Consider the following 144179-nt stretch of genomic DNA (forward strand, 5'->3'; position numbering starts at 1 on the left):
TTTCTGCTTGAGATTGACTCTGTCTTCTTATCTTCTGTAACTGAACTCAAATACTATTGAGTTTTCAATGACATGTCTCCAAGACTTGAGCACACCTCACTTAATTTCTCACAGGACAGCCTTCTCTTCATTATAATTCTAAAGAGATCATTAAAGAGCTAGAACAAATAGGAAGGGGACCCATTTGATCTCAGGGCTAAGTGAAGACCAATTACAGCTGAGGGGCAGGAAGACGGGAGCTGAGGGTATGGACTGGGCAATGAACTCCTGGGGCTGAGCAGGGGGAAAGCCAGTGGCTGGTAACAGGACAAGGGGCTGAACAAGGGCCAGGAGGTAACTGGGGGTCCCATTAGCATGACAAGGTGACAGGACTAAAGATAGGACTGAGGACAAGGTACAAAATACAGGAAGGATTCATCCAGAAGATGTGTCTGATATCCATCAGGACAGGGGGCACAGGGCTGCAGATAAATAATCCTACAGCTCAGCTCAGACAGGTATTAAGGACAATGGCCTTAGAAAGATTCCTGGGGCTGAGGGTTTCCATATGGGTTCCAAAAGAGGCTGGTCAAGATTGCTGGAGGATATCAGAGCAAGGAGAAGAGGAAAAATATGTACACAGCTGTGCTACAGGGGATTCATTACAGATGATGATGATGAAGGCAGTAACAAATGGCCAATGTGAACAGTTATTTTTGACATAGTCATCAAACTTGTTGGGAGGAACTGAAGCTTTCCACTGAAATATGTGATGTTTCTTGTCCACTGACCCCAGCAAAAATTGTAAGCACCTTTCTGCACTGTGGTGCATGAAAAAAATGATGACAATACTTAGGATTTGAATAAAACTCATGGTTGGACTAGGTAAAAATACAGACTTATTAAGGAGCTTATTTTCTTTGTCAGGTCTTTCCTGAAAGGAAATAACTGATATTGGCCATCTCAGCTGCCTCCAAAAGCCTGATTCTAATTATTCTGTTGTTTGATTTAATTTACATGTGAAAACAGATATTTCTATTACCTGCTATTTTACAATTGTCTCTTTCATTATTTCAGTCTGAAATAATCAAATTATGCCAGCACTATTTATGCATTGCTGGACCACATTTCTCCCAAAATTGCTTGCTTCAGTCCACAGCTGATAAGGAGGTTCAAAGTCACTACAGAATATGCTGAATTTCCTCCCATTATCAGAAAACATATCTACCTATCAAAGCTTTCCCTGCTAACACCACAGATTTAGAACACAGATTCTAAAGGGCTAGGGGACTTTTCACATTTAAACCAAAAGACTAATGAATCCCTTGCCCCCCAAACTGGTACCACTTTGCAGCCTTAGGAAAAGGAGAGAGAAGATGCAGTCTGTCACTGCTCGGACATATCTGCAAGGGGAGCTCTGCATTATCCTGTGAGCCCAGCAAGGTCTTGGAACTGGAACTGTGGGAAATGGCAAGGGGTTGGTGGGAAGACCATGTGGAAGAGGAGGCTGATAGGCATTACTGTATCTGTGAGTGTCACCTTGCACAATCTGCCTTGTAAATTTAGGAATGCAACTGATAGTTCACATTATAACTATATTCTAAAATAGAACTAAGATTTACCTAAATGTGAAATTTCCACAAAGATTTTTTTCTTCATTTACTCTTTATTTAGAATCTTGGTCCTGAACAATCACTTATTTCCATGATATTGTCATTTGCGGAAAGGCTTGTAGGCCTTATAATATATTGCCTTTTCAGTTATATCAGATATTTTGGTCAAAAATCTATATAAAACTTCTCAACTAGCTGCTTCTACTTTATTATTTGACAGTCAGACCCACAATACTACTATTTTAAGTGAGTACAAATCATATGGGGTTTTTTAAATCTTTTTTTCTTAAATAAATGCAGCAGGTGTTAAAAAGAGAGCTTTCCAGAGAGAACACGTTAATACTGCTCCAGCCAAGCTACAATCTAGGTTTTCTGGTAGGGTCTGTTCTCCAATTTAATATCCTGGGTATACAATATAATCAGATCACTGGCAAGATTACCGTGGGAAAAGATAAATTTCTCAATTCAACTGTCACAGAGTGTGATTGTGTTCCACATAACACATACCAAGTTCAGGACAGCCAAGAAAACCAATGTTTGTATTTCAACTGTATGAGAAAGTTGGTTTTGGACATGGTAGCTAAGTGCATGAAGTCCCTAATTTTTTAACTAGATTAAGCACCAAGCAAACAGCATTTAGTATCTGAGTGAAATAGCAAGTTCTAGAAAACTTTTGAAGCATTTCAGTTTCATTAGGTTCAGGGGCCTTGGCATACATAAAGACATGCTACATAAATTTGATTTATATGGGCTTTTTGGTAAGTAATCCCAAGCTTTTTAAAGAAGGCTTGTAGCCTTATCCACAAAAGTATTTCTGTTCCTTAAAGGAAAGGCCTCCTGATAGTTTTATCAATTTCTTCCTATGGACATGCAGAAGGAACAGCTTTTTGTGAAAACTGATTGTTTACAGAGTATAAATATTAAAGCCTAGAAAAAGCTGTAACGTTTTAGCATGTAAATTTATGGGATAATTCAAAGTCACAAACCTATAGTATAGCTTTTGTTGCTTCAATAAAATATAAAGAAGCTCTAAATAAATTAATATAACAGGCTGCTATAAGAAAAATGCATATCATTAATTTATAACTTTTATTTGTCCTGATTTTTTAATTTGTTTTTGTTTTAATTACTTTAGATTTTGTTGGTTTGGTTTTCCTCAGCTTTCTTATTCTTTTGGGGCCCAGTTCTTTCATGTGCCTGAGTGAATATTTCTTGACTTCAGATGTATATGCAGTTGCATATGGGTATAAGTATGTTGGTATCCAGAAAACTGCACCCTTGTCCCTTCCACATGTGTTGAAAAAGTCAAATGGGGTATTTAAGGATGTAGGCTATAATACGTGGGCCTTCTTAATTTTTTTCTATTGTTATTGTTGAATTTCTGCAGTAGATTTAATAGAAAGATATTATTTTACAAAGTGCTAATCCATCAATGTAGACCTGTATGAAAATTAACAATCAGAGAGAGGTTAACCACAGAATGTGATTAAAATTTATCTCTCAGCCACAAATATCACACCTATGATATTTCAAATATCTTTATCTCACGAGTTTTTCAGAAATGAGAAAAATACCTTAGTAAGTTCAGAATAACCAAAACAAAGAACATTTCTACTCCAATTGTTTCATCTTTGTAAAGTCCATAGTTCTTTAAAAGAAATCTCATTAAATCCTAAAGGAAATAATTTTTAAAAATTTCTTTCTTTTAAGGCCACCTGTTGTATTTTCTTTCCTGTTCAAATCCTGATACTGGGCCATATTTAACTTATCACAGCTTGAAGTTTCTTATAAAATTTGTTTGGAAAGTTTGACTCATGACTACAAAATAACTATAATTTGCAACTGTGTTCTGATTAGATGTATCCTACCACACATGTAATAGTTTTGGATGGAAGAGGAATAGAATTTTCTTTAATTAAATGCTGAAGATTAAAAGAAATGGAATAGAAACTCTGCAGGCTGGTTTATGATGTTTTTATTCATTTTGAACACTGCTTGACTTTAACAGTAAGAACACAAGTACAGGGCTGGAATGTAATGGGACTCCTCATGTGCTGGAACAGGGCCAGGAGTGATACGATTTGGTAGGATGTAACTCCAAGTTACTATCCATAGTATCTTTCCAGCTGCTCATTTCAAACAAAGTGTTTGGTTAATATATTTCCACCCAAGTTTGTTGTTAACACTACTTATACTTCTATCCAGCAACTAGAAAGTCTGTTTGTGGTGCAACTGAGAAACATATTTAGGAAAGAAAATTTTTTTTGCAGACATGGGAATACTAAAACCTTGGCAAAGTAAACGCTAAACTGAAATATCCTTGTTACCCTCTCCTTCAAATGGTGTCATCTATCCCAATTAAAACCGATCATAGATAATCTAAAGTCTGAGAGTGAATCACTTTAAAGTCTAGGTGTCCTAAAAATGAACATACAATTGTCCCATGTCCATGTACAATTTTTAAGCATGCACAGCCTTTTTTTTTTTTTAATAAGGACAATTTTATATTATTTTCATCTGTCAAACAGGATCTATATTGAACAGGACATGTAGTGATTATTTCTTGGTGTGTGTCCCAGTTAAGACACTAACATAAGTAGCTCCTTGAAATGCCTATAAATAGTTATATAAAATAATTGGATGAAAATTGTTGTAGCTGAATTAACTAAAATTTAATGGGGTAAACTGAAATTTAGACTGCAATGTTAGTAAGATAGTGAAAAAAATTGGCCACAATGTGATGTCAACATTAAGTACTATTTTTTTTTTTTAATGCCTTTCAACTGTTAGTGGAACACATTTAAATGAGGCCAAGGTTTGAGCCTGATGCATTCAGTATGCACCTACATTATTTAGATGAAAATAAAACTGTTGCTTTCATTTCCCTGTCTCCAGGTAACACTAAAGTATTTGGACCAGCCAACAGTACAAAATAAAGGGATCAAAGCTGAAGAGATTTAAATGGAAACAATATATAATGAGTTTACACTTATGTAAGTTCTAAAATAAAGAGAATACACTTAATAATGGTATTTTATAGGAGACACAATAGAGAATGAGCCAAAACATTACCAGCACAAAGTATGTATCTAATAGAAAAGCAAAATATAGGGGCATGCCAAGATGACAAAAAAGACATTTTTACTTTCAGCAAAGGAGCCAAAAGTTGAAGTAAATTTTTCACAAGGCCTTAAGGTGACTATGAAAATACTTCATAAACACCTTAAATGGAATATATAAACCACAGATCAGAAGGGCTATCCAAAAACACGCCCTCATCCCACTTCTAACTTGCTTAAAATCTCTAGCTGCTTATATTTCCTGGCAAGAATTCTTTTAAAAACCTACAGTTGTATTTCTGTACTGTATTTTCTGTACACACCCAGGATTGGCACCCCATCTCTGTGTTCCACCTGTGGTTGCTTGTGTTACAGAAGCTTGGCAGTTCTGTGCCTCCCTTCACTAAACACCCTCCTGAGACTCTGTACTTTACACTGTATCTAACTCAAGAAATAAAAAAGTGGTTTGAATAATAACCTTTATATTCAAGGAGAATATCTATAAGTACCAAGCTGAGAGCTTTTCTAAGTGATGAAAAACAGGTGTCACACTTTCCTGCTTCTGAAGCAGATAGACCTGTGCATCCCATAGGCTGCAGAACACTTGAAGAGAAACTGGTGAATGAAATTTCCTTAGTTAATGATAAAGCTAAAGCTTAAATTGTCTGTCTTAGATTTTGAAGTGTCTCAAAGCCCTTAAAATCCCCAACAGTAGTTCACTGGATTTCAAAATTTGACTAAGTCTTCAGGTCCCTAAAGTCAATGACTGACTTATTTTTCAACCTTTTGTATTAACATAATTTTAAGTACATAACCAGATTCAAAAGTGTCTTTTCTGGAGAAATAGATAGTAATCTCTATTTACACCTCTTCTGCACTCGAGATTTAGGCTTACAGCCATCTAAATTCTAAAGATGTGAAAGTTTTAGACTTACTGAGGTCTACAGTCAATATGAAAGACATAATATTGACATAAGGGCAGTCCCCATGACTAGCCAGGAAGTGGAAGACCTAGTGCTAAGAGCCATATGCCTTAGCTGCAGTAGATTTGAACTTAACGTGTTTGTAGTCCAGGAAATTATATATGCCACTGGCAAACAAAGATGAATTTCTGTTGAGATGGAAGTTCAAGGGTCTAATGTGGGCAGAAAAACATGGAAAAGTGACTTGGAAAGGAAGGAAGCCATTTCTTTGTCTCCTATGTGTGGTACACTGAAGTTTCCCTGGAATGCTGTTCAATCCCAGTAACTCCTACATTCCTGCTGTACAGGGCTTTATTTACAGGACCGAAGCAGTTCCCCATTTTCTTCTTTGAGTTGGTTCCCAGGTTAGGTTAAGACTGTTGAGGAGAGGTAGAAGGGCAAGTCAAGTTTTCAACTAGGAGTCCCTAGATTTTGGCTGTTGTTGTTGAGGCAGGACGGGAACAGAAGAACCCCAAGATAAGAAGGCAAGAAGAAAACTGATTTATTTCAAATGCACCGCTCTATTTATAGAGAAAATTGTGCAGAATAATTTCATTGGTCTTAAAGTAAAAACATCTCACACCATTGGTACGCTCTGAATGACGCACGGTGGCAGAACATATCTGTAAACAATGGGAACAACAAGAGAGATAGTGAATTATTTAAATTCTTTTCCAACTCTCTCCCAGGTCCAGCCTTGTAGAAATATCTCTTTTTCTCTTTGACTGAACTGAGAATATCCACATTTGGCCCTACATGCCTTAACTGTCTGTCTGTAACTGCCTGATGTTCATACTTAAATACAGTCTAAAGAGCAGTACTGGAGGGCTTTCACCACTTAATCAAATGCCGTGACACCTAACATACACAGACAAGTTCAGACAGACCTAGTATTGTTCTGCTCAGACTCTGAGCTGGTCAGAACTAGAAACTGCTTAGCCATGCTGGTCTGGTGTTATGCCAAAGCTAACAAGCTGCGGGCTTACCAGGTCAGGCATAGTGCCACAGAAAATCCTCTGTGTGGCTTATGGATCAGAATAGCTTCTTGTAGCCAGCCTCAGAGCTGACACAGAGAAACTCAAGTCTGCTTCTTCATGTGTTTGGAGATAGGTTCAGGAACTGAGCTTCTTGCTGTGCCCTTCCCTTTCTGTCTGAACAAAAGAATTTTCTTCTACAGGGCACACAGTGGCCCAACTCCAAAGCAGAAATGGCGGATGTTTCTTTCTAAGATACTACAGGGGCAAGTTATAGGGTAATATCCTTCCACTACCAAGGGCTTGGACTTTGCTTAGTTCTCTCATTCCTTGGTGGGGTCCCAATGATGCCTCTTATGTAGGGGACAGACTTGTTTAGCCAGGAGTCACAGCTGCCTGAGTCAGCCACTTAGACTGACTCAGTTAGCCATTTTAAAGCCATTTAGGAAACCATGTGTGTTGTGGATTTATATTGCATCTTTGAGTTCGAATATATTATATTCTTCTAGATTTCCACTCCAGGTGCTTTTTCACAACAATTTATCAACTAATATAAACTACTTCTTATTTAGACTCGTGTTCCATACTTCTAATTTCATTCTTTCTGCATTGACAACTGAAGTGAGAGAGCTGATGAAGCTTAAACAACAGTCAGGGTTTCACAAAACTAATTTTACATTATGATAGCATCCTGAAATAGTTTGCCGGCTTTAGTGTCAGGAAAGATCAAAAAAGAAAGTGACTGCATTCTGGGGGCAAGATTGTATCACAACCACATCTTAGATAGGCCTTTACAATTTGGGAACACTGTAAAAGCTACACTTCCATATGCAATTCTAGACATCTAAATATAATGGCTAAATTATGAAGTCAGTTTCTTCAGACTAAGATATAAGCAACACAGAAAAACACACCCTTTCACATCATTATCCTGAACATCAGGCAGATACACAGATTTTGAACTGTCTTTTGGCAAACCCCAACTCCTCACGAGGTCCCAGAAATTAGGACTCCTGATGTAACTACATAGGTGAAGAGCCTAGAATTGGAGGCAGTGAGTATTTGAATGGTCACACTAAATGTCAACAATCAGTGATAAAAAGTGCATTATACATAAGACCTCTTCCATGCAGAAGACATGAATGGCAGATGACTAAAAAGGAAGAGACCTACTGTTGTTCCAGTAAACCAGAATCACCATGCTGTACATCCATCTTTCTTAGTTTCTTCTAAAATCATTGGGTGCAAATTAGAAAAAAAAAAGAAATCTGAAAAGAAAATACTCCCCCTGCTGAGGAAGAAATCTGAATAGTGAGTCATGTTCCTGAGCATGCCTATCAACCAGTTAAATTATGTGATAATGACTATACAGTACTGAAGAGCATTTACGCACCTGCATTTTGAATTTGACACTGATGGGCAAAGAAAAGGGGAATATGTATGTATGAGATTTCTTTATGGCCAATCTTCACTATTTTCTTGATTGACTGATTGGATGACTCCCTACTGAGATTTGACTCTTACCACTTAAAAGATCCTCTGCCATAAGACTGTCAGTGGGAAGGGGATTTTTTTTTTAGCAAAAGCAGTCATTTGCAGCAATCAGGTAAAGAAAAACAGCCATAGTAAACAGAGCTAGGAGACATGACCTTAAATATCCTGTTAGTACTCAAAATGCCCTGAAACAGAATATCTGCAGCATGATGGAGAGGGCAGGTCCAGGTCTTCCAGATTTTTAATGGCAGCTGAAAGGATACCCCTCTGTCTTTATTTTATGTGATTTTTTTGTTCATCCCAGGTTTAGCTGGAAAAATAAATGCTGCTCACAAGAGCCTCTCCATGGTGAAATAATTGCAATTAGATTATCTAGCCACAAATAAAATGTTTTAACTAGAGCTTTTCTTTAATATGAGAAGTTTGCATAACCCTGTAACCACTATGACTGCTATGATTACCTCTGTGTAACAGTAAATACAAGGCAGGGATTTATCTCTGACTCAGAACAGTTCACGTCCCCACAGTTAAACTCTGCAACTTCCCAAACCAGAGAGCATTTATTCAAATGGCCTGTCAGGAGTGGGTTTTAGCCCTTACTAAGCTCCAAACTGTACATGGATACTGTTTGTGCAAGCACTCATTCACATGACTCTAAGCTATGCCAGGGACTATCCTAGAAGTTGCATGTTGCCTTACCCCTTTTTTATAAACAGGGTAACCACAGCCTGTAAAATAAGGAACATGCTTGAGAGAGCAAGTTAAAATATACCTTAACTGACATATCCACATATTTAATCTTTTGGCTATAGTTCAGTTTTTATTTTGTTAGACAAGGGAAGATATCTGCTGGCAAACAGAAATGGACCAGACTCATGTGCATATCTTGTAAACCATAACAATCTGGATTTAGACTGAAGTATTTATCAGCTTAACTTCAATCTCACTACACTTTGAAAGTATAAGAGAATGGGGATAAATTTGCCATTGAAAGTGGGTTCACACCTGCATTAAATGAAGGCAGAAATAATGCTTAGATTATTCAGCTTGAGAAAACTAGGCACACATATGGGCACTGATTTTTTTTCTTTCACTAGCTGTGGTGGGAATTAAGAAGGAAAATACTTCTTTAGCTTTTGGCAGCAGGTTTCATTCTAGCAGAGGCTAGTTGTCATGCGGGGACTTTTAATTTGTTAAGACCAGTAAGGATTTGAATCTATCCTCCTGAGGGTTAATATTGCTATGTGAACAACTTTTATTATCTACAGGAAGTTGCTGGGATACCACATGTGTTTGTCACTAGGACATTTTCTAATCAAATCTTAGGTAAATGCTTATGGAATCTCCTGAATTGAAGAATGTAAAACATCAATGTCAGACATATCTGTCTCTGAAAGGAGATTGCAGATTTGAATACCACTGAGATTCATAAAGACCCAGGACATTCATCCTTACCTGGTAGTGAGCAGCCTTTCTGACAGGCTGACACAAGCAACCTGCCAAACCAGACTCTGGGAACCAATATGTTTATGCTCCTATAAGCCACACGCTCTTAAAGTTTTTACATGGCTATACTGCTTCTCAGACCTTTGCTGCATCAGTTTAAAAATTGTTGGTTCTTGCAGATATCTGCTGCTTTTGTTTCCCCCCATTTTGTGCTTCTTGCTCTTATCTTTTCAACGCTTTTGTTGCTTTCAGTTCTCCTTTAATCTTCTTGGTTTAATTGCTTTAATCTTGTTTTAATCCATTTGACAATAGATTTTTCTGTTTGCCTTGCCTTTTCTAATACAGGTATTTTAACACATGCCTTTCCTTTCTCCTTGCTCTTTTCTTTGGTCTTCTGTTACAAGGTTTCTCTTTCTCTTCTGTTTTTTACTTTGCTATTCTTTGTTCCCCAGATGGACTCCTAGATAAATAGATTATAAAAAGGATTCTTGTCCCATATTCACCTGCTACTGTGAGATATTTACCTGAACTAGAAAAGGCTATCTCAGGACATCTGAAAACTGCCACCTATAAAGGAATAAAAAAGCAGGTTTTGGTATTATTATATTATACTCAGTTGGGCAGAGCATGGTGTTGATAATGCCAAGGGCACAGATTTGATCCCTGCACAGGCCATTTATTCAAGAGCTGGATTTGATGATCCTTATGGGTCCCCTCCATCTTAGAATGTTCTGTGATTCTGAGTGAATTATCATACCATAAGAGTTGAAGACATATTGCCCCAAACTCTTCCTTTTCTTCCTGCAATGCTCATCAAGATTTCTCTGGTTTTGCAAGGCTGTGCCAGGCTATGACCCACAGAAAAATTTTCACAGACATGGTGGAAGAATGCAAGTATGGTTTTGGTACCAGATCAACTAATTTATTTAAATTATTGCATTATGATTTATTTATATGCATGAAGCTCTAAAGTTGGTATGGTATGGATACCTAACCTCTAGTACAAGAGACAATATTTTGACAGTATTTATTTTCGGGGAACATTTAGTCTATTTTAAACACCCTCATGAGAAGAAAGTCTCAAGAGATGATGACAAAATGGATACATATGTGATTTGCAAAGACTTGTGGTGGAGTATCAAATCACAATAAAAGACTAAAAAAAACCCTTGCAGGAAAGGTTTAGTTCAACCAAAATGTTTTTTTGTGAAAATGATTCAGTACTGTTTTGCACTGTCACTTAAAAATACCTTTAAGATTTGAATAGAATAAAATTCTCTTGCACAGATGGAGACTAAGCATAGAGCCTCTGGGTCTCAGAATTAGAAGATTCTGTTGTTACTGTTTATGGAAAGTCATAGTACAGCATATATCCCTCCAAATAATAAAAACATATTACAAATAATAATAATAATAATAATATATATACCCCTCCAAATCTTGTAGTCCTCTGTGTGGTAGATCACAGGTAAACATAAATTTGTTTCTGAAAGCCACATCCCTATGGTAAGCAGGCCCCAAGTATATTTTCATCAGAGCTCATTACCTCTGAATCAGTTTTCCCCTGTGACTTAAAATATGGACAGAATGAGTTTGTACCCACTCGGAGTGCAGGCGAGGAAAGCACGTATTACCTCTCAGTGTGTGTGTAGCACAGGCTTACGCCTGCCCACAACAGACACACTGCAGACCTCTGTTCAGGGCTAAATGTGTTAAAAGTCTGTAGAGATTACCTAAGAATATATGGGGATTGAAAAAGGAAAAATCCAGGACTGAAACATGCCTGCATGATAAACAAAACTAAAGGACACCCAGCTGCATTTTTTATTTTTCAAGAAAAGTGGAGACAGATGACATCATTCATGCTTTATCATAAATCCTACTTGCATACTGAGAGAAAGTTTATGGACCATCTTTCAGGCACCTGATTTCTCACACTGAGCCGAGAAAGCTAAGAAAAAAAAAGTTTCTGTCCTATTATTTTGCCATATCTATTTAATGATGCAAAATTTGGTTCTAAAACAATAAAGTTCAGACCACTAGCATGATAGTCCCAGGATTATCTAAACAAGATTTCTTAAAACTAGGGAAGATGTGGAATAGTTTGAATCAAGTGATGGCAATATCAAGTAAATTGCTAAGTGTTCTGAGACAGGCTTGGACTGAAATAGTAAAAATGCTTTGGAAATTTTTATAGAAAAAAAACACACCAAGAGGACAATGACAATATAATACAGCAAAAATAACAGCAAACATGCACTCAGACAAAGGAAATGTCTTGAAGTTAGAATGACTGAAATGAACAAAAAGGAAAACGATTACTTTGGAAAAAAAAAAAAGAGCAAAATGTTTTTTCACTAATGGACTTATAAAAAGATGCAACTTAGGGAAAAAATGGCCCAATTTCAGATTCAATACTATTATTTCCCATGTGATTTGCTCAGTTTTTACATTAAAACATTTGGAAGTAAAGAAGGAAAAGCAAAACCAAATCTTGTAACTATGCTAATTTAGGATATGTGGAGCTATACTGCCGTTGATATCAAGGAAAGCTTTTCTGGGGCTAGAGGGGCAGAAAAAGAGGTGAAAAAAAAAAACAAACCAAAAAGTGAGAGTTTGCTCTGTTCTGCTTTGGCATTCTGCAAGCTAAAGAAACAGACCCATGTACTCCAGTCCCTCTGCTTGCTTTTTTTTCCTATGCTCTTAATTTTACTATCCTGACAAGTCCTAAATAAACAACCTGTTTTAACCCACTTAGTGACAAAAGGCTGTTGTCCTAAAATCTATAACTGTCTTTTTCAGTCAAGATTTCTTTGATGCAGGAAAGGACTCATATCAGATCTGCCTTGAATATTAGAAGAACAAGGACTGACCTGTGCAGCACTTCTCACATAATATTGGGCTCAGGCAACGGAGCAGCACTGGGGCATCTCAGAGCCCAAGTATCTTCAGATGGCTCAAGCTGTCAGTGGGTGACCTTTACCGGGGTGAGTGATATCTGTCTAGCACACACCTGGCACAAGAAAGGTATTATATAGGACTAATTACCAGTTTTAAGCACAATCCGATTTTTACATTTCATCTTCATCAGGCCTGTGATTTGGATGTTGAAATTTTATTGAAAGACAGCTGCTGCAGTAAAATCACATGTCAAACAGCATGCACCAGACACAAATGCCTATGATGTTACACCTGTTTAACTCTCATTCTTTCCCATCTTACTCCCTTCCTTTCTTTTCTTTGGGAAAACAGGGCCTGGTTTCAATCCAGTTAATCAAATGTAAGCTTTGATGTGTTTGATAAGTCCAAGCTTTAGTTGCCATGGTAAAAGCTATCCTACTTGGTTCTGGATTTTTATTAATCTTAGTTGGCAAAGAGTATTTCACTTAATAATCTGTTTTCTTTCTGAAGAACTAATTCATTAAAGCATGGAGAGTATTTATTAATAAATGGAAATACTGAATTATGTTTGCCTGCTGATGTAAAACACTGAAGTAAGACTTCAGTTGGCACAAATAAAAATCAAACTAGATTCTTCCTGTAGCTTTTGTAGGATTTTGTAGGATCTTGCTGTTTCCTGAATCATTTGGTATCCCTGCTGGATGCAATTGTTTCCAGCGCACGAGAATTTCAGGAATTATTTTCTGTTGAGGTATATTATAAGGAGAAATTTGGAAATTGTTTTATCTTGGACTCTTTGTAAGTCAATTAAATTTGAGATAAGTTAATAGTAAAACAAACCTTTTTGACATGATTATACAAATAGCTACTTAGCTGAATTTTATTGTTGCATAATTGTCTGCATGCAAAGGGAATACCGTAGTTGCTTTGCATTATGCTGTAAGAGGACATCATTGAAAGAAATAAAAAAGATGGACTCAGTCATGAGCACAAGATTCTTTATGTTATATAGTTTCTAATGTGTTTTCTAACATTGAAAACTAGTATTTCCTTTTTATCTTTGAAAAATCAAGTTATGTGGTGTTTTTCAACCATATAAACATCAGCACCTATAAATTACAAATTACTTTTTCCAATGGTAGTTGATGGTTTTTCAAACGCAACAGTTTAAAAATTTAGAAATGTTACTTACTTGTTCAATTCAGCAGATTTTAACATTTGAAAAAATCTACATCTGAAAAAATAATTTTTTCAATTGTTGACATTAATCCTGAAAAACAATAATATATGCTCTTGATTGTGTGGGACATTCATATCTTCTCTCAGCCATCTTTCAGTGTATTTGGGCAACTGATAAAACTTGTGAAATCAAATTACCCATAGCTAGTAAAACTAGTAAGTAGCGGGTGAAATTAGGCAAGACTGTGGTGTGAAGTGCTTTTAAGATCATATGGTTTCAGGACTGAAAATTTTTGGTCCTGGTAGAAAATTCTTCCAATCTCTGTGGACAGAGCTTGGAGACCTTCAGCACAGTGACTCCTATTCCCAGAATTGTTGTCATTTTTTTCAGAATGCTGGGGTATTTTCCCAAAGGAAGCTCTGTCTTTTCAGAGCTGTCTCTCTAGGAAGACTTGTGAGATGCCACCTTTGCTACAGAAAGCTCAGCAGTGTCCAGACTGACATGCAAATTGGGCTACTAAAGATCATTTGTCTAAGCCAATAGCATGTGGACAAAGCCTTTTTATCAAGAAACATCTACAGCTGTGGAAGAATATGACTGCTGATTTTGTAAAAAGAAAAGATTGACAAATTTATCAGGAAAACTTGCCTGTGAGAAGATCCATGCCTGATCGGTTCTGCTTCACTGCTTTAGCAGCTATCGAGCTTCTGCTAAATGCTGTGTGAGTCTAAAAATGAATCCTGGCAACTTGGCTGGTACTGCTTGTAAAAAGGATTGCAATCAAACTCTGAATTTTACATAAAAAACAAATCATCAGACTGCTTGAAGCTTGGAGCTTTCTTTACTGCCCTGTTGAATAATTAATGATAAAGCCTGAAAGGGCAAGATTGACTCAACAAAGTATATTATCTGAAGCACATTTGGAAAGGTTTTCTTTACTTTTTTCCCAAAAAAGCAAATGCATTTTTGTTGCTCTGATATTTTTGTTTTCTTTTCCCTTTTTAGCCATTCTTAGATCATAAGTGCATAGCATTTTGCTTTGTTTAAAGAGGTTGATTTAAATTTGCTCCTAAGGCAGACAAGGTTGTTTTGTAATTAGAGCTGTAAGGTTTAAAGGTACAGTTGGCTTCCCAGGGCTTTGGGGTTTGTTTTGGTTTATTTTCCATTTATAGACTGTTATACTACAGCCTGGAAAAGAAAACTGCATTACAAGCTCTTTTCAAATTAATACAGATGCATTAAACAGATAAATGTATTATCCTTTATTTATGGAATAATTCTATTATTCCATAAATATAGGATATTTTTATATCCTATATTTAGGTGACAGTGAATAGTCTTCTGCTGCTTTGTCTATCTCTACCACTGTGAGTCCCAGTAAAGAAGTGATCCTGACATTGGAATCTGGTTGGTCACAGTAAACTAACTTGTTCTTTGAAGGGAAGGTGTGTTTTGTCTATGCCACTGGAGAATGATGGTTTAAATAAGGCTTATTATTACCAATTCACAACCACTCAAAAAACAAGAGACACTAAAAAACCTCCTGCACAAATATTGTATAAACCAGAACATTCCAACACCGCATTATCATTGCAGGAGTTATAGGAGATGTGTGAGCAATTCAGGTTCATGAGGTCAGAGGTGAGAAAACTTTTATCAAGGAGTGCAAGTGTGAGAGGTCAGAGGGACAGAGTGTCTCCAGCATGTAGGAAAAGGAGGATTGCTCCTGCCCAGCTGCAGGTATATGTTGCAAGTAAGCCATGACCACCCTCAGCACAAGGATTTTTTTGGTGCCTTGGAAGACAATACAGTGAAATAGTTATACTGGGTAAATCTTTTTATCAAGACTGTTTCAAACAGTATTATGGTTTATTACTCTCAGCCTTTTCATATAGCTGATGTTTAGCATACTCTAAAACACTTTCCAACAGATGATGTGATTGGTGCCAGAGAGAGCTATAGTTTTTTGCCTAGTTTGTATTGACAAAGAACATACAGCAGTTCTGTTTACCTAGTGATACCTTTTCCTGGTCTTAAAAAAATTGAGAGCCAGATATGATTATAGGATAAGGGGTTTTTACCTCAGCATTTTAAAAAGGATTCTCCCTTATTGGTGCACCACTTTGCCAAGGTAGAATGCACCACAATGCACATGCCGGATAGATTGTGTATACAATTTATAGACCTTACAAATTAGCATACCTAAAAAGGATACCCCAATGGGAGGCCTGGATGAATGGTGTGTTATTCCCCCATCTGTGGAATTCCCGCCTGGATGGGCCAAATCTTTCGTTTTTAGGATTTATTCTAGAGAGAACCTTGGTTTTCCATGACAGCGTAGGGTTTTCTGGTCTCCAACTGCAAGGCCTTTAGGATGGTGGGTCTCCTGGCCTGATAAAATACTAGGACCATGCTAAGTTATCAGACTTAATGAATTACAAGTATGCATGCTAAGAATACTGAAGATACATAAAAATTTATATAAAAGACATATAAAAGAAAAGGCAAAAAATCATCACTAGAACAATCAGGAAAACAACAAATTCATCTTAAAATATGCTTATATCCTTTCCTAGTCGGACTAGATTTCCAAGACCTTTTTTTTTGAGGTACAGAAGGTACAGATATTTTCCTGGTTTTGTCATCTTTTTTTTTTTTTTTTTTGGCAAGTCAGTATTTTGTTTCTGACAAATTCTCATCTTACACCAGTCAGAGTAGTGATATACTGGGCACACAGGATACACAATTGCTGACTGTCTTTATATGCTGTATAGGCTGCAATTTTGACGACTTGAAACCTAGTCTAATTGCTGGTTTCTCTAGTGCCATTTCATCTTGCTGGCTCTGCCTATGCATTCCAGTCTCTTCCTTGTGCTGGCTCCAGTGCCTGCCAGACCCTGTGTACAGCACAGTAAGTCAGCACTAAACAGATCTGACAGTAAAGGCAAGTGTTTTCTCATGATTCAGCACTCTGTGTCAGCTCAGCTGGAGCTGGCCCAAGAAGGCCTGATGGAAGGAGAGTGAAACTCTGGCAGGGAGCACTGAGATCAGTTTAGGCTGCCACAGGACGAACACTTTTGTGCCTCTCACAGCTATTTCTCCACAGTATCTGTACCTATCTTACAAAATATTCCTTTCCATTTAACACTTGTTAAATGGTAGCAGCTAGTGTGTCATTCAGCTTTTGCAGCACCTACCTCACACACGCTGAAGGCACACCTGAAGGCTATCACTAAGACTAGCAATGCAACACTTTTTTGCTATTTAACAGTATTGTTAACAGCTGGGAATATAATGCATTACTTTTGCTAGAAGTTGTTTTTATCTGCTTAAGACTATACAAGAAGACTTTGGGATAACAGATCTGCAATCATAGTGTAATAAGAGAACCTGTATAATGACCTAAACCAACAGGAATGGCTACAACGAAAACAAGACCAGCTAGCTTGTAGTGTTACATACAAGTTTTCATAAAAGAGAATATGGGCTATATTACATGACTAATATAGCATTTAATGCTTCACTTAAGCATATCTACTTCTGAAGAAGGATGTCTCTGTCAGGTGAAGTGCATTTGCCACTCACAGAAGAAGGTTGATAACACCTAAATGTGGCATAGAAAAAGTCCCAAATTAATGGTTCTAGGTGATGTTGTGGTAGGAAAGAAGAGTATGGAACTAGAGAGCTCTAGGGTCACTCATTTACTAGTGAAAACATCAGGGAGAGATCTGCAAACTGTGATGGGGATGCATGTCTTGGGGTGTTGTGGTATTAGATAAAAGGTACTTGATTATTTAAGATGGGTGACAAACAGCACAGGAAATGGGTGATTTAGTACATCTTCTATCTGTTGTGTTTGGATGATTCTGTTACCTACCTTTTCCCTTTGCTGGGGATAAATAGGCTGAACTCACATAAAGGAACCTGTTCTGCTACCAGTGATGTCTGTTGTTAGACTAGTTTGAGAATCCCTCAAAGAAAACTATTAGAATGCTAGTAATTTTTAAATTTTCCTGATTCTCTTTTTTAACTCTCTATCAATCAGAAATTTATATTTGCTCATCATAGATTTCTTTCATTTAAAGCAAAAGACACAAAGAGAAAAAAAATGTTTTGCTCTTGCAAAGTTGCTCTTTGCAGTTGCATAGAAAATAAAAGCTGTAATATCTAATTAGTCACCTTTAAATTTGCTGTGAAAGTGGATTAAATTAAGCTTTTTTACTATGTCTTCTTCAGTCCATCCAGACAACAAGCACTTCATCCATTGATGTTTTTAATTGATGGCTTGAACTAATATGGTCACAGTGGAGTTTTAAGCAACTCAGGTTTTGAAAGAATCAACAACTTTAAACACTTGGCCCAGCCATCATGGACTTCTTTGAATTGCATTTAATAGCATTACGTTTCTCCCAGAAATTGCAGCATTCTTTCATTATTTCCTGAAATTTAGTAATTATGGTTGCAGTGCTTCTATTTTAAGACACACAACAATAACCAGGCTGGAAATGTTTGATGATTCAAGTAGTTCTCTAAGCTTATTCTTCACCATTGACTTGAAACTAGCATTTTGCTTTAGATATAAAATTGTAAGGATTTATTTCTCTGTGTGTTGACTAGTAATTGTGAATTAGAGCATTTCCTGTCTGCTCTGTTCTGGAAGAGTTCTCTGTGTTCCTGATTTTAGTTTCTCTTCTAATTTCTTTGTTTTGATGTAGTTTATTTTTTTCCTCCTGTGATTTGAATACAATATTACACATCTTTTTAGCATGGTTTTCATAGCTTCTCATAACAACGAGAGAGATGTTTCCTCCATTGTGTTTGCTTCCAAATGCATTTGAGTTGTTTCTTTTGTATAATGTTCTTGCAGAAGCAGGTTATTAAACTTCCATTGGGAGGAATACAGAAGATTAGTTTATAGCTCTTCTTTTATGGATTTAGACACGTGATCTTTCAGGAATGTATTGCCTACAGTTCAGTAATGTGTTCTATATAATATATATAAATGATGGCAAATACAGTCACTTTTTCTTTTCTTAGGAATTTATATTAAAATAATAAAGAAATCTGTTTGGTTTTCTTCTTGCTTATGCTTTTTTCCGCCCCTGTATTACTCCCAGTTTACATTGAAATATGTTTGGAATGAATAATAGCTGTCAATGACTGCCAGGCTTACATTTTAGTTAGTAATTAGAAAAATTACACAAAGTGTTCAATTTATCAGAAAAGAGCGTGGCTGGAGAATTCCTTCACTCCCTCTGAGGTGGGTTATAATATAGGGCTGTAGTACGCTATGTTGAAAACACTATAAATTATTTTAGAAATATATTATGAAAATTCAACAAGAATTGCATGTAAACTTGCACCAACTTTGGCCTAAGGGGCTCACATTTAGCACACCAATGAGGTGGAAAAGACAAGCCAAAAAGAAATGAGAAGGAATGATCTTTCTTTTTTTCCACCAGGAATTCAGATTCCAAATTGGAACGCTTTATCAGTGGATATGCCTTTGTTATTTTTATGCATGTATTTTATAGGGAACAGAACAGTTTCTTCTATATTTAATGAAAAGAGTGTATTTCTTTGTCTATTCCAAAGGAAGAAATATATAGAAAATCCATTGCTTCCTTTCACTCTGGCACCTCCTCATTGTGTATTTAGGAATATACAGCAGAATGGCATTTTGATAGCCTTGCTATGCAGAGCTGTAAATGATATACAGACAATGAAGAAGACCTTTCCCTGTATGGAACAGAAATAGTAGACTAGAGAAACAGATGGAAGAGTAAAAGAATGCTTAGATCACTGTCAGCAAAAGTGTTGTAGTTGGCTCCTTTCCTGTCCCTGAGGAAGCCCTAGTGCTGGGATGGGCTCCTGCAGCCCAGCAGATGACATCAGTGCAATATGTTCCTGTGATGAGCTGTGACTTCTCTCACGGGAGCTGTGTCTCTCACGGGACACCAGTATTTTACACAGACACCGACAAACTTTGGACTTGAAAAGCAGCTCCAGACAAGCTATTCTAAGTTTTCAGCACAATGACAATTCTTAACTGAAAAATGTAGTAATAATTGCCCTAACAATTACCTCAACAATACCATGCAGGAATCATTGCTCTTATTCCTCTTCATGTGAACAGTAACATGCTTTCTGTTCCTGCACTTTTCATTGATTGTAAGCTGGAGGTCATCTTTTCTCAGAATCTCTCTCCTTCACTTTCTCTCTCTCTCAGACAACTGTGACAAATTACAATCAAATCCTTTCTAAACTCCTGTTAAGTGGACTATTAAGAGAAAACATTAAGGTATGCTTTCAACCAAAAGTTTTCAATAATATATATATATCTCATAACCTGATCCATTGAATCTCAACATTAAGAATGAATCATTTCTTGCAAAGAAAATTACCATATTATAAAGATAACCTAAATATTTTCATTTAGTTGAATGTGTCCGGGAAGTGAAACACCCTACACATGCTTTAAATTAGTCATTGTACTTGAGGAGAAACAAAACAGTTTTTTGCCTGAATAGTATGTTTCTGTGACACAAATTGATCATTATAATCTACATTTTAAAAATTGCATTTATTCAAATGATTTAAGAACCTAGATTCCCAAGTCTGAATCTTGTGCATCTTACACAATGAAAAATTGAAGGCAAACAAAATCCATTTCTGCTTATATTTTCAATTATATGACTTTCAAGTCATTGGCATAATATAGATTTACATATTTCTGAAACTGTTAATTATATCATAAATCATGCATTTCAGGAACGTTAAAAAAATCAAGTTAGTTTTACTTGTCTGGGTTTTTTTCTCCTAGTCCATTCAGCATTGCAGTTGGCAAAAGAAATTTAAAAAATACCTTTGCTGTGCAAAACCTGCACATTTTAGAAAATGCCTTATAATACAGCTTGTGTGTTTTACCTGCCACAGTAATGCCAAAGATCCAGAATTCCGCCAAAAACTATTCATGTAATAAATGAACACACTTCCTGTGTGAGACTCAGGAAAAACTGATCAATGCCAAGGTTTTTTTGTCCTCATGAAAGAAATCAGATTTATAAAATAAAGATAAATAGAAAATAGGAAGAGGAGAAAAGAGTGAAAATGAGAAGACAAATAAGGGGAAAATTCACTAAACAGAAAGAGAAACAAATAAACAAAACTTTTTATTTTCCAAATGCCATCAGGAAAAATAACACTTGATTTGGTTGGTGTTCTTTGCTATTGCTCGAAAGCTGAAGGGATGATATTTTTAAAAATACAGTAAAGGTCTTGAAGAGGGAGGAAATCCTGGAAAGACATCCAGGCACACATACACACCCTTCCCATAACCCCAAAAATAAAACTGTTTGTTTAGCATGATTTAACTACAACATTAACACTTGCAATTTCCCTACGCAACCTCTTCCCTTCCTGACATCTGGTACCTGTCAGAGAAGGATATTTAATTGTTTTCAAACAATTTATCACTGATAAATTCATATAGTTTGATTCCTTGGGTGCATATGGGTAGCTCCTGTTAATCTAGTCAGCTTTAAATTTTGCCCTGAGGACAAGATGAAATATTCATCCATGCTGGAAACAAAGTTCATCAAGACCAAGGCTTCACTACTATTTCAAATTACTTTTTTTTTTTCTAAATGTCCCAATGAACTTTTACATCTATCTCAAGCAGTGCAATCGGAATCAATTTCCATGCAAATGGAATTAATTCAAGCACATCACATCCTGCTTGTCCTAGTATTTTTGGAAAGCACGAAACTTCTTCCTTAGTAAATTGGCAAAACAAAGAAATGCAGAAAATAAGTATCCTGCGATGAATTAAGAACTTTGGAGTTGTGTAATATATTTACATTAGCAGAGGCCAAATGGAAAGGAAATATACAGGATGTGCATTTTCACGCAGCATTAATATTGGAGGTGTCAGTCCAGATGAGGTGATTTTTGTAGATGTTGTTCACAGTTACTGTGATGACATTGTGTATTTTCAAATTAGTTTATTCCACATCTTTCTACTGTGTGTATTATTGTACACATAATTTAACAAACAAAAAAAAAACTGAAAAAAAAACCAAAGAAACAAAAAACTGAGATTTTTGAGTTGAGATCTCTGCTATTGCAAGTCTTCATAGCTATGTGAAAATTAATGGAGCATTTGGAACTGCTGATGTTAATTCAAATAAGGTTATGATATGGTTCTTCTTTTTCACTTCAGAAACAAGAGCTGAGTAAAACAGATTATGTATTCTGAATGATGAGGATATGATCTGACACAGAGGAGATGTACGCAGTGTTTGCACTCTGTAAGGATAAATAAGAAACTAAAGAGACTTCATCTGTAATATTTCAGGAAAATGCACATCACATTCCAAACTAGAGGCTTTTGTTTTGGAATGCTTCTTGAAGACTTAAGACCCCATTTTTTTTCAGTTGATCACTGCAAAACGTGCATTTATTAAGAAAGCCAGAAATCACTAATTCAATTAAGAGAGTTATCATAAGCACACTAAATTGTCAAGCCATGTTCAGGTGATATTGCCTACAGTTTGACAGTCAACTTGTGAAAATCAATGAGTACTTAAAAATACAGCATGCAAGCTAAGAAGTTAATTTCAATTTACCATAACGGAACCTCTCTATAGCATGACCAATTAAAATAATCACACTTTCTTAGACTAAGGGGTTCATTTTGTTTGGGGTTTTAAAAATAAAATTGCACTAACTTTATGACAACAGTCTCATCTCTATGTATTTCAAATGACAACAGCAGTACCTCTCCATTATCTGGCGGGAAAAAAAGGAAATAGTGAAAAGAATCAGAATTTACAGGGATGGTGCAAGATAAAGGCTGGTTGACTTGGGTTTATTTATTTAATACAGGGAAAAATTATTATCTTCTTCTATTATAATGTCTATTTTTAATGTTTCCCTTTGCCTGCCAGTTGATTATTTTTTTATTTAAAAGACACTATGAAAGACGGATCTGCCCTGTTATATGATTCTAATGTCCTGTATACTACATTTATCTGAGGATTTTGTATAGTATCCATCAAAGCTATCATCAAGAATTTATGTCAGTTAAATTATATCTGCAAAGACATATATAAAAATCATATTTTAATAAAGAAAGAACCCCAAACCCAAATGCTTCTGCTATGATAAATATGACTGAGTCCTCACTGTGAAATTACTTCTTCAGTTGCATAGTCTTCCCTGTAATTTTGACTCCAGCATCACTTAACAAGACAGAGACTCCATTGAAATTTTCCACTAATAGTTAAATAACCCTCAGTAAGGAAATAGTTACGTGACGCAAGGCAGCAAAAGGAAGGAAACTGGAAGAAACAGGAAAAGGAAAATGTGATAGCTGAACTGAAGATATAAGTAAGGTATAAGATTTGTGACAATGCTGACTTAAGAAAATGTTATCTCTAAAAGTAGGACCTTCAATAGAGGGAAAAATCCACAGAATAATCACTGGGAGGATAGGGATAGGAAAAGAGAAGGCATACAGTAGCAATCAAGTAATCTATCTGATAATGGTATAGAGGATTAGCTGTATATCTATCAGGGAATAGTCTTTTTGTCTCTATGCAAATGAGAGAAGTCAGAGTTGAGTATGTAGGAAATAAATGAATGGCTGTGGGTCACTGACTGCACATTTTTTTGTCCCTTGAATGTGTGCAAACATTCCCGTGCATCACTAGTGCCTCAGGAACAAGGTACTCTCTGCCACACTGGAGTTGTCTCTGTCGCTCAAACCTGCTAGTTGTAACTAGAGACATCCCCTTGCTACCATCCCCCAATTTATGTTTACAGATAAATATAGTATCTAGTAATCAAATAGCCCTAGCAGAAAAGGATCCAAGAAGCATAAAGTAGATCTGGGGCATTGAGAAGGCAAAAGATAATTTCAGAAAAAAATCATGGTGATTTTTTCAACATTAAAAAATGACCTTTTAACAAAGATTTTCCTAGAATTAGATTATTTAGAGGGCTTATCTAGCAAATGCCAAGTGAACATTCTAAAAAGCCATATTCAGAACAAAATGATGTTATATTTAGATGGAACTTCATGTATCTAGCGTAAACACTAATGAAACAATGAAAAAGAGGCATAACACCATAACTAATTCCATGTAGAATATATTTAAACTGATCAAATTCAGCTCTTTTAAAAGACTTATTTAAAAGTTAGAAATTACATCAGAAGCACTTTAATAAGATGGAGAGATATTTTAATTCTGTACTTGGGGTACAGAAGGGAGACTGAAGCATTCTCTAACTTTTTGCAGGAAGTCTGTCACACATGAAAGGACAGTGACTCAACACACTCATCTCCATCTGCATGAGAAACTCTCCACCTCCAGGCATTCTCTCACCATACAGATAGGAAAAAAAAAAGTCACACTTACCTCAGAAAGTAGATTTTTATCCAGAAAGAAAGAAAGGTGTAGCACTTGGGAAATGGATTATTTTTTTCCAACTGACATCCACAAGCCAAATACCTTATTAATTCAAAACCCAGAAATCCAAATGGATGTGTTTAGGCTTCCACTGCTTCTTCTCTAGGGCGGGAGATCTTAGCTAACAGAAGACTATGTGATTTATATCTTAATATAGAAATCATTGTGATTGTCATTCAAGTACTCCAGGCAATTTCAGATTTTATAGGTTCCATTTCCTCAGTTTTTAATTCCTTTCTCATGTTACTGTTTTTTTCTTTCTGTGTTAGTCATGTACATCTTTGCTTTACCTTCCACACTTACCAAATAAATGAATGCTGTAGAAGAAAAGTTAAATGAATTCTTTGAACTAGTATCCACTGCAGAGAAGCTGAAAGAGTGTCTTTATTTTATGGCAAAGATGGTAAGGGATCTATGTGAAAACCAAATGAAAGATAAGTTCACTGTTTATAAATGTAAATGACCCACACATGAAAGTGGAAAAATAACCTCTACTAAGTGAAAAAATGATAGCTTTTCAGATGAACTCTTATCAATCCAGATATCTTGGATTTGTTTGCAGATAAATATATCAGTCTGCAGATTGCAAAAACATGAGCTGAATGGTCACAGCTATCAGAGAACCAAAATTAATTTTAGGAAGCACACAAAGTATTAAATAGGAAACATCCCTCTAAGGACTATTTTAACCCATGCTGCCCTTGTGCCTTCAACTGTATATGCAGCTGCCAATTTAATCTGAAAAAGAATTGCATTAGGTGGAGGTGACTAGAGGTATGGAATAACTTTCATACAACAAAAAATAGGTGAGTTTACCACCCAGAAAAAACCCTAAAATTATAACTGAGGGGAGTTATGGTACAAGTGTGTAAACAATGAATTACATAAAAAAGGTCATTGAAAGTTCTGTTCAGTGCTTCTTACAATATGAAATGCAGAAATATAAATTAAGGGATCAAGTTCTTAAGAAATATTGTCACAAGCAATATCCTGTACTCGTACTTGTGCAATACCAAACCAGTTTACTGGGACATTTAATGCTGAAGAAGTCTGTTAAATTAATAAAAATTATTGTCTTTCAATCTCTGATATGGGAACTCACTGAACCATAAATTGATTCAGGCATGAAACCAGAGCAGGAGAAGGTAGAGGAAGGGGGATGTATTTGGTATATCTTATTGAAGTTTTTCCTCTTTTTGACTGCTGTCAGGAGTAAGTATTAGTATAGATACTCTTTTACCATAGTTGAAAACATAGTACTTCTCCACTTTGGCATGTTTTGGTTTTGTTTTTTTCCTTTCTGCCTCTTATTTTTTCCCTTTTTTTCCTATATTTTTTCCACTGTCAATGAGCCAGCCTCACTTCCTGCTGAATGCAAGCACAACTAGTTTTGCTATGCAGCAGTTTTGCTATATTAAAAAGCATTTTACATCTATAAAGGAAGTAGAAAATATTTTGCTCCTATAACTTCATTTGTTTAAAATAGAATTACAGAATCACTAAATGGAATAAAGCATTACATGTGAAACATTTTAGTAAATCTCTTGATGAAGTGAAAAATTAAGTCTTACCTGAAAAATTAATTCAAATCACTATGGATACATAGAAACATATTATTTTGATTAAAAGCTGTGTAGAAGATCATAAATGAAGTTCAATGTTAGAGATTAAAATATTTAATTAGGAAGAAATATCTCACCTTAGATGAAATCTTTCTTAGTTTCTTTGCTAATGATTTTGAAAAAAGGGGGGAAAACAGCTTGTTGATGACATTCAAGCACTGGAATAAAAATCAGAAGTCCAGAAAGGACTGGGGAAGGGAACAGAATAACATCCAGAAAACAACAAGGAAATCTATTTTAGAAGCAAACAATTTAACTTCTGTTTGTGAAGATCATAGAAGACAGGTTGTGAAGCACTTGAAAAGATGTCAGTACTACTCCCCCAAAACTGTATAAAAATAGTCCATGGATTAATTGGAGTACCAAATTTTGTTCAATATTCCAGAATTTTATAGAAGAAGATTGTATTTTACTCTGATCAATTACTCCAACAGCTTGAAGAAGCACCCATGATAATCTGAGTGACAATGAAGAGAATGAAGAATGCCAGGTACAGATGTAAACAGGCTCCTCCACACTTGAAATATGTGCGTTTATGACAAATCAGGCATGCTGGTGAGAGTTTCTAGTGCACCATGGGTGAGACAGAGGTCATACTCCTCTATGCAGAGTGGGTTTTTCTTTGTCAAGCTCAATTTCAAGGCAGACACAGGGGTTTAGAAGCTCATGCAATACATACTCACTTTGGTTTATTTCTTCAAGGGGCAACCTGAAAATCAGTAGCAATAATAGGATGAGCAAAAAATAGATAGCTGTCTCATTGAAGCAAAGGTTTCTGGCTACTCAGAGACTTGTGTCATGCATGAGACCTGATAAGATTTGCATTATTTGAGGTGAGAATGAATGGAAAAGGTGTTATTCTGCTCTATATGGATGATTATAAAAGAAACTGTATGTTATGTACACTTAAGGAACTTTGCAGGCAGGGGAATCATTAGATGAACACTGAAAAAGGACATCATCTCCTATCAGTGCAGAGCTGTAAAGTACAGACTTGACAGGTCAGTGATCCTGGATAGCGTGTGCTTTTCTTCAGGGTACAGAACATTCTGTTGCCGCAACAAGAAAATTTTACTTCAGAGAACCAGGTAGCATAGCAGACAACTAAGCTTGATTTAACAGAATAGTGGATTGTATGATCAGTACAACATCATGCCATAGTTCATTTACCTCATCCTCAACTTTGCAACCTGTCTTGCTTTCCATGTCCCATTTTTCATCACTCTTGGCTGTTTTGTTGTTGTTGTTGTTGTTGTTGTTGTTGTTTTGTCCATTCCTCTGTCTTTCCTCATTTCCCAATTTTGGTCATGCTGTATGCATTTGTTTAAAAAGGAGGAGGTGGAGAAACCCTCTGTTATCGATGACAGCCAGTGACTTGACCTTTTAACCTAATAAGCTTAGAAAAAACTGGACAGGAAAATACATCATTTATCATTTGTCCTAAACTTCTTTCCTTCCAAGAGATAATTTCTGAATTCATTCTGAGAATTCCACACAGTTACAGATGCTTTCCCTTCATGATATCATCCTAAACCTTAAACATTTTTTCATCCCTTTGGAACAGTCTGTGTAACATTCCTTAAGAAATCCAATGATTTAAGTGGTATAACTAAAACATGGATTTATTAATAGATGTAATCAGATTCAAATAAGAGAAAATTTGCATATTGTAGCATGTACACTTAGAGAAATTTGGACCAGAAAATATCAGACTTTTACATCATCATGTGTTTTTAGACTGCTTTTCATCTCTTTGACACTTTTGTCTAGCCAGTCAGTCAGAGAAATAATCTTGCTTTCAAACACCTGGAATACTATTTTTCTCTCCTTTGACTCATATCTTGTAAAACCTTTGGGTAGCCAGCTCATTTTTAAACACCAACATCCTATTCTGTTCAAAAAAGCCTAAGTATTACCCATTATGCCTCTCCCATTGCTTGTACTTACTCTGCTAGTCTGTGCTGAAAAAAAAAAAAATCCATTTTCTTGTTTCACCTTCATATTTTAACACCACAAGCAAAAATCCCTCTCTCCAATAACATCTGCCCTTGGTGCTGGCCTTAATGACTATGACTTTGCATGTTAATTGTCTTGGCAGGAGGTTACCACATTTTGCATGTTAATTGTCTTGGCTTTTAAGGATGCAGAGTTTATGTAATTATTATAATTTATTCTTGGATTTAATTCTTGTCTGTCACATATGACTCATGAATGGATTAATTCTTCTGTCACACTTCTTCCTTTCTGTCAGAGAGAGACACAGAGAAGGAAAGATTATAGAAGACATGAGCTAGGAAACAGGGAATATTTGATAAATTCTGACCTCCTGCAAGAAGGAAAGTTCCATTAAATACTTAACTCATCAGCTCTTATCCTGTACTATTGCTGAATTAGACTACCAAATTAATTTTATAGTAGCAAGTAATGGCAATGTTGGTGACATTTGATCAAGCAAGGATATTTTCCTTTAATTTTTTTAAGTTAAATAGATAAATTTATTGGCATGTAAGTGAATTTAGCATTTTATTTCCAGTACTCAAACACATGTAAAAATGCAGTTTTTTTCTGTGATCTTACTGATAAAATAATAGCATTTATTTTCTGCAGTTTTTCCCAAATAATGTTAATAATCTATTGCAAAAATAGCATATATTATTAATTAGAAAGTTCAGTATGGAAAGATGAAAGGCAAATGTCCATCATTAAGAAAAATTGAGGTGTAATAAGTATCTGTGATTGTTGCGATGTGAATGGTGTAGAAGAAATAGTTATTACACCTTCAGTAAGTAATTTTCCATCGTATAAAAATGTAGCTGCATGGAGTCACTGCAGTAGCCATGTCAGAGACCTCCAGCCAGACACACCTTCTGATGGCAGATGTAGCTCTTCAGGCTGACAGGAGTCCCTGATGCCTCTCCATGAGACCAGGGCTGACAGACATTCCTTTTGTAGAAGATACGTTGCTGTCAATGAGCTGCATGTGCTGGTGAAGGAATTATGTGAGGAAGTGGACAATCTGAGCAGTATTCTTGTGAATGAGTGAGAGATTGATGTGTTGTTCTCATAAAAGGCTACAGTCTCTGGAGTCTCAAACTTCCACTGCAGTGGAGATGCAGTCATTGGTCACAGTCACTGTGGCACCATGGCTATATTAGTGGAACATCCTGCTTGTCAAACCTGATTTCATTTTAGGACAGGGTAACCCACCCTGTTGATCAAGGGAATCAATTGATGTGATCTTCTTGATTTTCAGTAAAGCTTTTGATACTGTCTCTCACAAAATTCTTCTGGATAAAATGTCCAGCACACAGCTGGGTAAACTCATCATGCAATGGGCGCATAATGGCTCACTGGCTGGCAACTGGCTCACAGTTGGGCACAAAGGGTTATAGTGAGTGGGGTGACATCAGACTGGGAACTTGTCACTAGTGGGGTTTCACAGGTCTCCATCTTAGGCTCTGTGCTCTTCAACAATTTTATGAATGACTTGGATACAGGACTTGAAGGGATATTATTTAAGTCTGCTGATGATACTAAATTGGGAGGAGCTGTTGACTCCCTCGAAGGCAGGGAGGCCATGCAGAGACCTCGATAAATCAGAGGACTGGGCAATCACCAACCACATGAAGTTAAACAAGGGAAAAGTGCCAGATTCTGCACCTGGGGTGGGGCAACCCAGGATGTACAGACAGAGTGGGGAATGACATGCTGGAAAGCAGTGCAGGGGAAAGGGACCTGGGGGTCCTGGTCCATGGCAAATTGAACGTGAGTCAGCAGTGCCCTGGCAGCCAGGAGGGCCAACCCTGTCCTGGGGGGCATCAGGCACAGTGTCACAAGCCAGGCAAGGGAGGGGATTGTCCCGCTGTGCTCTGCACTGGGGGAGCCTCACCTCAAGTCCTGGCAGCAGTTTTGGTTGCCAGAATATAAGAAATATAAAGCTATTAATGGGGGCTACAGGAGGGCAATGAAGATGGTGAAGGGACTTGAAGGGAAGCTGAATGAGGAGAGGCTGCGGTCACTTGATCTGTGCAGCCTGGAGAAGAGGAGACTGAGAGGAGACCTCACTGAAATCAACTTCCTCATGAGGGGAAGAGGAGGGGCAGGCATTGATCTCTTCTCAGGGGTGACAAGTGACAGGACCCAAGGGAATGGCATCAAGCTGTGTCAGGGGAGGTTTAGGTTGGATATTAGGAAAAGTTTTCAAACACAGAACATGGCTGGTCATTGGAACAGGCCCCCCAGGGAAGTGGTCACAATACCAAGTCTGAAAGAGCTCAAGGAGTGTTTGGACAACACTGTAAGGCACACAGTGTGACTCTTGGTTCTGTTTTGTGCAGGGTCAGGAGCTGGACTTGCAGATGGTTGTGGGTCCTTTCTAACTCAGGATATTCTATTATTCTGCAATTCTATGAATTTAGAACAAATAAATAAGGACAGATAGTAGAAAGAAAAGTCAATATAGATCTTTTGTCTCAATTGTTGCTACCTGAAGTGAAATATACATTCAGACAGCAGAATCCTCTCTCTTTCACTGTCACCTGGAAGAAGAGAAACACCACATTCAGTGACTAGTTCCTTGTCCAATACTTCCATGCTTCAATTTCCACCAAATCTTCTAAAATTTCCGCATTTTTATTGGAAAAGGAAACAAATGGACTTATATCTTAAAGCATTCAAGAATTTATTTGAAGAGCTTCTCAGCCAGAATGTTAGGAAAATATATTAATTACTTTTAAAAATCAATAGCCTTAAGTGAATGTATATTGCAAATTGTGCAGTCCATATTGTACTATGTAGCATAATTATTACCTTGTTGGAATATTGCTTTTGGAAGAGGCTATTTATCACAGATCTAGTGACTATAAATAAAATAACCAAAAAACAACAGTGACAAATGCATGAGAGAAATATGGATTGATTCATGTGCATACATGTGGCAAAATATAACTTTTATCAAACTTCAAAGTTTGCATTTATTCTTCTTATATTACATGTACATGGATTCATTTTATAATGCACATTCCACATTTACTAATCCAGCAGTCAAATGGGGCAAGTTTCTCCTTGTTTTAGATGCCTTTGAAAAACAGTCAAAGTGAAGAGACTACATAGGACAGAGTATCTGCAGACACTGTCAAGGGTAAATACAGATCAAGAGAGGCAGTTTTATCAATGCATATATAGCTAAGAGCTATAAATAAAAAATAAACAAATGAAATCTATTCTCACTGGCATAAAATACATGGATTTAATAAATGTCTGTCATGATGGTATGTTAAAAGACAGAGAGGGAAAGCAGATTAAACTGTTTTCCTGAGCATCACATGTCTTGCAAATTCTGAAAGGTAGTGCATGTTCCTCTACTGAATTCATACTGCTTTTATGTGTTTGAGTTTTTAAATTTGTGTAATAGAGATCCCAAAGGAGATTTAATTTCCAGTTTGTTCCTTACAGATAATTGCAGCTACACAGTTAAACTCCTGCATTCACACATAGATACAGAATGGACTCATTACAAACCTGGAAACAAAACCTCACCACAGAGATGGTCTCTGGTCTGATTCCACTGCCACTGAAATTGCAAGCAAAACTATAATTGTTAGTAAAAAAACCCCAGTATTTAGTTCTCAGTGTTGTTCCCTTGTAAATGAGGATTCACTAAAATTCCTCAAGAGAAATGTTTCTTGGATGAAATTCACCAGTGTGAACTGATCTTGTGGAAGGTATAGGTATTACTAAAACCAAGCTTTCAAAGTTTATTTTGTTTTGCTTTATATTAAAACACAGTTCTTTCTGCTTATTAAAAAACATCTTTTGATTTACTTATGTCAGTCTAGATGCAGATTTATTTATGTACATGACAATTGCACTTCTCTTAATTTCTCCAGATTTTAATCTGTGTGAATATGACCACATATTAGACCTGCATATACTTACCAAATCATCTGTGGCAGGACAGAGACTCTGAGATTAATTATTTCTACCACATCCATGAAGGTTTAGATAGTTAAGTTTTACTAATTTGAATATAGGTTAAAAAATAATGACCACAGTAAGATCTGACTAGATATTACTGAATATGAAGCTTGAAAAGAATGCCATAGGTTCTAACACAGATAGGAGTGTTATCTAGCCAGGAAACTTAACTGGTGCTTAATGAATCTGGTGCAACCAACAATACTGAATTAGACTGCTGGCAAAAAAATCCTAAGTTTTTTATTTAAACTGGAATACTGCTATAAATGAATTGTTCAATACTGTGTTGCAAATTCAATAAAAAGGTCAATTATTTATGCAGAATCTCACATGTGCCTTCACTTACAGAAAGATTTCATCCAGTGTTCTAATATTCCAAAGAAATTTCTAAATTCATCAATGTTTTTGTTTTTCTCCTGATTAAAGATAGAAATATCTTTCTCTCTCCCCCTTTATTTAATAATTATACAAATATTTCCACTTTGTCTACTTTTTTCCTTCTATTTTCTTATGGTTTTATTCTACATCTATTTTTTCACCTCTACTGCATATTTTCCGGTATATCTACATAACTTAATTGTTTTTATTCTTTCTCACTTTTCCTGTTTTATAGTTTTGAAAATGGCCATTAATGAATATTAACAAGTACAGCAGAGCAGAACAGTCACATCAATTATTAATTTCTTGATTATGTCCTCAGTTCTGCAAAAATTTCTGTAGCATAGTTAATTAAGAGCCTATAACCACTAGAAATTTTCTTCCATTTTATTGGCTGCTGCCTGAAAAGAACAAAATATTCTCAGATTAATGGTACCTACAGGAGCAATAAAGACAGCAGGGTTTTAGAAGGTGATTTCACTGTTTTTGCTTGTTGAGTTGTTTAGTTAGGGGTGTGTTTATTTGTTCCTCTCCTTTTTTTTTCACAGTGGCTGATATTTTTCTTTGTGTTCCTCTATAAGTAGTTAAAACTAGATCATGTACCTCAAAACAGAGACAAGTTCAAAAGTAGCTAGGAGGGACAGTTACTAAAGTTTATGTAATGAGAGAAAGGAGCTGAAGGCATAAGATTTAGAATGGACAACAACATAATTTTAAGCTGAAGATAGATAGCTACAAAACACAAATTAAAAGAGCTAGATGGAGAGAAATGAGAAAGACAATGATCTCCCTGAAGCACTGACATATCTATTCATAATGGATTACATTTGCCAAATGGCTGGGCCTGAGATTTTCTTCAGTTTTAAACACTATACCATTAATCAGTCTTTCAATATCAATCTAAACTCTAGATGGTCTTTCCCCTTTCATAACACACATTTCTTATTTTTTGAGAGGACTGTGCCTCAAGTTCTCTAATAGTAGTTAATTTAAACCTAAAATTATAGAAGAAAAAGTTCAAGGACGAGAGGCATTCTAGTAAGACCTTTTAGAGTGACACAAGCTTTCATTTTTCAGCCTCGGGTTCTGGTTCTATTTTTGGGAAGAAACAAACCACCCTTTCTGTAGATGCCTTTTATTGCCATAGCCAACTCAAAGCTCAATGACAATGAAAATAAGCCTGCTATGCAAGACCCAGGAGCAGCACTTCTCAAGTTAGATGCAAGTGAGCAGGCCTGCTCACATAACAGATGGGAAGCAGGATAGCTGTCCTTACTCAGTTGCATCACTTTCAGTTCAGTGCATCTGACTTTTCTGCCACAGGAAGACCTTCCCTTCCAGGACCATTGATCTGGCAGATTTTATCAGCCTTAGGTTTGCTTTCTTTGCTTAAGAAAGCAAAGAATTTTTTCAGTACTGGGAAATTTTCAAGTTCTTTTCATCTTTTGTCTTTGTTTCCAGTTTGAAAAGTAGTTACCTTTTAAATCAAGCACATTTTAAATTTTGTTTCTGAATACTATAACTCTTAGTGAGCAAACTAACAAACACAAAAACTCCAAGTTTCTTTCTCCAGATACCTTCTTATGATTTCTGTATGATCTTTTTATATGTTATCGGAACTGCAGTTTTAAAGAGTCTATATACTTCTTGGGGCACCTAAAAAGCATATCCATTGTCCTCAGTACTTTACAAAGTTTAAAGCATTTACCAGTACACAAGTTACAGGTATAAAGAGGGAAAACAACTCAGATTCAAAGAGTATAAAGAAAATTTAAAAAATCCAAAACCAAACAATTTACTCATAGACTATGATATATTATTACAGTAAACTGCAGCAAGACTCATAAACCATTTGAGTACATTTTAATAGATCTTAACTACAGACAAAGTATCAGTTTTCAAATAGACATCTTTGAATGAATTAGTCCGCTTGCTGCGTTTAAAAATATTTTTGAAAGAGAGACTACACTAGAACTAATTCCAACGTCATGGGTGCTGGCTATTCAAGATTTAGCTTCATTTATCTGATTGATATTTTTACTGTGATATCCAACAAAAAAAAGATAATTAAGTAGAAGATCTCCTCCATTTTGAAAGTGGAGTGATGGAAGTAAGTGAAAGTATACCTAGACCATACATGGGTCTTCAGCAATAACTGAGCTGAGTTCCCAGGTATTACTTTCAAATTCTGTAAGAGGTTTTAATGTATATCTACCTACTCAAACATATTTAATAGCCTGTCTGTTAATTATTGTCTTAACCTGAACCGAATGATTGTGTGACTAAGAAGAGTACATGTAAAAGATTCTGATTCTGTTAGGATTCTTCATGTGAAATTAAAATTTTTTTGCAGATTTATATGCGTTTTTTGACAATATCTATACACCTGTTTATTTCTCCACTGTGACATTGTGTCATTGGCAATGGGGTCTACAAGTGAATATTTTTATTCAGCTGGGTCTATTATTTACTGAGATATGATATCTATACTAATATTGAAGAGACTGTAAGGAACAGCAAGTGTAGGCTGAGAATATAAAAAAGAACATTTTTAAGTTGAAATGGAAGTGCCAGATGATCACTAATAAAGTGTGTTTTAATTGGTAAGCAGAAAGAGACATAACAAAAGAGACATTCCAAATAAGTCATGTCTTTGAGGAGAAAACTGAAACTCCTAGCTACACAAAGGCTTAAAAGATTTTAAATTCAAAGGGAAGGTCTAAATAAAATTTAAATAAGAAAATGCAAATTTTAACATTAGTCTCATAGCAACTGAGTAAAACAGAATGGAAATACAAATATAAAATGGAGTTTTAATAGCAACTGCTTATCTTCCTGCTTAATACTATCCTTGTTATTTGGTCCTTTCATTCTAGTCACATGCTCATCTACACTCATCCGCACTCCTGTCAGCACAGCATCTTCTTCACTAGGAAGAGACCCACACCCCCAGAGCACAGCTGTATTTGCTTCCTGAGTTCCTCCAGTGGTCCTTCAGCTTCTGCTGCTTCTGCCTCTTTCCTTGCAGTGACCTCTAACCTCTATTCTACAGTCATCTGAGCATCTCTGCTCAGTCAGCTAGGTTGTCCCCAAATTGCTCATCCATGCACATAGATACACATGAATCACACACTACTTTTTACAGGAAAAGGACATTATAATAAATTGCAAGCAGACAGTAAAACCCTCTAAATGATAAGATATTACTGTTATAACCTCAACAGGACAGTAAATTTGGCTTAAAGAGCTTGTATCTATACAGGAATACCTACTAAGGCTGTCCCCTCTGTCTTGGTAGGTTAGATGTTGTCTGCTGCATCTTTTTTTTTTTTCAAATTGTAGATTGCTTTCCTTTTCACAAGCAGGAGAGAGGATTTTTTGTACCCTTGTCGCCCTGTTGTTGCCAGCCCTGCGGCACCGCCCAGACCGGCTGCGCAACATACCCTCTGTTTAATAAGTAATTTTAAGTTACTTTACTTTGTTTGTTTTCTATTTTCAGTATTCCTCAATGCTGGGAGTGATGGGGTCTGTAGAATATGTACCCTGAGGTCTGCCCTTCCTACAGCAGCAATTCATGGAATGCCAGCAATGATCAGAAATGGATGTATAGGGTCAATGAAAAGTTTTGAACCATCTTAATTTTTTAAGGTGCTTGTCATACAAGGATATTTTAGCCTCATCCAAGTACTCATATTATAAAATCCACCTGCCCATAAGAATTTTTACTAGAATTATTTTCCTGTTTTGATATTAAAATTTGCTCAAATTTGCTGAGTTCAAAATTTTAGAAAATGTTAAAGATTTCCCCAGATGTACTTTTTTAATAAGTCCAAGTTCTGGCTCCAATCCTGTAAATTTACCCCAATTTTTATTTTTGCTAGAGTAAACAGGGTCTATTTTCTCAGAACCTTTTTACATTGAAAATTCCACCTAACAAATCTACCTTTGTCCTTTATTCCTTTTGTTATTTTATAAAAGATAGCAACATATCTAGTATTTCTCATAGCTTTCATACAGTAATGAACTGAAATGTGAGAGGCAGCATGCTGTACATAATCCATGTGAAATGAATTTGATTTTGTCTTAGTTCTGAAATCTACTTTTGGTGATATATGAAGATTTCTTCTTTATGGCAACTTATGTAATGAAAATTACTTACTGCAAGTTTTGCAAATGTTTTTTAAATATCTGCTTTTATCTGATCTCTGCTGTAAGTCAAGAAACTGATAGATCATGATATTGAGAAAAATTCTGAAAAAAATTAATTAATGAGATTAAGAAAGTTTTGTGCTGCTTTCATTACACTCTCTTGCTTGTAATCACCAGTTGTTCAGTGGTGGAACTGACTGCAGTGAGCAGATGACAGCAACACAAGAGGGTTGTTGGCTGTGTAAGACTGAGTAGCTCAACCCACCTGAGCTTTGCAGCAGTTTTCCTTCTCCCATCTGAGAATAAAAGCCATCTTTGTTTCCGAGCCTGTTCCATTTCTCTCAGTTGTACAGTGTTTGCAAGAGGCCCCACGCGCTATTTAAATTCTAGCTGAACTCTATTTTGAGGGCAAGTGGCATATTAACCACCAAATGACTCTTACCCAGTCATGAATTCTTTTCATCATCTGATATGACATATATCTTTGTCAGAGTTCATTGGAGAGTTGAACTTCCAGTAAAACTGATACCACTGAGAGAGCAAGCAATAGTAGCTTTAGAAACTGCATGTTTTATTGTACCAGACGTTCTTTCTTTTCAATCAGTAGTATTTCCAGTGACATTTAAGCAATGCATTATACATGCATAGATATGCGAGTAAACCATGCAAAGCATATTAAACAGGCTTTCCAAGAAAGAAAAAGGAATTTAGGTGCTAAACTCCAAAAACTTACTGAATGAATGAATCTAATTAATTTACACTTTGTAAAAATTTCAGATCAAATAACGAATTTCAAATAAAAATGGTAACTGGAATTGCTCTACTTTATACTGATTTCTTAGACAAATAAAAAGTTTTGAAATAATTGTAATAAATTGGTAATATAATTATAGCAGGGTTATAGATAGATTCTGCTGTATTTAAGATTTTTTTAAATTAATATTTTTAATTTAAAATTCAACATATGGCATTGATTTACAAGATATTTTGGGTTGTATTTACTTCTAAGTAATATGTATCTTATTCACAGAATATTTTGAGTTGGAAGGGACCTGTAGGGATCATCAAGTCCAGCTCTTACCTGGATGGCCCACATGGCGATTAAACCCACATCCTGGCATTATTAGCACTATGCTGTAACCAACTGAACTAAGCTCAAAGAATTCACAATAATTTAATATTAAAGTAATGCAGCAACTTCTATGCCTATTGTTACTTTTAATACACACCTCATACGTATCAAACTTCATAAAAAAGAAGCCTGGTGAAAGATTTTAATTTATCATCATGCTACTCCCTCTACTTTACCATTTATTTGAAGCTTATGCAGTGTATTTTAAAAAATTCAGGTACTATTCAGCATTCTCAAAATACAACCCTTCAGAATCTCTTCTGCCTGTGTTTTGGCTGATCTTACCAAACTCTGTATTCTTCCTTAGCTCCTTCCTCCCATCTTTTGCCAATAGTACACTGAGTGGGCTTGATTTTTGCATTGACTGCATTATTAGGGAAAATGGTAATTGCTAGGAAAATGTTCCTTTAGTTACTACAAGACTCAGATTTGTATATTTTTAGGGACTTTGAGTAGTGTAAATAATGCAGAAATTTTCTTGAGCATATATGTAAATGTTTAAAGCAAAACATTAACAGACCAAGACATAAGGTAGAATGTTAATACAGGATCCAGTAAAGGCAAAATAAAACCAAAAACTAAAGTTGCAATTAAAAAATTACATCTCAACAAAAATCAGATACATCTTGAAGTCTCTCCCTTTTTCCTTCCATCGTGGTTTATGTTAATGAGATTTATTTCTCAGCTGTCACGCGGAATGTGGACTTTCCAGAGCTCATTTACCAGACAGTAGTAGCTCATGACAGCAGTAAGCTGACTGCTGTTACCCATCTGTCTGGAATTCCTTTACATTGCACTGGAATGCATTTCCATTCTCTCAGATATTTTGATCTTATGGGCCTGATCCATCATTTTCATCTTTAACTATAAGAAAAAATAGAACTAGAGACACTGTTATAGAGCATCAGTATTTCAGTGTTGAAGTTTCTTCCATTTGGCTGACTTAAGCTGGGATTTAGATTTAGAACCTAAACTGTGGGGTTATTTTCTGCACGATCCAACATCCCACTGACAATACTGTAACAGCTGCAGTTCTCATCCTCAAACAGTAAAAGTAAAAAGCAAAGAAAAAATGCTGGTATGAACTTGCACAGTACCTTTCTCATTGGAAAGAGGAATCACTTTAGTCTTTTCTATTCCTCCAAAGCTCTTAAGGATACACATCAATCCTCCACATTGGATGCTGGCAACTTCACAGCAAAAGTTGCAACTTCACAGCAAAAAATTTTATTGCAAAGCTGAAGAAGACAGGGGAGAAAAAAGTAATGAGGATATTCTAGTTTAATATCAGCTGGAAATGGAACACCACACAACCACTCACTCAATCCTTCAGGAGGATGGGGGCAGGCTAAGGGAAGAGGATTGGAAGGGGAAATAAGAGACAACTCATGGGTTAAGAATGGTTTAATAACTGAATTATAATATAATAATAATAATGTAATGAAAAGGAAAATGAACTTTAAAAAGTTAGAAAAAACCCCAAGAAAAATAATTGCTCATCACCAACAAATGCCGAACCAGTCTCTGAGCAGCAGCCCCTGGCCAGCCTTCCCTCTAGTTTATATGCAAACATTGATGCCATTTGGTCTGGAATATCCCTTTGGTCAGTTGGGATCAGCTGTCTCAGCAGTGTCTTCACATCTGCACCCCCAACCTGCTCGTTGGCAGGGAGTGTAGAAGCAGAAAAGGTCTTGACTCTGTCTAAGCATCTCTTATCCATAGTTAAAGTATTGGTGTGCTTTCAACACTGCTTTTATCCCAAATCCAAAACACAGCCCCAGACCAGCTGCTAGGAAGAAAACTAACTCTACCCCTGCCAAAACCAGCACAGAGGACAAGATCTCAAAACAAGTTACTACTCTATTAATAAGAAACCTTTGTGAACTTCACAGGCAGAAACACAGCCATTATGTTATCAAATGTTTTACCTATTTTGAAGGAACTTTGCTGCTTTGTACAAAGTTCATTGACATAGTAATATGCCTGGCAGGTAATGCTCAGGACCTTAAAACAACCTGAAGCAATGATATTTCATTCTAACTTTCTTCTCAGGCAACTGAGTTGGAAATCCTGACAGAAAGAGAAAATTAGTTGCCTTTATTCTCCAAAATTTTCTGAAAATTTTGTGATAAGCTTGGAAAAAGTTAGACATTAAAAATCACTCTGAAATACAGAAGTCATCTTGTTTATACTTAGCTTTATTTGCACTCCTTTGGTCTAAAACCATACACTGGAAGAGTTTTCCTATGTAAGGGTTTGGGTTTTTTTTTTGCTATATGTCTTCTCAGAAATTATGAGTATAATCCCACTTGAACTGTGTAAAAAGAGTGTAATTCTGGTTTCAATATAGTTATAGAGCAAAGAAATTAGTAAGAATAGAGGTTCCGACCCATGTACAACTATAATTACTTTGAATGGAGGGTTAATTTCTAAAATTTCTGCTTGAGAGTAAATTTCTTAACAACAGTCAATCCTGAATAAGACATTCAGACACCATGAGTATTTTTGTGGGCATTAAGCTTCTAGTGTTTTGGTTGTGAAAGAAGTTAGATTTTTAATGGTTGTGAACAAATATACATATTAAAACTTTGTGCTTTCTCTCTAAAAAGCATTTCCATGCTGTTATATTTCTTTGATTTCTGTCATATGAGACAATATTTGAATATAGTGCCAAATCACTCAATTTGACTAGAATATATCAGCTGATCAGTAACAGCTGATCTTTTAAGATTGTCACTAAAAAAAAGAGAGAGCTGAGTCAATATCAGAAATAGACATATCTCTCTCGCCTTTTCACTCTGCTTAGTGTGGGTGTAATTTTTTCACAAAAATTACATTGTTGAAACACTGACCTGATTGCAGCAATAGCAGAATTTTAAAGATTTCAGTGTCTAGAGTCAGCTAAACACTTAAATTTATCCATGCTTTTTCAGCCATTTCAAGCTGAAAATTTCCCAAAAATGTTAGAGGGAAAAAAAAAAAATAAGATTGTTTCATGCTATTCCAATCACTTTCTTATTTGTGCCTAGCTGTATTTTTTGCATAATGAAATTACTCACTTGTTTTTTTCTTTATCGTCTCAGTGTTCTTTCACTGAATTCACTAAGAATATACAGATAGGCACAAATTAAACAAGACCAGAGGTGAGTTTTATGCTTCTTTCTCTAAAATTTACTGCTGTTCAACATAATGTGCATGTCAGGGATTTTCTTTGTTTAGAATCTACTTCCAAATTAAGCTAAAGTAGAAAATTCAAGTACTTAGAGTAACTTTGTCATTACAATTTTGCAAACTCTAAACCTTGAAGTATTATATAGGTCCAAGTGATATGATCATTGTTGGGGGGGGATTTAAAACCATTAGTTATAGTAATTTTTCTTAGGTATCTGATTTCAAAGCTTTTTGGTCATGTTTTCAACATTCTACCCATAAGTCTGAGACACATTTCTATACATTTCTTCTAACAGTGCAAAGAATAGCAATATTGAATTATCTGTGAGATATTAATGAATATTTGTACCTCAGAAATTGTATTTTTCAGCAAGAAAATATTTCTTTTAAAATTTATAAGTTTTTTATAGGTAGTTCATAAACTCTGCCTTGCTTCTGAGTTGTCAGGGGGTCTCTGCAGAGTGGATTTAGCATGAAGTCCCTACTCAGGGGGAACTAAAGGATTTAGCGAGAATCAGGGAGAGGGAGGATCAAAGGATGTCCTGCTAGACACATTATTGCCTTCTCACCCACTGTTTCTCTTGTGCAATGGCGGCTATCTGCATTAGCAGGAGAAGACCAGGCTAGAGTTGTGACTATGGGAAGCAGCTGTGGAGCCTTAAGGCTTGTTCACACATCCTCCTGTGACTGCAGATGTGCAGGCAAAATAATACTGGTTTGTTCCAGCCTGCCTCCAGTCACGAGCATTTTAACCTTCCCAACTTCATTTGAACTGGACCACAGGAAGAAGGTTCAGATGAGTGGTCAATTTCCAGGGACAGTAACCTATGTGGAAAGGGACAGTGACAAGGAGCTGGTAAGGGAGTGAGAACAGAAACTTCTGCAGGCAGAGTAAAATGATGTGTCAACAAGCCTTGCTAAACAGGGATTTCTCCACCACTTTGAACTTTACTTCACCACTAAGGCTTGTGTCTATTTCTTCATTTATGTCTTGTGATTCACCACAGGTAAATTAATGCAGCAAAAAAGGTAGTATTTTCAAATGCTTTTAATTAAAGAATTGCCAAATAAGTATTTAAGTTTCTGCTTTTGAATACTAATAGCACAATATCTGGATCTGATAATATCCTGCATCCTATGGAAATTTTCATCTACTTTTGTGGGAACTTTGTTTGGATGGATTTTAGTGAAGTCTTAACTTGCTCTTTTCAAATGTTCCATAAGTATTCAGTGCTTAAACACTTTGAAAACATGAGTGTCTTAAATTTTTTGAGATTGAAGATTGAAAGAAAAATTTGATATATGAAGACATAAAAATCCATTATTATAAATACTTAAAAATATCCTTATTTCAAAGTGTAAGGGGAGGCATTAATTTTGGAGTTAAATACAAAAATAAATTAATCCCAGTCTTTCAAAACCTGAAATAATTCATTCAGCACCAGTGACTTCTTAAAGTGGAATGGGTTTGAAAATAATAAGTATCTGCAAGAATCATCCGTGAACTGAGTTCCATAATGTTTGTACCCTTTGATTTGAATTGAGCTCAAAGGTGAAGAAGCCTTGTCATTCATAAAAAGCAGATTAGTACTATACTTTGCCGTTTCCCTCAAAAACCCCAATGATCTATCACAGCTCTGTTTAGGAATGGATAAAGGATTTATTCTGACTGTTTTGTGAGGCAGTGGCTTCCAAATAATTTGCACAGACATAGGATTTTCTCACAGGACCAATGCACAGACAACCAACAATTAACTTTGTCAAGTGGCTAGCAGCCATAAACCAATTATGTTTCAATGCAGACCTCTTCAAATTCATATAAATAAAAATGAGAGATGCTATAATAATGGAAAGCTGAAAGAGTAAATAGAATTCTTTACTAACATGATAACCTATTCCCTATTCAACTGACTTTCATGTTTAGCAGATTTTGTCTTGCTGATAGCAAATAGTCAGTACTCTGAAGTAATATAAGTGGGACTGAAATGCCTACAAGTCTGTCTGATCTGCTTTTCTGTCACACTGGTTTTGCCACTAATTCCTTCCCTCCCCTCAGCTTTTCTTTATCCTTCACTACCTTTGTATTGATCATAAGCAACGCACATATTCTCTCTGACGCTAAGGTTAAAATTTCCCACAAATGGAAAATAATTACTTTTGGCTGCACAGTCTAATCATGCCCATGTCACTAATCACTGCTACAGACTGAAAAACAAAGGCCAGCAGGGCTCATGCAGATTCTCATCGCAATTAAAATCATTTGAGTACCAGAGACATACTCTTGCCTGCCTGACTCATATGGCATGACTGTCATCTGAGTTGTCATGTGGGTATGAGCTTCTACAGCTCAAGTAAATAAGACTGTAGCTACTTTGGGGATTCTCCTACTGGGGCATGAGTTCTTTGCTGAAGACATTAACACATGCACTCACACGGTGTAGCAGCCATACTTCTGTGAATGATGATAGACACATGAGAGATGCAATTATCATGTAGCCCCATTTAATCAGTTATGTAACAAAGCAGATACAGGTGAACCCAGAGGACCATATAGCAGAGAGCTGTCTTCTGCTGCTGTGCATCCATGTGTGTGTGTGTGTGTGTGTGTGTGTGTGTGTGTGTGTGTGTGGTTCTGCTCAGCACAAATGCCAAGAACCACAACCATGCTACAGCTGCTACTCTTGTGCCTGTGTTTTCTTTCAAGAGGGATCGGTCCCCATCCTCACAAAGCTGTCATGATCTGACTCCTCTCAGACAACTATGGCTATACTGAGCTTGTTTCCTCATATTTTCTGTTTGTTGATCTGTCCTTTGATATTCCAGCCTCAAAGTATCACCATGCTTGTAAATTATAAATGTTTAGCCTCTTTCTTGCCACTGTGTTTTATGCTAAGTGAAGTCTTTCTGTCACTAAGGGATGAAGTACAAAACTTTGAGACTAAACTAGCTCTGTATATCATACTTTTTTGAGTGACACAGTTGATCAACAAGAGGTTTCTTCAGTTCCCAGGCTTGATAGATGCTCTTCCTTTTAAAAAATACAGTACTTTCCACAGAATCAACCCTAAAGCTACATGGCTTCCAATTCAAATGGGCTCCGCAGGGTAGAATAACCATCATTATTTCACAGCGTTCTTTGAAAGGAGTCATCTGAGGTGTGTGGAATTAGGCCATATATTAATATAAAAGGTTCATGGTGAATATGTTGAGTTTTGCTGATTTCTCCCATAAGCAGTCCTCATAGTGGTGATTTTGGTTTCTCTAGCTAGAAAGCTGATGACTCAAGACTCTTTTGTCTACTGCTGAGCAGTGCTTCCACACAGAATCAAGGCTGTCTCTCCAAAATCCCCCCAACACCAGTAGGAGTAGGGTGGACAAGAACTTCGGAGGGGAAACAACCAGGACAACTGACCCAAATTGACCAAAGGGGTATTTCATACATCTGATCAGCAAAAAAATGTTGAGAGAAGGATTGGAGCATGGGATGGAGGGAGAGGGTGTGTTTGTGTTTTGTTATTGACATTTGTCTTCCAGAAAAATTGCGGTATGTTCTTAAGACCTAATTCCTACAAAGCAGCTGGACATTGTCTGCTGAGTGAAAATAGAGAATAATTCTTCTGTTTTCCTTTGCTATTTTGTGCAGTTTTTGCTTTTTGTTTATTAAATTGTCTTTTTCTTGGCCCCTGAGGTTTTTTCTATCTTATTTACTTCCCACCCTCTTGCTTAGGGCAGGAATGATAAAAGAGCTTGATGGACACCTGACATCCAGCCACTGTCATCCCACCACAGTGCAAAAATTCTAGAAGTCTAAAGGAGAAAAAAAATCAAACATCCAGTCAGCCTTGTAATATTTTTCCCACTCTACTTTTGTCTCTTCTTTTGTCATTTCCATTTCTTTAGTGTGTCAGGATGTAAAATTGTTGTATTTTATCTTCCATGATAAACACCTAATTATATTTTCAGATCTCTTATTATGTCTTGTTATCTTTTAAAGGCAACAGGCTAGGTGATCTGTGGAACACACAGACCCTGTAAGACCAAAGTGCATTTGCTACCCTACCCAAGACATTGTCTTAGTGAATCCCACTTTTGGAACCATCATTCCAGATGGCCTTGATAAATTAATTACTCAGTTATGAATTATAGTTTTGCAGGAGCCACAAGTGATGTTTTATATCTGTTAAGGAATAATAATTTTAATTTTAACTTTAGAGATTTTTATTTGACCACTGTCCAGAGTAATGAATGCTCTGGATGCTTCCATCTTTTTAACTCAATCTTTTTATTATTTTATTCTCTGTTATTACTTTCTGAGAAAACTTCATGCATTCTGATTTTCAAGTGAGCATGAATTCATCATAGTCTGTGTGTTTACTGCATTTCATTTGCCTTTCAAAGTGGTTTATTTATGAGTGTAGGCTGCTCTAGTTGTAGACTGATTAATATTAATCTTGTCATCTGCTGAATTATCATATAGTCAAATGATAACAATATTCATTCTGACTTTATGTTTTGGATATAAGCATTCATTATTTCACACATTTTTTCCCCCTTAACCTCTTTATATGTTAGAACTCAAACGTAGACTTGTTAAAAAAAAAAAAAACAACAAAAAGAATATCTGATGATGATGCAAATATCAAAAGCATGAAAGAGGAAAATTTGTTTAAATTTTGCAACACAAAAAAAATTAAAATTGAAACAACATAGATTTAAGTACACCGGAGACTTTAGAAAACAAATAGCAACAGTACTCAATGGGTCACAATGGAAATGTACAGAGACATGAACAATGAGAGATTCAAGTTCATAGCAAAAGAAAAGTTCAGTGTTGAAACTACCAGTCAATGCTGTTTTAAACAAGGCTGTTCATACTTGCATTGGTATGTACTTCTTCCAAGCCTGAGAAACTATGTCAATATGAAGAGAGGGTGTGGGTGTTTTTATCACTCTCTACAACTTCCTGAAAGGTGAGTGTAGTCAGGTGGGTTTGGTCTCTTTCTCCAGGCAGCAACTGAGAGAACGAGAAGTCACAGTCGCAAGCTGCATCGAGGAAAAGATAGGTTGGATCTTAAGAAAAAGTGATATCAATGAAGGAGTGATAAAGTTCTGGAATGTTCTGCCCGGGGAAGTGGTGGAGTCACCATCCCTGGATGTGTTTAAAAAAAGACTGGATGTGGCACTCGGTGCCATGGTTTAGTTGAGGTGTTAAGGCATGTGTTGGACTTGATGATCTTGAAGGTCTCTTCCAACCTTGTCATTCTGTGAATTCTGTGAATTCTGTGAAAAGAATTGAATATTGTAGACTTTGATCTGACCTTAGACTTCACAGAATGACAAAGCCAAACACCAGCAAGGGAATTGCCTCTTTCAGCACCAGAAGCACAGTCACTACACCACTTGGAGTCCCATGGGCTGGCACAGCTCTGCTCTGGTGGGAAGGCAACCCTGACTGTACTACTGTGGGTAAATATAGCACTGTACCATTTCACGTGACATTGTTATTCTGTATCTATGCTCAAAGAGGAGTTATTGCATGAGCTCTGGGCTCCTGGAGGCTCTCTCAGTTTCCCCACTGGTTCCTCTGGTTTGGGAAACCCTCCTGCACGACACTGGAGAGCTCTGCTGTCAATTGTGCCAGCACCAGAGCTGCTCACCTCAGAGACTTAATTTCTCTGATACCTGGGAAGCAATGGGCAGCAGCCCATTGCACTGTTTCATGCATTGTTTTGCTCATGGCCTTTCGATCCTACAACACTAATTAACTCAATAAGAAGAAAATAACAGAACAAAGAAAAAGCAGACAAGCAATATTATTATATCCTGTGAGAGGATGAGTGACTCAGCCTGAGGTAAGTCTGTTTTCCTTGTCCAGATGTGAAATAAGGTTGTGAAAGACTTCAAGAGTAACAAACATTCTCAGCCCAGATATTCAAATGCTTAGGTAGCTGGGGCACTGCATGGATTCTCATAAATGTAAAGAATTACTGCCAGATCAGGAAGAATAAATCCAGAAGCTCTTACTGAAAATCTTACTGTATGTTCCAAGTTAACAGTATAGTGTGCAATAGTATGTTTAAATGGTCAAATAAATATAAAAATTGCTTATATATTCTTGAGAACTATTTATATGCTATTTACAGGCACTCATAATGTACTCTTGCCATAGGTCTGTTCTAAAATTAGCTTCTAATAGACATACAGGGTTTTTTTCCTGTTATGAAAATCTATTTATTTTAATTGTGTGTTGAAAAATAATTCTCAGTGCTTGACACTGCTCTAAAAGGTGAAACCCTATTCTGTAGTTTGTTTCTGAGGAAACTTAAAAAAAAAAAAAAAAGCAAAAAAAAAAGCCACCAAGAGAATCCAAAACTGAAAACAACCCTAATGAATCTGAAGTCATGGAACCAGATTGCATAAAATATATGTTCATAGTACCTTTGTGACATTTCTTTTATATGCCTTATCTGTTTCATTGTCACGGTGAAAATTTAAGCCCTGTCTCACAAAAATTATCATGAAATAATTTTCTTTAGTGACACAGAGCAATGTCATGAAACCTTCACAATTCTGCTGAAGGAAATGATGAGGCTAAATCTTTTTCTGGCATAGTGACATGGTTAGTGATGTGACAAGAAAGTCAAAGTAATTTTGCTATATAGATTATAGCCAACTTGATTTCTGTAGTATAGGGCCATGCTCCTCATTTTAATTTTATGTATGCATTTATGATAGGCAATTCATAGATAGTAGATTATTTGGAGGTTCTTTTCTGCCTAATACTGACCTTTATCACAGTATCAAAAAGAAGATATGAAGTGTTCATGGCACTCACTGAGTTAAGTGTAATGAAAGGGAGAAGTTACTCCTCACTTTTATGAATCACAGTCTCAACAGTGTATTTCCAATTTTTAGGTACATTAGTTATAAGAAAATTAGATTTCCTATTTCAGCTAATGGTTTAGCTATATAATGTGCTTGATTTTAAGTAGCTCTGGTTCCACTCCATCAATTCCTCCCATCTTATTAATATTTAAATTCAATAACTGTTAGAATATTATTGATTTGTGAACTTTTCGTATTTCAAATTGACTCTCTTGTGAAGATTTAAATTACGTCCTTTGTCTTCTCCATTTTCATTCCAGATTAATGCTTCCATGGGAACATATGAGAGAGGAAACAGAACCATCTCAAAAAGCTCAGAGATTTCTGTTGATGGAATTTGACTCCAGCACATGGATAAAATACAACATAATTTTGCCTCATTATTTTTATATATTGCTATCATTATAAAAGAACTTCTTTTGCAGCTTTCTATATAGGTAAAATTTGCCTCAACTATTTAGGTACATTGAAGTAAATTGAATAAAAACAATAAACAATCCTGTAAAAAACCTGGCAACAGAACAGGGACTCTATTATTTCACCTACTTATCTTCAAGTCCACCAGAAATCCTAAAGGCCATATTATTCAAAAATAATATGATTGACCATACAAATTTCAAGTGTTTTCCCTATTATTTTGAGGTTTTAAATCTCTGAGATCTAATTATATAAAATTAGATTTAGTAGCAGGGAAAATAAATCAGATTAAACAAATACCAACTAAGCTTTTATCTCACACTTAAGCCAAACTTTTTTGAAGATAATAAAAGTCTTATTTCTAGATTTTTTTTTTTTTTTGTTTCACACACTTAATAACTTAAGCAGACTACCACAAATGATTGTAATTTTTGCTGCAGAACAGGCATAATTTAAGAAAAAACACTGTTATTTTTATTTTTTATACTGGTGGGCCAAGAAATCACATAGATTACAAATATATAGTTGTTGTCATGACAAATTTGTTTACATAGCTCGCAGAAAACAATATGACACAGTAATTTTTTGTATGCTAAACAAAATAATATTATTAATGTTGCAAAAGTCAAGAACCCTGAGATTAGAAAATTCAAACTTACAAATTCAACCTTACTTTTTCCCATTGGTGCAATCAACTTATACAGAAGCTCTAATTCTATATTTGCATAGCCCTTCTTCCTTGACTCATCCAATGGACCATTATGGATGTAGCTATAACTGACAAGCACAAGCAATGATCATTCCAGCACCTCCTGTCTGTGCCTTAGTACCATATTCCAGAACCTTAGATCTTGAGTTGAAATTCTATGTGCATAGATTTCTGTTAAAAGTGTGAAAAGAGAATCGCACATGTGAGCAAAAGCTGAACCGTCTCCTCCTGCAAAGGATTGCTCTGGTACAGAGCTTTATGTGACGGCATGCAGGAAGTTTTCCTGCACTTTCCTGTGAGATCCCTCCCACTGTCTGCTTTTGAAGAGCTAATGATAGCTCAAGCAGAGCTTGTGAGAGTTCAGAAATCCTCTAGCTTGCTCAGGGAGATGACCCAAAATGGACTGCAAGGAGCCAGTCTGCTAAAATGATCTGGTTTGTGGCTGATACCTGATAAAAGCCAGGTCTGCACAAGGGCAGATGCAGCATCTGATGTCCAGCAGCTATACAGACAGGGAAGATTTCCTGTTCCCTCAAATATTTTGTTAGGCCCTCAGGAAAGTTAAAGGTATGGAGTTGACCTGAGTCTAAGAGCCTGATCTGTGCAAGTTTTCCTACTATCACAGCTGCTTCCTGAAAGAGTCAAGTTACTTTTTTCTTCGATGGCACAGCCACTTTCATCCTAATCAGAGGCAGTGTGAGCGCTGGGTAAATTAAGAAGGCCTGTGCTGTTTAGACAGTCTGCTCCAAGCACTTCAATGAGACTGTGCTGAATTAGTTTTGGCTGGCTGTGGTTCTAAAAGAACATTCAGAGACAGAATCAGTTTTTAGCTCCAAGCTACAACATATAATTTATGCTTTTAATTTCAAATTCTAAAATCTGGCAGAAGAGGTGGGGGAAGTTTAAGCAAAGAGTTGGCAGGGTTTGTGGGGGGGCAATTACTTGTCAAAATACCCGAAGGAAGGGTATTGATCTGGTATTAATTGTGACTCTTTTTTTATATTCTGAAAATGTAAATATCTGTTAAAATGTCAGTTTTTCATTCAGGTTAAGTGCAAGACATAATTCAGATCAAATTCTTGTGTCTCATTTTGCTACTGAAAGATGAGTGAAAAAAACATTTTTTCACAAAATGCTACACATCCATATATTAAAACCATATAAGTGACTTTCCATCCAAAGTCTTATTTTCAGTAATGAATTAGAATTACACACTAAGTTGAAATCCTAACCTCACTGAAGTCAAATGCAAAGCTCCCAGTGGAGGGTGACTGTTTCCAGGTAAAAGGGGAAAGCTTCTAAAGGGGAGAAGCCTCAACCTAGACTATCTGTGAGTCCTAGAGGTTGGAAAGAGCATCAGACAGAGTTAACACTACCTGAAAGCAGATTCATCCCTCATTTGCACACAAGGTGTATGATCTAATCTCTCAAATTTCATAGAAAGTCACTAAAGCATAGACAGGAAATAAAAATAAATATGCTACATCATTACCTTGCATTAAATTGGATGGATGTACAAGGCAGGGAGCCACTTGTTTTTCATATTATTCATTATTATTTTTATTATACATTCATTTATGTATTTTACAATTAATAAGAAGTGAGTGAAACTATCCACCATAATAATTTTTCAAAGTATAAATTGGTTTAGGTACATCACGATGTCTGCATTCACTCATCACACCCCATGTACATTCCACATTCCTTCTTTGGCAGTCTGAATCATAGATGATTAGAAAAATAACACACTATTTTAACTCCTAATCTTATACATTTTATATATTGAAGTTTAAAAGCATTGGAGTGCACAGGATTTACAGCTGGGAAGATTGGGGGAAAGAATTAGAGAAAAAAGGGTTTCAAAACATTGACAGCAATACCTGGATGAGCACAGAAATTCTTTGGTTTCAGAATTAGATTGCTCCATTAGATCGTACTGCATTGTGCCTTCTGTTCATGAATATTTCTTCTCTATTCTCTAGGAGGAATTACAAGCATAAATTTTCTATGCACTGGTGAGAGAAGTCTTTCTTTCATCTTAATGAATACACATCTGCTACCTTGTATTCAAACAGATTGAGTCTTACTTTAAAGACTCATTATATTGCATTATACAAGAAAGTGTTGTATGCCTTGAGTTATATTTATGCATGCTAGAGCATGTAACAAATAGTATAAAGATATGAAAGATTAATAATAGGAAAGGTATGACGCTTCTTCCTTTTCAAATAGCATTTTTCAAATTTTCTCATGACTTTTTTATCTCTTAAAAATTCAGAATTATTAATTTCATGGTGGAGAGGTATAATTCTATGATGCGGGGAGAGTAGTTCATATTCTCTTTAGTTAGTGATATTAAATATATTATCTGATTGGTCCTAGTTTCAATTCAACACCAGTTGTGGTGGTTATGCTAAAGACTAACTATTTTTTATATAGTAGTAAATATTTATAAACTTCAAAGGACCAAATATATGGCACAATATTTAAACCTGAAAGCCATTTTCCCAAATTGTAAGATTTTTCTTTCTCTCTGTAGTTCTCATACGTACTTTTTTATTATTATTTTATTTATAATGTTTTTGAAAGTTGTCCTACATTCCTTGGTCATTTTATTGGCCCATAGCTGGGCAAGAAATATAAGAGTTGCTCCATAAGAATTCAACTTCAAAGTGTAAACTTCCATCAAATTCTCTTGGCCTGAGATCAGATATTAGAACCATGTTTTCAAACTGAGCACAGAGAAGCAGAAGCCTGTGTTACTGGTGCACTCCCCAAAGTCAATTGGGTGCCCAGACAAAAAAACTTGCAAAATTTTTAGTGCCTGAGTTTGGTTCACTGGACACAAGCTAACAAGATGCTCAGACATGCTTTAATGCATTTAAAAATGCTCCGGTGGCTACCCATGTACTTAAAATTGTGCCTACGTACATGCCCACGTATGCTACTCAAACAAGGTCTATCTTTAGTAAGGTAATGGCTGTTTCTACATTAGTTGTTCAATTTCCCTTGAGATTCCATTGGAAAGGAAAAAAAAGGGCCTCGCCAAAGTGAGATTTAAATCATACACATCCAGATCCTAATTTATCCAACTCTGAAGAAGCATTTCTCTATTCCTCTGTGAAGTATGCATAGGAAGACTTGATGAACTGGCATATTAACTTTTATATCTAAGTACATATCTTTTGCCATTGTTCACTATCCTGCAAGATTCCTGTTTTAGCAATCTGGCTAAAAAACTGTGTGGGAGTGGAGAACAAGAAATGGCGTCACAGGCACTCTGAGTGCCACAGCTATGTGTGACTGTCTCCAGCTGTGGCTCAATTAGATAATTTTCAGAGATCACGCAACACTTGCCCAATGTGTGTGTGTGGCCTTCATAATTCTAGGAAATTTCTGTTCCTTTTTTGCCTAGACACAGAAAAATGGTTAATTTTTTTCCAAAGTGATGTGTTCTTAATATAGTTGTCATTACTTTAAATGCTTTCATAATAATACTGCATTGTGTAGCAGAAAACAGAAGGGGGGCCAGAAAAGAACACTGGATGAAAAGCAGATGAATGAAAGCTTCAGTGCTGCTTTTCAAAAGATGGAACAAAATTTCTTTTTCTCGACAAATTAAACTACCATCTCAATTAATTCTACTAGAGATTCGGAAAAAAAAGTCAACAGAAGCACTGAAAAACCCCCACCTGCTCTACTTTTAAGGCACCTGTGATGGTTAAATGAGCGTACAGGAAGGAAATAGTACTGCATTGCTGGGAAGCAAGAATTCCTGTCCTGAGTGTGGTGTATAGCACAGTGAGTTGTCACTGCTGAGCTGTTTGTTTCCTGCCACATCCCTCTTCCTGGGACAGGGTAGCCATTCCATGACATATTTCCATCAGGGATAAAAGCTGTAAAAAGACAGTTTCTTTCTCTTTCCCTGTTGTTTGTATCCAGCCCCTCTGCTGTAATTCACTGATTTCAGTTACACTGATGCAACTCTTTTTTCAGTTGTACCATAAGCCAAATGAGGAATCTGACTTGGAAAGCCACTTCCAAACTACTTGTTCAGTTCAGGATGTTTCAGTGATCTGATTTACAGTCCATCCTGAAGGCAGGCAGCTAAAAAGCAAATATGTAAGTACATAGCTCCCTCTATGAGAACGATAGTATGAGCAAGGCCCTCTATAGCCAGCTTCACTCTTGGAGGAAGCAGTGCACAGCTACAGGCCTTATGGAAAAGACAATCAGTATTCCTTAAATTGTCCCTGTTTTGTGCCGCAAGTATGTGTCTACTGTTGGACTAGATGATCATTGTAAGTCCCTTCCAACTGAAATAGCCTATTTTCTTTTGTAGTCTATTTTCTTCTGCAGAAATAGTACTCTTACTATTTCTTTGACAGTAGCCTATCAAAAATATAGTCTTGAGATTTTCGGTATGTAATTAGCTCTGTAGATTTATTTCCTTTTTCATATTCTCTTTTCTATGTCTCTAAACCTGTACTAAGAATTTAGCATGTTGGAGTCGACCACAGTCATAAAATCAGATTCTTATGTGGTTTGGGCAGTCAAAATTTTGAAGGAACTTTCTAAGAGACACGATATTAGAAAAACTGCTGTTAAGCAGTTTAAACTTACCTTTCTTATATTCCATTCTGGTTGTCAAGTTTTGCCTTGAAAAGACAAAAATGAGGGCTACAGGAATTAATAAAAGATTTATACAATTCTTTTGATCTATAATTTATAAATTGTGTAAAATACTTAACTGCTGGTTACAATAATCAAGAACACAACCATGCTAAAAAATAAGTAGTTTTAAATTTACTGAGAAAATATGAAAGCTACAACACAAAAGAAACTATTCAAGCACATTTGCATTATTAGATGTGTCAAACAGATAACCTTGTGAAGGAGAGAGATAGCACAGAGTTAATAGAAGTGCATATCTACATATTTATAATATTTTCTTTCTCTATAAGTACCTCATATGATTTATTTGTATTTTATTGAGGTTCAAAATGAAAAACAACATGAGTTCTTAGAAGGATGATGGTGAAGGCTAAAAATGTGTGTTGAAAAGTGAATTTTGGCACAACAGTTATTAAATGAAGTTGCAGTCAATTAGAAGGCAGTAGCCAAAAGTTACTTCTTAGAAGAAGAGTCAGAGTGTACAGTTATGCTTGAAGTAAGCCCTCAGCTTTGATAACTGAGGAAGTTGACCAGTGGAAAAACCCTATATAATGGCTAAAACCAGACTTACTCCACGGGTATACCCTACTGGTGAATTAATTTATTTTTTACCTTTTTTAAATTTTATTTTCATAGCATCCTAGAAAGATTTGCATTAGAAGACACTTTAAACATCACCTAGTTCCAATTCCCCTGCCATGGACAGGGAATGTCTTTCACTTGCTCAAAGTCCTATCCAGCCTGGTCTTGAACACTTCCAGGGATGGAGCAACCATACTTTAGCACTTCTGGGAAAACTTCAATTTTATCTAGTATTTGCCATAAGAAAAAAAATGCGTATGTATATATATATATATATATATATATATATACATACAAATAAATAAAGAACTTTCATCCTTTATTTCATTTGCTGAGATAAGGTATTCCAAAATGAACTGTGTAGTACTGTGTTACCTTCATTTCCTCAGAAAAATCAGTTTCATATGCATCATTCATCAGGCATCCTTTTTAGGCTCTGCCACCCAAAATATGCCTTGACTTTTACTGTCTTCCTCAGCCAGCAAGCATGTATAGTAAGGATGCTGATATCAGCTGGTCCATCGATGAGGAAGAAGCTCCTGTGTCAGGTGCAAATGTGTATTTTATGAATCAGTAAGAAATACTGAGGAGCCAGCCTCTGCCCCAGGCATGGTCCTGACAGGGCATGGGGCAGCTGTGGACATGGGGCAACTCAGAGGGCACTGGCACTCACAGGATCTATAGTTTATAGGATATATAGTAACCATGCTTTCTTACCCTGGGGGTCGCACAAAGCACTATCGTCTATCTATCTGCACACCAAGCTGCTGTCAGAACCAAAGTCTAGCTTAATTTTAAGACAATTTTACCATCTCCTGGGGGTTTTTGTTGTTCTCTGTATAATTACAAAATTATAATTGATTAGTCATGCAGTGACCTCTTCTTTGGAAAATGCATGCACTTCATAAATAGGTTACCATTTGTTAGGGCTTTTTTTATTAGTGAAATGTGGCATGCATATGTATTATGTACTGAATCTTATTGGCTTTTGAGCTTAATGAATAGTTTCCCTGATTTTAATGTGTTTACAGCTTGCCAGTAGTTGCCATCTTTACTCTCACAGAAAGTGAACACAAATAAAAACTCCAATCCATATTTTACCAAGTGTTTTTCATTGGTCAATATCATAAAATTAAGAAGTTGGCCACCTATACCAGTGAGTAAAATGTATACATCTGGAACTTTCATAACATAGAATGTAGTTTCGTAATCTTCAGCCCTCCAGTACCTGAACTGATCCTACAAGAAAGATGAAGAGAGACCTTTACAGCATGTAGTTACAGGACAAGGGAGAATGGGTTTAAACTGAAAGACAGAAGGTTTACATTAGATATTAGGAAAAAAACTCTTTACTGTGAGGGTGGTGAGACACTGAAACAGGTTGGCCAGAGAACCTGTGGATACCTCATCCTTGGAAGTGCTAAGGGCCAGGTTAGATGAGGCTTTGAGTAACCTTTCCTAGTAGTAAGTGTCACTGTCCTTGGAAGAAGGATTGGAACTAGATGATCTTTAAGGTTCCTGCCAACACAAGCCATTCTATGATTCTATAATTCTATCATTCTATGGTTCTATGAGTCTATGAGTCTATGAATTTTAAGTCTGTGAGTCTATGAGTCTATGACTTGTTTTCATCAAATTTAGTAAATACTTATTTCTCCAGATGCTAGATAGTAAGGTTAGAAACTTTATACTGACTACTGTCAGAATGGTCACTAAAATGGCAGTAGGCATTTATCATGCGAACATGGGGTGAATTTGTATATTACTGTGTTGACATTGTGTTCAAAAATATGTGATGCCCAGGGTATACTTCACTTGACATATAGAGACTGACTGGAAATATAGAAGATTACAATTTCATGCACATAGCACACAAGTCAGTCAGGTCTATCCACTGGTCTAGGGGATAAGCATCCTCTGGATGCATGGATGTTGAGAAAAAAACATCAGTTGGCCCACCCTCCTTTAGATCCCCTCCTCATACTCCATTCCAACTCAAAACCCTGCTCAAATTAATCACATTTCTTCTCTAAGAATTGTCTACAGTTATTTCAGAAACACTGCTTTGCTTCCTTTTAAAAGTCTGTCTGTTACTTGGCTGACAGAACACCTGAACATACTTTCAGGCAGGAGGCGTGTGTGTATACTTCTTACTGAATAGCTTTTTTCAGCTGTTTTCACCTCTCTGTTTATAAGTCCTCTGTGAACAGATTGTGAAAGTCTCAACAGCACTTTTTCCATTTAAGTAATGTAGCATTACTTTTCAGGATCATTTCCATGGCTTACTGATAATGCCACAGCACTTTCTGCCTTGTCAGAACCTGTCACTATCCCTGCACCCAGCACTCTAAACATCAAAATGATTTGCAACCAATTTACTCAAAAGCTCAAAATGTTTTCTAAAGTAATCTCTGCCACTGGAAAAATTCCATTTTTGTAAGAGGCAGCTTCATATTTATTAAGTTTTATAACACTCATATATAATAGATTGGGCATAAGACTCCAATAGCTCACACTCTTAAAGATCAGGTGAGAAACCTAGAAAGCAGTAAATGATTAAAGCCTTGATGAAATCTGTATTAATTGAAAGATGTAGGTGCTGTATTTAACTCAGTTGAACAGAACCCCAAATAGTTAACAAGATTAATACACTTCAGCTAAAATACAGGTGTGTAGTCTGTGTGGTGTTACACAGTTGATTCCATTAGTTGTTCCTGTAGTAATCTGGCATCAGTATATAATTACAGATCTTGCTATTAAAAGAGCTATAAAATTTCCTGAGTAGATGGCACTATTTTCTCCCACTCATGCCTGCAAAAGATAACAATTATTTGTAGTGAAATAAAATCTTGACATTCATAGGAATTCGAGGAAAAGTTGCCACTATAGTAAGAATGTAAGAACTTGATTGTGTTGGACTGATGATCAGTCTAGCTCAGTGTCCTGTTTGTGCCAACAGGCAAGAGTGAATGCATAGAAATAAGATGGGAGTAAGACAAAGGTCAAAGATGCAAGAGATGTTTTTTCCTCATACACTTTTTAAATCTCAGCAATCTACTGAGAGCTACTGTGCAGAAGGTTACAGCTCCTGTCTTCATGTCATGCTAATTTGACACCCTGCAAAAGATAAGCTGTTTGAAGCAGCGGTAAAATCGCAAAAATCGTTACAGAAAGAAACCCTCTACCCAAACTCTCTTTCGAAGTCTCCAGGTGTGAAATAACTGACTTACTAAGATGTCAGATGCTAGCTAAACTTCCTGTCATAGAAGCCACTGTTCTCAACTGAATTACTGTACCTTCTAGTTTCAGTCATTAAACCTTTTTTTAATGGATTGAGGCATCTTATTATGAATTTTGGATCCTATTACTGGTACATTTAGATTGTGACTGAATTACTACAATTTTTACCTAACAATTACTCAAGGGGAGCTTGTCAGCTTTCTTAAAATAAGGCTTTTATTTTATTCTTTATTGTGTTTGATTGGATTCTCAGAAGGGGGATCCTTCTTGAAATGTGACCATCAGGACTGGACACAGAATTTCAAGGAAGCATCACACCAGTGCCAAATATTGTTCATATAAACTCATTGCTACTACCTTATATTGCGGTCTATATCCAAAAAAGTTAAATTGTTAATCTTGTTAACATTAATAAGACTGCCACACCTACAGTTCTATCACTCTGAAACTTGCTCCTAACCACTAAACTAAAAAAAAAAAAAAAATACAAAGATTCTGCATCTTTTCAGCATCTATATTCTCCAAATGTGGTTTCTCTTGTTCCAAAATCAATTATTTGTACTTGGTCTTTTTAGATGCATCTTGTCCTGAACTTACGAAATGGCCCAATCAATTTATGTTAGTGATCTGTGCTCTTTACAATGCCATGCTGCTCAATAACTGCACATTTAAACAGCAACAATTTCATTGTTCTACTTTGCTGGAGTTTAAGATATTATGACAGGATATTTATTAAAAATTTTTCCCTGAGTGTTCAGGCATTGTAATAAGTTGCCCAGGGAGGTGGTGCAGTCACTCTCTCTGGTTGTGTTTAAGAGGCACCTAGATGTGGCACTTGGGGATATGGTTTAGGGGTGATTATTCTGGTGCTGGGTTGGGGGTTGGACAGATGATCTTGAAGGTCTCTTCCAACCTTCGATCCTCTCTTCCTTGAAGATTCTGTGATGCTGTGATTATGTGATTCTTTAATATCTGATAGCTCTTCCGAAACATTTAGATCCATATTACCAGTTCCCAATCATTTTAAAGGCATTAATCTCCTTTAAGTTTTTAAGCACTTTATTGGAGTAGAAAGGTCATGATTAACATATGCCAAAAACTCTGTATCTAGCATTTTTCCCCAATGATATATTTATTCTACATTCACTCAACATTTCTGATTCTGTTGCTTTAATACTTATAATAATTCTACCGTTTTCCTACTGACATATGTATTAATATCTGTTAGTAGCCTCCTTTTCCTTGTGTTGTGTTGTGGTTTAGGAATGGTATGCCCCAGTTTAGTACTTCCACTAGAAAGAAAACCACAAAACACTCCCCTTCCCCCACTCCAGTGGGGAACAAGAAAGGGAGTCATCATGGGTTGAGATAAGAACAATTTGCTGGAAACAGCATTATGATGATAAAGCAAGTAATAACAGCACCAGTATTAATTACAAAAGTGTACAAAGAGAGTGTGATTTACATGCAAAATGCTCAACAATGAAAAACAGTGGTGGAAAGACCTTTTGCCTGCCACGCTTTCCTCTGACAGGAAAAGGAACATCCTTTCTTCACAGAAGGGAAAGAGTCCCTGGCCCCTGGGCAAGGGATTCTTTCCCCTGGCAATGATGTAAGATGTTATTAAATAACATTAGGACCTTAACCATGCCCACTCCTGTTGATCTGGACAGGAACAGTTAAAAAATCTTTTCATGTTGTCCTTAAACTTTGATGGATGTATCTTCTGTACATTTGCTTCCATTTTCAATTTTCTATGGTTCATATTCAGTTTTGCTTTGGTCACTCACATCAACTTTTTTGTTTTCATCATTGTCCTTTAGAAATTAAAAAACCTGGTCAGCTTAGGGGTTTTTTAAATTCATCATTGCTGTATCAGTTCTTGACTGTGTGATTATTTTTTCGTCTCACTTAGTGAAAGATTCTTTAAATTCTCTCAGCTATCATTCACATTTTTTTCAATTTATTCTTTCCCAGCTGATTTATTATGTAACTATTTACAGTTTTTAAAGTTATCCTCCCTGATAGACTGGGAGAAGCTTGTGTCAATGTAGATCCTGTAAGTTATAAATATGATCTCATTTTACAAAAAATGGCATTCCTAAATTAGCACAAGTTCTTTGATAATTTTCTCTTGTGTATCAATATGAATCTAATAAAAGTTATTCTCAGATACATTCTTATGATATGAAAGCAATTTATATTCTTTTGCATTTTAACAGTGGGAGAACGAGAGCTTTAACACATATTACTCAGTTTGGAAAAAAGCAACAAATGAAATCTATTTGTTTCCTGTCCCCCATTCTATTCCTAGGGCCCCATATTCTTGTTATTAATTTGTTTTAACCTCCAAACAGGGTAACTAAATAAAAACTGCTTATTTGGAATGCTCCCTGTTCAAGATTAACACTCACAACGTGCCAAGGAATTGTTTGGAAAAGTTCTGGTTGATGAAGGCCAAAACCATGCCATGGATTTTTCTTAGTTTTTAGCAGTATGAACAATGAAATCCAACATGCAAAAAAGTTTCCTAGTGTTGCTGAATTTATTAGTATAGATATAGGCACAAGGTACCTTTTTTAACACATTGTGCTGCCTTCCTCCTTAGATACTTTGGAACAAGTGATTTCATGTCTCTAATCTTTCAAGAAAATGCCATTGATATCATGTTAATAAAAATTACTCAAGTGTTGACTAATAATGTAATAATCTTTATTGTTGCCAAGATTCTTTATGCTAGTATAGGCAGTCCAGGATTTTTAAATTCAATTTCAAACAGTGCTTCAATTGATTTTCTCCTTCATATATTGATGCTAAGCAATTTTTTGTATTATACCTCCTTTCCACCCTCTCGCCTTGCAGGTAAGCTAACACTGTCCTGATCAGACTGGGGAAACTTTACAGATTTAACAGCTGCTTCTTCTTGTTGGAAGAGGTCCAAAAATACAAGTCTTTATTTTTTTCCAGTAGTTCATTCCTAGAATCATCATATTACTCTTTTCTGTTATTCAGAAGGTAAGAAAAATGTTGAAATTTTCTCTCCATTCCTTCTTCTTTACAATCCTTCAGAACTATCTGATTGCCAGAAAGTCAAACAACCTTTATGCTGCCTATTTATTATTAAAGAACCTTTTTTTTTCTCTCACAGAACTGTCTCTTCTTTCAACTGTTTAGATAATCTCTGTGAGCACGTGTAATAGTAATGGATTTGGCTGTAATGGATTAAGTAGATTTTCAGTTGACCACCAAGATTTGAAAGACAGATTTTGCAGTTTTCCTTTAGAAACTTCATTGTATTTAAGTACTTAATCTTGATTACAAAATCAATGTTTAAGGTAAATTAACTTTTTAAAAAGGAAACCATGTCCCTGCAGTCAAAATAAGCTTTTTGAGCTCTGAAAACAGCATTTTGAAATTAGCATAGTTTACATTAATAAATATATGGACTTCTGAATTTTAATAGCATGAAGAGATTAGGCATTATTGCATAAAGACTCAATATTTCTTCATAGCAAAAATCAACACTGTGTTATTTTTTTTTAATAATATAAAAAATTTTATGGAGTTCATATATCTTCCCCTCAGATGATCATCAACATTCCAAGTAATTTAGGGGAACCTACCCCATAGTAAAGTGCCCCATAGCAAACCCCATAGTAAACATCATCCTTCCTGAAGCAAGGACAATTGTACACAAGGAAAAGCAAGAGGATTTAGAAACAATTCTCAGCCATTTTATAAAAAGAAAATTCACCTGAAGACATTTAGGGAATGTATGAGTTGTGTTTGAAGCTACAAAATTTGGCTTTGTGAGACACAGTATGGAAATCCATACGGGTGGCGAAATACACTCAAGAAGCTGGATAAATTTGCAGGTGGTTAATCCCTGCTGAGTTTGTTTCTACCTCCACTAGCAGGTTTTTTAAATCTGAAAATTGCTGATGCAGCGGAGGCAGGATCCCTGGAACACAGAGCCCCACAGACACAGCAGGTCTATGCCCAGTTACAGTACTCCAAGCATAAATAAGAACTTCTATGGAACTTTTAACAGCATCTCCAGTGGTAATCAGAATCAAATCTAATCTGTCTAAAAGCTTTTCTTATTAGAGGGCATATTCATATAAGAGGCCATCATTAAAAAGAGAAACAGGGGGAATAATTATTGTCTGGCATATGAGATCCCTTGAGGATAGCAAGACCATTAGCAAAACAATTTGGGGTCATTTAGCTAAACACTGAGTGCTGTCACAGCAATGCTTTTCACTAGCAGTCTACATACAATTTAATCATCAGTAATATTAATATTGTCTAGTTTTTTCTTCTGCTCTGTTATAAATATGTAAATTATGAAATGAATAATTTTTCCTTGTATTTGAAAAAGACACTTTTATGTAAACAGTGAATTGAGTATGCATGTTATAAGAACTTAACCAAAATACCAACAAAAATTAAATAGTAATGAGAGATTTCACCACCAAATGAGTGTGTAAAAAATAGAAAAGAAATGTATAACACAAAGAATTCTGTAGAAGAGACAGGAAGACATAAAAGGATAGATCACATCAGATATATCTGGCAACCACAAGTCATCATTTAAAGTCAACTTAGATTTTTAAATACCATTTGGAGTCATCTGAGAATGAGTAGTCAATTATGCTATTTATAAGGAAAGACTGTGGTAGCTCAGATATCGCTGCCTTGCTGTCACCCAGCATGATGTTGTCTTCTCAGTAAGAACCACATACTCAGGCATCTTAGTGGCCAGGACTAAACCAGAGCTTTCATTAAGACAACAGTTTTGATCCATTTTTGAAACCCAGGACTCCTGCAGTATTTTTCTTACCTGGTTTTGCACAAGACACCCAGAAGGACCTCTGCCTTTCCATATTTTGCCAAAGTATTTTCTATTAATTTAGGTTTCTTTTTATTAGTAGAAAGAGGGAGTGGAGGAGAATAAAAGAGACAGAGAGGGACAAATAGCTTCTCTGATGTGACTAGCCACAAAACAGCCAATTAAAAAGAAGTTTCTTTTCCAATTTTATGCTTTAATGTTCTACTAAGAGATTTTCTTAGCTTCTACATTTGTTGCATGGAGAGCTCTCTAAATATCAGTATTTCCACTGGGAAGAACCAAAGTACTGTTCATCTTTTTCTTCTGATCAGGAAATCTTGCAGTATTTTTCATCATCTGTCTATAATATGCTGTTTAATAAATAAAATAAATAGTCAGAATCATCAGCCTTCTCATTAGATAAAGTAAGGTTTTTCCGATATCAATAAGCTTAAGACGACAAAAATAAAACCAGCCTAAGCAGAGGTGAGACAGAAAAAAAAATATAATTCCCTTTGCAATGTATGACTAAAATACGAGACAAAAATGCCTCACAGATAAACTGTGCTTTAAAGAAAATTAATGAAAAAGCCATTAAGACTGCTGAATAAGTCTAATCTTTCATTTCTCCTAGAAGTTTTCTATTGTCAAAGGGTATGACATCAAGGTAAAAAGACAGTAATACTTCCATGTATAAACCTCCTTGACATCTGATAGACTAATCTGACCAGCCTAGTTTTTAATACCACGTACAGCAGGTAAAGGAGATCCCAAAACTTTACCAAATAAAACAACAGCAAATCAAGAAAAACTGAAAATACTTATTTAGATGTCTAAGTCTCTCAGACATTCTTTTTTTTAGAAAGGAATGTCTGTTCTATATAATGTTATTTATCTAGATATTAAGATGAATTATTTCTTCATTGTTTGTTATATGCTATTTTTAGGCTTTTTATATACATGCTTTGAGGCAGATTGAGAGATATATTTTTTGTTCACCTCTTTTTCCCTTCAGAGTCAGCACATGGAGCTGTTTACAGTAAAAGGGAATTATGTTTCAAGATCATGAACTTAGTATGCGGTTTCTGTCAGTACCACTTACAAATGCCACAATTACACGAGATATAAAAACATACAAAGTTAAAGACTAGCATTTTTCTGTGCAGATCCTGTATTTAACTAACAGCTTTCATGGCTTGATCTCACTTGCCCTCGCAAAAAAGACTTTTAGTTGCTTGCACAAAGTAAGACAGAACTAGTCAGTCTTTTGGTTTTTTTTTTTTTCACTTTTTCTTTTCACTTTTTCTTTTCTTTTTCATTTTTATGTTTTATTTTTTAACATTGTAATCTTTATATAGAGAGTGGTAGAGCAGAGGTAGTGAAGGAGAGGTGGTAGACTGATGGGACACCAATTCTGGTTTCCTGTTTTTTAACATTGGCTTTAATTAAAGTTGTGGGGCTGCAGTATTTTAATTTTGTTCCCTGGAGGAGTTTCCTAAGCAATCCTCAACCAATTGAGAACAACTCTGCAATACCAAACAGCCCCAGGACATTGCCAGAGAGTACTGTTGTAATTAGAAGTCTGCATTACTCACAGATATTCATAAATAACCATTCAAGTTTTTTTGGGGGTACCAGGAAACCATGTGTTTCATAAGGACGTGTATTAAGCATATTTACTGTCTGCATTATGAATGTCTAAACCAGGTGTGATTCAGCTGAACTTCTCAACTTGTTTGTGTTAGGACATATTTTGTCTGTGTCCTGACTAAGCATCAGGATAAGGTCAGGGTACAAATTTTTCTTCAGTGTGCCTTGAGCTTCACTGGAACAAATTCAACCACCAAAACAGGAAGGAAGGGAAAACAGTACCTCCAGTAATCTGGCACCCAAGGGAATAGGGCAGTAGTCTGAATTTGCTTAGCTCACCATTTCTGCAGTTTAAGGCAAAACCAAGAAGGTGAAAATGGCATTTATTTTTAAAGTGAGGTTTTCTCTGAAAGAAAGTGAGAAGAAAAAACAGAAAATGTAATTTTGTTCCTACATTTCACTGGTTATGATCTTAGATAACGCATACCGTACTTGAAAGTAGCTGGCAAAGAAAAGTAATAGAAGTAGGTGCAAAAATAAATCAACAGGAAACTAGATTTTAAGTTGAAAAAAAAGTCAGTACGATTACTAAGAAAATGAATAATTTGTTTTTCTGCATGAGGGTTTGGGAAATTTTTCTTAGTCAATTCATACTTTGTATAACACAGCTTTGACAAAGATTGTGTGTCAGCAAAACCAGAAAAAAAATCCTTCCCCAAATATCTATTGAACGCAAAATAAACAAACAGAAGACATCATCATTCCTCCTTACAATTGAGAAACTTGAGCATATGAAACTTTGTGGTAGAAAAAACATTTTACTTATCTACTTTGTCACATGAGTGGCATCTGTACATTCGATATCTTGAGAGGATGTTGATTTCCAAAATAACTGCATTTAATGAAGGTACAAAAGTGAACAATTTTATTTGTACTTTCAGTGGAAGACAAGCAGTTGAGAAGGTTTATTCTGCTTCATAATGATTAATTCAGTGTTCTGAAGGAGGTTTTAAAAAGTTTAAATGTAATGCTTTCAACAGATGCATTCTCCCAAGGCAGATACTATGTCTCTATCCTCACTTTTAAGTCAGCTCTTTCAACTTCTCACCCAGATCCCACCCAGCCTAGTCCCAATACAGCTGGGAATCAGAGGTCATTCAGACGAAGACTCTCTACAAATACCTTTTTCTGAAACTTGCTGGTTGTTTTATAGACTTTTTGGGTTACTGGCTCGTGTTTCTTCTGTGATTTATACTGGAGTTGCCTGGTACAGCTTTGGATTTCAACAATCAGTTTTGACCTGCTGTTCAGTAACTGCCTCACCTTACCGTCATTTCACAGCAATCAGGATTCCCTGACATCTCAAAAACAGCCAGACCTTTAGGAAGTAAACCTGAAACTTTATTTGATCTTGGCTTCAAGTGCAGAAAAACATGAGGATGCCAACCCCCACTACAGGGGACAGCAAAAAATCAAATCAATAATGTTGAAAATGTATTGCTCACTAGTCGCAATGCTTTTCCATTAGTACAGGCAAGTGGGAAAGAATATGTAAATGAATGGTCTTAATATATTTTGTTGATTTAGCAATCAGTGTAGAAGATGACAAACTGGATATTACCTCTTCTACTAAGGAATACAGCTAACACTGGTCATAGCTGGAGCTGCACTCACTGAGGAGGCCTGTTAGTCGTGCCTTTAGTTTCAGTTTCTGAATGGGTTAAGTTCATCAACTCTGCAAGCCTTGGACAGTACAGATGTAGATTTAGTAATGACCAGAGCCAACACTGCCATCAGCAACCCTAATTTTGGAGAGATCTTTCTATCACCTCTGTTGACAGAAATATGCCACAGGAAAACTAAGATAGCTCCTGCAGCTAGAATTTTGTCACCGTTGAGCCAATGAGTAGTTGATAATACAACCTGTTTGTAGGGAACAGTTATGGATTCAAAACTTCAAGAAACAATATTAAAATGTTCTTTCTTTTCTGAGAACCAGTCTCTTACTCTTTGTTTCCTGCCATATACACATGAACCAACAGTACAAAAATATGTGTCCTAAGGTAGAATACTTACTCTAACATTGGGCCCTTTCAGAATGTTCATATACTTGTGTAGAAATTCTGAAGTTAAATTTAAAATTAATTTTCTTTTTTTTTTCTTCCTGCTATTGTGTTAACTTTTTATTACAAAATAAGATAAGAAGGCTGCACAGCCTAGTGCACTGAAAGCCCTCTTGTTCCTTGCAAGTGAAAAATAAAAATTTTCATTTTTTTCCCCCCTGGAAAATAAGCTAAAACAAGCAACACATGTGAGCAGCAAGCTCATTTAAACAATTGATTATTCAGTTTCTACAGTTAAGACACACAAGGCTTATCTCCAAAGCCATGAAAAAGACAATATTTTTTATAAGAGTCGAAGTGGAAAAGGCATTATTTAATATCTGGAAATAAACAAGTTAATTTTTTCCTTTCAATGTACATTAAGCAACAAGAAAAGGTAACCTATGTGTAAGAAAACATTCAGATTTACCAGAAAGTATCCTGGATCAAAATATTTTTTTTTTTACTGTCAGGTTTTTTAATTATGAGTATCTAACATCAGGTTTCTAAAGGCCTTTTTTGGCAGTTAAATTTACATGGCATGATTTCCAATACCTGTTAAGCAATTGCAAACTCTAGAGAATTCAGAGATAACTGTTAGTAATCACTGCCCCTGAGGATATCAATTAGGATATAAGATTTAGTAACTCCTGGTTTCAAATACACATGGCTACTTCTCTGTCCTAGTCATCAGCATCCTCTGAGCTCGCTGTTGGGGACAGGATACACAGTACTCAGTGATAACAAACTTGCCAGATCCTGCCTGGCTCTTGAGAGGTCAGTCTGATGCTTCAGCCCAGAGGAAGTTGTTACAAACCATATACACAGGTTACTTTTTGCAGACGTAAGTCAGCTTGCCACCAGGGCAGCTGCACACATGATCCAAAACAAAATACTTCCTTCTGTTCTCCGCCTAATATGGCATTTTAGCTAAAACCAAAAGTAGGACTTATAACCGGAGCTGCATTTTTGTGGAGACATTTGCAGATAAATCACTGCATAGAATTTCATTATGTGAAAACAGATGAGCTACACAATTCTGTGCAAGTGTTCAGGTTAATTTTCCAAGTTTCATGTTATTATGTCAATGCTTAAATTTCACATTCAATAAATTTGTACTATCTAAAAATTCACCTACATTTTTTTCACAGTACCACATTTTCAGAGTGTTTTCAAAGTGTCCTTGAACCTTCTGATCTGAATCAGCTTTCTTTTAACAAGGGTAAATAATGGGTAATAAATCTGTACTGCTGAAAAGTTGAGCTGGTCATGAATTGTCATGTATTCAGAGGCATGGGACCTTCATTTAACAGACCTCTAATGCTCAGATGCCTAATACATTGTACTTGGAAATATTGAGCTTGAAAGAAATCTCCAAGAGATTTCCAATAGAGAAATGATGTATTAGTTTAGTGACAACTTTAGTACTTCACCCAAAAGTTTAATGATACTCATTAAAAAAAAACCACATATATTAAATATTGTTCCAGCCCATCAGGCTTTTGACTAAACTTGTCCTTTACAACATTTCAAAGAAAATATAAAAAATAAATAAAAAATAAATAAAAAAGAAAACATTAAGAAAAAGCTAATGGGTATCCTTAGAAAATGAGATCTGCTTAAAGTCTGTCCAAATGTGGCGTCCAAGGAAGCAAGAAGAGGAAGAATACTATAAATGAGTCATGTTAATTACAGACACGAGAAATGTTTTGGCCACCAACATCAAAGAAAAACAGATATAAAAGGAAAAGTCAAACATTAATTTCAAAAGCAAAAACATTATTTTGGAACAAATGAATATTTCACTGCAATGCTGATGTTTTTACTTGGAAACTGCAGTAGGCATCAGGTTACTCAGATGTGAGCAACTAACAGAAGAAGGATGAAATCAGGGTCATCACAGAAAACGTGAGGCAGAGCAAGAGCAGGGTCTAAGTAGCCTTGTTCAATACAAAAGTCACCTGTTCAGAAAGAGAAATTAAAAAAAAAAAAAAATTATAGCAAACGTTATGGAATTGTGGCCTGAGAAAGAGATCTGCTGTAGAGTACATCAAAACTACCTTTTTTTTTTGTTTAATAAGAGACTAATTTACACTATATAGAGAAGCACTCAATCTATCCTAATACCAATTATTTCAAGACCAGCCTTTTATGCTTTTCCACTTATAAGTAACATAATGGCCACCATTTTAAGAGGTTCACTGTACTTTCTCAGCAGAATGCAACAATTTTTCCAGGGATAATAAAGTCAGCAAAAATTGGAGTTCTATGTAGTGGTCACCATAATGCAAACCAGACGGGTTCTTCACATTTGTAGAACTGGGACTTCTAACACCCTTACCAATCTTGTCACTCCTCCCCTGTCTGGGAAATTTGAACACAGACTTGTTCTGGCCACTTTCCTCCAAAGGTCAGGTAACTGAAAACAGATTCACCAACTTTCTGCTTTTGATACTTGAGAAAGGCTCTCAGGAATCCAGGATCTGCTCCTTCAGCAGATAATTAGAAAACAGAAACAAATATAATTTGTCCCTTTGGGATGCTGATTTCCTGATGCCACATCAAGAAGTCATGAATGTTATTCACAGTTTGAAAGGACTGTCAGATTAACAGTAGTTGGTGAAGTGTTAATGAACCAATGCACACTTTCATTGCTGGGTGCTGGTGGATCCTAACGAGGATGGTGATTTGGACTTGCCTGGTGTAACAAAAATTATCTTCTGTTGCATGGATATACCAGAAATTTTCCCACTGACTTTTCTGTAGATATCCTTAGGTTGAGAGGCATCCTTTTTGATGACATCATCTCAGTAAATAATGAGGATGACTGATTCTGATATTTCATATTTAAACATGATAAAATATAGAATCAGAGAACATGCTGATTTGGAAGACACCCATCAGCATCACCAAGTTCAATTCCTGGCCCAGCGCAGGAGACCCCTATGTGCCTGAGAGCAGCGTCTAAATGCTTCTTGAACTCTGTCAGGCTTGGTGCCATGCTTGCTTCCGTGGGGAGCTGTTCCAGGGCCTTACCACCCTCTGGGTGAAGAACCTTTTTCCTTATACCCAACCTAAACCTCCCATGACTCAGCCCCATGTGTTTCCTCAAGTCCTGTCACTTGTCACAAGAGATCAGCGCCTGCACCTCCTCTTCCCCTCACAAGGAAGTTGCAGACTGCAATGAGGTCTCCCCTCAGTCTCGTCTTGTCCAGGATGGACAGACCAAGGGACCTCAGCCACTCCTCACCCAGCTTCCCCTCAAGGCCATTCACCATCCTCACGACCCTGCTTTGAACACTCCCTAATGTCTCTGTAGACTCAACTCACTGAGACAGTTTGCCCTTTCATCTGAGATAGACATCTGGTGGCACTTAACTGTGCATCCATCATCATTAGACTAAGTCACTTTGTCTTGCTGCCATGGAAGAGGGATTACTCCCCTTCTCAAGGGACATACCAGTGTGAACATCCTAACAGTGGCCTCTTCAGTAGATTCAGGGTTTCTGACATTACTTTATTGTTCTGCTACCCAGGCTTCACTTATTCTCTTTAACTTCCAAAGTGTACTGAAGTAGTACAATGTTTCTAATTTTAAAATTCACTGGTGAATAAATATTATTTTATATCTATAAAATTTCTATCTACAATTCAACAGGTGAAAAAATTTTTGGAAACAAAAGATTTTTGGAGACATTGAAACTAAGAAAGCAGAAGTGTTTAAGGGAAAAGTTAAGTGAAATATTTTCAGGTGAAGTAGTTCAGATGCCAAAAAGTATTGTTGAAGACATTTATTGAAATAGAGTTCTGCTTCCATATATGAAAAATTATTAATATATTTCTATTCTTCCCTCATACTCAATTTTTTATGATGTTTTTGGCAAACAGGGGAACCTGGAACTAGAAAATAATAATTACTTGATAAGTCTATTGTATCTGGTCATGCAGATGTTCCTTATTGACTGAAATGGCTATTTAAATAGCCATTATGTAGGACAGTAATTAGAAGGCACATAGTTTAATCTTCATACTGTCTCAGGAATAAAAATTACTGAATTTATTTACTTCTGTGAATCCTAGTATTCATTAAAACCTAATGGGATATCATTCCTGTTTTTTCTTTCTTTGTGATTATTACTGCCTTCTCAAGTTTGTTTAGCAGGAGCTATCATCTGGCTTTCAGGTATATACTTCAACTCAATATGAAATTACTTTAACATTGAGTGGGTGCTAAAAAGAGACAGGCTGTGGAGCACTAATTATGCAGAAAGGCTAGGGTTCCATCTGAAATCCATTTACTCTCAAGTAGAGAAACTGCATAAGAAAGGCCTCTCATTTATTTGCTTTTATCGTCTGATGATCAAAAAGTCTATCAACAGAAACAGGTATTGTTAAAAAGGCTGGACTGTATTGGGATTTTTAAACTGTATTGGGATTTTTTTCAGTTTTCCTTTTTCGGAAAAGTCATTACTGTGTCGAGTTCTGTTGTGAAATCTTGCCCCTGACATTGCTATGCAGGCATAAAATTTCCTTTTTTGATATTCAGTTCTCTTATAATAGATCTCAGTGTTAAGGTTCAGAGCAGCTGTAAAACTGAAAGTAAAATCCTAGTGGAGCTATTGTAAGTATTTTTAAAGAAATATAGAGCAATTCAAAGCATGGTTCTGTATGTTTTAAACCACAAAAATCCTTTCTAGATAGACAGCAAGATATCATACAAAAATGCTTATTGTATTTTTTATACTGAAAAATGAATCCTTTAAAAGGTGGTATTGTTCTTGATTTAGAATAATTTTATACTATGAAAATGGCAAAATATAATTTTTAATTCTGAACTGTGCAATTAGATATTAAGTTGGGGCCTATAAGTATATACTTTTTTCTCTTTACTTCTTTAAAATTTTAGTTTGAAGTATAATTCAAAATTGAAGGGGCCGTTGAAAAGATGATTCTTCTTTATGGATCTTGTTATATCAAATTAAGTTTTAATCTATGATATTTTCAAAATGTGAGAAGGCATTTGAATCAGACTGTGTTGAGTCCATAGACTAGTGGCAATATGTGCAACTGCATTAAAGGAAATTTTTTTCCTTGTCATATATTTAATGTCCCTATATTTAATAAAAATCCTCAGTTTACAAGATTTTGCCAGAAAATAAATAATACAAAAAATAAGACCAAATGATCAAACAAAACATACCTCCATATGGCAAAACATATAAATTACACTTTTTTTTTGGTTTTTAGCAAAACCAAAAAATTTCATTTTTTGAGTACCTCAGGAAGAAAGAATGATAGTTATGAGTTATTGCTAGTAATAAGTGTTTTGGGGTAAATCCAGTGTCCTAATTGTCTTCTTTTTACTCATAAAATGTCTTTTCTTATGATGTCTGAAATATATCTATTTATGAGAAAATAAAACACAACGTAATTCAAGGAAAAAATCTAGTCAAGAAAACCTTATTCCCTAGTTTTATCTCCTGTAGAGATAATGTATAGGAAATTTTACCAGGAGTAATGCAGGAACTATTGGATCATTAGGAACATGTAGTACACATCACTGCTGAAGGCACACTGCTGTGCTAATTCTTACAGGTTAGGCTTCATTTTTGGCAGATGATCACTGTGATAAGGATTTCCTTCTGCATGTGTCAGGATTATTAAAAAATACAGCTGTTCTCTGAGGAAAGTAAGAAAACTAGGTACATGATAGGAAAATTAAAAAAAAAAAAAAAGACTTCGTAAATAATGCAATGCATAAACAGAAGCTAAAAGATTAATTTAAAAGAGAAAAAAAAAAAGTTTCCTGGTAAAAAAACTTGCTCGTATCACTGAAAATATTAGCTGCCAGCCAAGCTGATGAAGTGAGTTATGCAGAAGACAGATAACAATTCTAGCTGTGTCTTGAATGAATACCAACTGCAGCAAGTCAAACTTCATAAGCAGCCCTGCTGACCTTTCTTCAACTGATGTAAATATGGATTTATAGCATTAAAAAAAAAGTAGATGAATTGCCCCAAGCCATACACCAGCTCAATATGCTTATCTTGTAGAAGTATCCCTTACTTGTGAACCACATAAAAATTTACATAAGAGAAAGAAAAAATAATAACCAGGACAATTTAATTTATAAACTTCATGATGCAGTAATAAGCTGAAAAGTAGTTTTAAGAGGTAAATATCTGCTATGATTTCCTTGTTCTAAGGCCAGCCAAGAACTCCATCTTCATGTTATACTAATTGCATCCCTATTTTGCGTATTTCCCCCCACCCCCAAAAAGATTAAGACAGTTTTGGAATATGTGTGTCAACTTGTCTTCTGGGACATCAGAGTTTAAAGGTGAAACAAAATATGCTATATATAACTCACAACCAATAGAAACAATACCAAACCTCCTTTACAATAAGTCCTTCATTAATAACATGAAAATATGTTAGCAAATTCAGTGCAATTTTAAACAACAGTATTAGAAAGAAGTGCATTTTCTACTAATCAACTCAAGATAAAATTTTGCTAAAAACAGTAATTATAAGCCTTTAAAGTTTAACTATAAGTTATATCTCTAATGAATTGTATATATTGCCTTGAATGAACTTAGGTGGATTTCCCTAAGTTCTTCTATATTGATTACACTCCTACCTAGATTACCCATGAACAGTTAAAAACGCATTGGTTTAAATCAAGACCGTGGATTTGTAGCTGACATTAGAAATTTCTTATCAAAGTTGTCGACCAAGTAGTTCTAGAACGATCAAACTCAAGAGACAGCTATGTGTTCAAGAGCAATGGTTTAGCATCATGAAGTATCTCAGATATTAGATATTCAGTTCTCTTATAATAGAACTGAATAATACCCTTATAATACCCTTCTAGTGTGAAGAGTGAGCACCTACCAGATGTGGTAACTTACTCTTTATTTTAAGAAACTGATCCTGCTTTCTCAGTTGCAAATTTGAGATGGAAGCACAGAGAAGAAAATCTCATCATAAACCCAGTTATGTCCTCATTTAATTAAATTTAAAATGTCTGGAGAATATTTCTTTCCTATTTCTTCCTTCTGCCATTTAAGTTATGTTCTGGATTTCCTCTGTTTCAAAAGTCTACAGACCTCCTTGCAGAAAGAATATTGTCAAAGTTTGGCAGTATTTCTTGCAACTGTACAAGTAAATTACTTAGGTCTCAGGCCTGATATGATGTAACACACATTGATGCAGAAAACCTCACAGAAGCTATATGAACTTTAATTAATCATTATATTAAATTCAAAAACTCTTAAATGGAAAGTGTTATGTCAGAACAAACTATTTATTATTAATTGCAGATTTTGCCACCTAGTCCTGTGTCAAAAACATGAACCATATAGGCTTATTTTGTTATTAATTCCTTTTTATTTTCATGGAAACAATTCATTCAAATTATTGCTCAATTATATTTTATCTGTGTCTGGAGATTTATCTTCCAGGTTGGCACTGATGCTATTTGAAAAGTGATGCATTATGGAGACCTACTGAAAGAGAGGCAAACGTGATAGCTGTCCTCAGAAACTCTGGAAAAGTGTTCCTACCTTGAAAGAGAGGAGCAATAAAATGAATTTACTTTTTGAATGAGCAAATCATCAGTCAAGCAAGGCTCTTATTTTAAAGAACAATATCTTTCACAGAGATTATATAAATATTAATGAAAGGTCTAATGAGATATATGAGAAATGAGTAAAAACTTTCATTATTTATTTGGGTTTTTTATGTTTAAACTGTGGCATATTTTCAAATGAATTGTCCAGTGTAAATTTTGCAATTTAGTCAAAGTAAATATGGAAGTAGTTAACAAAAAAAAAATATATTTGCTTTCCACAAATCTAATAGACCTTCATCATTCTGATTTCTAATTGCAGCCTGTAGGCTTGACAGTACCTTTGGTAGTAAAAAAGGTTTTGGATTGGCAATTAGAAAGCTTCACTTTTTCACTTCAAGCAACTTCAAAAAAGAGATATCAAGAGGAAAAACAACCCAGAAACATCAGAGAACCAATCAGCAAATTCTGGATAAAAAATTAAGTTCATACTCTTATTTTTTATTAATAAATACAATAAATACAGGATGCTGACCAATGAGGAAAAGGCAAGATGATTCTGGAGAAAGGGACTTGGGAAATATCCTATTCCATATAGATCAAAAATCCAAAGAATGTGGAGAGGGGAGAATCCCTCCACCCTGGACCTCTGAAAGAACAGACAAAGGAAATCTCTTAACCAGTAGCAAAACTTCTTCAGCACATATAGCAAATATGGAGGGTCCTCTTCACTGGTGAATTCAAATTGCATCTATGGGTAAAAGTTAATTTGAGCTTCTACAGGCCAATAATTTCAGGTGGTTTCAGGAAGATATAAAGTTTTAGAATACATTGCTGAAACATAGAATAATTTTAAAAGTTGTATGCAGAATAAATGATGTATGAACCCATACTAGACTGCCAAAAAATCAAATAAATTTAGTATCTTATCTCATATCTGATATTTTAGAAAAAAGACAAACCATGTAATTAATCTTTTTACACAGCAGAAAAGAATTTATTTTACTGCTTTCAGAGAAAGACTCTTACCTAAGGAAGACAGATGAGAAAGAAAATGAGAGCTTACAAAAGAGAAAACAGTCATATGGAAAGTACTGAAAATGGATGTATCAGAAGCTGGATGGCTAACTAGTGATGTACTGGCATATACAGTGGATTTTTTTTTTATTACTAGCCTTGGCATCAAAAATAGAATATACTGCAATTTTCTAGCATCACTAATTTGAAGACCTCACACCAGTGAATGACTGGAATATTGCACATTGAGGACAAAATATCTTGAAAGCACAAGTTTTCAAGAACAAAAATTAAAAACTTACCAGAAGCAACCACTATATTTTGCTGTATGTGGGACCTTCTCAGTGGGAATCAAGTGAGAGAGGATGAACTATGCTGTATTAAGTGATCTCACAAGGACCACACCTTTCCTGTGTGATTTTAGAGTCTAAGAAGTTCTGAGGAGTTGATAGTCTATTTTATGCAAATAGATTAACTGGATTCATTACTTTTGAAAAATAAAAGTTGAAAAGGAAAGTAATTCTTGTCTTTTATGAACATCAGAGGTACAAACCAAAACATAGTTAGGTCTTTACACCAAGGCCAAATATTGGCACAAAAATAAATTAGCATGTATTGACATTAAATTCATAATCGAAGAAAATTAGAAAGTGACAAATAGCCATCAGAACAATAATGTTTTGCAACATAAATTCCAGCTCTTTTTAGTATATAAATGGGTAAGTAGAATTGCAGAAATGTCTGTAATTACAGCCACCTCTCTCAACGATAGACAATAGTACTGTCAGTGATAGAGAAGGACTTTTTCAGTTCTGGTATGAGTTGTTGTTTTCAGCATGTCTGAACTAATTTGTAAAGCTATTTTAAAATGTGCAGTATTTGGAGCTTTGCACTGAATCAGATTTCCATAAAGGTGCCAATATAAAAACCCCATATTGCAGCATTGGAGTGTTTTATTTTGCCTTAATTTAATTTTTCAGCAGACATTAGCATGCACACATTATCATTTTATGCTGCTAATATTCAGAAGTACTCTGTCAGCTCTGTCAGCAATGTATCATACATTAAGCAAATTACTTGCAATGGAGGAACACTGAAATTATATGATTGACTGGCATAGGATTCAAGGAATAATTTAATTTCAAACAATGATAGAAAAATATTTACAGGAAAATGGGACAAAAGATACTGTGTTCTAAAATTTAACATATTGATAAAGATTTTTTCAGTCTTAGAGCAGACAGTTGTGAATGTGTCTAGCTATAAATAGAGAATTGTGGTCCTGTACTTTTAATGCTAACTCAACAAAAGTTAAGGTCAGCAGAACTCACACATATGGTATTTATCAAGTAAGTTTATTTTACTGCATGTGATCATCTGATGTTACTTTTGCTTAGACTTCCTATAACCCATGTATTCTTCCTTTTTAATTACTAAAGGTAATTTAGTAATTCTGCCTTATAAATAAAGAACAGTTATTGCTCAAATGCCAAAGAATTGCTTTGGCAGCCTTAAATCAGGGTATAATGGCTGAAAATATTAATCTGAAAATTTTACTAGAATCTAGATAATTTCCTGAACATTATTTTGTGCCATGTGGGAGACCAAAAGGTACACTAAAACTTATTTTGAGTGTGATTAATGGTTAATTCTAGTAAATTTAAAATCTGTGTGCTCAGCAACTTTTGATCTACTGAGTTTCCCCAGTAATGTTTTTTCTACTTCCTGTGCTATGAAGTGGCTGTTCAAATATTTTTTTTTAGAATATCCCCTAAATATTTTTCTCTTTTTTTATAAGCATACAGTAACAGAGATTTTCAAATGTGAAGGGATTGATGTGAAAAATTACTAATAAATATTTTGTGTACTAAAATAGTAATAGAAGACTCCCATTTGTTGACCACTCATTTATAAAACAAGTAAGTTTTTCCATCTCATATCAGTCTAGAATATTCTTCTAGATATTATAATACAATAATAATAATAATAATAATAATAATAATAATAATAATAATAATAGACTTTTAAATACTTCATAAGGGCAAGGAAATGTGGCTAAAATTATGTATCATAAATCAGTATTTCCATTGTTGTATATAGTAAGAATTCTTGAGACATGCAAAATGAATGAAATAATAAAATGTAAACTGGAGCTCCAAAGTTGAATATTTCCTCCACAAAAATTCACTTGTACAGTCATACCTATGAAATTCACATTCACAGAGAACTTGTGGCACATGAGTAATCTCCTACAGCAACTGAATGCATGTGTTAGTTCTCAGTTGTTCCTTTTGCTACCAGAAAGTTTCTGATCTTGTTTTGTTCCTGCTGTTTTTAGAAATTGAAACCTTAAGGAAGGTCAGCCCTTCAAGAACAGAAACCTGTCAAAGCAGGCCATGTGTGAGACAGACTTGGCAATGCTTCTTAACAGGATTTTGTCTGCAAAAATTCATAGGAGCTTATGCAAAGGCAGTGAAACAATTTAGCGTTTATCTCAAATCTTCTCTGCAGCAGTTTCTTCCCAGTCATTGTAGCAGGTCAACTTCCACATTATTCCTGTTTGACTCCTTCCAGTGACTAACTCCATCTAGAAAATGTTCTTAGTATTCCCCTGGATAGTCACAGTGCCCCTCTTTGCAGATATTTGGCTTCATGATACTGGAAAATTCCAATATCACATACCAGATATAGCTGGGATTTTTATCTTTACAGTAAGAAACAAAATGTTCTCTCTTCTCTATGATGAATCAGAAGCTGATGGTTGCTTACCTTTTTTTCTCAAGAGCAAAGAAATCCAACTTTCTTGACTACCTCACCATTCCTGTCTTCTTTCTGTCAGATATTATCAACTGTTTAGCAATTTTTTTTGTTATTCCCTTGCCATTTAAATACTTTGTATATGATGCAATTCTATATAATTTAGACAATACAAAGTTTCTCTCTTGACTTCTATGAGAATGGTTCTCAGTTATTTACATGCTTGTCAAACTGTTACTTGTTTATTCATTGAACTATGAGTGTTATATTTTAAATTTCATTCAAGGGGGAAAAGACATTCTACACTGTCCCCATCATCCTAAATGTATCACATGAATTTCTGAATTTATGAGAGAATCAATATTTCCAAAAAAGGTTCAGAACCTGTATGTGATTTCAGCAGAAGAGAATTTCTGTGTATTAACAGAAGTCTTTGAGCATCTAGTATCTTGTATATAATGATTGGATCCATATGGGATAAAGACAGCAGTAAGAGGAAAGCTTTGAACTGAAGAATAAGCACAAAAAATAGTAGTTCTTAGAATGGAAAAACCACATGACAAATGCCCTAATAATAAATTCCCCTTCCTTTGATGATGAGTGATCCTCTCCTTTAGCTTTAATTGCTGGGCATGACATAATTTGGTATGGAATTTGTCTTTGATCACTTTGGGTCAGCTGTCCTCTTCTGACCTCTTGCCCACTCCCAGCCCACTGGCCTTTGGGGAGTGTGGGATTTGAAGAGAAAGCCTTGATGTGTGGAAACAGTGCTCAGCACTAGCCAAAACTGGTGTTTTTTCAGCACCATTCTAGATACAAATGCAAAGTATAACAACACAAGGGCTGCTATGGGAAAATTGATTCCAAATCAGCCAGATCCAATAAAATCTCCATGCCTTATTCCATACAATTTATATCATATTCAGGTCTCACTGAATTTAATACATCTATATATCTTCTAGACATAATTTTGTATCTAATTCTGTTTACTGAAACAGCTTCTTAGCAACATAGATTATATTGTAGATGTAAACCACATTCATACCAAACACAGATTTATGCATTCTCATTAACTACTGTCCCTTGTCCCTTGACAGATAGTTATTCTCATGTTCTACTCCTTCTAATATTTATAAAAACAGGCTATGACTTGGGCACCATAAGTCAAGACAGGTGCTCAGGACAGGGGAGTAGCACATTTGAGTGTCAAATACTAACATCAGCTTGGCTTAGGTTTTGTTACAATCATCTGGATCACTGTCAGTTCTGGTCATTCCTCCTCTATTACTTCCTACTAGTAACTTACATCACAATTCTTCTCCAATGAGAAACAAGGATGAGGGTCTCTTCATCCTTGCACACTACCACAAAGGACACCCAGGTCCTTGAGGGAAGGGAATCCCACTAATATGTTTGTCTTTTCCCACGAGAGGAGTAATCAACACTGCCTTCCTCTATTATTTGTGTGCAACAGGGACTTTATCTCCTCCTACAGTAGGCAGGGGTTTTGTTTGGTCAGGGCACAATTCTGAATTCTGTTGTAATTGTAGGAGTTGTGGCACTTGGCATCTCAAAAAAAGTGTCCTATCTATGGCAATGACTGTAGATCCATAACACAAATGGGCATGCTGCAAAATTATGCAAAGAAATAAAATGCATACAGTCAGAAAAATTGAAATTGGAGCTGTAATTATGGCAGCCAAAGAGCCACCTATGAAAACTATGCCCAAGGATAATAAGAAAAACTCTCTTACCAGCCAACTTCAGACAGAAATCCAATGTTTCTGTCAGAAGATATCTACCATAATAAACAGGTATAAACCCAGGGAAAGGTGAGGCAGAACAAACAGAACAACAAAAATCCAGAAATATAATCATCAATAGTCAGCTTCACTTTAGAATTGTCAGCTTAGGTATATGGTGAAAACCTAATTAATTGGAATTGGAAAAAGTCCTAGACATTATAATATTGTACTGACATAAAAGAGAAATGGATGATCATCCATTGGATGATCAATAGAACATGCTTTCGTCTTAATTTTACATTTCTAACCCCTGTGATTTTATGCCTTCCAAATAATGGCATCTTTGTTTTTACTTTGTAGTAAAGCATTTGGAGTCAAAACACTGTAAAGTTCTGTTTCTATTCGAAGAGGACCATAAATAATTTACTTTTTTCTCTTTCCCTCAGTAAAGGCCTCTGTTGTGTTTATTACTTTATATGCACAGAGCACAACCACTGTCTGAAAAACCAAGGTATCTGGGAACAAGGTGAAATTATGATGCCTCTATAAGCTTTTGGATTCTTAAATACAGAATATTGTTTCTTAATAATGTCTTTCTCTTAACATCTATCATTTTCTCTCACTTATCTCACAATTTTTGGGTTGTTCTTATATTTGTACCACAAATAAATGGCCTCCATACTTTCTCATTAGACCCTTCCTCTCAACAATGTTCTGCAGTACATGAGGTGTTTCTATTCTGCTTCTCTGTGGTTATTTCACAAAGGACTAGGAGCTCAAATGCTGCCTCAGACCATGAAGCTGCTACCAAATCTTCTTGGAGATTAGATGTACCTAAAGGACTGAACTAAACCCTTCTGAAAATACAGAGAGGCCTTCTAGGAAAACACAATTTGTCTCAATTGTGTGGAGTGGGAAAAAAGCCTGTGAACAGACTAACTCACTCAATCAGTGATGCATAGAAATGCACTGGTAGAGAAAGTGGATGTCTCATCAGCTTGAATGACACTGAAACATGCACTACAGAGTCCTTCATACAGATTGGTGATGATCATATGACCAGCCTCATTATCCAAATTAAAATTTTTCTCCTACCATGTGGCGCCCTACATGAGGGAAAAGAGCAAAGTTTGTTCTTTCCATATTAAAGAAATCAGTAAATAAAATACAGAATGATACCTGTAAATAACCATTGAATCATTCTCCTTCTTTTGGACCCAGAAAAATTACATTGTGCAGTGGCATAGCAGCAGTCAGAAGAAAAATAATAAATAGTTCTGCTGAACTGATTAGCTGGTAGGAGAAAAGATATGGACTGGAACCCTTTCATGCTAGAAAACACTGAACTTGTTTTCTCACCTTTTGAGTGAGTGCTTTTATACAAAAAGTACCATTGATACCACAGCATTTTTCCACAATCCTAAATAAGATTAACAATGGAAATATAAGATATGTAGCACCCATAACAACTAAGGGTTTGTTCTCAGAAGTATCCATTATATTGAATGCCTTCATCTCAATGTGGAATCCAGGTTAGATTCTGATGGGACAGAAGCAGTGAGCACATGCATAGACAAAAACAAAAATCTAGACAAACAGAAAATTTTAAATTAACTAAATATAGATACCTCTGCTTCTGACAGTAGTTAAGCAGACAATTTAATAACTCTAGTTTTTGTTTAGGCCTCTCAGTACTGTTTGTAATCCTTAATTGCTCCCAGCTGTAATTGTAGGCTTTCAGCAGGTGCTTTTTCTGGAATACCTTGTAAAAAACAGCACCATGTATCTGGCAGTGCCACATGCAGACTCAGATGTGAAGTGACAATTCGGTTAACTGAAATAACATGGAAAAGGGTGTGTGATATGTAAGTAGAACATATAATACAATAAAATTAGGCATAAGTGTACTTTAGAGAGTACAAATATGTACCATCTCACTTATCTTTAAACACCTAAATGTTTATGATCAAATTTATCCTGATTCCCTTTGTAGTCAATGGAAAACAATGAAAGCATCCAGAAGGTCCAACCTGATTCATGTTAGTTATGTATTTTCGGTTAAAATGAATCCCCTCCTGCAAGTGACGTTTTCTTGCCTCTGATTTTAGTGTGATACCAGCTCATACTTAAGCAGGTCAAAGTTAAAAATCTCAATTCGGGCACTAAAATCCAAGCCATATATCAGCCTGATGAAAGAAAAGGTGTAAAATGTTCCCAAAAGACATTTACTAATTGCTAAAAAAAAAAAAAAAATCAAGATTGTTATTCTTAGCCAGCAGAACTTATTTTCAAATAGTTCACACAAATGTAGTTTTAATTACATGCATATTGCTTATTGTGGGATGCAATTTTGTTTTTTTGCCAAGAGTAACTGAAAAGCTATGTTATGTGTATCAATGTGACAGCAATGTCATCTGAAATCTAATGACCTATTAAATACAGGTATTTACACGGGGGTTGTCCACCCCTGCCCACATATATACTTTCCTGACTGTGTACCTTACTCAAAAACATTAAATATGATAGTATTTGCTGTTGTGTTTCCTTTTTAAATAAGCCTTGTATCACTGAAAAATGTTCTGGTTGTCTATTTTCTAGCCTTTTTTTAGTTCTCTGGTACATTACACTGCAGAAATGTTTGGGATACTCAGTGTATCCAGCAAATGGTAACAAAGGAGGAAATGGAGAATGTTAATGGATATTGTTTCCAAGGAAACAAAGCACCAGAGAATATAAGAAAGCCAAGAAGGATGTAATGTTTTTTTCTCCAAGAAAACAAGGGAATAGAGGAAATGGAGAAGCTAATGAATAAATAACTTAGGTAAATAATCATTCACTTAAAACATTATTGTATCAAAATTGTTGAAATGCTATGACACAGATGGTTTTGCCTTATTTTCTCTCACTGCTTTAGAATCATCGTTTTGTTCTCCTTCCACAGTGCTTCATATTGTGAAAAGAGAAATGCCATTCACTGCTTGTAATACTTAGCAGTAAATGTTTTTTGTTCAAGACATTACCAATTAATATACTTTATGATTTTGAAACTGAGTCTTTACTGAATAGAAAGGAGTTCCAGTATATTTAATTGGGCATTGGGACAGGGTGGCAGGAGTGAGGTGGGGAGAGTAAAGGAAAAAATACCCAAAGTCTGTTAAAGTCTATTGCACTTTTCCGATCTGTCTGCCTCAAATAGAAGTCAAAAACATGTTCTCAGCCTAGATAAACCCATTCATCTCTCAAGACTAACACAGGTTCTGATGTTTTGCTATCAAATAGATATAATATTCTGTCATCCTAATATCCAGAAATTTGGAGTTTAAAAATTTTAGTGATCAGATTTCTATTTTCCAGACCAAAAATTTTGAGTGCAATAGTAGGCATGTCTAGGCTGCACTCTCAATTTTTATGTGTTGTTTGCAAATACTTTAACTTAAGTCAGGTTTGACATGATTGACTGAACAAGATTAGATTTGACCTTTATGAGTATAATTGAATTTTTGACGGAAAGGCAAGTGACAGTTTTTTTATCCAGCTAACCTAAGGTTGGCTGAACAGTAATTTATAAAGTGTTTTTATCACACGCACTAGAAAATCAACTGAATAGTATTATTTGGAGGAAGTTGAAGGGAGAAACAGACTATTACTTAATAACTTTGAGCTTTCCCTCTCCCTCCCTCCTTCCTTCCTCCCCAGCCACCTGAAAAAAAAATGCCGTGGAAGAAAAGTTAATGATGTAGGCTCTCTGAGATCCTCAATTAAAACTATCCCATGAAAAAGCAAATAACCGAGCCATGGTGAGACAATAAATTCTGCCTCCAGCATCCTTCTCATTAACAGGTGCACTTTTGAAGCCAGTCCCCCAACTGGTCACATCTACTACTTCATTCACATTGCTGTGTGAAGACCATTAATAAATTAGCAGCTGATGAAAACATTATCTGTCATTTTCAAACTCCACTGAGAAAGAGCCTAAATTTACACATATTTCCCCATTTATACAGTGCATATGACATAAGGCTACTGGACACAAAATTGTCTTTTTTTCATGAAGGTTATCCAGCAGAAGCTGTTAATTTGGCTTCTCTCTATGCATAAAAAAATTTAAAATTATAGGAGTTATTTCACTTTGCCTGTGTTGGATACATGGATATGGTAAGGTACATTCTCCACATCACTGTGTTTTTCACTAAAAAAGTTTTAGTAGACACTTCTATTTAAAAAACAGGTCAATTTTATACTTTAGGTCATCAGTCCTTCGGGGCTTCCCATTTAAAAAAAAAAAATCTTAAAGCTGATAGAAGCAGGCAAGTAGGATGAAGGAAGGTACACTTTGAGACAATAAAGATAAACATGTATCTATTTTAGATTTTTTTAGACAATTTTTAATGCTTAAGTCATGCTTGTTTATGATGCCTGTGTGCATGTAAAGTATCCTAGCTAATTACACATCAGGACCAAACAGAAGAATGGGAGGAAGATATTTTATGTTTATCCAAGCAAATATTTATCAGTTATTCTTAAATACTTTATCTTAACTTATTCATTTCAATGGATAAAATAATCTTAACCCAAAAGGAGACTTTCTCTGAGAAAATATATGCATTATAGGGACTTCATTTGGAAGCGATTACCAAAGTGTTGAGTGCTCAATAGTTGAAACCCAGTGAAAAGATGAATGTAGATTGTTTTATGAGAGATTCAGTAGAGTCAGTATGAATGCTCCAGAAGTTTTATATTAGGAAATAGTATAATGTTCTACTTTAAAATGGGAACTTTTTCAATTTCTCAAAATATGTGGGATTTATTATGTCTATGTATACACCATAAGTGCAAAGATGTAGATAGTACTTTTCTTTTATAAGTAGATTGATGTATGTTATAAATACTTGAAAATATTATGTTAAAGGTGACTTTCAAATTAAAATTTAATTAAATTTATTAAAAGTTCTTGTGAGTTTATTTACATTAAAAAGGTATTTTGGAATTTAGTAAAGTCAATAATGAAAATAATTTAAATAATATGTCAAATAAATGAGGATATTAGCAAAACTATATTTTGTTTTTTAAAAAAATGCAAAGAAAATCTTTCCTGTGGAGCACTGTTCCTGCACCCCTGTTTTAATCTTATGCAGCAACAGATTTTTCTCTCCAAATTGTCTTTATTTCATCAGTGTTTTCTTATTTTTCTCATAATATCAAAAGATTGTCTCTTCAAATAATATCAGCTACCAGGTTAGTCACCTGACTAAAATATTAATATTTTCCTTTTCTCCTAATTTCCCACTCTGCTCATGGTTGCTGACTTTTGATTATGTTTCCAGGTTCTTAAATAGAAGTCTGTGGAGAATCAATTAAAAAAAGAAAGAAATAGTGAATATCCAAAATATAGCAAGTTATTTAGATCTAGACTAGAGCACACACTTAACTGTATTTTAATTCTTAAACAAGAATTCAAAATCTGACTTAGAAAACTTGCTAGACATAGTCATATATTTTTGGTGTTATTCTTGAAAAAAGAGTATTTGTTATTCTTGAAAAGGAGTATTTGATTTTGTTCTCTAGTAATGAGAAAATATCTTTTTATTCCACTCTTATTTCCAAAGGCTGCTGTATTGGACTGTATAGTGTGAGGACTCACATTTCAAAGTGCATTTTTTTAATCTCAAAGGCACAAAAGGTGGATTTTAAAAGTCAATGGAATTCAAAATAGCAGTCACAGGTAGACAGTCACACCTAATGAAGGAAGATTCACAGTTTGCATTTTAGAGTGTATTGATTGCCCTGCACTCTCAAGGAAGTGTGTGAGACAGTTACTGAGAGCACAGAAAGCACTGTGAGTGTTGCTGGGTCTTCCACAGAAAGAAATATGTGCAGCACTTGCTACTGAATTTCCAATCCTTCTTCTTCACTGCAAATATTTATTGTTTTGTGAGAGAAATGAGAGGAAAGGAAGACTGATGGAGTCAAAGGCAGTACTTCTTGTTTCCCGTGGGTATTCAGAAAATTTGGGCTGGCATATTTGAAGTGTGTGGCTTTCATGAGAAAAACTGGATCAAAGACTTTAGGTTTACACAAATATTCAGAGTTACATTCTTGAATTTACCCAGAAAATCAGAATATTTGGGGGAAGAAAAATATTTTCTTAATTCAAGCTGAATATTTAAGATCTATACTGAAATCTCATCATAACAAGCAGATTGATAGAATAGAGATTGACAGGGACTAATGGACATACATTTTAATGCTTAAACCAGCTTCTACAATCAGCAAATAGAGAAATAATTATTTTTTAAACATAAATTTATATTAATGATATTCTGATCTGAATTCACCAGCAGAAACTCAGACTCAATGGACATTGAAATATTTTCTTCTCAAAAAAATTGCAATGTTAACAAAAAAATGCATAAGACTAAAACATGGTGCAGTAGGCAACGTATGAGGTCAGTCCTTGTCAATGAATTCACCAAAGGATTTACATTGCAAGAGCTTTGGATTAAGCCTTTACAAAACCCAGATAAACAGCACAGTTGGATAACTGGACTTTATCTTCACATTCAGCTGTTTGCTGGCTAGCCTTAAAAAAACAATTTCATGAAACTTGTAGGAAGTTGGGCTCAGATATTTGGAGAATTTAAATAGAAACTGATGTTTCTCTTTTAATATCTTGCTTCTTTCAAGTACTGACATGTATATTGAGTTTAAAAAATCCAGTTGTGAATTTCTAGAAAACTTCTGGGACTTCCCTACAGTGCTTTACTTGAATGAACACTTACTGAAAGCAAATTAAGCTCATTCAAGCAGGACTGATGTTTACAAGAACCACAAAAGCCTGTCAGAGTTTCTGATATAAAATGGTTTCCTCTGTGTGAATAGTATAGTAAGTTTCCAAAATATTTATAAAACTTCAAACAGTTCTATTTACAATAACATATTCATCCATTCTATTTTCAAGCAGGAATGAAGCAGGTAGAAACAAATGCCATTTTAAAGTTGTCCATTTTTATAAATTGCAATTTTGTTCCTTCTTTTGAAATTATTTAAACTCATTTTTAAATCTTTGTCTATTAAAGTACTACTATGATTCCTTCCTATAATGAGGTACCACAAACATACCTTGTAATACTAACAAACGCTTCCATGATAAATATTTTGCTTGTCTTCAGGTGGTCCAATGCTGGAAACATGATATTGACTCTTAATGTTCTGTCAGAAAAGTCTGAGATCGGACAAAATGGTGACTTTCAAATGCTATATTCATAATGGTTGTATGTTCTCTTCATCTCTCCTTTGAATGTCTATGTTGACTTTGTTTTGATTTTTTTCTCTACCAAATGTTATGGACACTTGCTCATTGATAAAAAAGTGTTGTTTCAGACTGCAGTTTTATAATGAATGCAAGTAAAATTATAATAATTAGAAACTGAAAGTTCTCTTACCACTGTATAATTTTCAGTTGATTTGGGCTATGGCAAATTAGGATCTTTCAATAATTTTAGCGTGACTAGAAATGTACCATGATTTGGGTAAAGTTAACCAATCTCAATGAGAATACCTTATGCTTCTCTGAATTTATTCTGTGTCGTATAATGTTCCTTGTAATTACTAGTGTATCATTTTTCTCAATTTTGACACCTTTTCCAAACAGAACATATCATGGTAAGATATTGTAAATTATGGATCTGCTCAGTTATTGACAGACATTAAACACAGTACCACAGAACCACTGAACGGGTTGTGTTGGAAGAAACCTTTAAAGATTGCTTAATCCAACCATCCTGCCAAGGGCAGGGATACCTGTCACCAAATCAGGTTCATTCAAGTAATGACCAATTTGGTCTTGAACTCTTCTAACAAAGGAGCATCTACAACCTCTCCTGGCAACCTGGTCCAGTGTCTCACCAGACTTTTCCTGAGGAATTTCTTCCTTATGTCTGGTCTAAATCTACCCTCTTTCAGTTTAAATACATTGCTCCTTTCCCTGTCACCACAGACCTCTGTTAAAAATGTATCTCCATCTCTCTTTCAAGTCCTGTTTAAACATGCAAAAATCATAATAAGGTCCCTGTGGAGTATTTCCTTCTCCAGGCTAAACCATCCACTCTCAGCCATTTTCATAGGAGGTCTTCAGCAAAGACTGTTTTCAAAGACCTCCTCTATACCTGCTCCAACAGGTTGAAGATTTTTCTTTGTTCTGGGGATGCCACAATTAGATGCAGTGCTCCAAGTACAGTCTCGTGATATGTATTTGGTTTAAAACAAAAGTAAGCCAATTATTTTGATTTTGGAAAACATAAAATACTCTTCAGAAAATCTGGCTTGTGGGTGGATTTAACATTACTACTAAGTAAATATGTTTTTTTCCTCCATCATCTGACAGAAAGATCCCTATCTAAGTGGAAAGCAAAAAAAATGTAGAGTCTCCCAAAAAACCTGCTATGCATATAAGTATTCAATTAAAAAAGGTGTTAGAACTATAGGCCCCCTCTTTCCTACCAATTTTGCCTCTTTCTCAGAAGAAAGCTATCTATGAAGCTGGAAAAAAAACCCATTCATCACATATCTTTATCATGTCTATATCTGATATGCTGACATTTTTAAATATTATTTTTGGATATAGGGGCCACAGGGAGGTGATGAGGGGTTACTTATGAGTGATGCTGGCCACAGCACCTGCTGTCTCTTCATACTGGAAAAATAAAGCACAACTTCCCAAGGCTGTGCAGCAATCATTAGTATGAAATGTAAGCTTAAAACAGTGAAAAATGGGGAGGTGGATGGGGTTTCCTCACTGTGCTGACTCAGGTAAGGGACAATGTTAACCTCTTTTAATTTGTGCTCCTGTGTAAAAGATTTTCTCATCACATTCCTGGCATAAAGTTTTGTGATAATTCATATGAGAGAAAAGATATTGACCTTCTCATCTTTTCCTCAATTAGTTTAGATGACATCTTGTAGTACTACTACAAAGATGACTGGGATGGGGATACAGAAGAAAGTGACTCTTTTAAAAAAAAATTAGTATTTCTGGTTTGAAAAACTCCAGGTCCTTTCCTGTAAATCATAGTAGGGAGGGCCAAAAATGTTTAAAACTCATGTGTCAAAGTTCTGAATTACAGCATTTTTCAGAAAATAAATTTTTATCACTTGTAATGTTTCCCAAAGATGAGTAGATGTACAAAAGATTCCTTCATTTGAATAAGAGAAAGCTTGAGAGCTGGTGGAATTGTGAGTGACAGAGCAAATGACTTAACAAGTTCTGACTTAAATCTTTATAGGACTGCTTGAAAAAAATCTAGAATAGTTTAATAATATCACAAGGATATAATAATTTCTCCCACATGGCAAGTTTAGCAGGACTTCTTATTGAACATTCAATGCCCAAACTCAGCAGTTGAAGCTGAAAACTTCCACGTCATTTTTTCTTCACAAATACAAATAGTGACTATCATAGAGCAAATAGCTAGTCAGTTAAATAAATTTTTTAAAGAAAATAAGTGCAAAATTTTTTAAAACTCTACAATTAATGTAGTAAGTCTAACTGGATGTACCAATCAGAATTTAGTTTTTATTAGCAAAAGATATTCTGCAAACATATGGGTATTTGTTTCTTCTATTTCTCATTTCCTTTTATTGTGCAAGATTGGTGGTCACATTGATAAATAGTACAATGCAGAAGGATGAATAGTATCCCTTAATTACCCAGGGCTTTTGTAACTCTGATCCCATCCCATTGGAGTCAGGAGACTTTCTGTGTTTTGTAGCAATTTGTCAAATATGCAACCAAGAAAAACATCAAGATAACAGGCATCATGTTGAATAACACCTACACAGTTTATGTAGGTTCCAGAAAAATAATCTAAACTTCTTTAACATTTTAAGAGACAAGCAGACACTTAAAAAGATAAGCTGAAATATAATATTATATCTGTTTATTAGTTTTGATACATTATTTATATTATTACATTATTGCCACTTGGGTATTGATTTATGGGAATAAGTACATATCATTGGATCAATTTGGCAATTCACACTGCATAAACTTTCCTCTAAATTTGTCCTCAGATGTATGAAGATTGTCCATTTTAAATGTCAGGGTGGCAGCTAGAATGTTTCTCCAAAGAGCATATTCTCCAATATTTATCTCAATATGCTCCACTAAAAAGAAATTTTGGTTCAACATTACATCTTCTGTAGTTGTAGGATTTTAACAAGATCTCTTTTATTGACATTAAATAATTAAATTATTTTTGACTTAATCTATTTTAAACATGATTTACTAAAACTCAGCCTCAGCCATACCATGAATTTAATTGGTTAGCTGGATGGCAACAGAAAGAAAGGCTCATTCTTCAAGCTTCAACATTTTGTACTTTTACACAGAATGGCTACATGTCTCCAACTCATCAAAGTCACTTTTCCTGAACACAGTGTGCAACTAAGCAATTACCAACCTCACTGCTTTCTGGAAAACTGCTGGTTTTATAAGCAGAGTTTTGGTAAGGAGCTCATGGCTTGTGGAAGGGGTTGGTCAGAGGCAGAACTCCCTTCTATATTATCACAAAAGGGGAAAAGTGCAGTTCTTACAAGCAAGTTTTAGCACTTCTGAGCAGGATCTTCTAAATTCAATGTTCATAAATAAAGTAAAATAATTTTCAGAAACTATGTTAATTTATATTTAAAATATACCTGGAATTAACCATAGAAATAACATGATCTAGATACTTTTAGATATGCAAAACTGCTACATGATATAAGTATTCCCCTTCTCTCCCCAATTCCTACCTTTTATTTTTTCATGGAAAGCAAATTTTTACACTACTTGTTTTGGGCAATTTATTTTGCCAATTGATTCAATATTGACACCTGTTTGATTGGTACAGTATCTAATTAACTGCTGTCCTGTGAGAGCTGCCTACAATTTTGTTTGTACGGCACATTTTTTAGTGCTCTTCAGACCTCTGATCTGATGTCTGACACACTTGAAGTAACTAGAGCAGAAATTTAGCTAAAGTTCAATACAGAGCTGAGCAATTTAAAGCCAGATTGCACTGTAAGCTAAAAGAGTGTAAGCTCTCTTTGTGTGCAACTCAGGCTGCCTGCTTTGAAGTGGAATCCTATCAAGAAAAGCCCTCGAGGCCTTGTCAACAGAGGAGATCAACTGTGGTCTGGTAGATTATTTAAAGGTCATTATTTGGGAAGGATTTTTCAACAGAATTCACACTGTGTTTTTGATCTGCATGTATTTTTAAAACAATTACTATTGCATGTTTTGGAAAAAAGCATCTCTTTAGTATTAAAATCTTGCAGGTTATAATTTTTGCTGTTAGTTATGTGATTGTGCACAAATTGGAAGCAAAAGGATATTGGACACAACTGTGCAGAATCACAAAAACTGCCACCTGTTTGAAGGACAGATAGGATGGACTGACTGAAATTGTAACATCTACAAACACAGATCTTCTTGAGACTCAAGAAAAAAAATCTTTCAATTCTGGGAGAAATTAGAAATGGTAAAAATATGTATTTCAGTAATTTCATAATGCAGTAAGGTGGAACTTTTTTGCCTTTCTGAAACCGGGCAGTGAGAAAGTTTTCTTTTAAAAGAAATCAGTGGTGTTTGATAGTTTTTCTCCACAGCTTTTTTAATTGTTAATCAGTGTAAACAGGCTTATTTATCTTTTCACTTTGAGGAAAGGTGGAACAAATCCCAATCCAAGAACAAGTTCCATAGTGATTACTACTAACCAGAGAGTTCTGTCCTTCCCGCAGCCAAGGATGTGTTCCTCTGCCATCTTTTTTGAGAAAACTCACACCTCTAGAAAGATATCCCAAATCTTAAAATTTACACGGTGCTTCAAATCACATAAGGAATCTTGTGCAGCTGTTCTGTAACATATAAAATTTCTTCTAAAAAATAGAAACTATAATAACTATGGACTACGTTGTAGACTTTGGTGTTCTCCATGAAAAAAATATAAAGTAATTAATTGGAACAATATTGTTAATGACTATCTGCTAAAAGCCAATCCTTCAGTGTCCACCTGACAAGATGTCTATGGTTAAGCCCTTCCAGAAAGACTTTGTTATGAGTTCTTATGTTAATGATACATAAAATTATTTTATTGTCCTGTCATAAATTAGCTTACTACTACAAATACCTCTTTCCACTCAAAATATGATGCTTTCAGTCGCAGTTTCTGTAACATCTCTCAAGAAAACTGTCTCTCTTACCATCACACCACAATTGATCTCTAAATATAATACCACAGTTGACTTGTAAATACATCACAATTGAACTACAAATGTGCAGCATTTTCAGTTAAAATGTAAAAGGTATATACTATGAGTGTGGATTGTGTATGTATTGTGTACATGACTGAATTAAAGAAGAGTGCAATGTTTATATTTGTGCCTCAGTTATACAAAGGTCTCTTGGGATCTGGTACTGATCTACCTCTAGAGATTAAACTGTCTCTAAATGAGAAATCTATTTCCAACTAGTCCAAATATGAACAATATCCTGATATTACTAAAAGATCTCAGAGACACGTTGGCAAATTGATGAAATGTAATTGTAAAGAAACCTGTGGGAAAATATGTCATGCCTTGAAAACAAAAAATTTAAAAGCACTGAACTCAATATGAAATACTGAGTGAAGAACAATTTCTTACTTGTTCCTAGATGTTATTCACAACTTCAATCTTTTTAAAGCAAAGCCAAGCAAACTGCCTTATTTTATATATCTCATCTTTCCTTTCAAGACTGAAAATTTCTCTAGGGCATAGTGGGAACATCACCTCAGAATGATAAATATTTTATGTTAAAATAAAGGTTTCTCCACTGAAGGCAAGATAATGAAATTCTAAGTTAGCCAGTGAAATTAATGTATTTTCACAAACTATTTGAATAAAGATTGCAGTGAAAAACACTGTTGTGACTAATTGGACTTAAAACGAAAATTGGTAGAAGTGTGGATGCATTGTTTTGAAGATGTTAGAATTTTTAATTAGATTGAAAAAAAAACATAATTATGCTAATGCAGCAAATGCTAAATCAGCTTTGAATGCTTCTTTTGTCATGTATTCAAATCAGTTATGTTACTCAAATCCTATTCCACATGAGGAGAATGTAAAAATAGCACAAACTAGTTGGTAAATAAATCATTGTTCCATTTAAATTTCAATGTCTGAGGCCTTGAAACACTATTTGTAGTCAAATAGCCTTAATATTTTTATCTCGATATATTTTTAATTTTTTTTTAATCAGTGAAGTGAAGCTTAAGAGCTTTGTCCCTCAAAACCTGTTTTCTTCTCCAGAAAAAATAAAATTATATGGTATTGCAGTGCAAGTCTACCTCTCAGACTATTTAATCCACAGCTTTGAACAGTTCATAATGGGAATGTAACACAGAAGGAAAAACTTGTTTGTCATGATAAGTAGAAACACATTCAGTGTCTGGGCTTTAAGACTTGAACTAGTAAATTCACTTCCAGGTGAAGTTGAAAATGTTGGCATTGTTCTTTAAACTCTATACTATTTAGGATAATCCATTTGATATTCTTAATTTCTAAAACAGGCCTATCACAACTAGAGATCATTAAAGGCTCTCTGCAATGTGTGCCCTCCTTGACCAGATTTCAGTCTAAACCAAGAAGGACTAACCACCTATCTTTTGGTAGGTAGAAGCAAGGGTACCAGATTTTGGTTCTCTGAATTAAAGAAAAACATACTTCTTCCAAATCTCCCTACATCCTTTCCCTCTTGTCTTTGAGTTCAGTAGCTAGATCTTTCAAATATGGGCATTGGAATGGGCTGCCCAGGGAGGCGGTGCGGTCACCATCCCTGGAGGCATTTCAGAAAAGACTGGATGTGGAACTTGGTTTAGTTGGCAGGCTGGAGTTAGGTCATCAGCTGGTCTCGATGCTCTCAAAGGTCTTTTCCAACCCAGCTGATCCTATAACAAATTTCTGCTCTTGGAGATAAAAATTTTCATCTTGAAAAACAGAATTAAAAAAAAAAAAGATTCATAACAAACAAGCTTCTATGCCAATAATAAAACAAATCCATACCTACTCATTCATATATATATCTTCATACCTGTGTATTATATTTATAATACATGCACATAATTTTCACTTATATTCATAAATATACATGCATTTGTATGTATAAATATATAGATGTAAATATACATATACGTATATGCATGAAATGCTTGAGTGCTCCAGGGAAACATGAGTTTCCTTAGAAAATGAGAACAAAACAGTAGGACTTTATCCAGAGTTACAAGAATATTTCCACTTCTGAGTAGCACAGTTTGCTAATGCTAGCTTATAATAATAAATAACAATATGATGGTGCTACCTGAAAATTAAGTTTGTGTTTTTAAATTATGTAGTCTTATGTAGACTTGAATCCTTTTTCTAAATTAGGCCAAACACTAAAATATCTGTGCCTGGACCTTTGGATCTAAGAAATGGATAGAAGATTTTTAATTCCATAAGCTTCAGCAAAAGGAAGCAAAATACACCGAAAAGATATCAAGATCTTCAAAATAAAGCAGAGTAGTTTCCTGGAAGCCTAGATTAATAGGAGAAATCCTGATACATCTGGAAATTATATACTATAGCACATTTCCATGACTGACAAGAAAAAAAATGTGATGTCAATTTTCTGGTTTATTCCCACAGATGTAGAAAAACTTGCTAACATTTAACTGCTTTCTTTCAATATATTTATTACATGACAGAAATATGAAGTAAATTGCAAGTGAACTTTTCTATTGTTATATTAAGAATGTTGATAAATGCAAGGGTTTATTCATAGCAATTTCTCAAAGTCAGCACTTATTAAAGAAGTTATAAAAGGCAACAGAAAGGCAAGTAGAACTGGTTAGATAATTGGCAAAAGAAAACCTCATTCCATTATTTCCATGAAGGTGCATAAAACAAAACGAAAAACCCTCAAAGGAATAACAAAATGGAAGATCATATGCTGCACAAATTAAACAACGCCCACAGCAATCCTCCTATTTACTTTATTTGGAGATATTTTCTTTTACAAGTTTTCAGTATCTACTTGAATAGCAAAGAATTTGAAATGCTTTTGCCTCAAAGTCTTCCTTGGTGTATAGATTTTTAAGGAACAGAGGAGTTTTATCTACTAGATTTTGCATGAAAGCACTTCCAGCAGTCTAGCATTATTTATTTCCAGAAGAAAGTCAATGGAAGATTTTGGAGAATTTTTAAATATGGACGCAGAATCTTGCCCTTAAAACACAGAAGTTTGCCATACATAGTGACATTTATCTTGTTTTATATATCAAGGGTAACATACCTGATTAAGTAATATTTTATTTATTTTTTAATGTTGGATAAGACTTCTAGTGCTATCAAAGTAAAACAAGTATCAAGAACATTTGTGTGAATCTAGTTATGTAGTTCTTGTGCCCCATCTAAATTTCCCTTTTGACTTTTGAAAAATTTATGTTTGTCTTGTGCTTTATCTTCTGTGGGATGAATACATGTGAGTATGCAGCTTTGCAAATGCTGCATCTTCAGACATGGCACCCATGAAAGCACTTTTACTGTCACAGCATAAGGTGTCCTGCTGCTACATAAATAACAAAATGTAAAACATAAATGTTGAAGTGAAGCCCAGCTGTTGATCCTGTGACAAGGCTTAATAACAAGAGCTATTTTAGGTAAGATTGTCTGATAGACATTGGTGAGATTTTCTGATTTAGTTTGTGGTGCTAGGAGGAAAAGAGAAACTTAGAGAGATAATACTGACTTTCTGCTCTCTAGTTGGTTTACAGAGCAGATTAATTAGGTGCTTTGAGCTACCAGAAAGCAATTGGAGATGTCTTGGCAACTGAAAAGCTAATAATAAGACAATAGAATATTAATAAGATTTCTAATATGCAACAGTGAATAAACTTGCTAGTGGGAAAAGGGAGGTTGCAAAATGTTGTTTTTAAAACCAAGTAAAAGAAATGTATATGGACAAATAGGAGAGGATCTTTTCAGAATTGTGCAGAGTAACATATACGTTCACATGTGCTTTTACTATATGCTACATGTAAACTAGTTACTAATAAATTGTTGATCCAACACAGCCTCAAATCTAAATTTTTATCTATTTACTTTAAAGACCAGACTCAGAACCTGCAGACTGTAGAATGTCTACAGACCTGAAAGGAGGTTTCAAGGCAAGAACTTTTGCATTTTTACAGACTCTTTAATTGAGTATTACAACTGATTATTTCATTTAAAATAATGGCTTCAAAGTTTTTCCAAATTACATAATGAAACACACTGCCATTCCTTTTCTTTGTGTTCTCTGTTTGCATTTTGTGCTTCCCAACTTTGACAGCTTTGTCAATAAAACAGGCACATCTAACAGACAGGTATAGATCTGACAGATAGTCCTATAAGACATAAATCACAAAGCTTGCATCCTAATTTTACCATAAGTCAACCTATATACTAATGACACTGGCTTATATCTGCTAAGCAGCCATATTTACTTAGAAACTCCAGAGATGGAAGTGTGCATTTCCAGAATGCTGCAGAATTAATGAAACCAATACAGACTGGATTAGTTCAGCTGTATTTTATTACTGTATGCTCTGATTAGATATTAATTCTCATCATATTACCATTTACATGGACCTAATTACAATGTAGTTTCATATAGATTGAAGAAGTTTCAGTTGTACATTTATAGTTGCAAATCATTATAGACTTCCAGTTTTCAATACAAATAAATGTTTGTGGTTTAATTGGCCAAATTCAGAGACTTTCAAGCAACCAGTGAACAGCACTGCTAGCATTACACAAAAAATAACAAAGAGGGTTAGCAACATATCCTAAGTTTAGTCCTAGAATTGAAGACTAAGACATACTTTCCTAAAAGTATGTCCCAAAATTTGGCCACATAATGAACGTGACATTACGAAGAAGAGAAATTATGGTTACAACCCTTTGTAGGGTACCAATTAATATTTTTGAACTTTTAGTTTTGAATTTTCCCTTTCTTTTTTTTTTTTTAATTTGTCTTACCAGCTTGCCACATTTGCTATCAGTGCAGAATGCTTAAATGGATGAGTTGTTACATGTCTATGTCAATACTTTCTTGACTATTTATTGCTCTAGCACAGGAACTGACAAATGGAGCATAGGATACTCAAAGCTTACGAGAGCTATTATTATAGCTCTCACTTTTAGCTAAAGGTTCTGAATGCCAGTTTTGAACTCTTCAAATTGTTTTGTTTGGGAAAAATGATTGTATCATTTTCTCTTCATTTATGTCACTGTTTTCTATTTATTGTTGTTTAGATGTATCAGCTGGGGCTATTTATTGAAGTAAACAACTATAAACAATCCCAAACTGTGCACAATATACTGCCTACTATGTTGCCCAAACAATTCTTAAAATCAATGTTTACTCTTTAATTACTTATATCCTAATCATGCTTAAGAATGTTTACATCTCATAGTGCAGAAAAAAATAATTACATCTGTTTGATTTATACTTCAGAACTTCTGATTGTAAGAAAAAGGCTCTACCTGTTATCTTATAAACAAGGCTCATAACAGCTGACTGTATATTTTACTGATGATGAAACATTAGGATCCACAAAATTTTATTAGGTTTTGGTCACAATCTTGTGACATAACTCATGAAACAACTGTACATATGGCTTTTTGGTGACATTTGGAGGAGTATGAGAAGTAAAGGGAATAGGTTTTTTTCCTCCTGAAAACACACATCTTGTGATCAAGTAGTCTGTAACCAGGCATCCATGCATTTAATTATTGTGCACACCTCCTATTTAAATCATCTTCTTGTCTCACAATTTTTCTCTCAACAAATTCTTTTCTTGTAGCTTTGGTTCAGACTGATTAGCTTCAGAACCTCTGTAAAAAGGGGAAAAAGAAAGACTGTCTATTTCTTTTGTCAAAAGTTCACACATCTATATACATCTTTATCACATGAAAATGCCTTCTATATGCTGCAAACTGCTGAAAAAAGAAAACTGAATTCTTAGGTGAATACGTCTAAATAAAGGAAACACACTAACCAGGGCCACAAGACTTCTTTGGTATAAATGGGTTAAGTATATCATGATGTATACTGGATGCTCCTATAGAGCAGTAAGAAGTGTTAAGACAAATTGCCCCTACTTAAATGAAAAGAAAAAAATCAGTAAAGGATCTTTTTCATTCCAAACTCCAACAGCTTCCCAGCATGGTCCAAGCACACATCACAGTGGGTCTACAGTTGATTCAAGCTACATTTCTTCAATACGAGTGAGAAACCTGAAGTCAAATAGACAATGCACTAAATGCCACAAAGCAAGTGAGTCCTGGGAAAATGCCCCAGCTGACTCCAAAAGAAATTACATGGGGAAGGCAGGTAGTCTGAGGCAACTAAACCACACAGTGCAAGATAATCCTGAAAGAAAAACATTATCTTCCTAAAAAGACTTTTTTTCTTTTACTGAACAGAAAGAACTCCAGCTATAGATTACAGCTAGAAACATAGGCAGACTATGCATTTTAAACACACATGGGTACATGTGTCATAACCACTTAGTGTAATCTGGTATACTTAAGAACTGTGCCAGATGTCTAGTTTGTATGGCTATGACATTCTTGTTAGAAAGAAGAAAATTAATTCTGAAACTTGTTAAATCCTCTCAAAAATTGCCTGTCACAACACTGCACTTTCTATCCATCTAAAGCAGTTAGGGTTTTTTTTTCCTGAAGTTAAAACAGCTTTCTAGTCTTGAGAACCCTGTTTTAAGATCCTCCTTCTTGCCTGACATTTCCCCAGTAATTTTGGTTGCGCCCTCTTCTCTTTTTTGGACATCAAACTGCCTATGACAAATGTTCTCAATGCTTCCCTTGAGGTCCCAAACATATCAGGAAAAAACTACTTGTTTATATCTAAGTCTGCTTGGAGTTAAAGTCATGTGACTCTCTTAATTTAATTATATATCTTCAGACATAAAGTGAAGGTGAAAGAGAAATCACATCAAAACTTTCAAACTTTTTCTTTTTTCTTATTTTTTGCATAAATGCTAATTTCTTATGTTATTTAAGCTCATATGGAAGGATGAAAAAGCTGCTGGTATCTTCCATGGAGTAAACACCCAAATCATATCATATTTCAAAAATACCACAGTTTCTTCACCGAACTTCCATCAGACCTTTTATCTTTGCAATTATTTCTAGCTGTCATTTCCCAGCTGACTATCTTTAGCTTCATCCTATCCAAGACCTCCTAGAAAGAGAAGACATAAATACTGAAATAAGATGTTTGGCATATTTAAGAGTCCATGTCTCTGAATCCCTTTTATTCACCAATTAAACCTATTTGCCTTATATGTACATAATTCTTTCCCCATAATGTGATACTTTTCTTTATATTTCAAAAACAATAAAGAGAAAATCTGTGCAAATTTCTCAATTTATCAGTAGTGAAAATGAAATGGTAGATAATTTTTAATAGATCCCACAGAATTTATTTTTCAAAATTGAGTGCCTCCCCCCCCAAAAAAAAAAAAAAAAATTCTGGTTCAAAATCTCTTTAAGTCTTTTCAGCATGTTTGTTTGCAATAAAGGAATTATTCACTCAGGTAAATTAGACTTTGGCTTGTCATGAATTTAAAATGATAAAGCAGCACCATAGTGCAGAAACTAGTACCCATACTGATCTCACATTGGAGTAGATCAAAGGAATAAGTCCAGTGTAAAAACCAGAAGGAGAATCATTCCTCTAAAACTCAAATCCTGTTTTGAATTTTATTTTTATTTAGCTTGAAGGGGTGCACTTATTTTAAAAACAGATATAAACTTTTGTTTCTTTGGTTGGTTGGTTGATTTTGTTTTTATTACAAATATCTTAAGTCCCAATTCAGCGATCCAATTTATAAACAGACTGTGATTAGAATAATATTTAAATTTAAATTTTTTGAGAAATCCTTTCACCGTTACGGGCCCAGATATTCCAAACTGAACTAATAGGCAGACATGAGGCTACTTTTATCCACTGTTGGAGCAAGTATTAAAGAGCTCAGCTAAATAATTTCACTTTGACTACTAGTCTGCTTAATGTCTAACTTGCTCTTTTGCAAGGTAGTATATTTATATATCTATCACACCCATGTGCCAACTTCCTGAGCAAACTGCCTATGTATTTAAGGGTGATTTTTTAAACTAATTTTTTTGTAACTGAGGTTGATGACTTGAATATCTGTTTCATCTTTAGCTTTTGAGTGAAATGAAAGAAAGCTTTGCATTTACCTTAAGTACTTTATAACTTTGCAAAGATATTACTGTGGCTATCACTACTGCATGAATATCTAAATGAATTGTACTTTTGTTTCCACATTCTAGAGGACACTGAAAATATATGAATTTCCATCTGGATATATTTCAGACTAATGACCCATGAACCACACTGTTTGTACCTGAGACTGAACTTGTGCTACCTGTTTATAGCAAGAGTAAAGAGATTCCATAGACTGGAAAACAATCAATTGAGCCACTCATTTTTATTTTGTTTTTTAAATTAATCTCTGCATTGGTATTTTCACCTGAATCTCTTCTGCTATGGAAAAAAATGGCCTTCATTTAATGAAGAAAAATAATCCCCCAAACTTTTTGTACACTATAAAGGCAAGACAAGACAAATAGCAAGAGAGGAGAGAACAATGTAGCCAGTGGTCTAACCAGTTCACTGCAAGGATTAGGTTGTGTCATCTGCCTGTGTCCAGAGAACAGTGTCACTCAGTAATGATCCAGAGGCTGAATTATCATAGATGGAGGGTCCTGAGTTCATACGAACAATCACAACATTTTAGACAGGGCCAAGATTTGGATCTACAGGAAACTGTCAAGATGGTTTTATATCAGTTTTTTTCTAGTGCTTGTCATGGCACTCAGAAGTTTCAGGAAACAGATTTATCCCAAAACGAACTATATATTTTTTACTAAGAGTTATTTTACACTTGAATCAAATTCCTGAACTACCTTCATTGAACACATACTAAGCTCCCCAATTTATTAACTGTGTAATCTACAGTAAAATATTTTTATCTCTGTAAAACAATGTAGTATTCAAACTTTTGACAAACATCTTACATTTCTCATGCTGTCTTTTTTTTCTCGTTTAATGGTAGAGTCAGCAGTAAAGTAATTCAGAATAAAGTACAATTTCCTGTGACAAAAACAGGCAGTTTCTGGACATCTAATCTGCAGAATATCATCTTAGGTTGGTTTATTTCAGAACATAAACCTCTTCTCTACCTTAGAATTAATAGCCTCTTACCTCCATTAGACTGACTGAAATAAATACTGTGAGTGGGTCTCTATCATGTATCACTGTATGTGTTTAGTAAGCACCAGGAGTCTACATCAAAGGTGGTATATTTTTGACAAGTACTTGAAAAGATACCTAAATTCAAGCCTGTGACTTGATGCTGTTTAACAGACGTTTGATAATGCTCCAGACTGACTATTACACCATAATAGCTATGGGGGTTTACAATATATCACACAGAATATCTCCATAATAATATCTTTATGTCATTATGCATCATTAAAAATTCCCATGCAATATTCTCAGGATATACTAATGACTCATCAGAGTTCATCAATATTTTATCATATTCTGTTATGTCTGTTACTCACTAAAAATTTTTATACCATGGAATTGGTGTACATTCATAGCTAAATAGAAATTTATTTTTAAAATTACACAAAAAGATCCATCAGAGATGCCTTAAAGAATTTAAGGGCCAGCAGGTAACTGAAATGTAATGAAATAACTAAAAAAAAGGTGCATAATATTGGAACTGAAATTAAAAAAAAAAAAAAAGACATATGTGAAGACATTTCAAGCTGACATATAAAGAGGAGGGGCTTTAAATCAAACCAATAAAATTAAGATCAATAATAAACAAATTGATAAATACCATATGGTCACTGCCTAAACTGTCAGAAGTACTACTTTTGTTCTATATTCATCAAATCTCTCATAGTATGAATAATTAAATGATCCTGTATACATAGACATTCTAACAGCAACATGGTGGATAGTATTGATCTAAATATCCATCTTCAGTAATGAGCAATTTGCTTAATTTTCTATAAAGAGCAATAATAATAGCAAAAACATATATACAACTTTACAAAAGGAATTGTTGCTGCATATATACCGAAGAAGGAGGTGTGGTTTCACCCCAGCCAGCAACTACATACCACACAAGCACTTGTCACTCCCCTCCCTCCAACAGGAAGAGGAGGAGAATCAGAAAAAGTAAACTCTGTGAGATAAGAATAGCTTCATAACTGAAATAGAGTAAAATTATTACTACTACTACTACTACTACTACTACTACTACTACTACTGTTTTGTTGTTGCTGTTGTTGTTGTGAGGAAAAGGTAGATAACAAAAAGAAAGGCGAGTAAAACATGATAAAGACAAGTGATGCTCAATCAATTGCAATGGCCAGTGCCTGGCCAGTGCCCAAGCAGTGATCAGCATCTCCCAGCCAACTCCCCTCCAGTTTACATGGAGGCATGTAAACCAGGCATGATGTTCTATGTTATGGAATATCCCTTTGGCCAGGTTAGCTCAGCTCTCCTGGCTGTGCTCCCTCAAAACTTCTTGAGCACCTCTTCACTGGGAGAATGCAAATTCTTGGACTCAGAAAAAGCACTGTTTTACAAAAACTAAAACATCACGGAAGGGCAGAATCACATAGTAAACTAGGTTGGAAAAATGCTTTGAGATCATCAAGTTCAACCAATGACAAATCAGTGTGTTAGGAATATTATGCTCAAACTAAATAAAAAAAAAAAAAAAACAACCAAACAGCAAAAAAACAGTATTGTATCACCTACAAGGAAGAAAACTGACTGTATACCAGCTGAAACTAGGACAGAGGGAAAAATCCTTACACATTTTTAAAGGCTATTTGGAGCAACTAATTTGCATGTGACTAAGAATACTTTGATTAACATAGCATACTTGGATTTCCATGTTGATAAGTAACTGGCCCTGGAATTCTCCTGATTAAGATCAGTTTTAGTGTCTAACCACTGCATCACAGAAAAACAGACTCATTCAATTTGTAAGTGTAAAAGTACAAGAAAGCATCAAAGGAAAACCACATAATATCTACTTACTATAGAGATAAATGTATATGTGGAGCTAAATGTATAATAGCTATACATAGTTGCAAACTTTCATAGTTTACAGCAAGTTCCTTCAAAATATATGCATGGAACTATAAATCTAAACTCCGAATCTTGAATATATATTTTTACTTATGAATATTATAAAAGCACAATTTTGTGAAAATAATGTTATTTTTAGTGAAGGAATTCCATTCATTACATAGTGTACTTTTTCATGTATCCTTTAAGCTTTTTCTGAAGTGCTTGAAACAAGCACAGCATTTAATTTGAATTACTCTTACACTGTTCAAATAATAAGATAAATATATTATACTTTATTTATGTATTACTCTATGTTTATATACATTAAATTTAATTTCATATGTTGGCCAGCAGCACATCTAGTCAGCTTCAGAGCATCTGGTTGAATTGATAAATGTACAGTTGCATAAGATAGGATGGTCTTAGGTGACTCAATTTGTTTTTTGTTTTGTATTCATTCGGGCTATTCCAAATCTTCAACATACTTTTCAGTTACACACAAGTGCAAGACCTTAGGATATAATAATAATTATGCTATCAATAAAAAAAGAGTATCTTTCCATGCAAGCACAGAATTCCCTAAGGAAATCATACTAGTCCAACAGCTAAACTGTCCAGTATTCCATACCAATCTGTGCAATTTAAGCACTAAATATCCAGAAACAGATGCACATATATGATGTTCGAATATAGCTTGCTATGCTTGCATATATTTCAAAATAAATTACTGAAATAACATGAAAAGAGGAATTCCTTCAAAACTCTGTAATTTTACCCTCTCTTTCTCATAATTTAGTGACATTTTAGGCAACTTATATACTGTATTGAGAGGAATGAGATAAAAGCTTCTGCAGTTACTTCAGGGTAGGAGGAGTTTGTCATATAGTATTGTATTGTGTTTTTATATCTTTGTAACAGTTCTGTAATGGTTTGCCCCTTCACCCCCCATTTTCTCCCAATGGTTCCACCCTGAGCTCTCCCACACTTCCTCCAATGCCACCCCTCCCTGGTGCCTTGTCCATCACGCAGCTCCTAATCCCACCCTCCCTAATTTTTCCACCTTGGGCATAAGTGAGTGGACAAAGGCCAGGGGTCCCTCCCTTAACCTTCCCCCATTGGTTTGTGTTTCTGTCTGTCCCTCTGCCTTCCACTCCCCCAAACTCCCCCATTGGGCGGTGGGGTCTTTCCCCCTTGTCTCCGCCCCGGTACTTAAGGTGATTGCGAAAGCCAAGTGACTCACTTTCGGCTGCAGGAACATGGAACTCAGAGTTCCTCAGAGCTTACAATAAACCTGAGACTTTTCCCCGGCCATGAGTTGACTCCCTCATTACCTCTCGGATGCCGCCTCTCCTCCATACAAGGCAGACGGCGAAGACCTCTGTCTTAGCTGCTCCCCAAATCTGCCACGAGACACAGGGGAGTGTCCCTCACTGCTGACCGTGCCTCTGCCGGGCAGGCGAAGCCAGGGGGCTTCAGAGAGAGCACAGCGGCAATATAGATATGAGTTCTTGCCTCTACTCTCAGGCAATTATATAGGCAGAAAGAGGGGAAAGCTGAGCAGCATGATGAGATTGAATTGTAGTTGCCCATTAAGAATTTAGCACATTTTTGAATAAGGAAAAATGAGATCAAGGAAGAAATTCTTTGGTAGTGCTGATTAGTTCACAAATAGAAAGTACATAGAGCACTTATGAATTAACAGTAAAAGAACATGAAAATATGCAGAAGAAATTGACTGGACAATTAACTTCAGAACAAAAATTGTTAGAAAGTGGTTTCACTTAAAAGAGATTCTTAAATGTAAAAACTCCCCTCAAATACGGCATTTGGCTTATCTAAAAGCTTTTGTATCTTTTAGCATATTTCAGCTCTTTTGCCACTTGCTGCTCAAATAAATTATCTATTAATAAGATAGCAGAAAGTATTTCAAAGCAGGTTTGAGGTTCACTGGAATAATTATTTGGTCAAAAACATACCAACTGTGCCTACAGAGAGTCAAAGACAATTTAGTCCACATGCAAAGATGTTAGTCTCTTATTTCTTCTGAGCAATGAGATATACCTGACACTGCAATATATATAAAAGGAATGCTGTATATACTTCTGTATGTGTAACAAATGGTAACCATAAATTTCTGTATTAATTAAATTATTCTAATCTTTATTCAAAAATGCCATTTACTTCTGGGATCAGCCAGTTTCAGTGTTCTCATTCATCTAGAAAAATTAAGAGGAAACTTTAGTAATTGCCTAAGAGTTTTCACATTTTATCATCATTAAGAAATCCTTGCTACAGCAAGGAACCCTAATGGTTCTAACAAGCTCCCATGGGGAGGATCAAAGCCAATTTAAACAGGGTAGATTGCACAAAAAGAGGCAGACAAAGAGTCCAGGGGGGCATATAGATGACTAAGAAAGTAGAAGTTGTTTTATATTAGATTGGAAGGAAACAAACCTAAAGTACATTTTGTGTGGTTTTGCCAATTGTTCCCTAAGCCTCATCAAAGCTACAGAGCCACTGTCATGATATTGCTGGATTAAAGGTAAAATCCCTTCTCAGAGGCAAGACACATTGCTCAGGACCAGAACCATGCTAATGTTGCCACAGAAACATGCCCCAGAAAAATCACCATGGACAGAACAAACACATATTTGCCATCCATGCACAATTCAAGTGAGGTGCCACATTTGCTTGCAGTGAAATCTGAGTTCATAAGCGATTAAATGCACACATATGGGAGGTTTAAAAAAATCCTTTCCTCATCCCCCATCAAAAATTGCAATGTCTGATTCAAACTGCTAAATGAAAAGACTGATGGACAGCCTCTCAGGTCCCTGAAAGTGAAGCACAGGTGCACAGAAGGCTGCAGAGCTGTACGTGGTTGGTATGCACAGAGAAATACACTCAAGTCTGCTCTGGGAATCACAGAATGACAGGATATTCCCCTGAGGTGTGTAATGGTGAGATGGCTCTTGATGGAGACTGCTGTCTCAGAAACTGTAAAGAATACAGCAGTGCAGCTGTCACGTAACAGTGGTGGTGGCTTTCCGGGCAGGATGTGTCCTCTGGAACATAGCTTCTGCAATTTATTTTTGTCAGCCAAATTACAGTAGAGTGTTGAGCTGCTGGAGTCTATCCCAGGTTGAGCAAATATGAATGAAAGGTATGAGCATGGCAGTCACAAAAGATTTTAAAATAATGTGATACAGCATCACAGCATCCTAAGTCCTGCAGTTTCAAGGGTGACATCCCAACAAATCAGAGTAGTCAGAGTTCTTTATAAATGCACATAGATTAATTTTAAGACAGGGATCCATAAAAAACAGATTTTTAATGGAAAATTTGCATAAATCTGTTAGCATGAAATGAGAAATGAAAGGGCAAGGCCCAAGTCTCCCTCTAAGTACCATATCGTGAGCTGGAAGTAGGCATTTTTTTCTGCTTATGGTTGACTGCAAAAAAAGCTGCTTCTGGAGCTTGGCAGGTATAAATCATGCCCTCCTCCTAAACTACTGCAGTGAGAAGACTGCTATATATAGACAGGCTAATACCTGCTTCCCCTGGCAAGTTATCTCTTCTAGCCTGCTAGGACTGAGGATGACACAGAGTACTTACACCCACAGCTCTTAGTTGTAGGTGAATGCTCTGATCACCGGATAGTCTTACACAGTTTTCTTCTGCTTGTGGTTATTGAAACTGTTTCACTATACAGAAAAATTCAATATTCATTAAGCCAGAGACATGAAAAAAAAAAAAAAAAAAAAGGAAGAGATATGTATCTGCAAGGGGGAAGCTTATATTCCAGTCCCCACTTTGGTTTAAAGTGTTTAAAAATCTCCAAAATTTCAAATTAAATAATCTCACAAGAAGAATTGGAAAGAGCTACCCTGAAAATGCCCTGTATTTTGAATACTCTCCAAGAAGGTAAGTGGAGATCCTAGTTCTTCTAGTCAGAATGAAAAATTAAAATTGGACCTCATATATTCAAGGTGATGTCTTTAACTGAAAAGCATCTGCTTAGACATGGTGATTAATTTTTCTTACCATTCTGGTGCTTTGTCTCAGCCCCAGAAAGGCTATGTGAAATTTGAAAAGTACTTTTAGAGGGAATAGAAAATTGGAAGCCAGATGTGGTGAAAGTTGGAGCAAGTTCACCTTAAACATCGGTGGTGGTACATGCTTGATGACATGGAAGGTTTCAGCACAGCTGATGTATGTTCCAGAAATACTTGATGGAATAGTACTTCTGTTTGGACTCTGGATATTCAATATAAGCCATAGAGGGACTTTTCTTGTTTTTTTTTTTTTTTTTCCCATCTTGAATTATGTCTTGAAAAAAAACCAAGACAGATGACAAGATTTTGGTCAAAGAGTATCAAGAGCGAAAACACAAATATTTGCTGGATGGTTTTGATTCCTAAAGTCTAGATCCTTGGTATTTTAAATAATTTAAAACTCTTTCTAAAGACATGCCAAAGAAAACTTGAGAGAGTAGCATTGTCAGTTGGAAGAAACTGTCAAATATGACACTGAACAAACACTCTGTATGTGTCATACCAGAAGAAATTATGCGAATGAATGTACATATCTATTAAAATGTTTTATGGAAGTCAAAGTTCATCTCCATACAATTAAAAAATCCAGGATGCAGACTTGTGATTCTGTTTCCAGTAATTATTTATTCATACTTTTATTGCTTATTGTTCTTCACTGTTGTAGGTTGGGTTGGTTTAGTCAGAAGCTCAATTAATGTTAGTTAGGTATGTTCCTTGTACACCCCTATCTTTCCCTCACAGTGGTTTGCTCCAGGTTGTTTACCCCAAGATTTCCCGCCATGCGGACCCACAGTTACCTGTCAATCTTCTCACTCCTCCCAGGGTTTCTCCTTATTTGGTTCTGTCAGTCAAGGTTTGTTCACTCCCTGTTGAGTGGCAATCATGTAACCACCCCCAGAAAGTTCTGTGTCAATCACCCCACCTTAGCTGTTGCATGCCAGGTTGGTTCAGTTAGGGATTTCAATAAATGTTAGTTAGTCGGTGCTATGTACCCCCATTTTCCCCTCACAATGGTTCGCTCCAAATTGTCTGCCATAGGAGCTCTTACATGTCCATCTTATAGCCACCCCCTGTTTATTCCTGAAAGTTCTGTGTCAATCACCCCACCTCTGCATTCCCATTTGTCCCAGAACACTGTACCCACCTCTGTAATGCTCCTGTAGGTTGCTGTGGCCCAAATCACTCCCCTGTTGTCTGTCCCCATCGGGCAAGGGGGGCTTCCACCCCTGTCTGCCTGCCCTCTATTTAACCCGTTGCTTCCTTTGTTCGAATCGCCATTTTGATCACGCACATGACCTGGGAACGCTGCTCCGACCACCGCTGCAGCCACATGGGAAATAAACAGTTCTCAGCCATACGGGACAAGGTGTGCCTTCTCTCTCCCTTTGTCTTCTCTCAGTGTGTGGTTACGAAGGTGGCAAACCCACGTGGAGGCTCAGCTCCAGAGTTCTGCATACGCGGCAACCCCAGTCTCACCAGAAAGCAGTGCCTAGCCAGGCGCCTCAGCTGCCCGAGACCGGGGCAGAGAAAAACAAAAGCCACACTTAGCCTTTATATTAGTCCCAAAATGCTGTACCCACCTCTGTTATGCTACCATTGGTTGTTATAATCCATGTCACTTCTCTAACATTTGTCCCCATAGGGTGAGGCAAGTTTCCACCCCTGTCCGCCCACCCCCAACTTAATCTAATACATTCCTTTGTCCCGTCGCCATTTTGCCTTGCATTGCACTGAGGACGATTCACTCTGACGACGCATGGGGGATAAAAGTTCTCAGGCTCGCAGGCAAAATCTTTCTCTCATCCCTTCGCTTCCTCTCAGCGTGAAGCTACTAAAGCTGCGTTACCCACACCGGGGCACTCCACAACCCTGGAGTGCCTGCTCACTTGGTGGCTACGGCCTCACAAGGCAGCGCTAGCTGGCGCTTTTCGGCTGCTTGAGGTCATAATGGGCAACCACTGCACTTCACAGCATTCATTTCCCCACATACAATTATTATTATTTCTATTGTGTAATCAAGGGAGAGGTCTAGACATCAGCTATGACAAAATAGAGAGGATCATTTAGGCCTTACATTTTTAGTCTGGTATCTCTTCCCCATGACACTTCACACCACTAAATATTGCTGCTTCATCAGTTGCTTGCATGGAGAAACACCCATGTACTCTCAAGTATATTCCATGTATCTCTCCCACTACTAATTCTGTCACAGAAAATATTCAATCTAGAGGGCTGTTTCAAAATTTTTGGGAAAAGCTACAAGAAATAATTATAAGCAACCAGCAAAATATACCATACCAAAAGATTAATGTCTTAGATTAGGAAATGTTTACAAGTTTTGGCTATACAACTAAGTCAAGAAAAATGTCCCAGCAGGAATATGGTTTACACAAGCAATATAAATAACTTACTCCAATCACAAAAAAAGTCACAAGTTCTTTTAAAAGAAAAAAAAGTCTGAAATGTAGCACGAAAATTTTCATTCATACACAATTCTTATTAAAGGGAAGCAGAACCCCTGTGAAGGACAGGAGTCATAGTCCCACCATGGTGTCCTGTAGATGACAAGCACCAGGCAGCGCCTGAGCATTAAGGGCAATTTTGTCTTCATGGAGTGAATGCTTTCATGAAGTCAAACATCATAATTTAACTCATCAAGCACTTTAATATTTAGTGCAGGTTTACCAAGATATTAGCCTTATTGAATGAGGCTACCTAAACACTCTTAAAATTCAGACTGTGCATTGCAAGGATTACTGACTAATACTCTTTAAGGCAGAGCTTCCCCAGAGAGAGATGTGCTCAGAGGAAATTCAAGTGACATGCAAAGCTGAAAAGCACTTGATTTCTTGATTTTATGCACTATTCTAACATTCTAATGTATTTTAAACATTTTCTTGTTTACATTAATATAATACTAACTTAAGGAATGTTTACAAATATGAAAATAGGGCAAGCTTTTTTCCCAGAATTGGATTTGAAATAACAAAACTAGAACTTACAGCTAGGGCCCGAAGAATACCACCAGCCCTGCCTGTCACTGCCCAGACCCCTGGGCTACTCTGCTCTGCTCAAGATCTAGGACCCCATTTCAGCCCCAGGGCCATCAGCTCCCACTCCAGTGATGCAGCAATGCTGGACTCTCACTCCCAACATCCTGGCCTGCCTCTGAGCCAGGCCCATCTGCAGGACCACATCTCATCCTTGCCTTGGCCTCTCCCCATTGCCAGGGAAGTGCCCAAAGCACAGGCACAGGTTATATGTCTGACCTGATCCTGACTGTGGTGGTATGAAGGGACAAGCTACCAGACCCTTGCCTGCCCTCCCCACAGGGAGCCCCCACAGCTCCTGGATTCCTTGGCAGTCACAGTCCCATGTATTGCCCTGACTCCACCATCTCAATCACAATGTTACTAGTCTAACTTAATACCAAAACTAAACCTTCTGAAAATTCTTTGCAATCCTCTACTGCTGCCTCCTTGAGATCAGCTATAGTCAGAGCATCTGCACAAGGTTCGAGCACATAGTGAAATAGGGCAATCATAAAATTATCTAAGACCTTTATTTTTTTGGGGGGAGGGTAAAATTAGACAAAGGACCCACTTAATGTACTAACTAAAGTACTAACACAGAGAAAACTGAACCCTTCTCCTGCTGGCTATGGAGCTACCTTCAATTTCCACATGGATAGGTTCTAGGACCAAGAAGCTTCCTAAGAAGACAGCCTCTGATTTTACCTTGAAGTAAACCTTTATACAAATGAAAATTCAGGACTTTTAGACAGTCAGGGATTGGGGCATTTGTTGCAAAGGGTCATGTTTCAACACTGCTGTCAATTGTTTCTCTGGAAGGTTTCATTCTGCTCACTTCAATCAAGAAGTCCATATATTAAAACCATATACAGAAATCCATCTCCACTCCCACATATCACCAGGAGTGCCAAGACATTCCCAGAGCCCAGAGGCTGCAGTCTTACCCTCTCCCACCCACCCTACAGCTGCTCTAGTGAGCCAGCGCCCTTATCTGAGTTTTGCAGATGGTCCCTTTAGGTGTCAGCCTGGCCCTGTGAAGAGTAATTGCAAGAGCTGGAGGAGTACAGCAGAATAATTACAGCACGATATGAAGGAGCAAGATTTTAATAATTTATGAGATATACTTAAATTGACAGATTTTAATTACATCTTTATCAGTTCTTTATTTAAACTTCCACTGAAGCACAGCTAGAGAGTAAGCTAACATTTCCTGCTGTGGTGTACTACAGGCAAACTTTTGCAAAATGTAATTCCTGTGTTGACTGCTAAAATCACTTTAAATTTCTGATTAGTACATCAGAAATAACAATAATAGTTGCCTATTTACTTAAAAAGCTAGAATGTAAATCTCTAAGATTTTTAGAAAAAAAATTCTTGCTGTAATAGTAATGATTATATTTCTATCAGACTATATAGTGATTATAATAAAAAAGGAACAATTTACTTAAAGGCAAATTGCAGGTTTACTTTTTCTAAACCAATCAGTAGGCTTCATATAAATTCCTAAATCATTAATTCAACAAACTAATACTGTCTGTGAAATTGACTTTTCTGCATATTTTGAAATGTCTTGTACATTAGTTTTTCATTTACTATGAGTAACTGTTGGATCCTACAATCACGATTCACTTTCCACACCAACCCAGACTTGACCTCACAGATGGTATGCATAATCTCTCCCACACCCTGCATTTACATTTTCCAACCAGCACAAACCACTGTATGACTTATGGAAATTAATGGTGAATTACTATAAAACTTTAAAAATAAAATTATAATTTAATTTCTGCAATAATCAGTTCCATCTTTCAATGGCCCATATAACATTCTTTGCAAAATCACCTGTATTAGCATGTATTGTACCTCAAGTGGATTGCCTATGGTCATACTACTTAAACAACAAAAGGTCTTTAAAAAGGTGCTAAAGAAATCAGTATATTATAGGTAAAACTAAAATCTTGTAGCACTAAGGATTGCAGAGTTTTGGGACATGTTTCCTAGGGAGGGAGTAAGCTTCACTGTAGACCTTTTTCAGGATGTTATCCAAACTTCTGTCAAGAATGACATATGCATTCTTGATCCTGCCTTCAGGCAGGGTATTGTACCAGATAATATATTGAAGTCCCTTCCAGTCATATTTTTTCTATGATTCTATGCTTTTGTGCTTGTGGCTGGTAATTTATTGTTTGATATTCCTTTGTTCCAGTTTTGCCAGCTTAAACTTATTCAGATTTGAAAGAAGGGGATGAAATTTTCTTCTCCAACCCAGTGCAACTTGCCCGAGGCTGGTTCACCAATTTGAATTTTTATTTAATTCCCTGCCAAAAGCCTTAGCAGAAACAGATTTTTTTTTATAGGGTGCACACAAATCTGGAGGAATTAAGAAGTTTAGTAAAAAAATCTTTATGCATCTACTTAAATCAACCCTTTTTTATCCTTTCACCTGTCTTTTATTTCCTCTCTCCCCATTCTCAGTTCCAGAAAGCATGCAACTGGCCAACAGGAATTACATTTTCCTTTTGTACAGGTAAAACACATTTGACTGTATCTGAGACTAGCTTTCACTCTTGGTTCCTCTGTAGTTAGTGCTGCTAGGTCTAGATCCTTAGCAGACTCTGTAAAGATACAGTGTGACTTAAACAGTGAGGAATCACAGTCCCAGAGGTGTTTTGGGGACTTTCTATTTGGTTGGGATTTGTGGGGATTTTTGGGTTTGTTTTTGGGTTGTTTTGTTTGTTCTGCTTTGGTTTTCCCCAAAGAAGAAATAGGGGTAGGTTAATTGAAAAAAAAAATATGAAAAGTAAGGGAATGAAGCATTTCAAACATGGAACAAACTGTACAACCAACTGTTCAATATAAGGCACTAAAAGCCAAAAAAATAAGATAGGTTATTGAAAAGACCAATCTAGAGTAACACAAAAGCCAGAGTTTCTTGATGAGAATCTGTCAGGTTTCTCATTTGCCAAGGTGAAATCCTTGAAAGGTTCAAGGCCTATCTCTTTTCTAGCTGCCACAGCAATGAGGGCCATGGTTCAATCCCTCAAGTTAGGAGATAATGCAGAGAGCACTAACAAAAGCAGCAAAATCTTCCTACCCGTGTGGTCCTGTTTTGTTAACCTTAATTCTCTAAATATTCCCTAATTACAGACATCCCATTTAGTCTTTATAAAAGTGTTTTAATGTAATTATGCTTGCTGTTGCAGGCCTAGATTTTTTGGTTTTTTAACATTTATGCTTATGGTCTAGTTTCCAAAAGCTGTCCAAACAACACTTCCCGTCTCCATTTCTATCAGCACAGCAGAACTGTACATTAGTCCAGACATACTTAGAGCAGCTTTTATCTGGTAAAAAGTGTGTTCCTGAATAAAGGTCTAAGGCTAAGCCCTCCTCATTTGAATAAAAGAGCAATTTCAGTGCATTTTCTAAAGAAGGAGTATTTTCTGAGCCAGCTGCTACTGGGCAGCCAGATTGATGAAGGAACCATGAAGATGATGAGCAGTGACTTATGGAAAAGAACAGCAACCTACACACACATGCGAATTTGGAAAAATATGTTCTGAGAAAGAGTTCAATCAATTTTTACAGACAGTGGTCATTCTACTCTTGAAAGTAACTCACACACATTTCAAGAACTGAACAGCTCAGGCCTCCTGAATATTATTTGTGTCATATGGCAGAGTCATAGCTATGCTGCCTGCTCCTCATCCCAGTGTAGCTGGACCCTGTGAAAACTCCAGCATTTAAGATGTGGACATGCAGCATTTTCACAGGCTGTATATACACTGACAGCCTCACTGGCTATGGTCCCCGTTTAAAAAAGAAAATTAGAGAGGTTTTTAGCTGGTCCCCTGCCTTTTTGTCCTCATATAGTTGTATGCTCCCTGTTTTTGTCAGCTAAGCAGTCCAGCTGTAGGCTTTTGCAATACTAATCACTACCCACACATTACCCAAAGAACAACATCCCTGTTCCCACCCCTTCCCTGAAATAACAGGCTAAGGAAAAACATTGCAGACAACCAGGCAATTTTTTTTCAAAATAGGCTTCCTTGTGAGGTTTCCATCATTATGTGGTTTTGGCTGGCTCAGAAAGACCATGCAAAGGGAAGTGCCTCTCTTGCAATTTTAGGTCCAATGCAAGAGACAGCTAAAAAACAAAAAGAAAACTGGAAAAAAAAAAAAGGGCAGGTTTGCAGGGTTTTTTTCCAAGACTCAAATACAATATTAAAAAGTAGCACTATATTTTAACTTTATTAGATTTGTTTTTAATTCATTGAATCATAAACTGCAGATAGGACAATTAAAAGAAGGTGGCAGAGGATTGATAATATGTACAATTAAGGGAATGTGTCAGGGAATTGTTAATACAGAGTTTAAGATAATTACCTGTATTTATGTTTAAACATTATATTCCAGTTGAAAAGGAAATTTGTTTTTATATTTACACATATTATTTGTATTACTATAATTTATTTTCAGCATGTGTGGCTTACCATGAAAACCAGCAAGACTTGTCCAGTAAATCTGATGCTGAGTTCTTACCTCTGTCCCTTGCAGGTCTGTGTCTTGGCCTTTCTGCTGATGGGTGATATCTAAAAACCATGGTCAGTTATGTGTAACCATGTGTTGTCTCCCTCTCAAGGATCCTGCCTCCAGCCCTCACACATCAGAGAGTAGACTTACACCCATTAGTTTGTCCCACCTGCTCCCAGAGAATACCAGAATCTGAATTTTCTTTAAAATAATTTTTTTTTTTTCATTTTTTAAAGCTCATGGTAACATGTGACAGAATTTATTTCTGTGTATTATTTTACATTTCTAGGCATGGAGTAAAATGCAAAAAATATATAATTAAATTGTTAAGGACTAAAGACAGGAGGCAAAGACAACCTAAATAGGTTTAATGATTTACAGGCAAATCATACCTTTTATGACTTATTTTTGATACTGAATTTAACATTCAGGTAAATTGCTGTGATAATGAGATCTCTAGGAATTTTTTGATTAAGGTTAATTTTTAGAGCCAGCTGCTGAGGTATGTAACACAGGAGACTTTAATTTTATTTTTTATAGTGAAGTTGCACAATAGTGATAAGCTCAAGTTTTGAGTTCTCATTTATCATCATTGAAGAATGTTATAATTGCTGTGACCTTACACTGGGACCCAGTGTTTTCAGTATTTTTGGTAGAATTTAAACAATAAACAGAAATTGTTCTTCCCACTCAAACCTAACAAAAAGTTGGTGTTCTACAATTTTTAGAAGGTATAAACAACAAACCCAAGGAAAAGCAGGCCCTCATGTTTCACTGACAATTTTACTTTTTGAGTAATTACTTGGAAAACAAGGTCTTGCACATATGTTCCTGTGAAGATTTTCCACAGTACTAAGCAGGCAAATGAACATATAGTTGCTTTGTTCTACATATTACTTTAATAAAAAAATTAAAAATACTTTCAAACTGTCTTCTAAGCTCAGTGGTCAAGAAAATATTACCTTACTTTTAATGATTAAAACCAGCTTCCAATTAAAAATGTCCATCACTGCTTACTTTGATCATTAATAAATTTTCTAGAGACTAGTTAAATAAGGTTTAATAAATAAAAGTTTTCATCTGCATTTACACTGTATGGAGCATTCTTTCTATAGAATTTAAATATCAGGAATATAAGGGGGGGGGAAATATTATATTCTCGCAAGATCTATACTTAGCAAACCGTAAAATTAAACTTTTTTTCTAGATGAAGAATTACCCCAGACTATAGCAAAAATGGAGCTTATATGACGTCAAGTACCATACCATATATATAAAATGTAATTAAATCTTAGTTAAAAACCTAAAAAGATATCTTTTCTCAACTTTTGGAGCAGTACTACCAATTCTTAAAAGTTTAAAGAAATTTCTTTAATTTTTTTTTTTTTTAACCTCATGGTAACATGTGACAGAATTTATTTCTGTGTATTATTTTACATTTCTAGGCATGGAGAGAAATGGAAAAAATGTATCATTACATTGTTAAGGACTGAAGACAGGAGGCAAAGACAACCTAAACAGGTTTGTTTTAAAAGCTCTTAACATTTCTTATTTTTATGATGATTCCATATTTCTATAAAATGGCATCATGTCAATTTTTTTAGTATTATGAGAGTTAAAAGTTCCTGATTCTGTTCAGAAGTTGTTAAACAATTCAAACTCTTTCTGATAAAATTTTATGTTTAAGTCAAAGAAGAAAATACTTTGGAAATGGAGTTTTAATATAAGTTCTCTGCGAACTTGTAGTTCAGTTCTCTAATGTTTGTTTAATACTTATATATTCATACTTTCAACTTTACTTTTGCTTTATAGAACAATGTGCATTATTTCAAGTGGTTCAGTTGCGCCCAAAATACTGTAGATGGCACTGCAGAGCATATGAGCAATTTATTTCTTTTCATCCTAAAGTCACTTTTTTGCTAACAATTCCTCACAGTGAGTAAAGGCATGAATACAAAAGCTTCCCTGAAATTTCAGGATCTTTTAAAAGATCATTTCAAAATGTGGCTAATTCAATGAGATGAGATGTACTATGAAAGACAAGTGATTAAAAGTTTTGTAAACTCAAAGGTGGTCTTGTCTCTCTTCTCTCATGTGTGAGTCACTGTGCCTTTAACAGCTATTCAAGCCTCACCTACTCAACCTTTGCCCATTTTTTGTCACTTTTCAGCATTATCACTGTTTATATAATGATTTTTTTGTTGTTGATATTAATAAAACGATACCAGCTTTTGGAGTGCAAATCAAAAGGGGTTACTGTGAGTCAGTGAGTGGCTCTGTCCAAATTAAAAGGAAAAAGATGCAGTGTGTACAGTCATTTCCAAACAATAATTCAGGAAATTCCATTGTGAGTTCAATATTTTCTAGACATCCTAGTTTCTGAACGTGTAACATACAGGAAAATGTGCCTTCAAAATAGTTATGGATGCTTATGCTTCTCTGAAATGCAAGATGTACAGTGTACCAGGTCTGTGTGAAAAGCTTGGTTGATGTCTAAGGGGAGGGCTCAGACTCATCTAATCAACATGCTCAAGTGTCAGGGTCAGGTTTTCATCACTGATTATTCAAACTACTTTGTTTTTTCTTCACACTGAAGTGGCCAAGGACCTCATACACTTATTCCTTGTATAAATACAAGATCATGACTTGTCCCATTTTCTGTATCTTCACTGTCCTGCTGGACATCTTACCAGCAGTAAGCTGTGTAAGAGTTGGCTACATTCAACAAGTTTTAAGCTCTAATAATATGGACAAAGTAAATATGAGTCTCGGGCCTGAGATGATATGAGCACTAATATATGAAATGAGCATTAATATACTCATTTTCTAATGTGATATCCAAAAGAGATGGTAGCGTATTTTAGAACCTTAGAACGGTGCAAATTAATGAACAAAGTACCATAACTTCTACAGGATACAACACTGAGTCCAGTTTTGAAAAATACTATCCAATTAAAGTTATGTTGCCGCCGTGCCTACTCTGATGCTCCCTGGCTTCGCCTGCCCGGCCGAGGCATGGTCAGCTGCAGGGGACACTCCCCCGTGTCTCAAAGAGATTCGGGGAGTGGCTAAGACAGAGCACTGCACTGTCTGCCTTGTATGGAGGAGAGGCGGCGTCCGAGGAGGCAATGAGGGAGTAGACTCACAGCCAGGGAAAAAGTCTCAGGTTTAATCCGAGCTCCGAGGAGCTCTGAATGCCATTGTATCTGACAGCCGAAAGTAACAAGGGGGAAGGGACGCCCACCACCCAATGGGGGGATTCGGGGGAGTGGAAGGTGGAAGGACAGACAGACACACAAACCAATGGGGTAAGTTCAAGGGAGGGACCCCTGGCCGCTGAGTGATGGACAGGGTGCCAGGGATGGGACAGGGGAATGACTGAGCATTTTCAGGGAGATTGGCATTGAGGGAAAGGCAGAAAGCTCAGGGTGGAATCACCAGGAGAAAATGGGGAGTGAAGGGGCAAAACATTGCAGAACTGTTACAGAGATATAAAAACACAATACAACATTATCTTACATGCATGGACATCATTCAAAACCCAGCAACAGAGTACTTCATGATCTTGAGAGCCAGCCTCACATTAATTACATAAACTCAATTTGTTTTGCTTTTCAAAGAGAAATTGCAAGGTAGGTTAGATCATTTTTTTAAGTACATGCAGGGGAGAAGGTTTCTGATGGTAAGATTTTTAAGAAAAAAATTATAATGAACTACAGCAGCAAATGAAGCAAGAACTAGGCAAATTAAAACCAGCTACCAAGTGATAATTTTAAAAGAAGCCTGCATAGGATGTTGCAGATAGTTAGAAAACTAATCACTGAAGAAACCTGCAAATGGGGGAGTTGATGATATATAACCTTAAAACTTTTGGATTAGATAATTTTAAGAGCTATGTTCTCACTCAATCACAACATTCTAAATTCAAAGCAAAAGTTTTCAAATATAATACCATACCTTGTGTTACAAAGACCAGCTAGATGATTATAAAGATCCTCTGTTGTCATAAAAATGTTTTTCTAGTGCTGATTAAAAAGCTGTACAGTATTTTTTTCCTAAAAAGAGATTTAAGACCTTTGAGTTCAAGACACTAAGAATATGGATTCTATATAAAACTGTGACTATAATTTGTAGTTGAAGAGTAGTTTTTCTTTTCACTCTCTCTCAAACGAAGCTTTCTATACATTTTACTAGAAAGAAGATTCCAGATGGAGACAATGAGAAAAAATACAAAAGACTCCCAAACAGGTCCAATTTATTACAAGAAATCAACTGGTCAGAAACATTTCCGAACAACCCTTTTATGCAAATCCAAGAGAAAAAAATCTTCCTTCAAAATATTATGGTCCTCCTACTATTTATAATGTTCAATGAAGTTTGTTTTTTTTTTTTTTTTTTTTTTTTTTTTGCTATTCAACTGTAGTCAGTGTAAGGTTTTAGTCCATTAAGATTTTGGACAGTTAAATATTTCTGTCCAGGATGGTGCATCATGTGTTCTACCCTGGCTGCTCAGCTGGCATTTTGAGAAATGTATAAAGCAGTTCTGAGAAATAAGGACAATTCTGTTTTTGCACAGATGGTATGATCAAAGCAACCTTGTTATTTTTAGTCTTTTTTGCAATTCCTGTACCCTGACCTCAGCACTGTGACCCAGAGAGCCACTGTTTTACATTTAAGTCTCAAGATGAAAGCAGTGTCAAAATTTTACATAATTTTGATATTCTACTCCAAACCATAGAAAAGATCAGAACCTGTTTTTTTGCCCAGGAAGTTTTCATTTTGTAAGTCAGCTGATTTTTGGACTCATATACCTACTTGTTTTCCTGTATTAAAAAAAGATATTGCAAAATATTTTTTTTATAAACTGTGATAATATGGGAGAATTACTTTTCAACAAAGTTATTTTCCAAAAAGGACCAGGAAAAGCAAATATCCATTTCCAAATCAAAAGATAAATAGTCACAGATAGACTCATTTATCACAAAAAATAAATGAGTCAGTGAGCTTACATGTCAAAGTACTTGCTAAAAATTAAAGAAGACTTAAGTGAAAGTACACCATTTGATACACTGTGTTTGTTTACTTCCCATGAAATTTTCTTCTTCTGACAATTTAATTTCAGAAAAAAACATAATCATGTAAAGTCATCAGGATGATGGATGAAATTTTCCCTCTCTACTCTGCTCTGGTGGGGACCCATCTGAATTAATGCATCCAGTTCTGGGATCCTCAGTACAAGAAAGACATGGACCTGCTGGAGTGGGTCCAGAAAGAGCCACATAAAGATGGAGACAGAGTTTTTACTTGTAGTGACAGAAAAAGGGGCAATGGTTTTTAACTGAATTGGACATAAGGAAGAAATAAGGATAGAATAAGGAAGACATTTTTAATGATGAGAGTGGGGAGACACTGGTCTAAGTTGCCTGGAGAAGTTGCGGATGCCACATCCCTGGAAGTGTCCAAGGTCAAGTTGGCTGGGGCTCTGAGCAACCTGATCCAGTTGAAGAAGTCCCTACTCATTGCAGGGGGTGGGGAAGATGGACAAGATGATTTTTAAAGTTTCCTTCCAATCCAAATGATTCTAAAATTCTATGATTCTATGATTCCATTTTTACATTGTTAGAGCAAAACCAATCTAGTCTTTTTTGCAGTACAAAAATGCTTTTCTTTCTGGGAAAATGCTTTTTTTCAGTTTGTTGATATTTTCTTAGTATGATGGTATTAAAACAATCCTGTACAAACAATATTTAGTATCAAGACCCTAGGAAGGGAACAGGTCCTGTGTTATGAGCTCTTACAGTTCAAAATCTTAGGAAACACAGATAGTGTACACATGACTGGATAAGCACCTTTCTAACAGAAGATCACTGAAAAAATAAATTTTGAACTTCTGTTATATGAGTTAGGCCCTCCTTCCTCCTCTCTGTTCTTTGTGTCAGAATGTGAATTGATTAACCTTCATTTACTCTTTTACTGTTTTTCCTGGAGGCAAAATACCAACACCCTGCTGAGCTATTAAGAGGGCAAAGAAAACATTTTAATTTTTTACTTCAATCTCTAAATCTTAGGTAAAAAAAATAGAAGGAAGTGGAAAATAGAAAGGCATGGGTTATAGGGATGAGGAAGAATAAGGAAAATAGAACTTAATAAAAGAATGTTTACTAAAATATTGAGAGGACATACTGGAAAAAACAGCAGAAACTACATATTGGTAAAAACTTTTATTCAGCAGAAAAAAGAAAACTAATAGCTCAGAAGAAGGGATGAAGCAAGATTCAAAACTATTCTAGCAGAAACATTTTGAGAGTCATTTGTATGATGTTAAGAGAAGAAAAAATAAGCTGCATCATGTGAGGCATGAAAGGAGAGGGGATCTGAGGATCTTTAGATTTTTGGAAGAAGCTGAAAGTGTATAAGACTAAATGTGGTAAACACAGATATAATCTGGGTGTGTAGGTCATGAAGGAAAGCAAAAGTTAAGTCAAAAGTGCCCAGATTCCATGCCTCTAGTGCTGTGATCCAACATGACAGAATCTAGGGGGTAAAGATTTTAGGAATTTAACTTTAGCCTTACTGATCTTAAACCAAACTGATAATTCCATTCATAATTTCTCAAAGTTACATGCAAGCACTTCGGCAGAACAGAACTCTCACTTAGTAAATCCAGGGTACATAAAGACATGCATTAGATAGCACAGGATCCTAGAGAGAAAATATTTTTTTGCTCCTCACTGACCTTTTCAACCAGAAATTATGTGAGCAATGCCAGTGTTTTAACCATTCCAACACTAGTTTGCCTAGAAATATGAAAATAATCTATTTTGTCTGAAGTGCAAAATACTATTCTATGCAAAAGCAACAGGCAGCATGTGGCAGACATTATAGAAAACAATTGTGTGACACATTTCCTAAAATAAAAACACATGTAATAGCAATGTGTCAGTTGAATCAGAAATATAGTTTTACGTAAAGGCAATTATTTCCCTCTTTTTCCCCCATTTTTTCATATGATAGCATTGCAAGTCAGTGTAATAATTTTTTACAGACTAATTCTGGCATTACAATTTTTGTCCTCTCTTTTTTTAGCATTGCAAAAGTAATGTCACAAAAAATGTCATGATCAGTACACATGAATATTGGTCCATTAAGAAAATTGCACAAAATCAAAGGATGAGCAGTGGGGAATGGAAGCAAAGAGACGAAAGGCCCTGAAAGATTGATGTGGGCCTACCAAAATTTAGAAAAAGTCCCCCAAAAAAATCTTCAAATAGATTTATACATGACTCCACATTATCAGTTATAAAAGAAATGTATTTCAATTCTATTTGAGCTTTCATCTATGAAACTATGTATGGTGTAAAGGCAAAATAACCTTTCCTGTTCTACTGGTGGTTCAATATATCCATCTCCTAGGGGAATTGAGGGTCTTTATACAAAAGAGATGTATTGCAAATTTGGATGGCCTCCTTTTAACTAAATAGGTGCCATATATTGTTCTCGGAAATTATGAAGAGTTGTATACCTTCATATACAGAAAAACAATACATCTTTTATGAGTGATTTATTTTAGAGTAAAAGGGGAGAAAACAGAAACTACTGAGAATTAAAACCCAGAATTCGTTGAACCCTGTCTCTTTGCAATCATCTCCATCTTATATAAGCACTACCACAGCAAGACCACTTCCCACTGCGGGCAGGATGACTTCTTGCACTTAAAAGGGAGGTGGTTTGTTTCCAAATCAAGAAAAACAGACAGACACCAGTCACCTTCACACAGTGATGTGCTCCACACAAGCACACAGACGTAGTGAAACCAGAAATTAAAGTCAGTCATTTCCACTCCTGCTACTTACATGGAAAAAAGCAGTGTTAGAAAAGTTTAAGCAGTAGGCACAGATACAGAGGAACAATAGGAGTAACAGAGTGGATTTCAGCCCAGAGCAGTTTAGCACATTACCAAAAGCTTGTCCAAAGAACACAATGGTTCATGTGGTGGGATTAATGCCTACCGACCACAACTATTTTGGTTGAAACTTTAATTGTGGTCATACACAGACTACTCTGACAGAGTTCAAGAAGGCATTTATAAATTCAAAGCTAAGCACATGTTCATTTGCCTTCCCAGAGTTGACAGTGTTTTGTGCCTCTCACACTTGAGTCCAGGATGAAATCAGACACTGAACAGAAGTCTGCACTAAGAGTGCCCTCACACCATTGACAGTTCCCACTTGTGTAAGGAATTAAATAAGGAATATTCCTCTAAGTAGATGCCAGAACTCGTCTACTATATAGCCAAAACATCATGGTGAAGTCCTTACTAAACACATTTTCTAAAACATCAGCATTGTGTCAAATGGTTAGATGTTCACTTTACCAAATTATTTCAGTTACTAAAGTCTAAAAATCTTTAACTTCATATATTGTACTTACACTTTTAACTCTTACATGGTTTCTTAGTCCTGCTTAAAAGATCTCTGCACACCACACAGTTAAGACACAAAGGTAATCAAAAACATTTTGAAAGATGAGCACTCTGAAAACCAGCTTATAGTACACACAGTAATTATTTTGTCCACTTTTGCCTCTTGCAGTTTAACAGATAATTGTGCAATATTCAAATTTTTGTCCCTGAACTCACCAGCTCCCTCTATTAAAATCTTATGTTGGTATCACTATCTCATAGATGCAGCAGCTTTTTCTAGGCTGATGATTCCTGTCTTATTACAAAAATGTTTCCATTCAAAGCAAATTATTAAGAGTCTCTTACAAAATTGTTCCAAATGGTTTTTAAAAGCTAGGTAGCTGAAATTTCAGGTAATGATTTGAAACCTACATAATACTCCCACAGTGTATCTTTGTTGGCTCCTTTCACTGAAGCTAAAACTGCAGTCAAAGCCATGCTATGCAAAGACTTGACTGTTTAGCTAGTAAGGCAGCCTTTATCGAGTTTTCTATGTTTATGGAGGGGACAATGATACAATGAAAGGAACATACCAGAGGGACAATAGGTAATTGTCAGTATTGAATTGACACTGGATGCATACATATGCCATTATGGATTTTTTCTTTCCTGTTACAGTCTACTTCTGTTCCATAATTTCATCTATGAAAAGCCAGAGAAAATGTTTGTCCATAGCTTTTCTATTGTTTGTGTGATTTCTTTCTGTTCTTGTTTCTGTGCTGAGGCCCTCTTGATTTTGATCCTGATCATCTGAAAACAAAACACATGATGAAAACTTGGAACTAAGTGCTTTTTTTTTTTACTGAAATTTCAGATATTTGTTATTTTTATCAAAGTGTACCAGGATATGAGGTTTCTGCAAATCCTATATACCTGAAAAAACTTTTTAGCCTTCCTTGCTAAGTATACAACAAATCCATGTTTTTAAATAATAATTATTTTAAATAATAATTATTTATTGACAAGTACAATGTTGTATGTTATTGTTAGGGAGTTTGGGTGATTTTTTTTTTGTGTCTATAAAATATTTACATAAAGTTAAAAAAAAAAAGTGGGGAAAATATTTGGAGTATTTTTCCTGGTTAGTCCAAAATGTCACATTATCCAACCTTTAAACATTTCCTGGGCACTCTTCTGAGGCAGTATTAGTAGCCACAGTTTAGTCTCCAGATACCATTGTTACAGAGTTAGTATTCTACTTTTAAAAAAGGATATTCAAGTCTAGGAACAAATGAGGAAATGAGCCACGAGCAGTTCAGATGTGATGCCAGTGCCAGGCTGTCAGAAGGTATCTGCTGTTCTGATAGGCAGTCCAAACTCAGCTACGGCAGAAATAAATAGAAAGAGGTACTGAAAATATTATGGGCCGATTTCTCTGGAGACCAACTACATATCCACACCATTTCAATACCCCTGAGAAAATTTTGTCATCACTCACAGATGGAAGAATTACTGAGGAATCTTATTTCTTAATTCTCCAAAGTATTTTATAAATGTTCTGTATTAAGCAGATGTTGCTTCTAGGGTTAAGAAAGTTGACTACTTTTAAGTTAGTAGATAATATCCTAGGTACTGGACAAATTGTGAGTGTCCCTAAGAACTAAGACACCAGAAGTAAGGAAATATCATTGCAATGGAAAAGATTGTTGAAAACTCTAAAAAATGCCAAAACTTATATGAGTAAAGTCTAAGGTACCAAGGAAGTGATACCTGAAACAGATCTCTGAACAGATTAATTCCCTCAATTGGTGGGTGAGTGAGTTTGTGTGTGTGGGTGTAGATATAATTTGTTGAAGTCATTAGAAAATTTTAAATTATATTCTTACAGTAAATTTTTTGTCAAAGAAAGAGTATAAATAACATTACATTTTCTTAAATAGTGTGTCTGTACAATAAAGAAGAATGATACTGCAAAAATTATATTGTTTTTTCTTAAGATGGGGCATAGTCATTATATGCTAAGACATGACACTTGGACTTCAAAAGCATATTTAAATACTTAAATCAGATGCGCTAAAAAAATTACCGAGTCAAACAGTCTTCTTCTGATTAAGGCTACACCTTGTTCAGCTGACGTGCAACTAAATTGAGCTCTGGCACTCTCTAAACTGTTTAATTATATTATTTTTTTCTCAGAATATATCAGAATTTTGAGATGAACACCTCCGTTATTCTGGCTTTAATGTGCTTCCTGTTAATATGATAAATTAAGTATATGTGGGAAAACAAGTCCAATGTCATAAACATTTGTGCCCAACAGAAAACAAGTTTAAAATCAGGGATAAGGGAATGGAAGAGTAGATGATAGAATAAAAAAATATCTCAGAGTATTTTTTCAGAATTGCTATTATGTCATAGAGGGAACTGTGTGAATGTGACTTCAGTGTTTCAAATGACCATGGAAAAGCAAGGTTGTTCCCTGGAAGCCCATGGGGGTCCCCAATGGAGGTAACTCAGGACACCTGAAAACAATCTTGCTCTCTTGTTGTCTTTGAATGAAGGCATAGTAACCTCATACAAGACAAAATATATGATTTGTGGGATACTTTTATAAGTTTGTTTGGTGGTAGAAGAAAAAACCCAACCAAACAGCCAAACAGAAAGCAATAAAAGGCAAAGGCCTTCAAACTGATGCAGGTTCATCTGTAAGAAAGGTATTAATAGTCAGCTAAATGGTTAGAAGTATTTATAGACTATGTATATATTCATTTAATAGTTTAACAGATTTTGAATAATTTGGAAAAAACAGCAATTTAAATTATGGAATTAGAAAGTCTGTATTATTCTTTTGATGACACCAATTAATAATTCAACTGAATGAGTTTCCTCCTAAAAGGACAGCTGCCCCTAAATAACAGCTCCTACTCACTAGTTTTTCCTGGTGACACAACCTAGCATCTGCTGTCAAGTTAAAAAAAATAAAAGCTACCAACTAAAAAACCTTGGACTATCAACTATACTGTGCCCTCACCTGTGGAGGATTCTATATGCAGACTGGAGCTATTCCTATTTTTCAAGCAACTCATCAATCTCTTTCTCCCTGATAAAAATATTTAACCTGTGTTTTTTCTAAAATAAGCAATTAGATGACACAATGTTTTTTCCTCAGCCTGATGCATTATATACTAAGACACAATTGACCTTCAAGTATGAGAAACACCAGAAAACAACAACTGTTTTTAATCTGTTAAAATGCTGGGATGAACTCAAATGCCAGAAAGGATCCTTTTGACCAGATATTTTTCTCCATATGTAGATGGCTGTTATCCTTCCCTTCTACAAGCTGTGAACTGAAAGAAGTTATTTTTCATATTAACTAAAGCTAAACAGAAGTTCGGAGACAGCATAAAATTTATTTTTGCCTCTGACAGTATTTGAGGTGAGAACTAGAATTCTGTTTTTCTACTGAAAGGATTTTAAATTGTTTGTATAAAAAAGATATGTGGTAGAGGCAATGGCTAGTTTTTTTTACTAATGCTATCATCTATTTTTAACTGCTTTGTGGACACTTAGAAGACAGATATATCTGTCTCTGTAAGGAATAGCACCTGGAGAACAGAATCTGGTTGGACGCATTTCATTACACTGGTCCTCTTAATAGAGTACTAGTTTCGGGAAAGATAATTTTAGGTTTTGTTCTAGGCAATATGTGTGTCCTACCATTAAAAGATATACAAAGTGTCTGGGTTTTGTCTCCAGATTTCCTTATCTCTTCCCTCCCCCTGTGAGTGGAGGGCAGATGGCAGTTTGTCTCATACCTCCGAGCCTTTTCTTGAGAGAAGTGGCGGTACAAGTTAAATTTGTTACACCAAGCCTGTGTCTGCCTGTGGGGTGTCTCTCACCAGCGTTGCAGCTTAGGACACGTTTTGTCTCTTCTTCTGATGATGCATTATGTGTAGGAATCATTAAAATGTGTATTTGCCAAGTCATGGCAGAGGTTTTTTTCCTCCTCCTTTTCCTTCCTTTGTTGTGTAGAGAGGGGAATGTAGGCTTGTCATGAAGATAATGCCCACATTGAAGAATTGTTTTCCTCTTTGATTTTTTTTCCTTGAACTTCATATAGACAAATAGTGGTTAATTGAACTCACTTGGGAAATAAGTTGTTGCATCGCGGTTTGGGGTTTAGGTTAGGGGTTCTGATCTGTTAGCTAGCCGTGTTGTATGTACCCCTGCGCATCCCCTGTGTCTGTTCCCCTTTCCCCGCCCTGCGGCTATTCACTCCGGGTCCCTGGCTGTTAGAGCTTCCGCTGCCACTGCTGTGACCACTCCCCATCCTGCCCAGCGGGTTCAGTGCCCCTCACTCCGAATTCCCATCCCCTGTTTGCCCCAGCGCCTGGGGTCCGCCCCGGCTGTGTCCCCGTTGGGTACCGTGGTCCACGTCATCGCCACGGCGCCTGCCCCCATTGGGCAGGAGGACCCCTGCTCTCCTCACCTCGTCCCCAGTATAATCCCGTGCCTTGGAGTGCCTGACGCTGTTTTCCTCACGCACGAGCTGGGAGCGGGTCGCGGTGCCTCAGTGCAGCTCCCCGCGACAATAAAGGACTTTCAGCCTTCCACGCGTGAGGAATCCGGACGTTCCTTCACTCTTTGCTGGTGTCTCTCGCTCATAGTGGTGAGGAATCCTCTGGCACCCCCGCCCAGACATCAGCACAGAGCCGAGTCTGGAAACACGCGGCGATCCCGTGTCCCAGAGGGAGGCAGTGCTGCTCTAGGTGCCGGAGCTGCCCGGCACCTAGACCAGGAAAACATAGAGAGATGGCATGATAAGTCTTCCTTCAAGGTCCTCTAAAATATTATATGGATTTCAATGCATTTGACAACTTGGATTTTCTGGTATTGTATAAATATCCCATTGAATATCCATACCTCTGTGGATAAGTAACTTGCAGATAAATCTTGGGAGCCTCTTGTAGAAATTAGGCATTAGGTTTAGGGGTTGATATAATCATTATAAAATGGCATTCCTACTGCATCTCATTAGTATAGGCATACCTTGGATCATGCTCAGACAAAGGAAATAAAATACAATCTGTCTCATAAAATCTATTCCATATAATTTCAGTAATTTATTATGATGTTAATTGGATTGTACCAGGAGAAATGAAGTTATCTTTTGTGTAGTTCCTAAATCAGAAATAAATTCTGATCTGATATTAGAATTTGACTGTATGTCACTTATCGAGATTGTCATATCCTTGAGGAAATGCATCTTATCCTCACAGGCATTAAATAAAAAGCTGAAAACTTCTGTCTTCTGTGCCTCATATACCTATATATTGGACAAGTAGATATATTTTGCAAAAAATACCTATAATGAATAATTAAAAGCTGTAGAGGAATTTCTGAGAGAAATGGGTCATGATCTGGATGTTCGTGATTTATATGTTTAAGGTGAAGGTTGAGCTACCCCAGCCTAGGCCTCAGATATGGGCCTCAGTGAGGCCTTGAAGCCTGTGGTGCAGTTAAGAATAAGTTTGTGGCGCAGTCAGAAATTATGTTAAGGTATAACACAATTTACTGAGCTATCTAGGTGTGAATTAGTATAGGTCTGCAGTGTGAAACTTTAGCCACCTTAAGACAGGAACTAACAATGGCTGCTCGCCAATGAGAGTGTGCTCACGATTGTAAACTATCTAGAAGTGTATAAAAACTACTGTCTGTAAACAATAAAGGGAGAACGTCAAATTAACCATATTGGTTTGGATCTGCGTTTGTTCCTGTCCAGCTCACCTTTTTATTTTTGGTCCCTGCATCAAAAAGCAATCTTCTTCAGAAGCTGTTTCTATAGCCTGTTGTTCTGGTCAGATGACATTATTCAAAACTTTACAGCAAGCCAAGAATTACAATGAGATCCTACAGTTGTTTTATGTTCTTGTTTTTATTATCTGACAAAGAAAGAAACATCCTGTTTCTTATTCAGAGTTACAGCAAAGAACTAAGATTAAAAAAATGAAGTTCACAGACGCTTAAGAGTTTAAACCAGATGAGTTCTTGGATTTAGGCTTTGATTTCAGTTTAAAGAAGTTTAAGTTATAAAATTAAGGGCACAGCTGGTGTTATGAATTTGGAAACCTTTATAATTTAGAAGTTGTTTAATGGATAATTTCATTCAAAATCAGAGACTTGGCAAGGAAAAAAAGTTGTGTGAATCTTTTTGCAAATAAAACTATGTAGTGGCAGTTATTTTACATATGTCTGGAATTTTTGCCAAATACTTAGAAAATAAGGTACCTACATTTTTATTTCAAGGTAAAAACAAGTATTTTTATCTGCACAGATTCTAGACATGCCATTTGTTATAACATGTTTATTAACATAAAGCTACTCTTTGATTCAATTGCATTGACAATCTAATGACATCAGTTACTGTACTGTATACTGTTACTTTTTGCAAGGAATAAGAAAGTTAAAATGTATTACATAACATTGTAATGAATACTTCATTATTTTTAAGTGTAATAAAATAACTGTTTTGTTCTTAGTGTATGTTCTTTCTTATGAGTTCTCTGTTTGAAGACATAGTGAAGAAAAGTGTTTTCACACCAGGGGCTTAAAGAGTTAAAAAGCTTAAACTGGCTTTACATACCTCTTGGCAAGCCAGGGCATGGCCAGGGCAGAATGTGAACAAGATTTTATGAACTGGTATTTGTAGTTGAAAAACAGTAAAGTTCAACAATGTATAAAATGTGGTGATGCTATCTAATAAGAGGGCTATAGAAAGACTGGATGTGCACAGAAACATCTATTTTGAGCCACAAAGGAATAATATTGTAACAAACAGTATTTAGGCAGGAGTTCCATAAGCTGCAAGGGAATTCATTTGGTCATAAAGTCTGATTTTGAGTACTTATTTCCAGTTTTACCTATTTTTTGCAGATGCATTTTATTTCTAATTCAGTTTGGAGTATTCAAAGGTCTTATTATCAGATGTACAGAAGAAACCCTCATGATACAAAATGGAAGTGTAATTTGTGGGTTTAACTTTGATTCTTCAGATAGCTCAAGAGACTTCACATAAACATAATAGTTAAAGTATATCCTAGGAACAAGTACCAAATGTCTGGAACAAGTACCTCAGGTCTGGAAATCTATGATGACCCCAATTTCACGCTAAGTTCATGCTGAATTGAATGTGAAATAACCATAATATTGTGGAAAATACAAATAAAAGAAATTTTATATTCAGGAGATTTTTGGTTTGGTTTGGTTTGGTTTGCTGCTTAATTTTAGTTTTGTTTTGTTTTGGTTTTTTTCCAATAGTGGCTTGTTTCAAACCTTGCATAAGCACGTTTATTGTCATAGCTCTTGTGTTGAAAAATTAAACTGTGGAAAATCCATTCAAATGTTAGTCTATTTCTTTCAAGCCAGCTGCATAGGTGAAGGAAAGAGGAAAAAAAATGAAACAAAGGAAATCACTCACTGTCTCCAACAGACAGATGGATGCCCAGCAGTTCTCTGAACCTTAGAAGCCAACCCACAATGCCACCCACCATCTTCTGTTTTATTTTTAATAATGAAAACCCATGAAAATAAACATGAAAATAAATCATGATCTATTTTAATTATGAATGGCATGAAATAGGCCAGTTTGTGTCAACTGTCCCAGTGGTAACCCCTCCGCAGTGTACTGCCCACTCCCACTCTACTTAAAGGGGAAGGAAAAAGAGAAAGCTCTGATGCTGTGTGAACACAATCCTATGTAGCCAAAACACTGTAGTTTTTTAGCAGTTCTTTAGACACAAATGAAAAGCAATATTGTATGGGCTATTTTGAAGAATGTTAACACCATCCCAGCCATCCTCAGGACAAGGATGCAGTTTCACATTATGTTCACATCATCTAATGTATCTGACTATATGAGAGGACCATAACTTATATTCCCATCTTTAGCTTTCTCAGTCCTAACAACATTTATTCCCAGCCTCTTGCTCATATCAAATCTTCTGTCTGTATGAACTTGTTCCAAGTGTGTCTCTGTGTGTGCATTCATGTGTGTATGTGCGTGTGTGTGAATAAATATAGATTTGGGTTCTTTTCTTTTTGATTTACTAGGTGGCCTGCATGTGAGACCAAGAGGAAAAAAAGATCACCTCTTTTATTGACAATTGACAGTTTTATTGGATAAAGTAAAATGTGAAGCCACACCTCAGGCTGACTCTTTAGAATTGGCTGTAAAGAGGTGGGATCTGGTCAAGGGGACTGAGGAGAGTAAGGGAATAAGCTGAAGAAAAATTCTCAAATAATCAGAACTAGAAGGCAGGTAAAAATGAAAAAAATAAAATTGAATTATCAAAATTATTTTATTCACAGAAAATTGCTGACAAGGCTGTAATTTGCAGGTTCTAAGGAACCTGTCGTCTGTGGTGCTCAGAATGGTCTTCATCTGAAAGGATAGTAAGCCTCTTTCCTTTATCATTTTATTTAACAAAAGAATGTCTTGGCTAATTCAAGTGTTTTATAAGGAACTCAGAAAATTATTATTCCTATTTTTATTAATGCATTAAAATTGTTCTCAATGTATCTAATGTTCAGAAAAAAAACCATGCAAACTGATAGTTTTTTTCTTCTATGGAGGGAAAAAGTTGTTAATAGGTCATAGCGCAGGAAATAGAAGGAGTAGGAAAAAAAAAGAAGATTGCTAAGTAGAAATATTTAACTGCTGCATGCTGGTCTACAGAAAAATTAGTGGGTGAGATGGTTAGCTTTTGAGGGCTACTGTGAAAATAGAGAGAACAACACAGTGAGTTAAGTGCTGGCTTTCACTGCAGTCCCAAGCTTCTTATGGAACAATTTAACTTCTTCTCCTTGTAGATTAAGCAGTAGTGTGATGTATTTTCTGTCAGCATTTGCCTTTCCACAGTACTGGACTCTGTTTGTGTCACTGTTTCACCAAACCAAGTGTCACTTCTCTGTAAAAAAAGTATTTCTTACACTATCCTGTTTTTTAAGAAATGTCCAAAAAATTAGATAATTATGCAAAATTAAATATTTAACTTTGTTTAAAAATAGACCAAAATCCGTGTTATGTTACACTCATTTCACTTTGATAAGTTTCATTAGGTTATATGGAAACTTGGCTCTTTTTCCACTACTGACACTGAAGTATATTGGATAAAAAGGTCTATTGCAAATGGTGTAGATAGTGTGCTTTAAAATTTGCACACCTGGGGGGAGAAGCAGACCTCCAGGAGAAGAATTAATGATTTCATTAAAGGTGTATACTGTAAGGAGCTCCTGAATAAAAAAAAAATATATTTTAAGTAAATTTAATATATTATAAAATTATTAATGTTTCAAATCTTGTACATTGAGAGACTCACATTGAGTGACCCAGGAATCATTGATTGATTCATCTTCAGAAGAAATTTAGAACAAGCTGTTTCAATTTGCCATATGGACTTGGACTCATGACAAAGGGTCTTATGGGTTTCCTTTTTTTTCAGAAATGGCTGCCTGAGAAATCCAATTCAGCTTTTTTGACCGATTCTGTCCCATTTGACTGCCATAATATGATTAACTGACTTAATGGGCTGACAAAACTGCTGTCATTTATGTTAGCACTGAGATAAACAAAAGCTTTTTTCCCCCAATCTTTTCAGTATCCTCAGTTTTGCTGCATAAAGGAATTCCTCTGGGTTGAGGACTGACTACATCTCAGCATGCCCAGCTGAGAGAGCCTTCAGACTTCACCATTTTGAAGTGAATGTACCAGTAGGCATCCAGGAGCTTTTAGTATCTCACAGTGGGGTTCTTAAATAGATGGTGATCCTTGAATGCAAGGAACTCTCCACCATGTCAGTTTCTGACCTTCCAAATGGAGAATACCTTTATGTTAATGCCAGTTTTTTTTCTGCCAGTTTTCGTCTCACTCAAAGCATGCTGTTTGACAGAAGCAATAATGTATTCTGTTAAGCAAGTTGAAATTCATGGTTGTAGCTACTTGAATGCAATCAATCCACATTTTATGTTAGGCACTGCAAGCTAATTCTTACCAGCAGTAGAACTTCGACATCTGATTCTTGTAACCTTTAGGGTTTTGGATTTTGTTTTTTAGTTTGGTTGAGTTTTTTAGGAGGAGAGTGGGGGTGTTAACCTATTTATTTTTCTATCCATTTTCATCCCTCGGGCATGCTTTCTCACTTCATTTTTTAGTATTAATTCAGTTTTCCTTCTACAATGCCTTTGCTCCTTGTCTTATGCACAGAGAAGGCTTTGGAGGACTGGTTGATAGTGGAAAGATGAGAACTTATATATGTTTGTTTTGTGGTAGTTCTTTTCCTCCTGTGTTTTTTAGTGCTTTGGTTACAACTTTCATAAATCAAACAGAAGTTTGAAGATAGTTCTGGGGAAAGGAAAAACATTCTGATGATGTAAACAATAATGAGATTTGAGTTTTACATTCAAGAGGTACATGACTGTAGGACACTACTGCCTTTATGTCTGCAGGACTGTAATGTGGCAACCACACTTTATAGGTTAATATAAATACCTATGCAAATCTCAGTGACTCACCTAATTACTGCAGAAACAAAATTAAGTTTCTTTTGTTCTTTTATCAAAGCTGCCTAAGCCACACCCACATAGTGATTTTTAATCACAGAGATGTTAATATTCTTAGTATTGACCACTGTGCATTGTCCTGACTGGTGGGTTACTCATTGCTATAATTAACATTATCACCGGTAAATAAACTGATGGCATATTAGATTTTTTTCCTTTAGAAACAAAGACTATATTGATAATACTTAGCCTCAGATAAAAATTTACTCAAAATAGCTAAATATCTATATTTACAAAACTTCGTAATATTTATTTTAAGATATTCCAGAGTAATAGTAAAATTCTATAAAACAATGCTGTAATAATAAAACATTTTGTAGTATCTTGATACTCTGCCATTGTCTTTGCCTTTCTCCTTTCAGGATTTCCTGCTTGATCTCTTCCTGAATTATACTAAATGTTTCTGATTATTCAATCTTTTCTTCAACCATTTACTTTTTCATGGTGAAATCTTAGTTACTACATTATTTTATAATCCCTTCAAGTCTATGTGATTTAATTTATATACTCGTACACAAAATATATAACCAGAAACCATGGGCAATAAAACTTTATTGGATAAAGAAACCATGTTAAATAACTAGTTTTGAGGAATAGCTCAATTTTTTACCTGGAGAGACTACAATCAAAATCAGAAATATTTTCCTCTAAGAGTGTATTTTTTTTATTTTTGTTCTAAATCTTTCTTTAGCCTCTAGTAATGGTAAAGAATGACTTCAAAATGCCCCAGCTGTGTTTCTAAAACCAGCTGAGAGCAGACAGCATTTAAAAGGCCCAGTATATATTAAATGAGGTAATTTAGTATTAGCTCAAAAATTCATCTTGCTAACTCTCTTCTTATTTTGGATTTCTAATGATACAATTATTTCAGGCGCTGGGTAAATTTTATTATAAAAAGGATTACATCTATGTCCAAAATCACATTACAAAATTGAAAAAAATCAGTCAGATATCACTGTCAGACAATCAAAAAGGGAGCTTTTTGACAATCAAAAAGGGAGCTCCATTGGGACCACTACAGCACCTCAATCTCCAATCCAAGTAATTCTTGCTTCTTACATGGGAGGATAAGGGCAGTCAGGACAGTAATGTGGTGAACCTGAACCCCATAAAGTTCACAGAGTTGAAAGATGCAGAAAATACGCGCGTGGGAAGTAAAATAATAAGAAAAGGTGTTTCAGCAAATGTGGAGTCCTAGGAATTACTCTCTTAGCTCCACTGCAGGGAAAATTAGAGCTTGTGTTCAAAAATTTTGTTTTGTTTGCTTAGCAATGACAATGGGGAAGTCAAAGTAGATATCAAGACTGTGAAAGCCTCAGGCTTTGGGCCCAACCTGCTGTCCCCTTTCTCTTGCTCTAAATGTAGCTTCCTGCAGTGTGTCTATGTGTGGAAGTAATTTCTATGGGTAATTCTGCTGAGCTTTTACCCTTGAGAAGAATGGTCGCACAGTTCAGAAAAGACAGCAGAACCTTGGCACTCAGCTCAGTAATTGTGTCCTGTCTGACTCACCCGAGGTCTGATAAGGCATTGAACACAGGGTGGCTTTGTGCCAGGCTATAAATATGTTTTAGAATAATTTAAAACCATACTGTAACCACCACTAAGTTTTACAAAGATGGATAGTAGAACAGCCCTTATTATAACATTATTTTCTCCTCGTCATATGGTGCCTAAGAAAGAATATTCTTATACTTGCCTCTCAAAATCATTAGAGCAGTAAACTTTTGAAGTGGGTAAAATTGCATTCCCCACATATGTTGCTACCTGAACAAAAATGCCTATGATTATTCACTGCTACTTTTATTCTGGTTGAAAAAAAAATATGAGAGAATAGTGCAGAGAAAGGAATATTAATTTATTAATTTCAGGTTAAAAAATAGTATTTTCAGGTAGAGGCATTGTAAGGCATAAAAATGGAAGAGTTTTTGGATCTATTGAGTATCTGTCAGGTTAATCACCAAAACACTAAAGGTGATTGCCAAGTGAAATAAATTGCTTTTAACATTTGCTACAGAAAACAAACAAACAAACAACAAAAACCCCACAAAAAACCCTTAAAAATTGAAGTGTGAGCATCTAGGAAGAATATAAATTGTGTTAATCCCTGAAAAGAAGAAACAGAGGAGGAATGTAATTTAGATAGATTATATCTAATACAAGATATTTTAAAAAGTAAAGACATTGATATATAAATGATTAAATGAAAAATAAAAATTAATTTCTACATGGAAATGGAATAGAAGTACCAAGAATGCCATCAACAATATTTCAGAGAAAGTCACATTATTTAGAAAACAATAACAAAGATCTAATGTATTCTTACTAATGAACAAAATGTGTGAACTATAACCACTAGTAAACAGTATTAGAATGGATTTTAGCTTATGGTGATTTTCACACACAGCGTACTTTTTATTTATTTATTTGTTTGCTTGTTTGGGGGGTAAACTGCTGTGTCCATTCCTTTATTTATTACCTGAATCCTTTGATTCCTTATGTCCTTAGCCTGTTTCCGTAATGTAACTCCCAGTCATTTCCATTACCTCGTTGTCAACATCTAAAGTCCTTTCTCCTTGATATGTCTTTGCCAGAAGATGCACTTGGGCTGTCATAATATTTATTAATAAGCCACTACTATCTCATTCCTTCCTCTAAAATACATGGAATGTGTCAAGGCCTTTAAAGAAGGTTCTAGGCTTCACCATGGTAAGTTTAAATGAAACAGGAAAGGCTGCCTATAACTAATATACAATGAGACCTATTTATTTTTTCTTAAAAATACACCTTTAATTTTTTTTAAAAATAGTCTACTCAAATACCAGGCAGAAACCTACTTGTAGAGATTCAGAGCCATGAAACAAAGAAAAATGGCTTGGAATTTAAAATTTAGATTAGCTATCAGAAAGAGGTATTTTTACAGTGAGCACAGCTGAATAATAGAATAAATTACCCAGAGAGGTGCTGCAGTCTAATGACTTCATGAGCAGGTGAGATTAAGCATACTTGTGGGAATAGAGAACAGGAAAACTGTGTGTAAATGATTTCCTGGATGAAATGGCCAGATTGTTTTCAGCCCAAAAATTTGAGGCTGTAGTTCAGTTAAACTCACTGAAGATAATGAAAGCTTTTCAGAAATTTTTTTAAGAAAATTTAAAAAGAAGTGAGACAAAACCTATATTTTCTTCATGGATTTTTCATCTTTCTCTTACTACTCTTGCACTTCTAACTAGAGAAATGATGTTTTTAAATTAGAATTGCATGAAAGAAAAATAAAAATACATCGACTTAACAGAAATGACATAAAGATTTCCATACTCTAAACACTATAAAACTTTACCACTAACTACTTTGGAAGATATTTTGCCAAGTCAGTCTGCTGCTCAGGATTCACTACTAAGCTGAAATAAGATACAAAATTTTTAGATTTTAAGCTCTATGTCAGAAAATATCTTTATTTCCTTGTTTTTTAATATTTAGTCTGACAGTTGCAAAGACATACACAGAAGTCCTACCAACTATATCAGTATATTATCTGTTCAAAGGCACTAAAATGATTTGCTGTAAAGGAAAAGTTATCCACTAACTCACAATCTCCATCTAAAATGATTGTTCATATTACAGAAGTCATTGGCATTTAAAGGCACTTCTACTACTTGTTTATTTACATTTTAATGGCTAACTAAACAAATCTCAAGTCTATTAAATTCCCTCAAACCTTTCCACTGCTCTGCATTTTTCTCTCCATTAATTTAAATGAGATTAATCAATAATTGAAGACAGTAAATTCATGCCTTCCTATGTACTTATGCATCACAGAATACAATCTGGTTCTAACCCTTATGTGGTCTTACTTGGTACAGCATTAACATCAGGAGGGTGTTCAAAAAAATTTAGTATATTATTTTCAGGTTGGAAGACTTGTTTCTGTCCCTGTTACTTAACTGAAAACTGCAAATTTGCTCCTGAGGTAAGAGTCAGGCAGGTTCTTTTTGGATATATCCAGGCTTTAAAAGTAAGATGATCTACATTTTCCTAGAAAACTTCTCAGCTCAACACATGTCTTTCTAGGAAATATCTGAACTGCTAGAAAACTTGTGCTATTTTCCTTAGCCTAATTGTGTCAGATTGCAGCCCAAAATAAACATAACCCAGCCATGAACCATCTTATGATGTCCATTCATACAGCACTCCTGATAACCAACTTGCAAATCTCTGGAATAAAATGCAGAAAAAAATTAAAATAGTTTTACGGATCCATGGCCAAAAAGATCCCTGTTTGCTTCACATCTGAAAAATATCAAACAGTATGTTTTTTTCTTCCAAAGTCAAGGTTAATATATGCATGCAGAAAATGAACAAAGTTTTAGCTTGCCTTTTTTTTTTTTTTTTTTTTTTTTTTTGACAGAAGAAAAGTATACAAAGAAAAGAATTCCCTGTTTCTGGTGAATCCCTTCATCTCTACAGAGAGAGATCTACAATCATAACACTGGAATAAAAATTTATAATTCCTTGAATTTCAGAGGAAGACTGAATTTCAAGAAACATGAGAAAGAAGGGGAGGCTGCTGCCAGCACTTTATTTCTTTATATGAAATCTGGAAACACTGTGTTGATCTCTGGGCTATTCAGATATACAAATGCTAATAGCTGACATTTTTCTTTTCCATTTATGTGATATCAGTGAAAGGGTATCTCTGCTCTCAAGAGTGTTGATAAAATATTCCTTCTGAAGAAATACATAAATAGGTAAGCACCATTATCAGCTAAATCTGATATTGCAGTAAAATAGTTGTTGGACTCCAGAGTGGACAAATGTGAAAGGTTACCCTTGGTTTTTTTTTCTCTTATCAGAACATACTGCACATTTTCAGTGTTATCTCATGTCATCAGGATAGGGCAACATCAGCTGAACCTTTTCCTTTTCCAATTGAGTATTATCAGTCCAGTCCAGTTGATATCGTACACAACAAAAATATAACAGCAGCAATACTGAAATATGATTTTGCACTCCCAGTTGACTCTCAGTGGAACTAACCTCTTGGCACTTAGTTTTTTACCCTTGAGAAACACTTCAGTACTGTTAGCAGAAAACAAAAATTCTCTTTTAACCCCTTGCAATACCTACAAGTGGGAAAAAAAAACAAGTATAACAAACAATCTTATAAAAGAGAAATAACTGATATTCTGGTAAATACAATGCAAATATAATAAAAAATAAGCTTGTGTCACATAAAGAAATGTTGAGTGTATAAAGACAGTTCTTTCATAGTACATTGGGAAAAAACAGGTACTCAAAGGACACTGTACTATGGCAAAGAAATATTATTTTCTAAATTTAGCTAAGATTATTATCCTTCCTTCCCTCCTTCCCTCCTTCCCTCCTTCCTTTCCTTCCTTCTTCCCTCCCTCCCTCCCTCAAAGGCCATTATTTTCTATCTATTTGCATATTTAGTATTTCAGTTACAGTCTACTGTTTTGATTGGTTGGTTTTTTTGTTGCTGGTGTTCATGTCCTGTATTTTCTCTTGGATCTTTTGAGAGAATACAAACTTTAGGTCTTCATACCCCTTTTCGATTGTCTGTCTGTAACTGCAGCAACTATGTAACAACTTATTCACAATCCATGGACCTTAGAGAAAGACCCCTCATTCCCCCATATGTAATAATCCTGAACATAAATAATTCCTTAGGAAATGGTATTGAAACTGATGCAGAAAATTATATCTAAGCTTTGTTTCTCTTATTTTATTTCTATCTATAATTTCAAAAAAGCAGACAAAAAAAAGTTTTATAAAAACATCTATAAAGTCTAGGTACAAAACAAGCATAAAATATATTGGATGTCCCTGAAAAAATACAATTAGTGAGCCAGAAGAGGGAGATCCTTGTCAGAATAGGAGATATGAAGTATTTGTGTCTGTTGAAGCAAAACAGGATTTACTTCAGACAACATTACTTTTATGATCAGTCAATTGGATTGAAATTCTCATAGACAGAATAAGTATAAGAACCAAAGTATGTATTTCTAGTGTGTTCCTACAGGTCCAAAGTTAAAAAAAGCACCCAGGATTTTTTTCAGCAGAGAAGGCTTAGGGCACACAAGGGTTGAACAGCTGAACTTCATCACAGCAATGGGATTAGTGTCTAACAGAGAAGTGCCCCATATCTCTAATGTGGAGAAACACTGCCTCTCATCTCACTTGGTATTTCAATGCAGCCAGTCAATGTATGAAAAATATTGTATTGTCCTTCTGTGAATATGTACAAGACATATGACAATTTATATACTCATGCAAGAGGACAGGGGAAAAAAACCCAAGAAAACTGCTCCAAAATCAAGGTGGAACTTCTGTGATTCAGATCCTTACAAACCTATTACTAAATGTCTGTCGTTTTCAGTATAACCAAGCAGCCAAGCACAAAACCTGTTTTTCATCTTCGGTTTAGAATATATAAGCTGTTCACCAAGAAACCTGAATGTAAATCTGTTTGGTCAAAACAGACTTAGGGAAATTAATTTCTTTTCATGGTGTAGCATCCTGGGGCTTTCCTTCATGGATACAAATGACTACATGGCAAAGCAACTTATGTTAGAAGCTAAGGTGAACTGTAGTGGCCTATATTCAAGAAAATATTGCTGATTTCTGCAGAACATATTAGCTCACACTTTATCTGTTCAATCATAATAAGCCTGCAAAAATGAGACTGAATACAGTAAATGACGACTGAACATACAGGGTGAGGTATCTAGAATAAGTTTCTGTGTAGTCACGGGTCTAAACTGAAATAAATTTTTACATAGTCTTATCTTTCCCCTTGTCATGTTATGATTAGTCCTGAAACCTGTGGAATTTAATAGTGGTAGGAGCTCCTGCCTTTGCTGACGTTCTTGTATAGCAATTACAATACTAATGAATTAAGCTTTTGAACATGTTCTGTACTCCCCAGAGCAATTATTTTATCCTTTGACATACCCAGACTCAGTACAGTACACAAGCACAGCTTTCTGTCTGGTTACTTCTGATGTGGGATGCAATCATTTATGGATGCATAACATGGTTGTTTTCTTGACAAACTGAGCCTGAATAATTACATTGTATGTTTCACTTTACCTTCAAAAAATGCAGCATCACATAAGTTGTCAGATATCTGAGCATATTGGTAATGTCAAACCATAAGTACTTTGAACAAAAGTTGGGAGGATTTTTACCAGCTGAAAGTACAGTGGAATAGGTAGTTACTAAAGAGGAGACATAAGGAAATGATGCTTTTAAAAAGTATTAACAAATTATAGTTTCTGTACATCAATTGTATTGTTGAAAATGTAGTTTTTAAGCCTAGCAAACCATACCTGAAAAATCCATGTGTTTACCAGGTTAGCACAGAAAAGTGAAATTATCAGTACATGATATTGTGTAATCAACATTCCATCCAAGGCCAGTAGTTTGAAGACAGACAGTTACCGAAGGTTCATTCCTGCAATACCTAAAGCCTAAGGGCTTCCCATCACTGCTAATATTCAGCCTTGTGCACAAGTAGACTTTGCACTGGAAATCTTTTCACAGACAAGCTGATGGGCAGTCACCTACCCAAGAAGTGAAAAAGAAGATAGTGAAAAATTACATAGGTAGCTAAGGAAAATACCTAAACTGGCATCTGGCCAATCATTTTTCGGATTCAGATACCTTCAGTTACAAAACCCAGCTGCTTGTCATTACTCACTTCCTGCTTTTTCAGAATTGTTCTTGTGGTCAGTTAATTAGGGAGTCTAAATTATCTACAGATAGTTACAGTCAAAGTCAGGCTTATTAGCCTAATTTCTTTAAAATATTAGGTTTGTGTGAACATAGCTAATTCTGATTAGCTCAAAAAAAACCACACAGGTGGGAAGTACTGTGTGTCCAATCTAGCCAACCAGCTAGATTTGGAGCAACTGTCGGAAATAAGCAGGTAACATTCTAATTCTTGAAAGCAGTTTTTTTGCAGATAATACACTGAAGAATATATAGGTGTGCTTGCCACCAGATTATTGTTGAATTTGGTCTGATGCTATAACAGCTAATTTCCCTTCTAGGGTGGGTGTGGTATTCAAAGAGCCTGGTAAAGATGCCCACATCTAAGCTTATTTTAAAACCTCTCTGTGTTAGTGGAGAAAAAGAGGTACGTTGCAACACAGTTCTTCCTCGTTGTGTAATCTAACATGGGTCAGATTAATCTCACTCTAAATTTTTTTTCAATTCTTACTGAGAAGGCCTGGACTTGTGAGAACACATCTAGAAATCTGTGTTGGAGATCTCTAAAGACAGAAGAACTGATCCTAACCTGTGCGTTGTTATGTACAAGCCCCATGAAAAGCTGGATTTACAGTACTTTTGTAGGACCAGTCAACTCTAAAACATTAATTCAACCACCATGGGGTTTTTTTCCTCTTTCTTTCTCTTTCTCTTTTTTAGTAATGTCATTCTTCTATAATGTAGAAGTCATAAGGAGTACTGGGAATGGAGAGTTAGACCTCAAAGGTACTTGTATACAAACAAATCTCAGTCTCAGTCTACCTGAGACCACAGCCAGGCTAGTCCCAGTTCCTAGCATGTATGTAGCCTAGGAGTCTTCTTGCCAGCTGATCATTCTAAACCCATAGCTAAGGTTTTAGGACTTCTCACTTGCCTCTGAAAGAAACTGCATATTCCTTATGCCATGCTAACTGTCATCAGGAAGAGAGAAAGCAGGCACTTTTTATAAAGAATATTTTTTTTTTTATGCCCAGTAACTGAGCTGCTATGCAGTTACAGTTATGTAGAACAATGAAACATGAATGTGTTTTATTCTGAAGCTCTCAATCTCATTTTAATGAGGCACTGAGCTGAAATAGCTGCTCAAGTCCAGAAGAAAGCTAGAATTTAACTTTTTTTATTTTCCAGTTCTATCAGTTGATTTGCTTTCCCATGAGCCAGCATGCTAACACTTGTTAATTCATTCTATATGAGATTAAGGCATCTCATATAGCTCCCTGTAATGAAGCTCCTTATAATGAAACCCACTAAGCATAATTTGAGAACTTTGTGATTGCTTGAACATCACAATAACCATGTTTCTTTTTTAACTACTTTCAATGCTAAATGAGGTTTATAGATTCATCTCTAAAGGATAAGAGACGAAAAAGCAAGAAAAATGCCACATGGTGTGTCAAAGTGTATATTTATTGATTTCTAACCAAGACTGAGGATTGAGCTATCCTTTGAATCCCAGCTTCACTAATTTTTCACGGGCAGGATTTGAAGGACACCATTTCAGACATGTTAGATGCTTAGAACATTATCAGGCACCTAACTATATTTAAAGCCAACTGCCAAATTCTAAAATAGGAAGGACATAAACAGATGCTCATGAATATCCTCCAAAATGTGTATTGGAGTGTCTGCATTTATGTACATATCATTTATTAACTCCTCTAAATCACTCTTGAAAGAGGGATTCGTATGTTTTCATAATTTTATCCACAACATTCCTATGACTGGTGTTTGATCATTGTACAATTTTAAAAAGGCATAGGTACTACACCAATAGAATTAGAAAATTTCATAGATCTGTCTTATATGAGAATAGATCACAATTGTAGGACCCCAGGTCAGAGTATTTTTGATTCCATAGTGACCATATTCTGATACCATCAGTTACTTGAAAATGTTTTAAATTTCCAAGAGGCACATTGAGCTAACTGTGCTATTCCAAGAGTTCGTTTCTGTGCAATAGAATAGTGAACACATTTTGACTTTTGAATCTAAAAACAGAGATGAAGAAATTGTGCCACATTTATTCCTTCAAAATAGTACTTTAATCTTCCTTCAAAAATATTCATAATGGTATCAATAAGGTCACTAATACAGGAATCTCTCACAAAATTATACAACATGCAAGTCCACCAATCTGGGAAAAACAAAAATATTAATTTGTTGCTGTGAGATTTTGAATGTGAAAAGGCTCTGTGGATGGTAAATATTGTAATACAAATCTATACTCTAAAATATATTTGTAATTGATACCCAGTATTAAACCCATGCAGAATCATGAAAACATAAATGACTGGAAAACAAGTTCAAATATCAGTCTTTGCTTTACATTTGTGACTGCCAAGAGCAGTATGAATGACTTGGCCAGTTTTAGAACTTCTACCCAGCTGTGTAACCCTCTTAGACTTCTAAATTAGACCATTTTTGGCAAATCAATAACCATTTAGATTTGGAAAACAGTAGTCCTCGTCAAAAGAAGCCAGGTTGTGGGAAAGTAATTACTCTTAATGTGGGAGAACAAGAAACCAAATCAGCGAAAGAAAGACACATTAATGAATTCTTTTTCCAAAACTTCAAAAGGGAGGGGGAAATAACTTGGCCCAAGTTAACATTATAATAACCATTTGTTTCATGAGACAGACAGGAACTTAGTTCTTCTAACTTGAACCGAGCACAGGGTTTGACATTATTCTTTAAAAATAAAGATAAACAGTTCAGGGCTCTAACAGTTCAGGGCTCTAGTCCCTGGAAACAGTGAAAGCATTTGGCTTCATTGCTGTCTCTAGAGTCTGGAAAGATCCCTTTTGAATCACTGTCAAATGGGAACAGTAAATGTTTACTGATTTCCAGCTATGGTAAAATATTTTTCTTCCAAGTTTTTTCTATCCAAAATGTTGAATTATCTAACATTTACAATTAGCCCTTCTAAATACTTTTTTTTTTTAGTAACATTTCAAAGTTAGACTATAAAGTATGGGATCAACACCTAAAAAAGTCACCAAAATAAAACTTAATCATTACAGAGGGTTCTTTTTTCTTTAATAAATGTACACAGTTATTAACATTTCTGTGTCAAAAAAATACAGCAATGGGAGCATTTTCAAACAGGGAGCATTTTGTTGATTACCTACAGAAGCGAAGTTTTGAATTGCTAGCAGAAGTGATTTTAATCACTAAAGATTTATTCTAGATATAATGAGAGCAGTATATTTGCTATATATCTTGAAACTTCAGGCAAGCTTACATGGACAAAACTGCTACAGTCCCACTGATGAATGGTACTTTTAGAGATTTTCTATCCCCCTTTTCTTGATTTGAAAATGAATGAAAAGTGAAAATGGCTTTTAGGGAGAGGAGTTACACTTTCTTATCTTCCTATCTTCTGCAGACATCAGAAGGCAGGCAAAAACCTGTAGTATTTGGTACACTACAGAATAACTAACTAGTATACAAAATTAAAAGAAAAATGGATTGACCTAACCTAATTATTCCCATAAAATGTCTTCCACCTTTCACTGATTTAATGTTTCATATAAGTGAATTTCTACTAACAGTAGTTGAATGGAAAATGTATGAAATCTCTTATTATAAGACCTATTATTTGAAGGACTGTAATAGTCACCTATTTTGTACTACACTCTGTATAAACACTAGCATATGCTACAAAAAATCCTGTTTTGGGGCCCAATCTTGGACAATACTTTTGTCTCAGTTGAAGTATTTGCTTTTAAAGATACATTTTAAACAACAGACTATCTTCAAAACAACAAATGAAGTCAGCTAAATTGTAGTACATTTAATAAAACTTCTCTATTAAGTGACAAAAACAGTAGAAATATTTCTTTCTTAATTTCTTAACACTAACTTAATGTTTTTGCTGACAT

The sequence above is a fragment of the Anomalospiza imberbis genome, chromosome 1 (assembly GCF_031753505.1).
Source record: "Anomalospiza imberbis isolate Cuckoo-Finch-1a 21T00152 chromosome 1, ASM3175350v1, whole genome shotgun sequence".
NCBI lineage: Eukaryota > Metazoa > Chordata > Aves > Passeriformes > Viduidae > Anomalospiza > Anomalospiza imberbis.